The sequence below is a fragment of the Melopsittacus undulatus genome, chromosome 4 (assembly GCF_012275295.1).
Source record: "Melopsittacus undulatus isolate bMelUnd1 chromosome 4, bMelUnd1.mat.Z, whole genome shotgun sequence".
Taxonomy (NCBI): domain Eukaryota; kingdom Metazoa; phylum Chordata; class Aves; order Psittaciformes; family Psittaculidae; genus Melopsittacus; species Melopsittacus undulatus.
The window spans coordinates 84578839-84696073 of record NC_047530.1 but is presented as its reverse complement, the minus strand read 5'-3'; the positions used below and the strand labels follow the sequence as shown (position 1 = coordinate 84696073).

Genomic DNA, 117235 nt, shown 5'->3' with positions numbered 1-117235 from the left:
GAGTCTTCAGGATTTTCTACATATGCTGGCAAACATCAGTACTGTTGACAAAGTCAGCTAGTGCAGCCAAGTGCAGAAATAACCCTAATCAAGATCTGAACCTGGGACTCCAGGTGAGCAAAGCTTGCTGACTAACCCACTGCAGCATCTGGCTTCACTGAACTTGCCTGTGTAATCTGAGCCAAAAAAGCACTCATTTCCATTTCCTATTGCCCACATGCCACCTCCAAGTATACTTGTATATTAGCATTTCTGCAACATTCAGTACAAAATCCATATGGCTCCTTTCAGCAGGCAGCAAGAAGCAAAGAGAGTCTGGAGATGGAGCTTGTGAAGATTTCTTTCTAAGCACCATATAACATTCATTGCAAATGGGCGGTGATGGGAGAGTTGTTATAACCAGCTCCAGGTGGGCCATGAAGTTAAAACGGATTTCTTTTGTATGAAGTGTCTGCTGGTGCTCCCTTTGGAACAGATGCTGGGTAGCAGAGCAGATCTGGCCTAGGCTGAGGAGTGTCAGAGCTCATAGCAAAACAGCCTCTAAGTACTTTGATGAGCCTTACCTGCGACCTCCACCCTTGCTCCTGCCACCCACTGGCCTGGGAGCTGCATTTAGGTCCTTGCTTGAGCTAGGTTGTGTGTATACTGATTGTGACTTCCTCAATTTGACTTCTTGGGTGACATCAGAGCAGTGCTGGGACCATGGCTCTCTCTGTGGCTTGCTGGACTGTTGGCTGAACCAAGATATAGTAATGGGGCCCACTCTGCTCTTCTCATTTGGGTGCAGTGGGACTGTACCATTTGTCCAAGGTTGTTGTCTCAAGTACCCTGCTGCCTGGCTTCCACCTCACCTTCCTTTCCACATATATCGATCCTTGCTGCTTGACAAGTATTCTGACCCCATGAGTTTGGCAAGTATTACTTTCCCAGATTAAACAGAAGAAACAAATATTCACATAGAATAAGAGAGTCGGAAATCAGGAGTTTCTGAATGTCCCATGCACTGACCACTGCCAGGAGACCTTCCAGGATGTAGGAGCAATACAACTCAAGCCTGCCATAAGTGGCCTTCTGACTCCTGAATGGGGAACCACACAGATGAGAGCCTTCGAATGATTTGCTTCAATAAATAAAGGAAAAAAAATGTGTTTGCTGTCACTGCCTACATCACAGAAAAGAAATATGCAGCCAATAAACTGCTTCTGAATAATGCCTGCTTTAACAATCAAGAATACAAGACCTTTAAACTTTAACATCCACTCAAAGAGACAAAGGCTACATGCCTGTAAGAGACTCCAGTCAGAGTGGTAAATCTGGAGTCTCATAGCACCGTTACTCCCAATCTTATAGATGATGGATTCTTAACTCCAGAAACTGTTGTGTCCCTTGTGGGCACATGCTGTGTTAGACTTCATCTTGACAGATAGCAAGTAATTGATCACAGAATTAAAAACATAACTGGTTGCTTAGTTACCAATGATCACTACACAGTTACATTTGCTGTATGCAAACAGAGCTCAGTGCAAACCAATTATCCATCATTATAACTCTACAAATGTCAGTTTAAGAGAGCTGAAAACAACTGTGAGCCATGTAATAAAGGAAATTTGAGTAGAAAAATACAAGTGATAATTGGGAGCTTGGGTTGTATTTTTGGGGTTTTTTTTTTGCTAAATGGTCAAATAGCCCCAATGCTGTGCCTGAGGAAAGTAAATATATTGGTTTGAAAAAAAATAGGCTTCTTGTTTACTGGGAAAGTGAAAGCAAGCACACTATGTACATAAACACTTTGAAAATAGAAAGTAGTAAAAAAAAAATTACAAGCTAAGAATTGCACAAAACTGATAAGGGAAAAAAGACATAGGCAGCATTAAAGAGCTTCAGGATTAGTGATGGAACGAAGGAGCTGAAATACACTGGGTCCTAAAAGCAGCACAGTGTCATTCCAAAAGCAAAGTGAAATGACAGTAAGTAAGCTACCTCTGTGGGCTGCTCAGCAATATCTGTCTTGGGAGTTCTGCAGCAGAATCTGAGGTGACTCATGTAATTTTTGCTTGCTTGTTTGTTTGTTTGAGTACCCAAACATGAGATAAGGGTGGCCTTAGATTTAAGTCAGTTTGGAAAATTCGTAAGAGCATTTCATAAGACCAGCACATTCCTGTTGGTTGGGAACAGAAGCTAAACTAAAGCAGACTGCAGAAAAGTACATTAATTTAAAGTGAAGATATTGAACCTCTAGAACGATTTTCTGGGGACTGAGATTATAAGTAGGACTGACCTGGGCACAGGAAACAGCCCTATGTCTGTATGAGGCAGACTAGGAGAGCCAGCGGGTGCAATGGTTGCAGGGATCTGCAAATTCCCCTCCCATTCCTTGAAACACAGATTTATGGATACTGCTATTTAATTTACTCTGAGGAGCCACACTCTTATTTTTCACAATTAGATGCTATTCTTTCATGCTCCATCCCCAAAGATTAAATCACTAAGTCTCCTATAAGTGTGACCTTCCTTTAGCAAGGTCTGTCTTTCATTTATCCATCAAACAGCCTTGGAGTCAGATCTGTGGATGAGCTGCTGTACTTGGATGCCTTACCAGCAGCACATTCATGAGAGTATGCACCACATAGATACAGGTTAGATACTCATGGGCTAACCCCTACACTGAGTTTATCACCACGGTTGTAAACTCAGCACTGCTGGTGTCCAGCCTCTATTTTCCTCAGCAGTTCCTCTTCCTTATTCTAAAATACAGTATAACAAAAGCAGTTACAGATTGCTGCCTTCCTTGCATGTGCTGAAAAGTGCAACTGTGCTATATGTGATCATGTCCTCATGACAATTTCAGCTCTCTGAAGACAGGAATAGTCAGGGCTGGATGCAAGCCTCGGTAGGAAAGGGTCTGGACTGAATGTTCTGCTTCTCTCCAGCAAATCTGTGTGTCTTGTGTACAGGAAGAATAAGGGCTATAAGCACTAAATGCTCTGCAAGACCTGGGCTGGAGAAATGCCCTGCCCTGCATTTTACAGAGGAGAGAAAGGAGGAAATAGGTCAATCTGACTTTATGCAATGCCGCACAATAATGTAAGAATAAATTCTATAGGGGACATACAGCATCTTTTTGCCTTTAACTCCATTATGAGATTGGTTCTTATTTGGCCAGAAGACCAGATGCAAAAAAAGGACTGAGCAATTTTGAGGCTGATAATGAACAGAAACAAGTACGTTCCTGCCTATTCAAGAGTTATGCAGAAAGTGCTAATAGTGTTTCAGTCTTAGAAAATATTTTCTGTTGCTGAGTTAGAGCAGAAGCTGGTGGCAAAGATAGGTTGCAACAGTCAACAGAATAAGTTTGCATTTGCTGTTGGGAGCTATTGCACTGTGAAGAATATCAGCAGCCTGGACAGGATGTATGCAGTGTACTGAGAGATACTGCTTACGTATGTATTAACAGTTGTGCATGGTAACGTGTGCATATGCTGCATATAGGATTGATCCATGTGGATGCTTACTAAATGAGATTGGTTCATAAACACCATAATCTGCCTGCTGCGGAGAAATATTCAAGACTGAAGAATAATTTCACAAGAGTGGGTCTGCATGAAAGATAGGAAGCTCCTCTGTGGGCTGCTGTGGCTCCAGGCCATCTGTCTGAAAGGCTAGAGTCTGCCCTGGAGGTCAGCATGTCCCAGCTGAGTTCATTTTTGTACATGCAAAGCCATCTTCCCTGTGTAAAGACACGGCTTTGTGACCTCCCGGGAGATGGGAAGGAGTTCTGTTACCTCTTCTGCCCACTGTAGATCTACCTCAAATTAGCACTGCCTGCTACTAATCTCTTGTTAACTATCAAGATCTTCAGATATGTAAACCTGGACCAAATGAAAAAGGCCCGAGGAAATAACTGGCTTACCTCACCACATCCTAGCTTTCAGTACTGCAAAGAACATGGTGGAAAACTTGATTTATTAAAATTAATGAAGGAACTGGCTAGTCTTGAATAATTCATTGCATATCAGCTGTTGCTGAGGTAATAGGATCTCAGCAAGATCCTCTTTAGCAGGGAACAGTGCCTAAAATCTTTAAATAAAATGAAGTCAAAGATTGGCTAGTTACAAGATTAAAGGGCTTTCTCCATGTGAAGTGGGAGGCCCTGATTCCTGTTGCTGAGATCATCCAGCTGCCATCCACAAAAATCACTGAGGTCTCTCAAATGGAAGCCAGACAGGTAACATCACTGATTTTTGCCATGGCATAAATCATTCTGCCTCAGCCACCAACTTCTACAGAACATAATGGCTCTGTTTTTCACAACTCTTATTGAAATCAACTTTATATTTCAATATTTACCATAAATTAGGGATGCCTGAGGGTGTTGGCTTGCTTTTCTGGTTATGCAAAATAGGCACTGCCATCTGAGTAAAGAGATCTTAAGGTGCAATCTCTGCTGTTGCTCAAGGCTTTTGTCAGCACTATCAGAATCAAGTTACCCACAGCCTGGGCAGTGTCAGGGCTGGATTTTGGAAGCATGTCAGAAGCCCTGGAACAGAATCCCACTAACTAAATCTGGTGCCACTTGATGAAACAAGGGCTTTTTCTCAACTGTGCTGAAGTCAATGGTAAAACCTTTTAGAAAAGGGTAAAAGCAGCAGCAAAATCAGGCACTGTAATTAGATGGTTGATACAACTCCTCCTGCAGAGGTAAGAGGAATTGTAGTTAATAAAGAGGAAAAACAGAATAATAATGTAATCAACACAGTCCTGCCTACCAGCTGCTGGGGGGGGGGGGGGGGGGGTCCCCTAATTATAGAATCATAGAACAGTTAGGGTTGGAAAGGACCTTAAGATCATCCAGTTCCAACCCACCTGCCATGGGCAGGGACACCTCACACTAAACTATGTCACCCAAGGCTTCATCCAACCTGGCCTTGAACACTGCCAGGGATGGAGCATTCACAACTTCTCTGGGCAACCCATTCCAGTGCCTCACCACCCTAACAGTAAAGAATTTCTTCATTAAACCCTCCACTAGCCACAGCCAAAGACCTTGCCTGAAGCCCATCAATCTTTCCAGCCGGTGATGATGAGAACTGGCCCCATAGGCCAGCACCATGTCCAGTGATGGTCCTGTTCTCAGCTCCAGCTGTGGTTTGCATTGCCTTCTTTTGTCCCGCACTAGCCACCTAGGAATTTCTGATATGCTGATGGTACAGCACCTCTGAATCATATTAAGACAGTGAAACAAGACAGCCTTTGACTCAAGATCCTGATGAACAGGAAAGAGATCCTGATGCCTTGTTGATTGACTCAAGCCAGATTTTATTTCCAGATGCCATTCCTGCTTCATCCAGAGCAGATGATTTTGGCCAGGCCTTCATATCTGAAGTATTTTGGTAGAAGTACTCTGATACAGGAAATTGACACTGTGAGACGTTTGACCTGGCTCCAGGAGACTGCCAGTTTCCTCTCTTCTCCAAAAATACCACTTCATCAGTCACTAGCGAGTGTGTTTTAGAAATTGAAGCCAACTCCCCTTGTCTTGAAGGAAGCAGCACTGTCTCCTCTTGCTGTTTGTTAATAGTCTCTGCAGGAGGTCACAGGACATTGATTTACGCTCTAGAACTTTTTGTGGATATAGGTTAAGATCATTTGTAAAAGCCACAAACTAACATTATGACTCCTCACCCTGAAGGGGTCAATGAAGCAAATATTGTGACTCTCACAGCTACAGAGTAGAAAATGATGTGAACAAGTTGTAACCTGGTAACCTCTGAGACTAATGTTTAGCCTCTGACTGCCTTGTGCCCTCACAGACAAGACACTCACGACTGGTATCTGTAAAAGGGGATTATAAAACTACTTTCCAGTGTATGTGAAAACTAGACCCTTCCCCTCCTTGCAGTCTTTGAGCACCAAGGAAAGCCAGGTAATGTTTCCTAAAACTGAAGTGTAATTATTTGGAACTAACTGAACTCTGGAACCTGTATGCAAGTGTAACAGCTCCAAGCCACTGCCTGAGCACAAGCTGGCATACCTCTAGCTACCTTGAAGGACACAGGTGCCTTCCCTTCTGAAGCTGTAAGGAAATTATGCAGGTATGTGGGCAAGGACAGGACTGTGGTATGAACGGACCTGTCCATGAAGTATAACATGCATCTCTTTGCACACCACTGGGGTAACTGTGTGTTTGGTTGTATCTTTGGAGCTGCTTTTGGCCTTTCACTGTTGTTCTTTTCTCCTTTTCCTTCTTTCTCTCTCTCCCCTTTTTTGCATTTTTAAACAGTCATCTGTTATCTTCTGGAAAGGGCACCTGACTATTGATGATGTACCATCGCTCTGGGAGCTGCTTTAGGAGGTGCAGTGCCCTTCTGACTTGCCAGACAACAGCAGTTGCTATGTGGCTTCCTTTTCTTTGTTCCTTCAGGAGACCATTTGGTATTTACAGCATTTTCTCTAAGCAAGGCATCATCTCTGAGATATGCTCATGTGAGGGTGCTTTAGGGAATCCCAGCTGGGAGGTGAGAGATTTGATCATTCAACAAAGAAAATAAAAACCAACCCCCAAACCAGCATACCACAAAAAAAAAAAAAAACAAAACCAAACAAAAAAGACAAAAAGCACATCAAACACAAAAAAAACCCAACAAACAAAAAAATCACCACAAAACCCCAAAGATATCCTGAAAGAGGTGCTGTTTGGTTCCAAATGATTCTGTGAGATAGGGGTGCAAGAGTTTTACCAGTTCAAATACAATCCCATTTTTTTCAGGGAGATATTAAAAGTCCATTTCAATGCAAACCACTTTGGAAAAGGGTGGAGGCTGCAAGCCTATTCAAATATCACCCGTTTTCCACTTTCCCAGTGCAAATAGTGAAAATAAGTTAGAGAAGGGCACAAAGCAGACTAGTGCTTATTTCAGTCAGAAAGGAAGGTGAACAGTTTAAATCAAGACTAACACAATTTAGATACTTCTGTTATGTTTGTTTGTTGGGTGTTTTTTTTTTTAGCCTAAAAGATAGAAAATGAATGTAATTTGCCATCTAGGACTTTGGAGACACTGATGTGGCTGGGCCCACAAAACAGTCTAAGTTGCTTGAGGAGACACATTTGTTTCCCTGGGGTACAACAGTAAGGGAACAGAAGGGCTCTTCTCTCAGTTGTGCCCTCAGTGGTGTGCTTGCTGAAGGCACACTGGGTGCCATTGCACGTGAGCCCAGCTAAGTGTGAAACTTGGCTTCATCTAAGCAGGGAGAGGAAAAAAAACAACAGTTAAATGTTTTTTTATTTTCTCTAAGGATATGGTGGAACTAAGCCAAAGTGTGTATTTGTACTGCTTCGCCTAAGGCAGCATAAGCACCTTCTCTGGTGAATCACTAGGTCCTCAAATCCTTTGCTCCTCATAATTAAATGCCAAGTATCCTGGGGAAATGTTGCTGGGTACAAAGGCACTGTGACACTGCTGGGCTAGTGCAGGATGTGTGTCTGTGGCTGAGGGTTTTCAGGATTCTGCCCCACACTCCCCAGGATGATGACATTTGGGATCTAATCCAAAGTCTCTGTCTTCACTGTGCCCCAGTTTACCTCAGTTTTTCTGCCTAGTACTATTTTCTCATCTTCCAAAGAGCATTTTTCTAATCTCTTGCCCAGTATCTCTCAGGAAGCTGGTGACAGTGGTTCCTCACTGTTCAAGGGCCAGCATGAGTGGGATGCTGGCAGACAGGTGCACAGGATAGCTTTGGAGATGAAGGCAGACAGAGATGGACAGGAGATTGCTGCCACCATGATGCTATGGACAAGTCACACATGGTAAGGTTTGGAAACAAAAACTTCTGCAAGATGGAGATAATGAGGGCAGGGGTGAACCCACTCAGATGAATTTGAGGCTTCCTTGCACCTACATACAGTAGATAAAGACTCAGTTCAACTGTTTTGATACTAATTGCCTCGTTACTTTAATTGGATATAGGCTTCTAAGTCCTAAAGAAAGCTGTGTGACAGGACAAACTGGTATTTACCTCTTATCTCATATTTATCTCTTATCTTTGCTTGCCCAGTACTGTATAGTCAGTACATACATTCCCATACATGAGAACTGTCCACACAGCTGATGGATTTTATTGCAAGAAGAACAAGTAACATTTACATCTGAAGTTACTGTTCAGATTCTGATTTGAGACAAAGCTATCCTAGCCTGAGTTCAGTTTCTGCTCCAGGAAATGCCTCCAAGGCACTGATAACCACCATCAGCAACCAGATAATGACATCTGAGCTGCAGGGCTACTCATTGCCAGTCCAACAACTGCACTTGGATACCCGATGGCCTCTGACAATGTGACCCTTGCATCATTCACGCAGTGCGGTGTCCCTCTGGACTTGCTGAGGTGGGCTCCTGCTGTAACAACACACAGAGCAAGAGTATTGGTTTGCAGCGTTTTCAGTTGGGAGGTTATGAGCATGGCTGCGGACAAAGTAGCTTTCCAAGATAGGTCTTGGCACACCAGGCTTCCTGATGCAGTCCATGCCAAGGGACTGGCATACAGACAGATGCAGAGCTGCTGTCTTCAGTCTTCTCCTCCCTTTCTCCTTGCTGTCCAAGATGACACAGAATAGGAATGCCATAGGGTACAAAAACCACCCCCACTGCTTCTGAGCACCACACTGTCCAGTGAGTTAGTTTTAGGTGGAGCACCAGCTTTGCAGGCAGGCCCAGCAAACCACCAGAAGTCAGGAGCAGAATATTGTGTGGTGCAGAGCCAGCATGTGGTTCCAGGCTAAGGCTGGCTGTGCGCTTGCACAAATGTACTGACATACCACCCTGGCTCCACTGGTGTGCATCTGAGCCTGTGGAGCAAATTCCTGCTATTGTGGCTGCACATTACCTTGCAGACACCTCTATTAAAACCAGAAAAACAGTGTCTCAGCCTCCTTATCTCAGCCTCTGGTAGGGCTTTGTATTGAAGAGCTCAGGTTCTGTCCCCCATCCCCATTACAGCTTCACACAAGTGTGAAATCACACTGAAATCAGGCACCTCTTCAAGCCATTTACCACATCACGAGGCAGGATGAATCAATAACATACATTGAGCTGGGAAAATTAATCTGCATTCAGAGCATCATAACAAATTAAAAGGAAATAAAATCAGTATAATTCCACTGGCTCTCATTACTATCACAGTGGAGAGTAATTAAAATCCATGGGCCAAATCCAATGCTGGAAGAACTCTCCTCAAGCCAAATACTCTGTACAAGGGCACTGCTTTCTCCAGATGCTGTTTTGCAAACAGCAGCAGGAATGGCAAATGAGCAGAGAGCATAGTGCAGGGTAAAAGGAAGTCAGCATTTAGGAGTCAGGCATTCTGTTTCTTGATCTTCCTCACCCAGAGTCATGCTGCACACCTGCTGCTTTGGTGCTTAATGGGCTGTATCTCAAAAGCTCCAGGCATTTGTATGTGGAGCTACTACTCTGACTACAAAGCCTTCAGAAGCCAACAACTGCCATTCATCAGTCTTTGCTAACACCCCCCTTCTGCCTCTTTCCTGTTCCACTGCCCCCTCCAAGCTCTTCTCTCATCTCTACTCTCAGCACAGCCACCCTTGCTACTCCCTCTCTTCTTTCCTACATGAACTCCTTTTCTCTACCACAGAGCACCCTTTGCTATCCTGTTGCCTGATGAGGCCCCCAATCCAACTTTCCATGCTTTCCCAGCTGTTTCCATGTGACCAGAAATAACTAAAGCACTGTGTAGACAAGCAATAACTATGTCCCTTGAGAATGTATATGGCAACCAGGTAAGACAGAACCTGGAATAAAGGGCAGAAGATCCTCTCTGAAAGACATGATTGGTTTTGGAGGCACTTTTGTTTAGCTGGCCTAGTTCTCATAGCCAGGAATGGAACATCGGCTCTTACCATACCTGCTGGAAGGTGTCCTGAAACTCAAGTGGCAGATCAAACAACCTTAATCTTAAAAAGCTGATCAGCTCAGGGGCTGCTTATTAGTAAGAAAGGCTTCCATGGCCCACTCCTTCCTCTTTCAAAACCAGATTTTCTTTTTCTTATTTTTTTTCCCCTGTGACTTTGGCTGATGTTTGTTCTCAATGATACAGAGCTTTCAGAGAAGTGAAGCAACTGATTTGTGAGATCTCCCCAACACAGGTATGGCTTCAGCAAACTGATTTCCAAACTGAAGTATAGCCCTTAAACAAGGAAGAGGACTACCGCACTGGGGCTCACATTCAGGGTATCTTGTGTTGCAGAGACCTGAACCCTCATGGTCCACAGAGACTAGAGCTGTTGCAACAACTGTGGTAAAAAATAGGGCACATCAGAGCAAAACAGTTAAGTACCGCACACCAGGACTCCTGCGGGAATGCTCTCAGGTCTTCTTGTAATTGAGAGATCTTGGTCGAGTTCAGGCCTGAGGTTTTTCAGGTTAAACTACCACAGCACGGATTAGCAGTGGAACTGTGTTGATCTTTTATGAGAAGCAGTTACCTCCCTGGCTCTTGAAAGGCACTTTCTTGAAAGAGGTCTTTCAAGAAGAACCTCCTCTTGAAAGGGGTTGCTTCTGCCTACTCCTAAGAAGCAGGCTGGAAGGATCAGCTGCACTACCATGAATGACAGGAGTACTTCAGCACAGAGCTGATCCCCAGGCACTGATGTCTGTTTAGTCCAGACGGCTCAGCTTCAATCAAGTAGCATCAATGAAGGTGCTAATTCTGCTCCCATCAAACTCTGAACCACTGCTTTGCTCGCACACCTCTCTGAAGGGTGGATTTATTGAGCAAGATGACCAAGATACAAACATGCTTAAGATGAGCAAGAACTTGATTAGATGGAACGTTAGGTGAATTGTCCTTGAGACAAGCTACAAAGCCAGAAGATAAATCTGTCAACAGCAGCTCTAACTGGCTGCGACACTAGAAACTAATGTCTACCACTTCTGTGCTAGGTCTGAATGCAGCACTCTCTCCTCAGTGTCTGAAAGTCTTAAATTCCCTTCTTCCTGGGGGAAGAACCTGGCATGAAAAGTTCAGCTGTGTGTACTCTGAGTCTTGTGAGCCACTTGCTTGTGGTCAAACCCACTGTCATCTTTCAGTCTCTAACTGGCTTCCTAAACATGCCTACAGAAACAGGCAGATCGCTGCGCTGCAAACAAATGAGTTTTGACAGGACAGTGACAATACTGCTCCCAGATGCTGAGGAAGCCACAGGATAGGCTGCACAGTGTCTGAGTGGAGCAGCTCTAGCACTGCATTCACAGCTAGTGCAGTATCTGGCTGCTTCTGCAAGCACTGACAAAGAACCAAACCTGTAAACTCCCACTAGCATCTGCTGAAGATTCATAACCCAAAGGAAAAATGGATTTTTGATTACATGTATCTTTAAGTATTGCAGCAGCAGAGAAGACAAGCATGTAGACACTCTTTCTAGCTAGGAACACTAAGACATGCGTTTTCTTATAAGGAAATAATGCACTGCTGCTCCTTGACTTCCTGTCTCAAACAGGAGATGGAGAAAGATTTCAAAAGTTCCAGTTGTTTTGATTCCTTTCTGGAAAGAAGTATTTAGGACAGGTACCATTTAATTGCTGTTCAGGTTATTTCTCAAAGGTGAGAGAAGTGTCTCAAACACAGGTTCCAAAAAGTCTGCAGAGAGCCCAGAGCTGTTCCAGACCCTGAGTTGTTACATGGAAAAATTAATATCAGGAGACACTGGAGATTTTTTTTTCTCTTTTTCCCCTTGTACTTCACCTTGAAGCAGCTGTTGGCAAAGCCAGAAAACTCCTCTGCCCCTCAGTGTATTCAATACAGCCTTGGCAAAGGGACTGCAGTCTGTCATCTCATTAATAAGGGAATTGCCTAATTCTCTAGCTATTCTTATTACCTCAGCCTGAGGGTCCCAGCTTTCCATAACTAATTCCTCAATTCACAGACTGTTCACTGTCCTTGAGCATCAGATTGCTGCTTCTCATGTAATTGATGGTGTCTGCTTTGGTGACACAGGTTTTCCCAGGGCGCTCCCTGAGCAGGGATGGCACTGTGGACACAGCTGCTGACCCCAGCACTCCTGTGCAGTTCCTGGAGCTACTCACTCTTTGTGGCTGTAATTCACAGCAGACTGTTTTGAAAATAACAAATGCTGCCTGGCACTCTGCAGTGGCACAGGGCTGGCTGAGCAGCTCTGAAGCCTGGGCAGTGGGATGGCAGCAGTCATGCAATCCATCCCTAGCAGCAGAGGAGATCCATCACCCTGTGAAGGATCAAAAAGCTGTGGAGCTCCCTCCCTCCTTTCACATCCTACCTGGTCTACCTAGGGTCCCACTAAGCCTAGGGATCTGCAGTGCCTCCCAGCTGTCATTTAATTTTCCCCCCATTGTCACATATGTTCTCAGCCTACCTTCCTTGTGCCCATGCACCCATTTTCTATTCTGTCATTATAATCCTGCCAGCCCTGTCCATTCACCCAGGACTCATAGCTGAAGCTATTCCTATGCTGGAAGGGAATAATGGCTGCCAGAAACCAGCCATAAGGGCTGCTGTGAACTGCAAAGCAGCTGGAAGCTGAGGCTGGGCTAATTATGAAGCAGGGACTGCAAAACTTGGGGAGATTCAGGCCAGAGGCACCCAGTTTATTCAGAGACAAACAGGTGCACCCTTTGAATGTCAGCAGGTGACGTGCGAGCAGGAAAGTCACGAAGCTGTGGACAGTTTTACAGCTCTGGCTTACAGAGTGCTGCATGTGATGCTTCCTCATCTCACAAACACCCACGACTGCTGCTACCAAGCTGCTCTGGACAAGGAGAACATGCTCACGCGCTGCAGTGGCAGCTAAGGAAATCTTAATGCTGATTTCAAAGCCTAATTTCTGCAGAGTACAGGCAGATAAGAGCTTTTCTCAGAGGTCAAGAAGTAGCTACAGTAGCACAAGCTACTAATTCAGGATCATGGCAAGGTGGAAAACCCCAAAGTTTTTCCTGTTTCTTTTGTGATATAGGTTGTGATTTTTTTCCCCCTAGAGCTTGCCTAAAACGTAACTGCATAAATGATAAATAAAAACTGGATTGTGTCTTTTAGTAATACATTTCTTCTTCATGGTTTAAAACTGACCCATACAGAAGCAGCAGAAAGAATCACTTTGGAAGTCCATCGTTTTGTAATCAGAACCTCCCTTTCAATTAGTCATGCTGTAAATACAATAATTCCATCAATACTATGGAACAGTCATGCTGCATTTGTACCAACAGAAATGAGTGCTAATGTGCCATAGAGCTAATCTGATATGACAGTAATTGGCTGATCCCCAGCCATGGAGGCCCTGGAGCTGTGCTTGCTCTCTCTTCTCTACAAGAGCTGTCTTCTGAAAGGAAACAAACTGTCTTGCCTGACAGCAATGAACAATGTTCCTTGTAACTTCAGCACCAAGGTGGTTGGGGTTGGGAGAATGGTATTTAAAATTGAGCTTGATCTCCTACAAACTTTAATATTAAGAAAACAAGATTTCTAAGACACCACATAAAAATAGATCAGGCCTGCAAGCACCAGTAGATATTAAACCCAGAAAAGCCACAAAAGCATTCAATCTGCTCCTTTCCATCCCCCTGGAACTACTGGGAGCTGTACATCATCACCTACTGTGCGGTAGGTTTCTCTGACACAGATGAAGTTTAAGAAGCTTAAAACTTTGTAAATAGTTTGAGCTACCATTATTGTTTGGTGCAGTGCTTTACAGAGAGCAAAGGCAGCAAGCTCAAAATCCAAGGGTTCAGTTGTGTTTCCCCATTTAAAGGCCTGAAAGATCAACATCAGCAATGCCGAAGGATGGGAACTAGATCTCAAACACAGCCCATCTCCTGTTTGGGCCATGAAAGCAAGTGGACAGACTCAAAACCAGGCTAGAAACAGGAGTTTTCAGAGTTACAGTCACAATAGGAGCCGCTTATTTTGGTTTTGGAGAAATGCCTTTCAGAGAGTCTTAGTGAGGAGAGACCCTCTCTCTTTTGTGATGAAATCTGACAAAGAATTCATGGCAGATATGTAGGCTTCCTGTATTTAGCTCATCAGCTCTGTGCACGCTTTGCTGTCTGGCTGTACAATGCCTTGCCTAATGCACCTTCAGCCATGATGAAGCTCTTCGATTCTACCCCAGTACAAACCAAAGAACAATCAGAGGCTTGTTTTAATCAGAAATCATTCTTCTCAACAGTGTGGCACTGAAGGCACACACTTTTTTACAATACGCAAGAGCAACATTTCAAAGTTGCAAAGCATACATGGTCTGTTAGTGCCCACAACAGCTCCTGGAGCAGCCAGTGAGAATTTTGTTAGAGCAGGTGGGGAAGAGCTCCCTAAACAGAGGACTTACTTAGGATCTGTGAAATGATGACTTCAGTTCCAGATTTGACTTAAATCTTTCTAGGACTCTGATCTGCTCCTCCATCTGTAAAATGGGGTCCCAATCTTAACTGATGTCTGTTTGACAGCCATGAAAAAAAGAAACCGTTATCAAGGCCCCAGACCTTACAAGAAGGCCAACAAATGATGGAGAGTTGTTTATAATGCTTTTCAGTAACACAATGACTGGGAAATAAGGGAAGACAAAAGTGTAGACGTACTCAGTGCTGCTTTGCTGCAGCATCAATATAATGGTAGGAACAGGTTTTACAGATTTCCCTCCAGGGAATTCTATTATACCTACTATTTTCAATTATGCAGTAAAACTTGTGCCTCTATGGATTCAACCAGATGTCCTTGCTAATAGCTCAGGTACGAAAACCCATTACAAATTTGGGAAAATGCATCCTGGAGTTGAAAACGTTATGAATCACATGGAAACGAACTGAGAAATGACTCACTTGCACCCTGCAGGTTTAAAGAGCTAGGTGCTGCTCAGCTACCCCTTACAACAATTAAACTCAGCCAAATACCGTACCAGCACACAATATTCCACCTTGCACGGCACAAAAGCCCTACGGCATCTAAAAGGCTCTAACACGCCAATTTGCAAAGTTGCCCCTGCGGCTGCTGTTCTAGGACCCGAAGAGAAAAAGCCGGGGCGTTCCTGCGAAGCGCTGCGCACGGAGGGCAGCAGCCACCGGCTCGCCCACAGCAGAGCAGAGCGCTTCAGCCCGCTCTTCTGCAACAGCAGGAGCCATGGCCGAGCGCTGGGAGTGAGGAGCCAGCGAAGGCAGGGAGCGGGGGGCATGCGGGACCGCGGCAGCGAGCAGGTGTCAGCGTGGAAGGGTTTGGAGCGTGTGCCGTGTCCCCGCTCCCGCAGCGCTCCCCGGGCTGGGAGCGGAGCTCGCCGTTGTACCGGGGCAGGCAGAGGGACCTGGGCAACGACAGCCAACGGACAAATAAATACATAAAAGGCTGCGCCCGGTTCCTCCGTGAGGGGGGCAGGAGCCGGGCAGAGGCCCGGGGGTCACCGCCAGCCCCGCAGCTCTCCGCGGCACGCAGCCATTTGCCTTTGTTACAGCCCCGCGCCCGAAAGGTGCGGCGGCGGACAGGGACTGAGGCTGCAGCCCGCGCTCTCCCCTGAGGAGAGCCGCCCTCGCGGCACGGCGGCAGCAGCCCAGGGACCCGCCCGCACCTGCCTACCTGCGGAGCCCGTCCGGGACGCGCCGCCTCCCGCCTTTGTTGTGCATGCCCCGGCAGTGCCGAGCCGCCGGCCGCCGCCGCCCGCCCCTCTTGCGCCGCGGACAGGCCCCGGCTTAGCCCGTCACCACGGCAACGGCGGGCGCGCGGCGGCGGCGCTCGCGGCGCGGGTGGGGTAACGGCCGGCGCGCGCCCCCGGAGGGGAGTGCGGTGCCGGGAAGGCTGCAGGGCTGGCGGCAGGGCCTGCGCCCCTCCTTGCCGCCTGTGCCTGGGGTTTCCCAGCCCGCCTTGGGTTATCCCTCGGCTTCCCCTTACCGGGCTTGGCATCCCTCAGCTTCCATATTCGGTAGCTGTGTCTGAGGCTGAGGACCTCGAAGTCCTTAGTACCTGGTCACAGACTGCATGTTCTTTCTTCCTACAGCAGACATGGCTCTGGTGACTTCGGTGGCCATCTTCCCGTCACAGGTTTTACACACAACGGGCAGTGTCACTGAAACCAGTGGAGCTGCTTAGAGAATAAAGCCAAGGCAATGGTAATGCCTCAGTTTTCCCCTGCTCCTGAGCGTGGAAATGAGTTGTATCCTGCATTCGAAGGTCTTTAATTTGTTACTCATTTTAGGAGCAGCAGTGCCAATTTGGATGCCTCTTCCCTTTCAGGCAGTAAGGACTTGGCAAACTCCATGGTTGCTTTGATTGTTTCTAGGATTAAGTGTTGCAGTTCACTGGCTCTATCGTCTAAGGATGGATTGAGCTGCGACTTACTATCTTGTATATGCATATGTTCACCTTGCTCTGAACAGACAGGTTCATGGATTGGTGAGACATGTTAAATGAAGTTTCCCTGATACGACTTGCTTCCTTTCATGGGTTTTATTAAAGAGGTAAAGAGATAGCTTCTGTTTGAGGACATATTTAAACACAGAAGAACTAAATTCTGCAGAGAAAAACTGAATTCAGAAAGAAATAAACAGCATAGCAACCCTAAGCTCTTTCTGTGTGTCCAACATCTGATTATACAAACGTGTTTTCTTTCTGGGGCCTGTCAAACTCCCATTTCACCTTTGTAGAAAGGGATTTCAGTGGCACTGGGCTCACACAACATCCTCCGCTGAGGCTCTTAAATTACAAAGGCACCACACAAAACCTCCTCAGTAAGCCTCATCCGAGAGGAAAGGACAGGGGCTGAGACAGAATGTGCTCAAGGTCACAGAGTAGTCTCCAGCATAGCTGGGAAGAATTGCCAGGGCTGCTGTATCCTGATGGCAGTTCTGGATGTTGCATCCTGTCCTGCGAAGGCAGTGGGAGCATCTCCATCCCTGTCTTCAGGGGGGGCAGGGGAGAGAGGGGAGGAGGCACCCATCCTTTAATTGCTCTTGGTAAATTTGGGCTCTTGTATCATTTGTTTAGTAAACAATCTCTTTATAAACAAGTTTTTCAACTGTGCCAAAGGATGCCCTGAGTTTGACCCAGCGTCATTGTGCACAAAGAACCTTGAGACCCGTTGCAGTGATCTTTGCAGCTCCCTTTACAAAGAGCTCCCTCCTTTTGTGATGCATGCTAATTTGTAGTAGTCCCAGTTTCACTTCTTGGAGAAAGCTTTAATTTCTCCTTGTACTTGATGTATGTGATAATCTGTGGTGGAGAGCAGATGTCAGTGCCAGTTTCTGCTTCCATGGAAATCAGCAGTAGAAGACTGGGAGAGGAGCAGTGAAATAGCATCGGAGCTATCTCCTGTCGGCATATAGGAGAGCTCAGAGCTCCTATTACAGCCAAGAGACGCCCTTGGATTTAGCAGCGTAGTCTCAAACGCATGCCTGTGTCTCTACTGGAGATGAGCATCCTGTTGTTTCCAGAGTCCAGTTACAGCTAAAGCTGAGGGGAAAAAAAGTATCTGCCTCCATAAACAGGAATTTTCCTCCATTGCAGGAGCCAGCAGAGCAACTGCTTTCTCTTCAGCTCCAGAAGGGCAGAGTGATTTTTTTTTTTTGTTCCTTTGTTGCCTTCTTCCTGCTCCATGACTCTGGTAGCACCTTCAGCAGAAGCACAGTCATGGTCCCTTCTTTTTTATCCATATCCATCAGAGCATTTTGTTTTTCAGATTGTTTGCTGCTGCTGAATTTGCAGCAACACTCCCGCATAGCTTTACTTAAGAGAGGAAAGAAACAAAACCACATGACAAATTGGTCCAATTTATCAGAGCAACAGAAACCTGCAATTCAGCTAAATCGCCCCCACAGGCCAGCTTAGATGGCATCAATATTTAATGACCTGAGCTCCACGGCCTTCATAGCTCTGGCTTCACTGCTGCCCCTTCTCACGTCACAGCATGCCCCCCACATTTGTCACTCCACCAGCAACAGTGGCAGAGCCCAGACCTGCTGGGCATGACCAAGTTCTGCCCTTTCCTACTGGGCTGACCACCTGTGTTGCATGTTGTGCCTGAGTAACAGTTCCCAGCTTTCTGGACATGCTTGTGGTCTATGGCAAGCAGACAGGTGGGAGCAGGGCTGGACCCATAACAGCTCTGAGCCTCTCCTACAGTCTTTTTTTGGGTGATGTGTGTGACCCAGATGGGACTGCTCACCTGGTAGTGGGCTGGAGATGGCTTCTGTTCAGCTATCTACATCTGTTCTCATTATTCAGGCAGGGGTATTTTATCCCAGAAGGAGCTGCAGTGAAATAAATTGCCAGCAGGAAGACCCAAAAGGAGGATGAACCAAGCTGTCTCAAATCTCATTCACCTGTGAGTGAAGGGGAGCAGCAGGTTTGCTCAGGGATCTCCTTTGCTTGGCTCAGGCTCCAAGGTGGCTACAGTAACTAGCATCTGCGAGCATTTCCCAGCTCTGCCCTGGCATGCTGCAGTGCCTCCTTTCTGGCTTGCTTTGCCTAAGACAGTAACAGAAACAAGTGACAGGTTATAAAATTATATATGGTCAAGGCATGTTCCCTCATGGCTTTCTTGCCTCAGTTTCCATGGTCTGCAAATAAAGATCGTAGAACCATAGACTGGTTTGGATTGGAAGGGACCTTAAAGACAACTAAGTTCCAAACCCCGTGCCATGGGGCAAGGACACCTTCCACTAGACAAGGTTACTCCAAGCTCTGTCCAGGCTAGCCTTGAACATTGTCAGGGATAGGGCAGGGTAGCCATAGCTTCTCTGGGCAACCTGTGCCAGTGGCTCACCACCCTCACAGTAAACAGTTTCCTTCTACTATCTAATCTAAATCTACCCTCTTCCAGTTTAAATGACTTGAGATCTCCTGGTGATGAGCACAATGTAAGAAGAGGCATTTTTATTTACTATGGCAGCAGCAAAATTTGTGCTGCTGGACTGCTAATAAACAACCCAGCACCTGAATTCCTCCAGCAAGACTGCACCTTTCACCAGGCTCCATGTTCACCTAAAAACACCCATCATCCAGCAAATTGTATATTCCAAAGGGGAAGTTCATTATCCACTCCAGTGGCAGGGAGTGGCAGAGACCATTACAATAAATGTCTTTTTGGTAAGATGGCTCTACAATTCACTTGGTATTTAACAGTGGTCAGGGGGCTCACCTCTTTATATAAAATACATTTAGCAAAGCACCTCTGTCAACATCCCCCTGTGCTGAAGAGCTGTTATAATAAGGATGGTTAGGAACAAACGTATCAGGAGAGGTTGCTCTCTCAAAACAGTTTGGTTTGATGGCTGCTCAGCACAGGGAACTATGAGGGGATGCACAGTGGACCCATGTATTTGCAAGGTAACAGCCAGCTTGCTGCAGCTCATACAGAGATGTTGGGCTTTTTCCAGTGCCAGAGCTCGGCAGCTGCAATGGGGCAGCTTCCATCCATCCCCTGGAGCACTTGGGGACTGCCCCTGACCCCTCCACTCTCATGGTGGTAGAGCTCCTGTCTTGTTATGGGCACGGATGAAAACTAATAGCAGGACTGTGCAGAACAGCATGTGACTTCACAGGCACGTGTGAGTATCCTGGCACATAGTTAATGGATTGTTCCAGGAGTCACCTCCCCAGGAAAGGAACTGAGAGCCAATTTGGTGCCTTCCAAATCACAGCTCTATTAAAAAAATTAACAAGAGCACAGCTCTTCCTCTTGGCAGCTGTCCAGTTATTAATTTCAATTTATCAGATGCATCTGAATGTGCTAGTTCTATTTATTTGTTTTCCATTCTTTTCTGCTAAAATTAAAACTCAAAACCTTCTGGAGAGTGGAAAACAAACATGCTGAACCAGTATTGCTGCCCACATGTAACTGGCAGGAATCACTGAGCTTCCTCCTCCTCTGCAGTGAGGTGAAGTCTAATTCTTCAGATCTGTGAGCCTCAAAAGTAGTGCAAGGACCAGCCACACAGCTGCAGCCTTGATTTCTCCTTTCTGGGCACCTTGGTAAGCAGCAAGCAGCTTTTGGCCCTTAACTGTAGGGTTTTCTGGTGTACTGGTATCCTGCTACTGTACTGTTGTGAGACCTCACCAGGAGTACTGCATCCAGCTCTGGGGCCCCAGCATAAGAAGTACATGGACCTGTTGGAATGAGGCCAGAGAAGGGCCATGAAAATTATTAGAGGGCTGGGTCACTTCTCCTATGAAGACTGGCTGAAGGAGATGGGTTGTTCAGCCTGGCGAAGTCTCCAGGAAGATCTTAGAGCAGCTTCCAGTACCTAAAGGGGGCCTACAAGAAAGCTGGAGAGGAACTTTTTACAAGGGCATGTAGTGACAGAACAAGGGGGAATAGCCTTAAACTGAAACAAGGTATTTAGAGATTTATATTAGATAATATAAATTATATATTAGATATATTAGGAAGAAATTCTTCATTATGAGAGTGGTGGGGCACTGACACAGGTTACCCAGAGAGGCTGTGGCTGCCCCATCCCTGACAGTATATTCAAGGCCAGGTTGCATGGGTCTTGAAGCAACCTGGTCTAGTGGAAGCCGTGGGACACGATTCTATGCTAAAACACACATAATCCAAGAATATGCATCTTTTTTCCTTCCCTTACTTTTTCTCTTGTAGCTATCAAGAGGCTGATGGGGGTTCCTCAGGCTGAACTTTGCCTGTGCTAACCGGAGTTAGCTGCTCTACCCTGCTATTAACACCCAGCCTGCCTAGTGCTTGCTTCATAGAATCATAGAATAGTTAGGGTTGGAAAGGACCTTAAGATCATCAAGTTCCAACCCACCTGCCATGGGCAGGGACACCTCACACTAAACCATATCCAATCTAGCCTTGAACACCACCAGGAATGGAGCATTCACAACTTCCCTGGGCAACCCATTCCAGTGCCTCACCACCCTAACAGTAAAGAACTTCTTCCTTACATCCAATCTAAACTTCCCATTTAAGTTTTAACCCATTACCCCTTGTCCTGTCACCGCAGTCCGTAATGAAGAGTCCTTTCCCAGCATCCCTGTAGGCCCCCTTCAGATACTGGAAGGCTGCTATGAGGTCTCCATGCAGCCTTCTCTTCTCCAGGCTCAACAGCCCCAACTTTCTCAGCCTGTCTTCATACAGGAGGTGCTCCAGTCCCCTGATCATCCTCATGGCCCTCCTCTGGACTTGTTCTAACAGTTCCATGTCCTTTTTATGTTGAGAACACCAGAACTGCACACAATACTCCAAGTGAGATCTCACAAGAGCAGAGTAGAGGGGCAGGATCACCACCTTCGACCTGCTGGTCACGCTCCTTTCAATGCAGCCCAGGATACGGTTGGCTTTCTGGGCTGTGAGCGCACACTGAAGCCAGCTCACATTCAGTTTCTCACTGCTTGACTTCTTGTTGGTGTCTTGGTCTGTTTTGAACCCATCTTCATCTCAAAGCACACCACCTTATCAAAGGCCTTGTTATAAAAGCCCAGGTTTTTACAATGGCGTAATTCTTTATGCATCCGTGTGTGAATAAGAACTGAAAAGCGAAAGCTTATGAATTTACTTTTAAAGTGATACAAATTACAAAATATCCTCATTTACAACTGCAGCATATAAATCCTATTTACCATAGCACAATAAATAGGATCTAAATATTGATGTACAATAAGATTCTTAATAAGAGAAGTCAAATGCACTAAAATAGGGCTTTGGTCTTTGTCAGTGCTTCGTCTAAGAATTCAGATAATCTTTCTCCTTAAAATCTCACACAGGTGAATGCATGGTGCAAGCCATGAGTCTGGTTGAGTAAATTATTCTTCTGCCTGTTACCTAACAGGATTTCCTTCCACCAATAAATAGAGTTCCCAGTTCTGCATTTAGATCATCATCAGGAGTGACATCATCCTCCACAAACTCATCTCCAAGCTTCTTCCACCACGGCCAGCGAGTGTATTTCAGCATAGTGTTGTGTGATTGTCTTGCCTTGGTAGCTACAGGGACTGATCGACTCATAAAGACATCAAGATCTTTTTCTGTGGTCTCTGCTAACCTTGGAGCATCTGTAAAAATAAGATTTTTTTGTTTGTGGTCTTAAGAATATTTCAAACAAAAAGAAGAAGCAGCACTATGCTCACACTTTTCTCACTGTTCTAGATCACTCCTTTCCCTATGCTGGCATCACAATTTTATGGTTGCATTATATACCTGATTGGAAAAGTGATCCAGATGAAAGCTAATCTGAGAAAATACATACATAATGGGGGAGGGAGAGGAAGGAAGAGAAAGCAGGACTTTCATTCAGGTGCAGTGGTGACATCCACCAAAATGACTTCTTGTGAAAGTATGACTTAAGAGGAGCTCCTGGATGCTAATGCTGAGTCAGCACTCCTGGTGTGAGGTGACATCAGCAGAGTGCTTCCACCACTCTGGTGCAGCAAACTCCTTGCCTGGAGGACCCAGTCCAGTGCAAAAGTATGTTGCTGATTTGCCTGGTCAGGGAGCGATGAGCTTCAGTGACACAGTACATGACAGACTAGATAATGGAATTCAGTAACTTGCTGAATTTTGTCTAGCTTGGGTGCACTCTGGTGGCTGTAGTTTGCTATTTTCACTCTCACTCTGGGCTACTTGTCTGAAATTAAGATAGCACAAGAGTGAATTCTGCTTCAAACAAAGCCAGGCTGGAGGGAATGAAAACATGACTTGGAATTCATAGTTCAAAGATTTCCCTCTTTATCTGAAAAAGGTGAGAACACTTCAGCGAATGGCTTGCTTACAACAACAACACAAACCAAAGCAAAACAAATGTAGAAGAGGAGGCTTGTGCAAGATCTCCTTCTTAGAAATTTTAATGCTATTTACAGGGCCATTGCTTTTTGTGTGAACATATCAGAGAGAGACTTTTAGCAGAAGATGATGTTCCTTGAAAAGCAGGTGTGTACACTTAGCATGTAGCAATGCTTTGGTAACCTCTAACAAAGCCTAAATATAAAGATAAGGCATATGGCACAGGAAGAAAGACATTTCAGTTTTGAAATGAGGCTTTACCACCATTCCCTCTAGTTTTCTTTCTAAATTAGTTTAATCCAAATGGTAATTAAAACCATGACCAGAACAGTCACATACTCATTAGTAGCTCCACATCAGTGTTGACCTGAACCAGCAACGTCTCTCTTCGCTGAGCTGCTCTCTGATCCAGTCTGCTCCTCAGCAGGAACTGTGCCAGCTTTTCCTGGGCCTGCATATGTAATTCTTTACTCCTTTCTTCTGACATTTGGCAAGCCTGTAGGAGAATAACAGTTTATTACCATTAGGAGCTGGTTACTTTAAATCTTTTGGGAGCAGAATAATGTCTAAACAAGGAATGCAAATCCTATTCTTAATTGTTAACTCAGTAACTCTGCTTCCTCTGCAGCTCTCTCCAAAGCTATCCATCATCAAGTATATAAATTTTCCAATTACAGTTTGCTTTGACCCTTTTTATTAGACTAATGGTTAAAATCCCCAATATCTCAGTGTCTTGCTGTGAAACAGCAGGGTTAATTTATGCATATCCCATATGTATTATCTTGAATTTATGAAGCTGACGATATTTCATCTCTACAGTATGTAATATTGCATCATTAATGCAAATTATGAAATGACTAAGAAACAGACCGGATGCAATTTGATGTAGTCATCCACCTTCTGCTGCAAAGCTAGTCTCTGCTCATCAGTCAGTCCCTTGGGATCTTTCCAAGGAGAAAGAGATCTCCTTCTTCTTCGTTTTTCCAGGAATTTACAAGCCTTTGTAAAGAATATATGAGAATATGATAATCACAGACAGGAAGTTTGTCTTATCACTTTGTAATCAATTAATGAAACAAAAATTTTCCAGTCCTGTATCTGTTAAAGCACAAGTGTAGCTGTGATGCTGAAAAGACAACATACAATGGTCAGCATGAGTGCGAAATAGTAAGAACACTCATAATAAACTACTGACTCAGCTGTACAATGGTGAAATTCCAACATTGCATTTCATAGTGGCAGCTCTTATATTTTAGATATAAGTCTGTATTAAGCTTTGTAATCTATGCAGGGTGTAACATGTCAAAGCAACCTGTGACTCTAGACTGTCATTCTGTGAATAATTTTCTAATAAATTATGGCTACATCAACAGTAAGAGAATAAACAGAGCTTTCCGAGGCATTGCAATAATCCACTCAGCTCTACAGAACGTTAGAACAAAGTATATACTTACTGCTCTCTGGATGACAACAGCTGCTTTATACTCCTTAAGAGATTGTCTCTGTTGATGGAAATTTCTTCTTGCTCTATATCCTCGCCAGAATCTCTGGATAGTTAATGCTGATTTCTCCTCCGTTTCCTCCATGTACTTATCTACCTGACCTACAAATGTAACAAAACTACAGTTATGAGACTGTGGGTTGGGAATCTCCCAACAAGTTACATTTTTACTCTATTTAAACTAGATAGTACTAAAAAAGCTGGCGGTGTTCAGGCCTTGGTTGGAGAGAGCCTTGGGCGACATGGTTTAGTGTGAGGTGAACTGGATGATCTTAAGGTTCTTTCCAACCCTAATTATTCTATGATTCTATGTCTCAAGACTTGTAGCTGCAGTGGAGCTTTGTAACTCAAGAAAACTCATCTCCCTTTCTCCTGCACTGTTTTGAAGGCAGCAGATCTTGATCAGTAGTTACTGAGCCCTTGCAGAATTAGCATGTTCTCTGTCAGGTAACTGGGTCAGAAGAAGAGACAGTAAGACTACAGTGCAAGCATACACCCAAGATTAGGAAATAATTTGAAGAAACTGTTCTTGAGGAGACAGAGACAGCTTTATCTTCTAATATAGTTTAAATATAAATCATACCGGCATGAATTATTTTCAGTAAGGCCAGCTGTCGTTCATGGAACAGTCTCATGGCCCTCTGCCTCTGAAGTTGCATTTGCAGTTTTAGAGCCTCATCTTCCTTCTGCTTTTTCAAATGCTGCAGCTCCTGTTCCCGTTTGGCTCTGCAATACACAAATACATTAAAATTAGCTTAAGTTGTACGTTCCTTAAAAGAATCTCTCTTTCTCTTTGTGTTAAATGGTCCAGTATTGAGGGAGGAAATCCACAAAATAATCTGCCATCCCAGCTGTTGGCTGCAGGACCAAACCGAACAATGAGAAATCACTGCAAGCTAACAAATCACCACGCTATCTACAGCCATGAAAAACTTAGCCAGTCACAAAACGTCGTATTAAACCAGAGGATATACTTTTACTTAAGATAAAGTTCTAAGGACCCAGAAGAGAATGATGCTCCATGTGGGACATGCACAGCCAGCACGAACTAGAACAACAATTTTGATTCCATCATTTGAGGAAGAGGTAAAGCAACATTAGTCATGTGCCCCATTACCTTTTCTAGTGCATCCATCAGCATGCATGGCACCTGCTTTCCATAATCATACTATGATTTTCGTACTGACTGTATCAGAATGTTGCTGCTAAGGCTTACTTCTTCAATTTGGAGGGATTTTTTTTCTTCTGATGCATTTTCTCCATCAACTTTGTTAACAGAACGCCAGGAAATAATTTTCTTGTGAATTCTTCCTGTTCTGTACTACTTGTTGCAATTTGATGTTAGGACGTTGCCCCACTGTAATTGCCATTGGAAAAGTCCCAGCAGATGTTTCATGGGTGAGACAACTGAAAATTCTGTAACTGGCCCCAGAGTGTTTAAGTTACCTATATATCAATTATATACATTAACATATTAGTATATAGACCACTATGTTAATACTAACTATACTGATGTATTGGTACCTATAACTACAGAGACCAATTCGACACCATCTCAGAGACACATGAGGATTTGTGAGCCAGGACTCCCCCTCCCTTCACTACCCCTTCTCATCCCAATTGACCTGACCTCATTAGCAGCTTCATGCTTAAAACTTTACAAGTTTACTCCATAATAAGGTAATGATGTGACCCCTCCTCTTCTATCACAGCAAAATCACTTGCCCACTCAAGGCATGAGTAACCCCACTGGTCCCACAGCCTTGAGTTCTGCTCTCCTCTAGGATTCTTGCAGAGACAACAAAAGGAGCACCTGAAGCACTAGGAAAGAGAACGGATGGACAGAGCACAAGCCTAAAGGGTGCCAGAAAGGATTAAAAAGGCTAGACTAGAACTAATGTCCAGCAAATTTGGTATTGCTGCATGTCACTTACCTTTAGACTCACAGTACTACTGAGTTGCAAGTTCCCCATCACAAGTATATATTGAGTTATAATTTTCCCCAACCATACTTTCTCCTTAAGCTCTGCAACTGGCTGGGAAAAAGTGAGGTGGAAGCTATTGTGTAAAACTGATGATCTGGATTTAAATTTCTGGCCCTAACTAATAAAAGAACCTCCACCACAAATTGAGAGACTGTAATTCTTTTATGGCAGTAATGCAGACTTAAAGTGTGCCCACACAGCTACCTACCAAGACAGATCATGACATATATGATTACATCAGAACAGTCTTCAGGAAATTTTAGCCAATGCATCTGTGTGAATTAGAGCTGTAAATCTTCACATTTTTAATTCAGGCAGGTACATATTACACTTCTAAGTGGAATGATGGCACAGGCTCAGACAGGACTCTTGATGACATTAGTAATTTCCCCTAGACATTTTTATCAGCTCCACTAGGTAGGAAACTACAAGAATGTTTCATGAACTTCTCAGATGTGCATCTGTGAAACTACCAACAGTGTCTGTCAGGTATTTAAATGTTTCTTTGATACCGGTTCTTTCCTGTGAAATCTGCAAAACACGTGCTTTTCTTCATTCTCCGTTCCTCCTAATAATAAGACATATTCGTTTGCACAAAACCACATTGTGACAGAGAAATGCCTCTGAACAGAAGCAAAAGACACAGAAAATAAGATCCAAGCTTCCTTCGTAGTTCATGGCACAGATCAGCCTCCCTCTGATCATCTCTCTAAAATATGACATGCAGATTTTAAGATGTTCCACTGCAGCTGCAGGTGAGCAGGTGAGTGCAGGTGAGCCACGTTTGGAGTTTCAACCTCAGGAATATTTAACCACACTTGTTCTAAAATAAATCTGTGAATATAATCAAACCCTCACTCTTAAAAATTAAAAGGACCTCTTGAAAGCTTTTCTGAGGTTGTACTTACACTATTTTTCAGCATAACACTAACTGCAGCTTTGACCTAGACAGAAAAAATCCAATACTGTAGTGGTATAGTTACTATATTTACTCAGTACACTGGGACTGACTGAGCCATAAACACACAGCTGCAAGGATATGAATGCATTTCTATTCCTCTCAATATTAAACAAACATATTCAAAAGTCCATTTAAATGACTCAAGAACTACTTAAGACGCATGCTGGAATCATGACACAGGAAAGTCAAGTAGCTTGTTGACTGCTGACAGCCTCACCACCCTTTCCCTTCTGCTTCACCATGGTATGTGAAGTTTTCTGGGATCCAAGTTTTCTGGGCTCTGATTTTTCACTGCAGGCTTGCAAGGTGCCTGATGAGGGCAGAAATACTGCCTCAAAGTGCATGGTGCAGTAGAAAGGAGTGAAAAGGACATTATCCTTGGTATTCTAGCCCAAAAGCTGGAGTAGCTAGTGGCCCTCCATAGGCACAATGCTTGTCCCTGCAAACCTTCAAGAATTTAAAGATGACATCCTAGATAGTCCAGTATCTTCTTAATGCCAGTCTAGACAACAAATCATAACTGCTTTCTAACACCTTGATCATAATGCAATGAGATTTGACTGATTTCTAGAATCTAGCTTTGACATGGTAATGCTCAATATACACAAAAAAAGATTGAAAAAAATTTGCTATGGAATCTGAACTTGATTTAGAACCCTTGACCTACGTTAAATTCACACTACATTTCTCAGGAGTTAGCCTAACATGTGCTAACATTACTGCTGAAATCCTACTTCAAATAAGACAAGAATCATTTATGTAGCTTCATTCTTCTCTGGTGCTTCAAGTCAGAGGATACTATTTCTAGGTCACTGAAATGACCCCACTTCTGAGAGTCAGAGATTTCAAATATTAATGAGGAACAAGGTCTTGCAAGCACTATACTAAGCAAGCACTATGGGCTTTGGTTTCTGCAGCATTCTGGCATAGCAGATTGAAAACTCCAGGACTGCTCCACATTCAGTTTATGGTGGAATTTTGTGTCAAGTTAACTGTGAACAGGTTAACTATTCCACTACCAGTACATCATCCTCTAATTCTGTTTAGTGCAATCCTATAATACAGAGTGGCTCACTTTTAGTTTTCCATGTGCCAGAAATACACAGAAAACATACAAAAGTGTCATAGACACAAGTTTTTTTCACAGAGAAGTTTGGCAGCTGGGGAAGGGACAGTTTGAGCTTTTGGCACCAGAAGTGGCAGTTTTGTCCTGCTGGAAAAGCACACTTCGGATGTTTCTGCTACAAGAATCTGTAGTGAAACAGCTCATATTGGCACTGTGTTACCTTTATGCTTCAAAAATAACAGCTGACTGGAAAAAGGCATCTTCAAGAGGAAGGAACTCTTGGTAAGCCCTACTTCAAAAAGGACATTGGATTACATGAGCCAAATTCTTCCTGTTACTCTGTAACCTGAGGAAAACAAAACCAAACCTTCCTACTAATCCTTCTCTTTAGTGCTTTTTATAAAACCATACTGTTTACCTGAAGCTTCTTTGTAAAGTAGTCACAGCTTGGGGTAGTTTTTTCAGCCTTTTCCTTGTCTGAAATCCCCTCCACATAGCCTGGATTATACAAGCTGCTTGATGCTGCCTCTGAAATGAATAAAGCAGTTGCTAGAATATTTTCTCTGCATAAAAAAGCCCGCTATTAATGCTTGCGTATTTGGAACAATTTCAACATTTGGCAAAAAGATCCCAGTTTTCAAATGCATCAAAATTTAGTATTTTTAACAGCTTGAGGAACTTCAGGTCTTGTAAGACAGTTGCTATCCTGAACCCTGTATTTCTCTAAAGGTACCTAATCTGATCACCTGGATTGATGCTCTCTGTGGGAAACAAATTAATCTACAGCACAAACATAAAGTATGTATTAGCTGCATTAAACAACGTTAGAAAATTGTATTTAAAACACCTGAAACACTTGATATTTCAAATGGTAGTTCAATCAAAATACCTACTCTAGAGAGGACAGAAAGGCAAGTTTGGAGAATGAGCAGAGGAAGAATGTGACATCTGCAGCATGATCAAAAAAAAAATCAATTCTATTTTTAAATGGATTTCTTAAAAAGCCCACAACGAACAAAACCCTCAAAGAAAGAAGCAAACAAAACCCCAACAAAACCACAGAACACTGTGCTATTGAAGATGAAAGTAGGTCTCTACAGCTATAACCTGATTTCCTTTAAAGCATTATCTCTGAGAAACCTGCATGTAAAATTTTGTGAAGAGACTTGTAGAACACATGATGCCTCATGTACAGGGAACACACCCCAGCTCTTCTTATTGAGCATTTCCTCTACATGACTTGATTCTACGTGAACGCTGCCTAGAATTGAGAGATCTAAATTTGTAGCAGTGATGTGAAAAAAGCAGACAGTTATTTTTGGTCTGTATTTAACAAAAATGATCCATCATAATCCCCCCCCCCCACCTATGGCTGTATAGAAATCTACAATGAATCTGCAACAGAAAGTCAATCTCTCAAGTCACTGTCCCTTGCTCATTGAGCAATTTCTTGATGCCTTCTAAAATGATGGAGGGGGAAAAAAATAGCTATGAAATTTTAAAGTTCATTAATATAGTGAAAATATAAACTAGTCTTTGAAAACTGTCAAAGTGATAGAGTAAATCCATTCTAAACATATATAAATCACATGTAACTAGGATTTAACATATAAAAGTCTCATTAAACTTCAGCACCTGTATTTCTCCTTTTCCATTGGATTGTTCCAAGTACAGGAGATCCAAAAGTTGACTAAGATCCCTGTCAAATCCTTTGCCAGTCCACTGTTCACTTAAAAGCCCCTTTAATCCTAAGAAAGAGAGAAAAGCAGCATGTGATACTGCTAAGGTGAGTTTTTCTTTTCAGGATTTCAAACCAACAATTTTAAAGTAAAAAAAGTCAAATCTGATTCTACATGCACAGGAACAGTAGAGTTGAAGGTGTTAAATCAGTCATCTTTCTGTTTCAATGCAGGTTATTATCAATGAATATCTGGTGTTCCAGCCATCACAGACAAGTATAATGCCATGACCACAGTTATGTATGTCCATGGCACTTTCATGTCTACAAGACTGGCAGCTACATTATCAATGTACTTTCAATGTCTTATCAGTAAGTCATTTTAAGGTTCTACAAGGATGCAAAGTACAATACAAGTGCCGGGTTTTATTAGCACTGCTTTTGTATTTTTCATAATAAAAAATTATTTATAACTGGAATTCTTTGATGTCTTATCTGCATAGCTCAGTCTAACTGTGAATACATGTGCATCCAATCCCTGAGACAAAACAGCTTTTTAGGTCTGCAGTAGCTAAAAAGGACATTTGTGTTCCCCTGACAATACACACACATGCACACTCCCTGTGCTGCACAAAGGATACAAAAAGACAGTAACATGTGCTTTTTTAGCTTTGTATCAGACAAATCCCAGAGGCTGAGTGCCTCTCAGCTGTGTCAACACACACAGATTTAAGGACCACGCCCTCCCAGAAACCCAATATAAAGACCATGCTAATCTTGGAGATACGGGACATTGTGAATGCTCCATCCCTGGCAGTGTTCAAGGCCAGGCTGGACAGAGCCTTGGGTGACATGGTTTAGTGTGAGGTGTCCCTGCCCATGGCAGGGGGGTTGGAAATTGATGATCTTGAGGTCCTTTCCAACACTAACTATTCTATGATTCTATGTGAGCCAGGTGATGTCCTCACCTCCAGCAGGCTGCCACTGAAAGCTTGCACTGAAGTACCTCATACTGCCAAAAGCTCTCAGCCACTGTGAAGCCAAGTTACTTGAGTGGAGATACACAGATGGTGAAACATTGTAATGCTTTATTTGTTGCTGCTACTTCTCAAATTATCAAAAGGATTCCAAAGCCTGAGTGAAAACTAACATAAGGACTCCAACTTAAGAAAAGAAAGAAAAGAAAGAAAAGAGAAAGAAAAGAGAAAGAAAAGAGAAAGAAAAGAGAAAGAAAAGAAAGAAAGAAAGAAAAGAGAAAGAAAAGAGAAAGAAAAGAAAGAAAAGAAAGAAAGAAAAGAAAGAAAAGAAAGAGAAAAGAAAGAAAAGGAAAAGAAAGAAAAGAAAAAGAAAGAAAAGAAAAAGAAAGAAAAGAAAGGAAAAGAAAAAAGGAAAGGAAAAGGAAAAGGAAAAGGAAAAGGAAAAGGAAAAGGAAAGAAAAGATAAAAAAAAAGAAAAAAAATAAAAAAGAAAAAAATTTGGGGTTTATTTGTTTGTTTTCCTTAATGGAAAGAGGATATGTGCACAGAAGTGAGATGAAGAGTCTTTAAATGATTGTGGCATCTTGTGATTCTACAGCAAAATAAAGCATAAGCCTCTGATGGAGATGTGCATTTCTTCAGACCAGCCAGCATGCTACAGCTGGGATGATCAGATTATCACATCAGCTTCCTGTGAAGCTGCAATGTGATGCTAGATTTAGGCACTTTATACTTAATTTCAGGCACTTTATACTTAATTTCATACCAATAGGAAGCTCTCCTCTCTCAATTCTGTAGCCAAAAGGGTGGGAAAGCTGCCAGTCTGCTCCAGAAGTTTATCTGGCTGGTACTGCCTAATAAGTAGTCAATACAAACATAAAAAAAATGAATTTGACCTTTTTGTCTAGCATACCCACTTCCCTTGTTCCCAAAGACCTGAGGCTCCTCACAAGTAATTTTGATCATTAATAACATCCAGAATATAAAAGACCTGGCAAACATCAAAGCCTCTTTTTTAGTCTCCAAGGGCATGACAGAGGACAAAGGGGTTTCCTGGATCTCCCTGCCAGGCTAGAGACAGAAACATTAAATGGGACACCTCATTAACTAATGAATAACATGGAGCAAATTATATGCATACTGATATACCTCCTCATCTGAAGGCATTGAGACAAAACAATAAACCCATTTTATGAATTACTGGAAAAGTTCATTCCAGTCTTGAATATAAAACCATAGGTGTCATCTCAGTAGCAGAACAGCACCTATCAGATTGGCAGACCTGTAACAGAAGTTGGCTTTAAGTAAAACTTTGATGGTTCTGGATTAGTGAGGCCTAGCACACTGGCAGATGTCTGATACCTGGCTCTTACTGGGGCAGTAACAGGCACCCCGCTAGTAGGATCTCTCAATATCCAACCTGCACAGGAAAAAAAGATGCAGAACATCACACAGAAAGAAGACCATCAAGTTGGAAATGATGAACAGAAGCTGTAAGAGACAAGTTGCCACATGCAGAGTCCTCAATACACAGAATACAATAAATCTAGGAAACAGGAAGAGGTGTGGCACCTTAAACTACAATGAAAATGAACAGAAGGGATTAAAAAAACACCAACACAGCACTGCAGTTTCCATATGTAGTGGGTACTTATCCTATATGAGATGGGAAACCTCCATCTTTGTTATTTTCACAGTGAATGTAAGAGATCAAGTTACTGGTGTCATGCATGTTTACAAACCTTTGTAGCGAGTTGTGAGTAACTTCACAAGCTGCTTGCAAAGTTTTGCCACCACCAATAGCAGTTTTGTAGCAGCATTTCCTATGACAGGATTGGTGGTAGCTGAAAGCTTATAAACAACTTCATCCAAAACAGAGTGAAGGGTCTCTTCATCAACCTGAAGCAAGACAGAACTTTAAAGAAGAAAAAGAAAAGGGGAGGGGGAGACAGGGCAGAATTTAAGTGTTAATTAAAATTATGCGCTTTTTAACAGTGACTTGATTTTAGATAAATCAGGCATTCAACAAGCCCACATGCCCAGCTAGCTGGCCCAGCAATCTGACGCAGGCAGTACTACTGTTTCAATCAACTGATTCCCATTCCCTCAATTTAACAAAATAAAGAAAATAGCTTTTATTTTCTTTTTTCTATTTCCACAAGAAAGAGTAAGGAAAAAATCCAACATAATTCTTGTACATGAAGAAATTCTATTTTACCAAACAGTAATGAACTGAGTTTTAAATTTAAAATACAGGAGAAAACAATGATATGAAAACTACTAACCTATTGACCTTCAAAAGATTGTGTAAAACAGACATCATTAGAATTGCTGTTTCAACATCATCTGTTATTAACAACTGCAGGAAGTGACCATTTTGCAGTACTGCAATAGCAAAACAAACCAAAACCAAGTAAACAAGAAATCACTCAATCAGAACCAGACTTCAAAATACCATAAACCAAACAAACTTTATTATGGAACATAAGTCACAGCAAGTAAAGTCAGATACGGCTTCTGGAACAAAATCCCTCTTTTATAATTTTTACAGTGAAACTTACACAGGCATAAGTAAACTACTTCAACATCCAAAAGACGTGTTAAGCCCTGTTTTTTTCTGCCTTCGGATATCCCTCAGGCACTGGTGTTGCAATGGAATAAAGGCTTTAAAACCTTTTATGTTACATGAGTACCAGTTTCTTATTACAACAGTGGGATTATCACTGTGGCAACAATATATAGAAAAGATAAGGACTTCAACCTCGACACTTTGTTACACCAGGCTTACTTAATGCAAGTCGACTGATGTCATTACAGCACCATCTTTTTAATTCCAGTGTATCACTGTATATATATTTAGTAATCTTTCTGGCCACATGTGTTTTTAGTTACATATCTTATGATCCTTTGCTCTATATCAGAAAAAAACACAAATTCTGCTTTTTAAAACCAGTGTGCTTAACACTAGTTGAACTGAAAGATTATTTTGGTCAGAAACGTACAGTGAAGTTTGTTAAAATCTGTAAAATTTCCCACCGTGGTAACAACTTCATAAATCTGTTTTCAACTCTATCCCTTTTTCAGGGCCAGCAGCATACTCTGACCAAATTTCTGCATATATTAATCACACACAGGTAAAAAGATGAACTGTACCTTATCAGGAAGCTATTTTTAAGGTGCAAAATTACAAAGGAAAATTACAAGAAAACACTTTTAATGTTTGCCTCTGAAATACTAGAAGGGAAACTCCTTAGTATTTCCCCTTTAGTGGACCTTAGCCATTTTCCATATTGCTGTTTCTGCTGAGTGGACTACTGTAAGAAACTGATTTTATATCCACTCCAATTTAGAAAACTAGGCGGGGATTAGCTTAAGATTAATTGTTGATACCTGTATTTGCCATAAATAAACTTCCAAGTGTTTTATGGGTTTACTTTTCCCTTACCACATGCTGCTAGTTGAATATGCCCACCGAGCAGCCAGCAGATGGCATCAGTTACTGTTTGGAACCAGCGTAAAAAATCCTGTTTTTCTTCATCCTAAGCAAAAACAAGTAGGTAAAAACATGCATACATTATCTTCACTGAGGACTTCAGCTTGATGCAGTTGGGAAGGTTTGTATGATTCAGGGATTTGAGACCAAAACTTCGTCAAATTCCCGAATGAAGTTGGTGAAACTGTAGGAATCAGTCAAAAAAAACCTCCAAACTTGTGATTCCTTCAAGGCCTGAGATGAATGAAGACAATGCAATCATATTAAAAAATCCATCTATTCCTGAAAGAAGTTGTAACAGGGAGAGAGAAGTCTTGTTTACTCCTTAAAAAATCCATTTGATAGCATAGGAGGGCTAAAACAAAGATCAGTAGAAATGTATCACAGATTTAATACAAAGTGGGAGATATATTATTTAAGCTTTAATCTTACTTAAGATTAAAGCATGAAGTGGTCAAGTACATAGTAAAAATGAAAAAGGTTCCTATAAACTAACATGGCAAGGCTTCAGAAGCACTTCCTCCTTGGAGGTCTGGGAGCAAACATCAAATCACTATTAAGCTGAAGTTTGATCAGTTTGCTAAACCAACTATGTTATGTGCTTGCCTGTGATAACACTGGACTGGAAAAATAACCAGGAAGAGTCCTCGTTTGAACACATGAACATGCACAGTCTAGAGGCTGTATTCCAGGTGTGACCCACTGGAACTATGAAATCCTGGTGTGTGGGACCACAAGGGGGCTTTTGATAGTAGTACACTGCCGGCAAATGTTACAGAGCACTTGGCCTGATATCCCGCAGATTAATTCAGGCTCACAAATGAAACTCTGGAAAGCCTATTCCTAGATCCATTCTGTAAGTCCCAGCCATCAGTCACAATTAAAATTTGCATTTGGTTCTTACTGACAATGAGAGATACAAAATTACAGTAATAAGCTGTAATATTATCTGTTCTGTGTTTTGGCAACACGTCAGTTTCTGAAAGCTATTTCAGTACTTCCCTTGACTTCAAAGGCTTGTACAAAAAGCAAATGAGGGCAGAATAAACTATAGATCTCTACTGGTAGAGTGGGATTTCCAAAGTTCCACTGAGCAAACACCAAGTCTGGGTGCCCAGTCACCTCTGAGACGACCACAAGGTTTAAAAGCCAAAGTACTAATTATAATGTAGACTGTATTTGCATTCAAAAGAAATCTTTGCCCACAAGCATGACTCAAGTAGCAGGCAGGATGAGACATAATAAGAAAGTGTGGGGGAAATTACACACTGCGGATAAGACTTCAGTCTCCTGGGATGTTCTTCAGGAAGCTTCCTTCTTAAGCACTAAATGCATTTCTAAGTATTGAATTAAGAGAAAATACGTTACTCTACTGATACTTTCTGAGAAATAATTGTGGTTCTGGTGTCCATCACAATACTCCATAGGAAAACTTGGCCTAAGTGCAAGAAACCAGTGAGCCAAGAAATGAGATAATACAGGAAACAGGGATATTAAAAGGAACTATCAGAATCCATGAGACTGGTTATTTAACTTATTCATGGGTTTTATTTGTTGGGGTTTTTTCTGTTGTCCCTCCTGATTCTCCAACTCAGAATGCTTCAAAAGGATGAGGGAACCTTGCTGGGCAAAGCCCTTCTCTGCAAAGAGGGAGGGAAATGTGACAAAGTGTCCAAACCTACAAATTCACAAAGTCTGCCTTTGAGGCTCCCAAAGTGCAGGTTCAGAAGCAACAAGCATTGTGGGATTTTTTTTGCCAACTTGGCAGCAGAAATTGTACGGCAAAGCAAACTTCAACAAATCTGATTTAAAATCTTAAGACTTCCTAAACATTTTTTTTTGTAAAGCTGAATAAAGCAGTAGGAGCAGAGCCTTTACAAAGACTGAACTAATTAAACGCAAAGTTAATAAGATGCTACCATGACTGTATTGACAACTTTTGTAAGGCATTTTCCTCTACTGTACTACTCTAATTCTAGTATACTTCTTAATAATTGCATTCCTTCCTCCTACCTTTAAAACTGGTGAAAAGTAGTAGCCAAACTCTCTAAACAAACATATGGTACCGAACTAGCTTTGCACATGTAATGGACTACATGCTCCACGATGACTTATTTCAGTTCCAAAGCACCATGGCATAAAAAAATACTGTAATTTCTGGGAAATAAATGTTCAAAATACAGTGTTCCTAGAATAACACCCTACTTATACAGAAACCCTGGAAGGTTTACAGAGGTTCTCTGCTCTTTTAACTACAAAACTTAAATACCTTCATTGCTCGGATAAATCGTACTTGCAGACGTCTTCCCAAAACCAGCAGGTTGTCTATAGCTGAAGGAAGAAATTCCTTGTGAAATTCTTCAGGACCTTCTTTTACCTCTAGTCCTACACAACAATGACTGAAATGGAGGAAGAAGAAGAAAAAAATCAAAAAATCAACCTGAACTGAGGGTTCAATTCAGAACAAATTCTTATGTCCAGATATATCGTTTGAACAACTTTGAATTAATGTCACGTCATCAGAGAATAAATGCTTCACTGGCATGGGTCAATTCAACACTGAACAATGGTTAACTGCTGTGACTGGCTCCAAGGTAGCTGATTCAAAAGGAAGAGGAATCAGTGGCAGGCTGCAAACAGCAAGTATATTGCTACTTATTACAGCATGTCTAAGTTTAAAAAATATCCTATGCACTTTCCCTTTTAGCTTTACAGGATCTATTCAGGCTTACTCCATGTGCTAGGGAAGGGCTTCAATGGTCATAAAAGGAAAAAGAAAGCAAACCAAAAAGGTAGACAAAAACCTGATAAAGGCAGGCTGATGATGCAGGGGTGCAGGTCAGGTAATTAAAATACACATTAAAGAATATCACTTAGCACAAAAACTTCTGTGAGTCTGTCTAGATCTTTCCTCTAACTGAGGAATACACATGGGCTACAAATCAGTTCCTCAGATCTCAGTTCTCTAATTTTACTCACAGCAAACATGTTGGTAATTTCTGGAAGGCCTTTTACAAGAAACTGCATGTTTTACAACTGGGAAGCTTTTCAGTTCTGTACTGCACACTGCTACTAGTGCAACAAAACCAAAATCTTCCTAACTTTTAATGAATTTTGCTTTCCAACATCTTCCCCAGGCTTGGTTAGCTTTTCGTGAATGCACATACATAAGGCTTTGCTTACCAAAGGGCTCAGAAAGCACATTCTAGACATGAAGCTGAGATTCATCTAGCTACAAAAGGACATTTTTATAACCAAAATAAATTTTGGTTTTCTCTGCAAACTGAAATAGCTTAAAGGGGATTATTTAAGTATCTGTCACACAACTCTGGTGATAAATCTTGCATCTTCTACTGCAAATTCCTGGCATTAAAAATTCATCCTGCAGATACGGCATAAATAAGAGCTTGTTGCCTAATTGCTTCATGCCTTAGAATTTTGCTCCCTAGTTAAGCCAAAATCAAGCATAACTCAGGAAAAATTTAAAACTTACTGTTTTTCCTGACATTGAAAATGAGACTGCATCATTGGGGATTTAAGTAAAGTAGTCTTATTTACTAACTATGAATTACATTTAATAATGCCATTCTCACCCTATCACTACATCAAGCTGTCTAGTCTGTATGAGCTGGGTCCTCTCATATGTTGAAAATGCAAATAGATAAATAAAATAGGATTACTAAATACATATTTCAATAGAGTGAAGCCAAGCTGTGAGTCAATCACACCAAAGATTTTTGCAAGATGAAATCTAAGTGAACAAACTCTTTAAAATAACTGCAATTCAAAATTAGCAGTGACTGGGTAAGAACTATGACATGGACGAGCACCGTTGACAAAAAAAGGTAAAGCCAACGCAAAAAGTGTTCCCACCAAATAGTTCAGCCAGCTCAATAAAACACAGTGTGAATGAATTAAACAGGACCAATTAGGCTACGCATGACCCCTCTGCTCTTGACTGCTCCCTGCACTTTAACCCTGGCCTTTCCTGAACAACAAGCCTAGTTCTGGATGGAAGCCAGTGTATTACAGCTTGAAAAGAAAAAGAGCAAGATGAAAGGCCAGAAAGAATACGAGAAGAAAGCTTTTTAGCATTTTTTTTACCTTAGTATCTCTGCTAGCTGGGCAGCAGTAGCCCAGCCTCCAGGCAGATGAAAGCTGTCTCGTCTAAGGACCAGCATGCAGTACTGAGTAAGATCATAACTGTATATATCTTGTTTAAGTTTTTTTGATTCTTCAGACCCCAAGGAAGCACTACTTAAAATTTCTGTAGGAAGAAAGCAGGAAAGAGACAAAGAGGAGCATGAGATTCTGATATGCAGTACTTTTCCCCAAAATCTATGGGTACACACAGCCACGATTAAGATAATTCTAAAAGAGCTAACAGCAACATACTTTTCCCCCCCAGCATTTTTCACTCCTACAGCTACAATCCATTTTTTAGCTTCTATGACAACTGGGACAACATACATTACCTGGGATATAGCCCATTTGTATGAATTTATTATGCCAGAAGAAACCACAACCACTGTGAAACATATAGCTTCCTTATAATTACATCCTAATTTAGAACAGGACCTAACTTGTTTCTACAGTTTCCATGAGCAGTGGCCATGTGGCAAAAGGAAAGACAGGGGGGAGTCACACAGGAGCTTGTGATTGCGTTTCTATGATAAGACTTAAAAACTGAATACTGACAAGCACTCCATCTCTCTACCAAAAGTACTGGCAGAAGTGATTTGATCATGTGCAAGATCCTTGCCCACATCAGCAGTGGTCTTGTAAACACGGTGACAGCTGAGAAGGAGAAAAAGATTTTCTCTCCATCTGCTCCCCAGCATCTCCTTCTTATTGTTACAAAGCCAAATGACACTCAACGTCCAGCTGAAAAATTAAACTTTGCTGAACATAGCGGTATTCTCAGCCTCACAGAGTTTCCTGCTCTGTCAGAAATACTCAGAAAGACCTTCTGTCTTTAAGAAGGCAGAAGGAAGCAGGACTGTCCATACTTCACTGCCTCATCCTTTCATTTCAGAAAAGGCGTTAATTACCCTTTAACTTTAGAAGCAGCAGGGGGATGTCCTGTTCTCTGCTCTCGGTGACCTGAGCAGCTAAGGCCAGTACCCGGGGGTCGGCAGCTACCAGCCCCGCGCTGGGCGCGCTGGCCATAGGGAACAGGGGGAAGCCCACAGGATCATCGATTTAAGCCTCTTCCCTTGTTTAGTTGCTTCGGTGCATGCGTGGGGTCCTAAAGCCACGACTTCCACCAAGCCTCCAGCACCAGCGGCGGGAAGCTGACGCTCCGCTTTGCGTCTGGGCCGCAGGTCTCCCCCCTGAGAAAGGAAACGAACATGGAGAAAGCCCCATTCACACTCCCTCACGTCGCCTCTCGAGCCTGCAGGCAGCAGGACCGGCTCTGCCGGCAGCGCAGGGCTCCAGCAGGACCGCCCGAGAGAGGCCTCACGGCGCGGGCAGCGTGAGAGGTCTGCCCGAGGGCCGCAGGCATCACCTCAGCCGCGGGGGGGAGGGGTGGGGAGATGGAAGTGGCGGCAGACGGGCACTGCCCGCCAGCAGGGCGGCGAAAGAGAAGTGCCTTCCCCCACCGAGTCACCTCAGCGCCCCCACGGCCTCCGCTCCGGTATCGCGGAGTCCCCACGACCCCGGTCCCCACCAACGGGGCCCTCACGGACGCCCTGAGGGAAGCCCCTTCCCTCCCATCGCCAATCCGCCTCATGCCGCGCGGGGGCTCCCTCACTTCGGCAGGGGAGGACAGGGAGGGTGTGGAACTGGAAAACCGAACCCACCGGCTCTAACCCGACCGCTTCCCCGCCCTCCTTCACCCCTCACAGCTGTGTGGTCGCGGCCGCTTTCCACCAACCACAGAACTCCCCCAACGGAGGAGGGTGTCATTTACATATCCTCATGAGGGCTAGCGCCTCCGCAGCTTCTACTGGTGGAAATCTACACCAGGGCATCCTCTCTGTCCAATCCCAACCCACGTTCCCCATGACGCATGGCCGAGAGGGGCGGGGCTCCACCGCCGCGGACCTATCGCAGCCTTGGTGGGCTGGGCTTTGTGCGCCGTGTGTGTGTGCGTGTGTGTGTGTATGTGTGTGTGTGGAGGGGGGTGTGCGTGGGCGTGCCCGGGCGGCGTGAGGGATGTTCGGCGGCGGCGGCGGCGGCCGCCCGGGCTCGCCATGGTGTGAGGCGCGGTCTGAGGCGCCGCGATGAACGCAGCCGTCCCGTCGGTTTTTGACCCTAAGGGACAGGTGTTGAAGTTGGGCGAGACCTTCGAGAAGCAGCCGCGCTGCGCTTTCCACACAGTCCGTTGTGAGTGCGGGCCCGGGGAAGCCCCTCGGGGACCGCTGGGCACGGGGAGGGGGCTCCGGCGGCACCCGAGCCCCCTCCCCGTGCCCAGCGGTCCCCTGAGGGAAGGGAAGGCTGGCTGGGCAAGTGCTGCGCCCTGGCGTGGCCTTGCTCGCAGGCCGGGAGGGGAAGGTGTGGGTCGGGGCAGGCCGTGGCGGGCATCGGTGTGAGGGAGGACCGGCATGGTGCTGGGTGAAACTATCGTTGTGGCCCGGCTCCGGGCATGTCGCTTGGGCAGGCACCGGAGCCTTGTCTGTGGTTATCTGTCCGAGGAGGCAGATCGTGCGGGTAGTTTGAGGGGAGCTGAAATATCAGTCAGCTGCACAGGCAGGGCTTGGGAAGCTTGAAGGAGTTGGCTGCCTTCGTCCCGGGGTACGCCTGGGAAGTAGCTGGAGTGCTAGTCCCGGAGATCAGGTTTTCATCGCTCCCAGTGAGGTGTACGGCCATTGCCTATCTGCTCGCTGCTTTCTGGGCACCGGCTTCACTTTTTACAGCTTTTGCATCCAGACTGGTGTCTTGATGTAGTTCTGCTGAAAGCCAAACTCGGCTGAACCTTCGGGTTTTCTCTCTTTCCTTGTGCTTAGTTTTTATAAGTTAAGCACAATTCAGCAATCAAAGGTTAAAAGGCAGTATTAATCACAAAGCTGGTATACCCTCCCTGAGTACATAATTACTATCTAGAGAGGTGTGTGCTCAAAGATTCTGAGGGTAGCTAGGAAACAAATGCTCTCAGGATTATAGTTCTGGTAATTTAGGACTGCTGCTTCTGGTTTTGATGTCTCATTATTTATAGACTGATTCCCAAGATTCAGTCTTGCATATGTTCTTTGGAGAATGTCCTGTATGCTTTCATGCAGTGCAGCGAGATGGGTAATGTGCTTTCTGTGAGCAAATGGAACGGCACTTAGTAGGATTGTCTGTGACTGTGGGAAGGGAGGAGAGGGGAGGGAGTGAGCCAGCAGAATCTATAAATGGATTTAAACAAATGCTGTAACTTGAAATTTACCCTAATTTTAAAGAGGACTGAAAACCACGTCTGGTACCTCCTACCCTCATGATTTCTTGCTGACTCCTGTAATTTGACGATTTACTCTGAAATCTGGTTTGAAATCTCTCTTCCTTTCCAACAAATGAGACATAGAAACTGTCACATTCATCAGTTCTGTCAAATCCACATATACAAATATGCTTTTTAGGTTGTGCTAAATGAGTGAAGGGGAAGATGTCTGGTGGTTAGAAGATGAGAAGTCCATTTACTGACACTGGAACCAGTATCTTAAGTTTTGAAATATTAGTCACACAGTGGCTGTATATTAAAGGAAACATTCTCTAATTTGATGAGAAACTTTAGAACTAGTGTACGCTTATCCCTGTGAGAGGATGTGTGAGGTTTTGCCGTAAACAAGGTTAGCAGGGGCTGTTACTCATGTCTTAGCTCAAAGCTGCCTGCTGCGTGCATAGTCCTGCCCACCAGCTCCTGAAGCTCGGTTTTCTCGCCTGGTTGGTGTGCATGCTGGAGCCACTGTTCCCAGCTGTGGTCTGTGCCGCCTGGCCTGTGTGTTGCAGGAGGGTTAGTGAGCTGGGAAGCTGCCCAGCCACAGCAGAGCTCAGCTGCCTGTGACCAGCAGTGGGTGACGTGACAAGTTGCGAGGCAGGGAGCTCGTGCCATGCTGTGGCTGGGGAATGTGCCATCTAATGGGTTCCCTTTACGTGCTGGGCCTCCCGTGCCTCTCTTCAGCTGCAGTGGGGTGCCTCTCCTCAGCACAGTGTGCAGGGCAGGGCACTGGCCATCCCTAGGGTGCGAGGCTGGTTGTGTGCTTGCATTTGCTGGAACCACGGGTTCAAACCCACATGTTACCATGTACCTTGCAGAGCCTCTCGATGCTGTCCTATGTTCCTAGATCTGTGCAGCCAGGCCTTTCAGCTGTAGCCCTGCCAAATTCATTTGTGGTAGAAATATGATTTCTATAGGTAATGATATGTTACATGGCTACAGCACTGATGCCTGAGCACGTGTTCATTTTCAATGTCTCAGATATTTTTAAAAGGACTAGAAGTTGATTACTTCTTTTGTTTGAAACTTATTTTAATCAATGACAAAAAGGAAATTAATATTTAATTGGGAAGTAATTTCCCTTTTGACAAAAATAAATATACTGAAAACAAGTTTTGATCACCTCCTGACATGCATGTTACAGTATAATCAGAAAAGGGCATTGAAGTTTAATGATGTTCTTTCAGTCACTTGTCTACACCTCTTATATTTGGGATAAACATTTTCAAGAATTATTTATTGATATTTCTGAAAATAATCACATGAGGGTTTATCTTTTGAAATATAACACAGCTCATTCAGCCTCTTTATCCATTAAGATGTAAAAGCATCTTTCTGATTGTAATTGAGAAGTTTTAACATGCACTGAATCCTGAGAAAACCAGCTTGACTTTAGATTCTACTGGTTTATGGAATTATCTGCCCAGGAGAATGATCAATAATACACTAGCAAAACAGACTTTAACTTAGTAGACTCCAACTGCAATTAAAATGTGCTTACATTTATAAGATTTGTGAAAAGCCTATAAATAATTCACTTTGGTTTTATATTTAGATGACTTTAAGCCGGCATCTATTGATATGTCCTGTGAAGGAGACCTTGAAGTTGGCAAAGGTGAACAGGTGACAATAACACTGCCGAATATTGAGGTGAGTGATGGGCCTAAGGGAATGATTTATTTTATTGTCACAGGTATATGCTGCATATAGAAGGATATGAAGTTTCAGTGCTGTTTGAGAGCAGCTTGTGTGATTTTTGGAGTTGAAAAACAATTGCTATAGGAATGTAAAATTACCAAAGACCTGAAAGTTAAACAGCTGCACTGTAACTTTAAATGTGTTCGCCGCATTGGAAATAAGATGTAGGATGACCCAGAAGTGTTGCGTACACAGAAAAGCTTCATGTGGATGTTGGCAGCATGAGTTTCCCCTTGGTATTTATTGCTCTAGTGCAGTTCTAAAGCAGGAAAGACTGGAAAGGGAAAATTTACTACCTGCCATGCTTTACTGCTTTGCTGATACGGTAACTGAAACCCCTCTTGGTAAAAGGAGTCCTGCAGTGAGCATATTCTCATTGGGAAATAAGCATTTCATCAGTTTCCAACTAAACTAAGCTGGGTGAAATCCCATTGCAGTCAAACACCAGCTGTTTTTTGGTCATGGCTACTGTGAGTCTAATTTGAATTAACCAGCAACATTTTAAAAGGCTAAAAATGATCACTTGTAGTGAATTTGGCATCACTGTGTTGGATTGCTGCTTCTAAAGACTGACTACAGCAATAACACTCACTGGACTTCTGATTTCATAGGGCTCAACTCCACCAGTGACTGTGTTCAAGGGTTCAAAGAAGCCATACCTGAAAGAATGTATTTTAATTTTCAACCATGACACTGGAGAATGTCGGCTAGAGAAACTTAGTAGCAACATCACTGTGAAGAAAACCAGGTGGGTGATTTACAGGAGAAACAACTGTGCTTTAGTCATTGTGAAAATTGATATGTTAATGAGTCTAAACTGAGATGCATAACTACCAGTTCCTATTTTTAGGAAAACATCCTTTTTAGAGAGTACCTGTCCTCATTCAATAGAATGAAAAGCCTGCTTTCTCAGCACACTGACTTCACAGCGTCGAGCCTTGACTGGCAGAAGAAATGGGAATGGTTTTGTTTGTTTTAATTAAAAGTTGTCTCATTGTTGAAATAGATGGTAACTATTTTGTGATGATTTTGGCGGGAATCTGTTTGGAAACTAGGTTGCCCACTGGCTTCTGACTTCTAAATGAGGAAATAAAAAAGATAAATTATGTGACATGGTAGAAGGAAAACAAGCCATTAACAAGTTTTTGAATGTGTTGTGGTTTTGTATGTGGTTTTTTGTTTGTTTGTTTTCCTGCTACTGAGTTCATGTAAGTCATCTCCAGCAGAATTATGTGATCCTGGGTAGCCAGGTATAAAAGCAAATAAACTGACAAAGGGTTAAAAAGTTGTTAGCACTGTATTAAAACACAGTTTTTAATATGTATATATAAGTACATGCTAGTTTTATAATGTACCTAGAAATCTAATGATGTTTTGTAGAAAGGCATAACAAATAATTCCATCACTTAAGGTATTGTATTCCCTGTATTCTTGCCTCTTTCCTTGCATCCTGTCTTGTAGTAATTAAAAATCTTATGCTTTTCCACACAGAGCTGAAGGAAGCAGTAAAGTCCAGTCTCGCATAGAGCAGCAACAGCAGCAAATGCGAAATGCAACTAAGGTTCCAAACAATATTAAAAATTCTCCACCAAAAGAAAAGATGTTTCCATCTTCTCCTATGGATGATATTGAACGAGGTAAGCTTCACTGGCACATATGTTTCAGGAACTTTGCTCTTAACTAGAAGTTATTTTTTAGAGCCAAAGAGCTGTGTTGGGGTTGGTTTGCTTGTTTTTCTTTTATTAGAGATTCACAGTAGAAGCTGATTAAGCACTCTGATATTGATTAAATACCTGATTAATTACCCTGACATTGAAATGACTACTCTGGCTCAAGTAGTAATAAGGCAGTATTTGAAACTTGCTAAGATAAAAAAGTAAGGTGAATCATTAGGCTTAATAATGCCCAGGGTCCCACTGCTGCTGTCCTTGATTCTGTCTTCTGCCGCTACTATAATCAAATATATAGTTGGTTGTATTGTGGCACTGGAACCAACTAAGTTGTTTTCTTTTTGACATTGCTCCCCATTCTTTCTCTGAATCGAGCCAATGTATAGGTTACAGTGTTTTGCAACTCAAAATACTTCTTAAATTACTGGATAAGATCTTGTGAAAAATGAGGCTCTAAAAGAAAAAGACACCTAAAAACCTGCACAAATCAACCCTTGAACAGTGCTATGTACTGTGGTTTTGAGAGTTTCTTGTTTGGTGTGACACTCATATTTCAGTTAATGGGAGGCCTTATTTCCTTCTGGAGGACAGGAAGGCGGCAGGTGGTAATCACTTGGTACAGAAATGCTGACAGCTGGCAGTTTCATTGACTGGAATTGACATCTGCCTCCTAAGATGTTCTGAATTCCTTTAAACAAATACATTTTTTTAGATGTTGTTATGAAGGGTTTGGGTTGTTTTTTTTTTTTCCATTTTGGTCTTAAATGCTGACCAGGAATCTATACCACAGAACAGTACTAGAATGTATCTAAGGTTGCGGAGAGGAAGGAGCCCTTGAGCACATGGAATAAAATGATGCTTTTTCTTGATGATCTCTTGTTTTGGAGGGAGTGGTGGTGTCACGCATATTGTAACTCACCAAAGTGGCTGCCAACATGTATCAAACTCATGTGTAGTGACAGTCCAACTATGAGTACTACTAAATAATGCAGAATAATTGACCAATAGGGATGGTAGGGACCTTTTGAAGTCATCTAGTCCATCCTCCTGTCCTAATTTTCTATTGTAATTTTTCAACCTGTTCTTCAAGCCTTGCAGTAGTGATGGATCGTGTATTCTCCCTGGCAATCCATTCCAGGGCTTTGGTCTCCTTACCATTCAGGTTCTTCCTAATAAATAATCTGACAGTAAGCCCACTACTACTTCTATATTTATCACGCAAGCATAGACAAGGTTACTTTGCTGCTTTTGAGCAGGCCTTCATGTGTTCAGAAGCTGCTATGTCTTTCCCATTCTTTAGGCGAAACAATGCTAGCTGGTTGCTCTTTCCTTAGAAGTTAAGTTTTCAAGATGTGTGATTTATTATCACTCTGCTTTAGCTCTTACTATGAGTCCAAAATGTTCCTGAAGGCTAAATACATTTACTATTTCAACCAAGGTTTTAACAGTGCTGAGTTGAGTGAGTGTCTTACAGTCATTGTTATACACACAGACCAAATAGTATCACGTCCCCATGTAATGCTTGTCATTTCCACAACAGCATGGTGTGCTAGAGCTGTGTGTAGTGATCCACTTTAACTCTCAGACTCTTAAGCATTGCCTGCATAATTGTTCTTCATCCCATGGTTGTGTAACTGACTATTCCTGCTTAAGTACATTACCTTGAACTTGTTACTAACTTTGTTTTCATTCTCGGTCACTACCTTTGTCCTCTGGTATAAAAACAGTCCTTTCACCTCTTGAATTTAAATTCTGTCACATTAACTTATGTCAAAATAAAGGGCATAAATCTTAATCCTCAGTTCTCGGTAGTAGCCTTTCAATTATTTTTTTTCTCTTACTAGACACTGGTAAGAGCAGAGATGAAGTGAAACTCCTAGAATCATAGAACAGTTTGAGTTGGAAGGAACCTTCAAAGATCGTTTTGTCCAACTGTCCCACAGTGAGCAGGGAAAATCAAATTGCATAAGACTTGAGTGGTATCTTTCAGTTACCTTACAGCTCCTGATGTGGGGCAGATCAGTTGTTTATTTGGCCTTTCTTCTCTAGAATTAAATTTCAAATAACTTCTTGATCATTCTGTTAGCTGCATCCTAATATTTACCTTAGCTTTTCTGTCATCTTTTCTGTCCTTAGGCTCTTCTCTTATGCATCCACCTTAGTAACAGGAGGGTGCTTCCATTTTCCCCCCAGCTTTTCTCTTTCCTTATGTCTGAGTCAGCCTGTATGGTCTTTTAATGTACTTTCTTCCATGGCATTGGGTTAGCTTGTCCTTGTAGCCATAGCTGCACTACTTCAGGTGTCACTTTTCCTGAACACTGTTTTCCTTTAGACTGGCCTTTGATAAGGCTGACTAACATAAATACCTTTTCTTTACAGTAGCCTTTGATAACTCAGAACTGGGAAGCTTCTTGGAGCTTTGTGTTGAAACTTATTGTATTGTTCTCCCTTCTTTTGATTAAGCTTTGAGCCATCTGGCATCTTGGTGACTTTCATCTTCAACCTGCTCTTCAAATTTACCCAATACAGAAGTGAGATGTGCCACGCTCCTACTTGCTTTCTGTTTGCTGTCTCTAAGCTGTTCCTGAAATATTCCAAGTGCTTATAAGACCATCTTAACAATGTCTGGGTTACAGTCTTGTATATTGATAAACTTCTTCACTCTGGGTAAATCCTCAAGTTGTTGTATAAAATTTCCATCTCTGTGATTCAGTGGTCTGTTTCAGACTTCTAAATTCAGCAGCACCCCTCTTTTGCACATTATTATGTGTGCCCTTTGTGCAAAAAGTAACTTTCTCTGTATGTTGGATTTTGGCTAGTACATATCAAATATGCATTACTATTCAGCATAATCTATCCAGTCACACTCTCCTAAATATTATTATACTCAGGTGAGTTATTTCATTAAGAATGCAAGTTGATGGAGTCAGTTTGATCTTTTAATTTCCAGTATTTGTCGTGTACTTCATATTCTAGCTAAATAGTCAAGTGTGGATGGTTCCTTTCATGCTTTACTTGGTTTGAGCAAAATGTCACATAGTCCAAGTAAGTGTATTGATTGTAATGTTGAACTGTTGGGAGGCATTTTGGGTGCAGACATCTTACAGCTGACTTATCTGTGTGACTGTAAGTGCAGTTTTGGTCAGTGAAAGGCATTTTTGGGGTGCTAAGGAAAACACACAGGGCTTGGTAGTTGCAGAAATTAAAGGCTATGTGGGATGCACTACCCTGTGGAATGTGGGGTTAGCATTTGGGTTCACAGGCACCCTTTTTCACCACTTGGCTTGAAAGGGAGAAAGTGCCCAAACTACAAGAGCAGAAAACCACATGACAAGCTGGATGCTTCCTTGTGCCTTTTTCTTTGTCCTGGAGGGCTTTGGGTTGTTTTTGGGGTTTTTTGGTGGTTTTTTTTTTGTTTGTTTGTTGTTGTTGGTTTGGTTTTTTTGGTTGCTACAATGCATGTACCTGACTTCTGTTGTCGATTTTCTTTTTTTTTTCTTTTTATTATTTTTCCCTTTCTATTTCAATTACAATAAATATTAACTAAGAAACAAATCATATTATTTGCAGAGCTAAAAGCAGAAGCCAGTATCATGGACCAGCTGAGTAGCTCTGACAGTTCATCTGACTCTAAAAGTTCTTCATCCTCTTCAAGTAGTGAAAATAGCTCTAGTGATTCTGAAGACGAGGAAACGAAGCCCTCTCTTCCTATGTCAATGCCATATTTGCAGCCACAGCCTACTGTGTCTGCCATACCACAACAGGCTGTCCCTGACAAAGATGCCAGTCATAACAGATCCCAAGAGAACAGTGGTCATATGATGAATACACTACGTAAGTACAAAAGCTGTTCTTTTCTTAGTGCACAGTTCCAGACATCAAGATTCTGAAAGGAAACCATATTGTTTTTAAGTATGTCTCTGTTATAATTAAAATTGTGGGAAGTGATGCTAGGGTTTGATTGTTCAGCAGTGCTCTGAATTAGACATTGGGCTAGAAGGCTAGTTTGTCCCCAGCGATATTAAATTTCAACTGCTGATGCAGTTGAAAATATTTCCTAAGCTCTTCTGGCTTCCTCCCAGTTTATATACATTGGGGCTGGAGAACAGTAATTTTGTATTGAAAATACTGGAACGAACAGGCACTCCCAAAACATATGCTTACAATTTCTTGGGTAGAACTATGGGAAAGATACTATACTCACCATACTCTGAATTACAGAAGAGATGGTGTATTCTTAGCTACTTTAGTTATTATTCATGGCACCATTCCACTGGACAGCATGGCAAAACTATCCTTTGCATATAAGGAAGGAGGTGATTTGTTTTCAGGTGACACTATCTAATTCCACCCACTCAGGCAACTAAAAATGTTAATTCAAAGAGTAGCTGTGATGTTGTTGAAGAAGTGGTTGTTGTGTAGCCTGGAATTAATGTTCAGTGTATTCAAAAAGGAGAGTTTGGACAATAGAAAAAAACCCCACCAGGTAGAGACCTAAATAGCAGGAGTACTCATAGAAGTATCAGCTATGGTGACTTTTTGAAACTGATTAATTAAGGTGCTTAGCTGCAGGCTCTTGGTTTGATGGTTTTTTTTTCCCGCCAGTCCTGGTCTGCAGCCTAAGATTGTCAAGGTTTATCATTTGTATGTAAGCTTGTTATACTGAAATGTTAGATTCACTTAATGGATGATATAAACAGGCTTTGGTTTGGTTTTGTGGGTTGTTTTTTTTGGGGGGGGGAGTTGTGTTCTTTTTTTCAATAGCTAGTATTTAAATACATGCGTAAATATCTGTGCTGTTTATTTATGTGCTGCATTAACAGATAAGATCAGACTGAGAAGTCCTGTGACTTCATGTGCAAAGGACTGAATGCTGCTTTCATTTTACTGTCACTGTAGAGAACAATGTCTTCATGTTAATAATTTGCGTAACTTGAGTGTGCCATTTATTTCAACCCTTATTCATAAAAGGGATTTCCCATTCTTCATGCTTTAAATAAAACTTGTTACGAAAACAAGATTAAGCTCTATCCCCAGTGACAGAATCCCACCTGGCAAAGTTTCCACTGAGAAATACAGCTACGAGTACAGGTGGCCACATCCACTGGTACCAACTGTCACAATGAGAAAAGGTTGCTTAAAACATGACAACATCAAAACTGTTACAGGGGAATTTGGTGGCTTGATGGTGCTTGAAAGCTGTGTTCACAGGTAGAACCTCTCTGTAGCATCAAGCCTTGGTCTGAACTATCTGAGCTTGCCTAGATCTTTAGCTTAACCCTATTTAACTTCTGTTATGGTTACATATCTATTTAGTCCTACATATCCTATTCTCCTTTATGATTCTTTCCCAAACTTACAGTACAGTTAACACTTAAAGTACACTTAAACTAGACAAAGCCCAAAACAGCCACTTTCAAGGAGAATGTGTTTCTTTAGCTCTCCTGCTGAGTGAATTTGGCAGGCGAGTGAAACCTGGAGAAACTAAATGGATAGCACATGGTTCTAGCTTGAATGGCAACAGTTCTCAGTTGGGGTCCTATACAGTCATTTTTTCCATCTCAAATAATGTTTTACAAAAATACAGTACCGAATCAACAGATGTCAGCACAAGCTGTTTGCTTGTCTAGCCTCATTTTGAGGTTTGACTGTTTATGTGCCTGACTGGCTTTGTGCACCTTTGTGGAATCAGGGATGCACTGGGTAATTAGTGAGCTTTCCTTGGCCTGCTGCAGGCAGGCAGAAGGGTAGAGGAAGGCTCAGAGAGCAGAGTTTTACCTCCCCTTATAACAAAGTTTGTAAACTGTGGTACTAATGGATCTGTTCTTCATAAATATTTGATCATATGTTGCTTTATGTCTACTTTTTGTTTCAACAACAGTTATGCTAAATAAAGCAATTTTCCAAAATAAACTCAGCATAGCTTGGCTATTCTGGAGCCTTGTAACACACGTAGTAGCACAACTTTACTTCTTTTGATACTTTGAGCTGGTACATGCAGCTGGTCATAAAAAACTTCCTTTTATTGATTGGTTTGGTGCGGATGTGACCATGAAGATCTGTGAAACATGGGTCACTCCTATGAGCTTCCCGATACCCAACTCACAAGAATTCAACTGAATGTAATGTCACTATTTTCAAGTTTAGGAAATGTCATCAATGCATCTATTTCCCCAGATAATAAGCAATTGGCACTGTGAAAACTGATTTATTGCTGCCTATTAAGGTCAATAGTCTAGATGTTCTTCAGAGTCTTGGTTAAATAAACTTTTCTGCTCTTGCACCAAACCCGCCTGAAAACTACCAACTCTAATCTGTTTTGTTTTGCCATCTCTACCCTTTTCTTTTTATAACCCTACCTCCAAAAAAACACCTTTAGAAAGTTTTCCCTGGAGTAAATCCTAATGCATTATATCTGACTCTGGAACTTGGACTTCTTTCCCATCTGCTGGTTTTCACAAGCATTGGTATTTTTGGCTGATGTTATAGGGTTTGTGTAATTTCTATTAACTATGTTGAAATAACCTTTGAAGGCTGCAGGATTGCTATTTGGAAGGTTGTTATCTTGTTCGTACTCCCAGTCCTCTCCTAAAGTACGTTTGGGGTTGGGGTTTCTAGGAATTCACTGTAAGTTTTCATTTGAGTGACAAATTCATGAGTTTAATTTATTAATGCCATTGTCTGCCCTGAAACATTTTTTCTTAGGATGATATATAGTCGTGAATAAGTATTGACAAATCACTTGATTTTGTTCTTTCAAAATAGCTTTTTTAAATTTAGGTTACGATACAGCTGTAAGTGTTGTCTTTATATAAAGGATAGGTCAAAAGTTGCCTATAGTAGTATTTAAAAGATTGCTGGAAACGGCCATCTTCATTATCCTTGTCTTTACATAACATGTTTTCTGTTTTGCTGTGGAGAAACATGTACCACTTTTTAAGCTTTAGTGGTGATATAGTAGAAAACAAGGACAGACTAAATGCCACCTTGTCAGACTTCAGTGCTCTGGCAGGAATGATGCCTGATAACAAAAGATCTGATCCAAGTGTCTTGTTGGGTTTACCCTCTTGAGGTTACTTTTCTAGTCATCTGCAAAATCTGTGAAGGGTGCTGCAGCTGAGGAAAGGGCATGTGAAAACAGTGCCTACTCAGTTCCAGTGATTTTCCTTTGCTTTTTAGGCCATTTCTTGTGGAATGCATCTCTCAACCAGAGATGCATTCCTTTTATATTATTTCTTTTTTTTTTTTAATGTCTGTTTGGCAAGGGAGGTGTGAATAGAACCATACTAGTTGGAACAAGTTCCTAAAAATGCAGGGGAAGTTGCTAGATAGAATGTAGATTCTATATAGCATGCTCTGTGGGTTTTGTTAGGTATCTGTCATTATGGAATGATTCCCTCCCTCCCACCCCCTAAGCTTATGGACATCCACTGCAAGCACAATACAGTCTGTCTTCTTACTTCCCGGTTTTGAAATATATATAGCCACCAAATTAAAGTGCTGTGCAAAAATTTCTTTTGATGTTGTGTTTGTTCACTTGTTCCAAAACCTGTTTGAAATAGTAGGTCACTGATACATCTTTAAATGCTATGTCAAAGAGCTGCTCATCTTGATTGAGACATAACTTGTTTTCAAGCACAGCTGACTCGCATTCAGATGTGTTTCACACAAAACCCCAACAACTCATTTTCACAAATCTGCATTCACCAGCAGTTTTCCCACTTATGAAGCATGAAAATGTGGGTGGCAAGGATAGCTAGGTGCTGTCTTTTGTGATCTGGTAATATTAAATAAATGCATTTGCAGCTAACAAGCTAATGGCTTCCTTGCCCAGGAAGAAAAGTGATGCCTCTAAGGTTCTGTCACTGGGGAGCTGGCTTCTACACCTATTTATTTTCTTATCATAGAATAGGGTTAGAAGGGACCTTTAAAGATATCTAGCCACCCCACTCCTCCCCCTCCCTGACCTATTTTAGTTTTTGCAGCCCTTTTATTGGGAAAGGGAATATCTTGAAAGAATCAAAGTATTTCTTTAGAAATGACTAATGCAATTACTCTCTCTTCTAGGAAATGACTTGCAGCTGAGTGAATCTGGAAGCGATAGTGATGACTGAACAGTTTTTTGGCCTTAAATGTAACACCTTTTTTGCTAAATATGTCTTAGCATCTGTTTTGCACTAAGATTAGATTACCAGAGACTGGAATGAATGTCCTCGATTTTGATAATAGACATCCTAATTTTCTACTGACACATCATGTCTATAATAGAGCAGCATTGACATCCTGTCAGTGCTATGGTTATGTGTTTATCTTTCAAATTACTGTATTTACAGTAAAATTGTGTATGATCTGATTTTGATTATTTTTGCCTCAGCCACCTGTTTTACTTGAAACTGATTTGTAACAGCTAGTTACTTTATATAAATAGTTACAGAATGGAGAAATTCCTGATATTTATGGAGGCAAGTTTCCTTCCTATAATTTAAATGCTGATCTCACAACTTTTACTTGGAGGGAGTGAAAGGGAGAACAACTAAATGAGGTCTGCTGTGTCTGCTATACTTTTTGTTTAGTTCACAGTTCATACCTTTAAGGAAACTGCTGAATAATGTGGTCCACTAGTGCAGTTACAGTTTACAATTGTTCAACACATTGCTGAATTCTTAATTTCATTGTATTATAGGTCTTTATATTTCTGAGCCTCAAGATTCCTGAGGGAACTTGTCTATTCTCTGCCTTTTTATACAACTTGAATAGGCTGGTCTTTTTACAACCTTTTTGTATCTAAATTTCGATAACTGCAGAGACAGCAATGAACTTCATTCAATTCTGTAACAGAAATCAGAAAATTTCTTTGTAGGAGTATAAAAGTAATTTAATAAAGCAATATTTATCATTTTCATGTTTCTGATTCTGTTCTTTACTGGTTAAGAACTCCCCTTCCTACCTATAGTAGTCTTACCAGTGAAAGCGTCATGCAAAGAAGCAGAAAGCAGTGAAGTGGTAGCTAATACACATTCCCCACCCTGTCTGCAAAGCTTCTGTATTGCTTTTGCCTATATTGAGACAAGCCCTAAGAAGAGCTTGCCAAAAGTTTATGGTACTGCTGGTGTACTGATGAATATTTATTACAGATTATATCTAAATGGCATTGGTGTTAGACAGGAGGTGGTGTTTGCCTAGTCTTGTTTGGTTTTTCTCATTTAAAATTATATTTCAAGACCTGACAAACTACAAGTAGTAGTCCAAATTTTATCCTATAGTTTACTACTGAGTTTTGTAACTAACAGTAGCAAATGTCTGTAGGTTGAATTCTGAGGAGATGAAGCTGCTCAATCTTGCATAGAAGTCTCCTTTGCTAGATTGCAGTGATTGAATTGCAGCTCTCTGTCTAAACTGTGAGCATTGAATTCTATATGTAAGCATGAATGTGCAGACATGAAAAAATGCACACTTGGTAAATGTATACAATAGATGGTACTAGACTGGCTTATGTTTCAGCTGTGCTGTATCAGCCAGTGCTTATCTCTAGACAGAAAAATAGCCCCAAATCACATCTAGCTGTCACAAAGGAACATTTATTGATACCACCAGGCAGAAGTGAAATATTGGAAATTCTGCTTTCTGATGCTTCCTCACCTCATGTTCTGTACATGCTCTGTACCAGGTAATAGGTTGCTAGTCTTGCAGCTTCCTCAAGCTGGTGTCATAAGCAAAACATTTTCTTGTTTATACTCAAAGGAAAAATCTCAGGTTAATAACCATGGGTTAGCAGGTCTTTGAGAAGAAGAGGGCTAATAAGCAACCTTGAAGGAAGATGCTCTGTAATAAGCCCTGTAAGATGCTTGGAACTTTCTCAAGGGAAAGGGTATTTAATTCTCTGATGGATCATAGCTGGTGGTACAGAAGCTTTAGCAGAGTACTCGGTTCTTGGCACCTGCTGCTAATAAGGATGTGAGGAGCTGAGATGTTGCACGTAACCTTAGGACTAAGGAGCAGCCTTGTATTCCAAATAGAAAGGGGTGCATGATAGTGCAGTGTCCTGAGCTGCAATATCCTCTTTTTGCCTTCTCTCTGTTCCCAGCAGTTTACTTGTGTCAAAGCCTTCCTTTAGGCCAACACTAAATTCTAACTCTAGCCCAAATGCTGCTTTTTTTTTTCCCTGAATAGTGCATTCAGGATGTATTGGAGGGAGCAGATGTGTGGAAGCACTGACCAGGTCAGGGTCTAAACTGGGGAGAGTGTGTGTACTCATGAAGTATAATCACTCCTTCAATGATAAAACTTGAATACAACCTACCTGTATTTGTATGTAATTGCACTCACATGTATGCAGGTGCTTAAATATAGCTTTGGGAGTAAAACAGATTTCCAAGTTTGTAAGTCTCAGGACTGTAAGTAAGCTTGTGCTATCTTTAGGATTTGATGTTTGTATTGAAAGCCTTCTAGGATGGATAGAGTCTTGGTTAAACATTCATATAGCAAGTAGTTCAGAGTGATCAGTGGCTACTCTGGCACTCCCTGGCATGAATATGTGAGATAGATGGATACATTCTGTCAGATGCACAGCTGTGATAATTCAGGAAAGGCTCTCTTTAAACATCAAGACTGGAGAAAAAATGTGAGAAAGAAAAAAAGCTCTGTATGCTGTATTCAGCCCAAATGTATGTGATCTGACTGTCCCTCTCCTCTAAGTGTCAAACACAGGCAAGTGAGCTAAAGAGCTTGCTTTGGGCCTGCTGTAGTACAGAAGGAACTGGCTTGTATCTCTTTCATGACATGCTGGTTGTATGTCCTCCCTAAGGCTTGGTTTGTGTGCCCCTAGCAATGCTGAGCCCCATATCTCCTGCTGCAGGGTGTTCTCAAATGGCAGGAGTGAGAAGATGGCTGCATTGAGATTTAGAAACCTGAATAAGGGAGGTGGTGTAGCAATAGAAAAACAAATCAGATTGTCTTTTTTGACCTTGGATTTTTATCTCTTTTTTTTCCCAACCCTAACATGAAAATTCTTTCCTTCTGCTTTAAAACAGTTTTTTCCCTGTGATGTCAACCTACCTAGAAATGAATAAAATCAGCAAAGGTCCTATGACCACTATCCCTATGACCTCTCAGTACCTCTTGCAAAATAATCTTCCAAAATCTATCTGGTTCTATCTTGTTGCTTTCAGCAATTTTGCCTTTACATCTGGAGATTTAAAGCGTATGTGTCTAAGCACTAGATACATTTGAGGAATGTTTTATTGTGACATTATAATTAAGCTATCGTGTATGTTTTGGGATTGGAGAACATCTGCATATCACATTGATAAATCAAAAATAGCTTCCAAATGCAGCTAGAAACTACAAAATGTTTTAGTCTTCTGCCTAATGCAGTGCTAAGGCCCATGCAGCCCTTCTCTCTGCATGGCACCTAATACAGGCACAGTTTGTCTAGTATCTTCCACGTCATGGTTGTGATGTTCAAACCCTGCCAAGCCCTGGAATGTTGATGATGAATTGCAGCTACCTTGCCTGGAAGCTTCTGGTGTTTCTAAGTTCTCCATCCTACTCTTGTTTTTCATGGATCCTGTGTTGGGGAATGTGGAGAGGCTGAGGTGATTTCTCCAGGCAACCCTGGCACCACTATATTCCATGACTAACACTGTGATTGACATTTACTTGGGGTTTCCTGTCTGTCTGTAATTCCCTCTTGGGATCTTTGCCCCTAAAGCTGTAATGGGCCTTTAGGAAGCTCTAGTTTATAAGCTTCCTAAATATAACTCAGTATAATGTCCATGCATTTTGTAGTTGTTTGGTAAGTAATAATCTTATTTCCTGCATAATTTCTGGAAATGATTCAGATGTCCAGGCATGGATTACTGAAAACAGCTGCTCATCAAATCCATGACATCAGCATCAGCTGGAGCATAGCTCATCACAGAATTAATTGTCAAGGCCCCTGATATGATCAGCTTTATTGAATGAGCTTTGGTTTTTACTCTGGAGGAAGGTGGGAGATAACCACTTTTCAGATTAAAGGACTTTCAATACATCACTTCTGTGCTAACAGACAGTGAATCACCTTGAGAACAAAGCAACAGTATTTCTGAGAGGAATTATTTGTTGGGTCTTTCTTGACTGATTTCTGGGGAACCCAGTATGAACAGATCATCTCAGATAAGAGTTTGCTTTTGTTCTCAACATTTTGGCCCATGAAAATGGCATAATTTCTGGACCACGCTTTTTATTTTCATTAGAATTTCTATAGGAGGGTTTCTGAGAACAGCCAAGCAGATGCTTAATCCTTCTTAAACATAAAAGATGAGGATGCCTAGGCTGGACAGAAACAAAGCCCAAAGGAAGAAAGAGAAGATGACTTGGCTCATGATGGTTCCTAGGCTGAATGCTTGTAATACATGTGATTTCCTCATCTCACCACTTTGAGGTCATTCAGCTAACCATGTTAAGGTGCTGAGAATAGCCTAAGCAGATACAGAGTTCAGACCAGCTTTTAGAGGAAATGTGAAAGCAAGAATAAGGAAAAGAGAAGTTTTGTAAAAGGGTGTTCATATTTGGTTAAAATATACGTGCCTCCTGCTTTGGCGGAGGTAGGAGAAATGTGAAAAGAAGATGAAGATGTACTGAAATTAGGAGAAAAAAGTGTGAAATGATAATTTCTTTTATGGTTTAGACCTAAAACTTGATAGGAGTTGTCATCCACATCTGAGGGAAGGATGAAAGACTCATGTCTCATCTATTTCTTTGCCCTGTTCAATGAAACTGTGGTGACAGCTTCTGTTTGTTAACTGGTTAGCAGTTATGTCCCAAATGATCTTGGTCCCCCTGAGTAGGAATAATTCATGATGGCTTGGGTATTTGCAGGGAGCAGCAATTTGCTTACCAGTGGCATGTACAGGAATGGCCTGAATTTATGGAAAGGTCTAAAGAATCCATTACTGTGTCTTTTATTTCACTGTTTGTCAATTTTCATGTTGTGGAAAAGCTCCTAGAGGGTACACTCGGAGCTCAGAGTTTGTATCAGCAGGAAGAACTAGTCAGCTCCTAAGCAGATACCAACTTCTTACAGGGTTTTCATAAAACCTATCCTGCATCTGCTGTAGTGGAGGGTCTGGCCTGCTGGGAACAGCCAGGGCTTGGGTTCCAGTTGTTTCTGTGGTTTTCTGAATCCATAGAAGAAATGAGTGTGTTCTCAGATATTCCTTCTCTGAAAAGCAAATCCCTCTGCTGTGGTGAGGAAGGAATGGAGGTTAGAGGCAAAGATGAAGGAGCCTTTCATTCAACAGAGAAAGCTTTGTTGATGTACAACACATGCCTGGTGAGTTAGCTGCTGAGACCTCTCCTGACTCACTTTGAACAGAGGCCCTTGTTACAGAACCTGTTCTCCATCTCTCATCTCCCATATGCTGTCTTTTCTATGCAGCTTGGTTTGTCTCCTGAAAATTCACGCCTGGCTTGTTCTAGTAAGTGTGCTTACGCATGACAAAGGATTATTTGATGCCTCTAAGAGATGAGGCCTTCTTCATGCTGTTATTTAAAGAAAAGTGGAGTGTCTTTAAAAGGTAATTAAAGAAGACCCAACAACAACCCAAACTGTTCTTTAATATCTTTAGTTTCACTTCCACATGCTGTGTATCTTGTTCTACCAGTTTCAATGCTCTTGCAAAAGAGTTGCACAATGACTTCCTCGTAGCAACCACCAGAACTAAACTTGAGCTCACCTAATTGGCTGTACCTTTTCTAAGATCTACAATGTATTGAGTTTCCAATAAACCCTCCAACCCACCCTTTTTCCTGCACTTTTTCATTGCCATGACTTTTAGAATAAATATTCATGGACATCTTCATATACAATTCCCGCAGAGACCTGGGAGCTGGCTTCTGCCTGCAATACCAGCTTAACATTAACCTGAACCAATTTCCTTTTTTACACCCAACTCTGCACATTGACAGTTTATAAAATGTCTAGGCTTTTCCCAGAGTTTTGATCCAAGTGTTTACGCTAACATTAAAAACCCTCCCATTACCAAGTTTTCCTAAAAGCTAAGGATGTTTTAAAGGCCACTGTCCAATTGAGATTCCCCCTTCAAACAAAACCAGGGTTTGTGTCAGTTTCTGATTTTGCTGGAATAATGAGGACAGCATAAGGTAATGAGCCCCTCAGAGCATCAGGGTCACACAAACTATTTTGGAATTAGCTGCCCTTCAGCAACTCTTCTGGAAAGGTTTATGTGCTTTACGATCCTCTCCCGCCACAGTGTGGAACAATTTCCACTCCTGTCCTGCATGATGACCTAGGTGGTTTTTGTTTGGGTTTTTTTTTTTGTCCTGAATGAAAGTTAGCAATAGAAATATTTAGCTAACATTTTATAAGTGCTTGTTTTAAAAATACTAGTCATCAAATATGTTTGACAAATGTGACCTGAGTGTAGGTGGGGAAAACTCCATGCAGATCTGCAGCTGCTTTTTTGCTCCTTTTCCCCTTACAAGCCAGACTGCCTAGTAACCCTCATCAGGATATGGTATGTGTCAAAGATACTGATGGTCAGTGGCTGTGGCTATATTTAACTGAGGATGCAAGACTGTAAAGCTATTTTAAAAGTTCTTGCCACAACGAATACATTTTAGAAAGTACCACCTGGAAGGAGTGTGCTGAGTTTAGCGGGGACTTTTTATCTCTCAATTTGTAAAACAAAATGACTGCTAAAAGCTTAGAACCTGTCCCTGCTTTTGTACTTTCCATTTGACTCCTTCTTGGTGACGAAACAACAGCTACTCACAGGTGAATAACTGAGGTCCTCGAGAGAGAACTTGTTCAGATATTAATAATTCCTCAGCTATATTTATAATTCTGTAGAGAAGTTCTGAGCTGAGTGAGCCAGAGTCTTCCAAATTACATGGAAGCTGTTGATCCAAACGACCTCTGTTGTGAAAACAAGAAGTGCTTACACTGTACATTTCTCTCAAAAGTTAACAAAAATATGTGTGAATTTGTCTGTGCAGTACTGGAGAACAGGTAACTTCAACTGCTGTTAGGTGGAAGCAGCTCCATGATGAGATGGTGGCAAACAACCCATGTCCATGGGATGTGTATGGAAGTGCGGGTAGATTGATCCTGGGACCTTGAGAGCAACTCCCAGGCAGGTGCATCTGGACTTGCAGAGACTGCAAACTGCTCCCTAGTGTGTGGTAGCTTGTAAATCTCTCAGGTCTTATCAGCAGCTCACACCACACAGAGACCTTCTGCCCAATGTAGATGCTCAGCTACAAGAAGCTGACTCACAGCTGCGTTTTCCTCACCTTGTACTTCTTTGACAACGAGGAGCGGCTGTACAAATGGTACATTTGTTTTCCAAGCTAAATGAAAACTGTAATTTCAAACTTGCTTGCCATGGATGGGGCAGGGTGCTCGGCAGGGAGGGAAATATTTTAGTCATCCCACAATAAGGAGAGGTGACTGTTCAGGGTAATGCAGTGGCTCAGCAGCAGGACTCTTCACAGTTGGACTCTGCTCAGGTGACAAAGCCACACAATTTAACACCCAGCCAGCTTTGCTGTGCTACTACAGCCTTCCCAGACTGCCACAACAGCATGAGGAAAACAGGACACTTGGTCTCTCAGGTTTCTTTTACCTCATGCTCACATGAGCTTCCCTCGTTTCTTCCCATTGGTATTTAGGATTGTGTTAACTGCATCTGGTATGGGGAAGTGATAATACAAACCTGATTCTTCCTGGCTTTGCTGAAGCCTCCTCAGCCTCATATCATGGGGCAAAACACTGAAGTTCCTTCCCTCCACCTTTTCATTGCACCAGGGTAGGAAAATAAAACCGCTTTTGCAATGCATATAGCTGCTCCATCCTTCCGACTGGGAGAGGTGGAGACAACTCTTGTGTCCTTGCCACTGAGGCAAGGATCACATCAGGTACCTTCTCTGAAGGCTCAACCATGTCTATACTGAAGTCAAACTGGAGCCACAAGGGAACATCTGCGTTACTTTGCATGGTGGTGTGTGGTTGGGTGGCCTACAAGGTGAAAAGACAAATGGATTATCTGTGTGCCTTTCCCTGTTCTCCCTTGATTTGCCCTGGGGCAGGTCCCTGCATTGCTTCCTCACAGGCAGGCAGCTGTGGTGGGTGGTAGGTCCTGTGCCCATAACCAGTGGGCATGACTCCCTCCTTGTACTATTCATGTAGCTGCCCTGTTTTGATCCAGTTGATGCAACAGTATTTTACGTCATTGCTATGTCCTTCTGACAAAAGGATTGAGGCCCAGTTTTCCTTAAAGCTGTCACTTCCAAAGCATAAAGAAAGAACATCTCAAAAGGGAGCCAAACCATGGGAACTGCACTGGGTAGTCCTTTTCTCCTCTGGGTTTGAGTTAGTCACGCATCCAAGCTCAGAGTCCTGTCAGGGCACAACCCACCCAGCTGCATGGTCTCCCAGCCTCCAGTACTACTGTCCAGGAGGAAAGAAAAATCAGAAAATGCAAAACATTTGAGTCACAAACAAAGGGTGGGTGAGTAGGATTAGGTGAGGCTGTGCTGACTAACCCACCCCAGCAACAGGCAAGAGTTGCTCCCAGCTTCTCCTGAAGGAAATAGATCTGGCTGTGCTGAAGCTTGAGGTGGTGTTGGAAGGTGCTGCTGGTGCACAAATGTCTGATCCTGGGCCACCCTGCCAAAAAGGCATCCCAGGCCTGTGTTTGGCTGGATTTACACAGAGACATCAAAAAATCGAGGATGGAAAGCAAACCAGGGATATATATTGTCACTATTGTTGCATCTGACAAAGGAGAGTCAAATCCCTTGAGGCAGAAACAATTTATCTGTGGACCAAAATGACTCATTAGGAGCTGTTTCAAACAATTAGCGTCTTTGTATTGAAAAGGCATGTCCTGATGAATTTGGCAAGGACACAATTTCAGATTATTTTATAGTCTGCTTTGTAAAGCTGTATGTGGGGTTAATGTCAGTTTAGTATTAATTGTGTATTTCTGTCAATTTGCAGAGAGACAATAGTCTCACTAGAATCTTGTTCTCACTTTTAGCATTTCTAGTTCTTGAACAACAAAACAACTGGAAATTAGAGCGCTGCTTTCACAAATGGCTTTATCTGAAGCCTTCAGGGTATTATAGAATTAACCATTTAATTCTGAGGCCCTCTATGAAGAGCATAAAATTTACTCTTCCCCAGCAACAGTACATCCTTCTCCAGACTAGAGTGTGATGGCTGTTTGCTAGTGACTAGCAGTGCCAAAATAAGTCTTTGGAGAGGCAGGCTTACACCTGGCTGATGCTGGGCTGGGAGGAAACAACATGGTCAGGACACACTTAGTAGTGAGCCAGCTTACCTGTTCAGTCACACTGATAAACAGATGCATAAATACAAAAGTATGGCTTCTTATCACAAGCAACATGTGTGTGCAGGGTCTGAGACCTGGCTGCTTCGAATTTCCAGGAATCAGCTGGTAATGTATTAGCTGTGTTAAGATAAAGCCTGGTGTCTGCAAGGCCTGCTGTTAACTCTCCTTTATGTGTGTGTGCAGAGATACAGAGCGTTGGGTGCTGTAGATTCTGGTCTCGACTTCAACAGGATGAAGACAACTGTCACACAGCAATTGTTCAGTGAAGGGCACTTGTTCAGTGTGAGGCATAAACGGTTGATAAATTTAATCTTTCATTTACAACAGCTTTAAATGCTTCAGGGTAGTAACATGGATTGTAAATTCTGACCATTATTTAAATGAATTGTAAAATTCTAACTGACTTCCATGTGACCAAAATGAGAACTTGAATTTACAAATGTCCAAGTGGCATTCTTTGGGGCATGGAAAATTAATTTCCACGGGGATTAGATACATGCACAGTGATGTCCACAGACCCCTTTCTCAGCTTATTTTGAATGACTGGTGAGGTTTTGTTGGTCTTTCAGCACTTCACTCTTGTAATGATTGCCAGCAGGAGGGTTCTTTCCTATCAACTGGCAGGCCAGGTTGTCAGTGGGAAGAGTGCAAAAACCCTGAGGGCATCCCCTCTCCTCGAGGCTTTTGTGCCTGCACATGGGCTGACCCAGAGCTAGAGCTGCTCTCCAGCAATGAGGAAGTTTAAACCGAAGCAGGATTTTTTAATTTATTTTTTTAATTTAAACTGCAATTAGAAGACACCCCCAACTGGTGAAAGTACTTGCATTTCATGTGCTTGCAGGTTTCCAAAAGCCTAAACTTAGCATCCCAAATAGTTGAAGCTTTTTGAGCAGACTAACCACAAGTCAAGTCTGTATCCTCTTTGGGCAAACCTTAAGTTTCAGTTCCTGCACATACACACCTTTTTTCCAGGAGTTAGTCTTTCCCCAAAGACCTACATTTGCATGCTGGTTAAGCACATATATAACTTTCCTTAAAACTGGTGTTTCAGCACATGGCACGGGGATTTGCATGCAAGACAGGAGATGGTGCTGTGTTCAGGAATAGTTTAATTCCCTGAACTCTTGGTTTGCAAGGAAATATGAAGCAATTTGGTTAGGAGCCTCTTTCCACAGTGCTCTTAAATCTGTTATTTTTGCATGCTGTGTGCCTTTCTTCTTGTGCAACCACAATTTGCCAAGAAAGGCAGACCATTTTTCCACAACCTCAGACTGAGAGTGGAGACATCCCCTGAGGCTTGGGATGGGAGCCCCATGAGAGCTTGTGTTGGTATTGATAAGGATGCAAGAACTCAGAGGGCTTCCCAAGGATATTCCATGTAGCAGTCCAGAGCAGGACCTTTTACTAACGTGCTTCTTAATGATTGCCTGGGTGCCACCAGATCCTCTAACCAAGAAACTGAGAACTGCGCACCTAAAAGATGAATCTAACTACTAGCAGGGATAGAAAAAAGAAGAGAGACAAACAAGAGTGAAGCTTTTCAAACATCTCCCAAAACAGATGCTTTCCTGGAGGGATTCTGACACTTGTACAAACATCCGGACGGCAGCTGCATGTACCCTGTATCGGGTGGGCTCGGTTCACTCTTGGGCCCCCCATGGCCATGCCAGTGAGTTTTGCTACCCTGCTTCTCCCCCTCAGTAACTTCTCTCTGCCTTGCTCCTCCAGCAGGGAAAATGTGCCTTGGCACTCAGAGTTTTGTTGTCTTTGAAAAACGCCTGTTTGGGATTTCTGACTCCCTTTTTAAAAGCACTTTTGATGTTTCAGTTCATCTTGTGGTGCTGTTTGCCACTGCTGCAAGTCAGGCTTTGCTGCTGATTTATACATGTACGTCTACATACTGATGACATGACAGTAACTCCTGAAGGGAGCTGTTTCGCTCCTCAGTTCCAGCAGAGACGCCATGCATCTCAAGGATCATTACCCCAACAGGGATGTAATAAAAAATTTCCACAGAACCAGCCATTAAAAAAAAAAGGAAAAAAGAAAATAGAGACTTTATGCTGCATTTTTGTTGCTTATAAGTAGGTATTTTCTCCTGTGTTTCCCCAGGTCTGGCTCAAAGCTCCTACTCCCAGCTATGATATCAAGCCTTCCCCGACAGAACTGCTGCAGCCCGAGAGCACCAGGCTGGCACCGGAGGTGTTTGGCAATCACTCAGCGGCGATTTAAAGATTTAAAGGTAGTGACGGCTGAGGAAAGCGCCAGGAGAACGCATTACTGCTCTGCAGCCCGGCTCTGAGGAAAGATAAACACGCTCCTGGCCGCAGGTCCAGGCCTGGGCGGTCACAGGCAGCCTCACCGCTGGCTCCCTGCGCTGCTCTGCCTGCTGACGGAAAACGGGCTCTGTAGGCACTGAGCGCCCTGCTCTCCGTAGCCATGCTTTAATCTTGCCCGCTGGAAGCTGCCATAACGAAAACTCGTGTCTGCCCTCCCAGGGCTGACCCGCTACTTTCCTGTCTCCCCCCGCCCTGTGCCCCCGGGGACTGGCAGCTCTGCCCAGGCCAGGCCGGGATGGAGGCGGCCGCCCCAGAGAGGGGTGGGCGGTGGGGTGAAGCCCTCCCCGGGGCTCTCCAGCTCTCGCTGGGGCTCTGGAGGCGGACAAGGAGCAGCGGGAAAGGGCCGAAACAATCCCGCAGTGCTAGCAGCATCGGCGGATTCACGCCCCGCACACCATGACCGACAGTCAAAGCCGCCGGGTCGACAACCCCCATTCCCCTGGGGGCATGGCAAGGTGCTGGTGTATTTAATGGCTGTCCGGGGGACAGGGTGGGTTTCTCTGTCGTGTTTTATCTCTGCGCCCGCAGGTGCCGATCCCCCACAGCCTGCACGGCGGGCGGCAATGGTTGAGGGGCCGGCGCCATCTTCTGGGCTGCGGCGCACGGGCTGGGGGAGCAGTGAGGATGGGGAGCGAAGGGGCGGTTGTACAGGCCTGGAGGGGAGCCGGACCCTGGGGGGTGTGCTGGGGGCACAGGGAACGCCGGTGAGGAGCTGTCGGGGCTCTCTCGCCTCTTCCGCCGCCACCGCCGTGAGGAGAAGCCCGGAGCGATCCCAGAGCCTCGGCAGTGGGATGGAACACCTGCACCCCGCCTGGGAGGGAAAGTGCAAAGTGCAGTTGGTGGCATGGGTAGAGTCCAGGTGAAAACGCGACTCCGGAGCAGCTGGAGCAACAAGGTTATCTCAGCAGTAAGGCAGACAGCCAAAAAAGCACTCAGTATGCTGTGGTTTGGATTTGTTCTCCCCTCCCTTTTCTTGCTTGTTAACCTTATAATCCTTTATCAACCTGTGTTTCTTAAACATCTGAGTTGAGGGGCAGAGAAACCAGTGTGGTACCAATTTCTCACCAGCCACTGCTGGCTGCAGATTGCCGAGTGTGTGTGTGGCAAGGCTTCACGCTGTGCACCATGTGCCATATGGTCCCCCTGTCCTTGGGACTTCTCAGCCTTGCTGCATCCAGCAGGATGCTAATTATACAAAAGCAAGAAAGAAAATGTACAAATCTTATTTGCATCAAGAAGCCAAAGGAACGGTGCTTTGCCTGGATGAAGGTGGTGGATATGTGCTGTGCTGCACTGTCTGTGCTACGTATTTCCAGGCAGTGTTTGGCTTGCAACAGGCAGTTGGAACTGGTGGGATGGTGGACCTGTGCCTGTCTATGCAGGCATGTCCATGGAGTCTGGGGAGATGTGAAATATAGGTCTTCTTACTTGCACTGATTTGCCTCCTAAATTTGGTGTCCCTCCAAGGAGGAGGGCATAATGTTCAGTCATTGCTAAACATTGACTGAACCTGGGAGTCTGGGGAACAGAACTTAACAATGATGCCGAGACTTCCCAGAGCTGTACCTTGTTCCTTCAGTTCATGCAGGGTCAGCCTTAAGAGCTTTATATGTTGTTTTTTTTTTTTTTTAATCATAGGATCAAAAAGGAATCTCATCTGCACATCCTTGCCCTGATCGCTGCCACTCTGCATGGAGGGAGTCAGTTGTCATTGAGCGAGGCAATTAAGAAAGTCTCAGTAGTAACCAGTGAGAAATGGGAGGTTTGCAGAAATGAATTGTGGTTTCTTGGCTAACATTAAGGAAGATACATTAGATAAGCCGCTGGTCTGCTGCTGTAGGAATTCAAAGTGAATGCCCTGGAGTCATTGCCCCTCTCTGCATGTGAAAGGGACTAACACTTCCCATCCCATCCTTCAACTGTCTTCACATACTGCAAGCCCTTTGCTCCAAAGCCTGTCTCTCACTACATGTGGGGATGACATCTCACACAATGTAATGGTTGTCTGTCTGGTGCTTTTAGGCAAGACCCTGATGTTTCTTCGAGTAACCCCTGTGGTGGTGCTTCTGTTCCAAATCAGGAAACTGTAGAAATAAATCTCTTCCTCTCAAGGATATTTTGTGGTTCAAGCAGAGAGTTGCAGCATAAGAGCTCTCTTTTGCCTTGCTATTGGCTCAGTGTGACTGTGGGGAAAACATTTCCTCTTTCGGGAGGAACTTCATGTCTCTGAAAATCTCAGTAGCCTGTATCTGACATGAAAAAGTGGCCGGGTGTGGAATTGCTTGCATAGCGATAAAGTAAAGGAGTGTTTTGTTCTTGCTTAGTTGTCTTTGATTACTTACAACATAAAAGAATAAAATGGTAAAGGTCATCAGCATTGGGGGGAAATGCCTTTTGTGGAACACTTAATTCACTGAAAAATCCAGTTTTGCAGAATGAATTTATTTGGGAATCTGGACTGAGTTCAGTGCACTGTTTGGTCCAAAAAAAGGAAGAGGGAGAACTTTTCCAAGGAGATTTTTGTTCTGGCATAAAATGCGACACATTTTGTTGGAAGTGATGTTTCCTTAAATCACTACAATTTCTAGGAAGGCAAAGGAAACAGTGTGACCTGGAGGAGGGAGGGGCTCAGAGTTCCTGAAAAAGCCTGAAAAAAAGCCTCAAGCTCTCTGAGGTCAAACTTTTTTATGGGTTATGATCCATTTTTTGGTCAGCCATCACCCAGAGCTCTAGGTCCTCATCATTATAAACCTGGGCTGATGAGAGGGCTCCCTGACATTTTTCTTATGTTAGAGTTGCAGTTTGCTGCTGCTCTCACCCGCAGGAAGACTGGCTTGCACCTTGAGGAAGAATACAAAGGAGTGATAGCAATTTACACACACACATAAAAAAAAAACCCTATTTGAAACTGGTGGCTGTATCTGAGAGCTCCTAAACTGGATGGGCTGTAAGATACTTAAGTGTGCTGATGGAGAAAATGAGGTATCCTTCTGTAAGGACTTGATCAGTTATGGTCAAAAGTGCTAAGATGTTTGGAAAACAGAATCATAGAATAGTTAGGATTGGAAAGGACCTTAAGATCATCTAGTTCCAACCCCCCTGCCATGGGCAGGGACTCCTCACATTTAAACCATATCACCCAAGGCTTTATCCAACCTGGCCTTGGAGACTGCCAGGGATGGAGCATTCACAACCTCCCTGGGCAACCCATTCCAGTACCTCACCACCCTAACAGTAAAGAATTCCTTCCTTATGTCCAGTCCAAACCTCTGCTGTTAAAGTTTCAACCCGTTACCCCTTGTCCTATCACTACAACATGTACAACATTATCTTCAAAGCCTGGATTATCTATTAAATGGTGGATGTCCTTGAAGAAAGAGTCTCTCCTGTGTGCTGCATTGTGCTCCCGTATGACCTTGACAGATCAGTGGCTCACGATGAGCTCTGGAAGTTGGACAGCACATCTGTAACACCACTGCTGCAGTAAGGCAGCTGCGAGGTTAGTGGAGCACATGCCAGTCCCCGGGCTGGCCATGCAGTGGCACTGAAAGCAAAGCTAAATCCCGGCCGCCAGCTCTGGCTAGGCGTGCGCGGGTTACGAGGGAGGTGCTGGGCAGGCTCTCTTGTGCTGGGAGGGAGGATGGAGCGGGGTGTGTGCGAAGAATTAATCAGCTGCAGTTTGCAGAGCACAGGGGGGGCATGCTCAGTCCTGTGCCCTTTGGGAGTTTGCTGTCTTAGCTCATAGTATGAGCTGGCTTTCTGGGGCTGCATTTCACAGAGGCTGTTAGGAAATGAAAATGAGGGTCTTCGTTCCTTGCTCAGTTTGCCCTGCACAACCACAGATACTTCAGCTTTCCCTTCTGTGAGAGAGGTGTATTTTCATCCCTCTTTTTGTCCTGCCTTGTCTGTCCCTTGAATGGGATGCTGACTTTGCTCACAAGTGTATCTGCAAAGTGCGTGAAACCAAAGAGAAGCTGGAGGCAGGAGCGTTAATAGCGCACGGAAAGAAGGGAGTGGCTGCAACAGGAAAGGTTTTTACTGTAGCTAGCAACAAAAGGCAAGGTTGCCTGTTGATCTGCTCAATTGCAGAGCATGCACAATGCAACAAATAGGTTTGAGCTGTTGTACTTGAAATGGCTGAAAATATTTCAGTGAAATAGTTTTGCTCAGAAAATACTTTTCAAAAAGAAGGTTGTTTTGATTAAACTCTGCTTGGATCAAAGACATACAGAGAAACGATTGCATGCTGCATTATAGTGTGGCATGGGAGTGCAGCACTCATCTGGGCAGCTAGGAGATGTGAGACTGCTGAATGTGAGCTTGGGTGAAGGTATCCCAACTTCAGGTACCAGGTTTAAGAGTATTTTGGGGCAAGATTTTATAACTTATCAACTGTTGAAACTTCTACTTTGTAGAAAAGAAATATTCATTAGAACCTGCGTTCAAGTCACTGAAACTGTGATATTTATGGGGTGCAAACATGCTCCAGAGGCAGAAGTCCTGGCATGCCCTATAGCCTGCTTGCTGGAGACCTGCTGAGAAGTCAGCCTGGGCTTGAAGAGTCTCACCCTGTCTCATGTGATAGTCCCTAGCCACTTGGATACACCTGCGTTTATTTTCAGAAGGATTTGAGAGGCCCTAATTTTGTTCTAAAGTGGGATTTTTCAAAGTTGCAATAATCTCTGTGGGCTGGGAACCCATTTCCTACCCAGTACTTGTCTTGGTAGAGCAGCTACAGGAGTAAAATGCAAGATTTACTGTACAATGTGTTCACTTGTGTGCAGTAGCTGATGGAATGGGACAATTAAATTCCAACTCAATAAGTTTCTCTAATTTACAGAGAAGTTCTGAATTGGGAGAATTGCTCAGAGGACTTGCTGGAAAGCTTCGAAAATACATGAGCATAAGTTTCCTTTCAAACTGTATTAGGTATTATCTGTTAAATAACTAGGTGAGCACAGAGCAAGCTGAACCGGTGACCTGCTCAAGGTAAACAGGTCTCTCTGTGTGAATCTGAATTAAAATAATCCAGCTGGATGAGAAGGCTCCCTTTCTGCTGTGGCTCTGCAGATCAAACGCCGTGAAAACAATCTCCCCAATCTTGAACCCCTTCTCAGAGTATCATCTGCCTTGTTATTGTACAGTATCCTCTGCACTGGTGTTACAGATATTCTCCTCCCATATGTAGTCCCCTCCCATATATAGTCACAGAAAGGGTGGTGGACCAGCATAGATGACCTGTGGAGATGAACAGTGACTCCACTGGCAGGTAACCTAGTGCCCCAGTCTGAATTCAAATGCAGTATTTATTGTTTAGAATGTGCTTGCTGCAAGATGGGGTTGCCATCTGCTCTCCTGTCTTTGGTTGCTTCTAAAGCACTGTTCTTTCCTCAATGTGTCTTTCGAGAATGCAGCTATTGCAACTTGATTTTCTCTGTTTTTCCAGCCTCTGAACAAGAAAAAAGATTGATTTTGTTTGGTGTATGTGGCCTTTAAATTGGTAGAGGATCATAGTGCTTTCAGTTGGCAGTGATCTGCACTCTGCACCTACCACCTCTGCAGTACTGAGGGGCTATGGGGTGCAAACAGACCTGGAAGAAGCCTCTTTTTTGACCTGTGAGGTCCTAAGACTGGAAGGAATGGAACAAAAGGGGCTTAGTCTGTCCTAAAATACAAGCCAAGCATGCTTGGGATGCAGACTCCAGTTTTTCATTCATATTTACTGCTAGCTGTCATGCCTCTTGCCAGGCGGGAAGGTACAGGCACAAACCTCAGCTCCTACCAGTCACAGTCCCTGCTGCCTGTGCCTTACATCAGCATTCCCCTCACCTAGCAGGTATATTGCATTTCTCCTCTGCTGTCTGGCTCTGATTGCTACTGTCATTCGTGTATTGAGACAACCAGAGCCTATAAATCCTTCCAAATACCCTGTTATTAAAAAGGGATCTCACCTTCAACTTTGGGGTGGTGAGAAGGGCTCATTATGCTTCTGTTTGTTAGCTGTGCTTATGCAGGCAGTGTCTTTTGGGGCCAGAGATAATGCTCGGTGTGTGGTGTAATGCAGTCAGTGATTAGGTTGCATGCATCAAAAGGTATCTTGAGGGCAAGCAGAGATTTCAAAGGCAGCAGCCTGCAGAAATTGAGACTTTTACAGTTGCACTGTGAGGGCTGGTGATGTGGAGATGGCATTTGTGACTTCCAAGTGACAGCTCTCTCCAGAGAGGTTCAGAGTGATGGCACAAGCCCAAGGACACTTTGTTGCCTCCTTACGTATGTCTGAGGGTGAAGATGGGTATAAAACCAGAGGTCCTGCTTAGCAAATGCTAAGCCTGACTCATTGAGTCTGTTTTGGGGGGGGTGACAGAAACAGCCAGTATGAGCAAGGCAGATGCTGTCTTGAACTCATGGGAGGCTCTCAGCATCTCCCTCCTGTGTCCCAGGAGCCTCACTTCCATAGGGGAGAACAGGCACAGACTGTCCATGCACTAAGCCTCACTTACAGGCCAGGCTACAAAGACATGTACGAGCAGAGTTATCTATGTATGGATTTGGTGGTATTGACTGTCTACTCCACATCACCTCCAAAAAAATAAAAAGCTGAGGTAAATGTCTATCTCTGTGCACAACTGGACTGAGATTTCATGCTTTCTGGACATTTCTTTCCCATTTTTTACTATTTTGCCTCAGGCTGAAGGGTCTTTTTTAGGGCCAGTGTAATAACTATCATAATTTTGTCAGCCTGACACATCAGTATGGTGCCAATCACAGTTATAGAGACCCTGGGACCACTTCATCACAGCAACTTCACTCCAAGGCTCCTTTTAATCTTTCCTAATAAAATTTAAATGACAGTAGCTGTTCCAGTCATGAACCAAGAAAAGCCTCTCATATTTCCTCCCTTTTTTTTCTTACTGTTGGGTTCTCCATTTTATAGTGACTAATTTATATGAGAGCTGACATCTTCCAGAGCCAGCTGTATGTGTCTGAAACAAATGGCACTTCTGCTTTGTGACATTCTTCTCAGCAGATAGGGTGTTTCCAGAGTGATGTGGAAAATCGTATTGTTGGTCCATTGCCACCCTGATTCGAATCCAGGCTGAATTTTCTGGTGCTTATGAGTGGTTTTTGATCAGGAGCTGGTTCTTTTAATCAGCTGTTAGAGGTCTGACCCACTTAGTGCCGTTGGGGTGCCTGTCTGCCTTTCAGTCCCACATTAAATAAAGAGAGCCAGTGGCTCCTCACATGCTTCCACTTTTCTCCTCTCCCCAGCAGAAGACAGTGGAAGAGGAACTTTTTAAACATGGCACAACCTTTTCACTTTAATTATGAAGGGCACTAAATGACCTCCTTGCTGAAAATGGGTCTCACACTTGGAAGGAGAGTTATGGGGGTTTGTAGTGGATTTTAGATCTTGCAGGCTGCACAGTTCACAGATGTGTACCAGCCCTGAGAAGAAAGTCCTTGGCAGTAAGAGTCAAGCCACAAAAGCCCGTCTCAGCCTTCCTGAAGTGTGAGGGGTCAAGGAGCTGTTTGGAAATCCTGTGGCTTGAACCACAGTCTGAGCTATTTCAAGCACTGAACACACCGGGGCTGGTGCAATAATTTGGATTATGCCCATGTGTTTCGCTTATTTTTCATTTAACCTGCTGATGACTGCTGTCTTGTATTGCTTTTCAGATCTACTGAGAGCAACTGCTTGTGACTGCATTAATAGGAATGGATGTTTATGACTGATCCCTTGGTGGCTGCAAAACCCATCATGCTCCATCAAACATCACACTTGGCTTGGTTCGAACAGGTATTTTTCTAGCAGAAAGTTGGAGAGTGACCAGAATCACTGAGGCTCTCGGAGTCTCGGTGGGAAAGGGTAAGGATGCTGGGGAGGGTGTCAGTCGTGTGGGGTGGATGCTGCCCCAGTCCAAATGCCCCACAGGTGGAAAGCTCACACGGTGTGGTTGTGTACTGTCGGTGGGTAAGGGCAGGATTGCTGACCCAGACTCCAGGCATTGGTAGGTTCCCTTCATGTCATTCAAAGGTCATGAAGGAAGCTGAAGGGAAAGCAGGAGACGGCAGTAGTAATGTGTGAAATCTGAGTCCTCTGGCAAGGAGGTGGGAGATGGAAACTGATGTCCTTTCTCATCTCAGTTACCTCTTTATCCAGTGAATTTTACTGTTCTAGTATGGGGAAGACCTGCTCCAGCTACTGCACCAACATAAAACTCCCCTTTGACCTCAGGACTTTTCCTTCTTTTCTCATAGCAGCCATATATATAAGGGAAAGGGCAATAAATTATAATCAAGGCATCTTCCATCTCCTTTTGGAATGTGTGCCAGGGAAGCTGATATCTCAGGCCTTATTAATACCCTAGTGGTGAAATGTCACTGTCTGTGGCACAGGCAGGCCTTGATTAACATGAGTATAATAGAGATCAGGTTGAGATCCTCAGATTTCAGTGTCAGAGGCCTGCAGGGTTGTATTACATTTTCTTCCCTGCTTATGAAAATGAAGTCCTGGGGAAAATTAGTGGTTTGGTCTCATCTGAATTCTTTCTGGAGTAGTGTTACCTTCAGAAACTCTCACTGGCAGTCAGTGCGTCTCTTCTTGGCGGTCTTAGCTGGAAAAGCAAGGAATGAGTGGTCTGGGAACAACATTTTTTTTCATCTCTGAGCCATCCGTGTTATCTGATTTAGCTACAAGAGGGGTTACCAGGGACATCTGTTTGTCATGTCTAAGTGGAGAATGCGATAACATTTAGAAGACACATTCTGCATCTGAACCTCTGTCGCTTTCTAGAGCCAATCCCAAACTGACCGTCTTTGAGGGAGATGACATCCATCTTTTGTCACATTTCCTGTAAAGACACTGTCTTTACTCAGTATCCAGTGTCCTTTCATCAGTGTATGTATTTCTGAATGACTGGCCCATACCCACTGGCATCATTGCCCTCTTGTGCTGATACCTTTCCAGCATGCCTTGCTGGAGATCTGCCCTTTTGGCAAGTGGGACTTGACCTTGGAAGACTTCTGGCAAAAATGTACCTATCTCAAGAGCTTGGATGTTGCAGGGCATCATCTGCTCTTTCTATTCTAAGTTATTTGCAGTTCGCTCATTCAGAAAACACTGCCTAGATTGGCCTTTGGTTTGCTGACTGTTTTCATACTTAGTACTCCTCAAGTAAGGAATCCTAATGTTAAGTTAGGTATCCTGGTACTTAGGCCTGTGAAAGTTTGTGGTTTTGTAGTCAGATGAGAGTTCTGTCTGCTGCTCCTGCAGGTAAAGAGTGGGACGACCTTGTCATTGTCTGAACAGCAGCTAGACAGGCCTGGGCTTCTTGTTTCACTGTGTATCAGTGGTTCTCACCTATTTCTTATTTCATGGGTCTTCTTGGGTCCCGTTTGTCTGTATTTCTCTTCTGTAGGACTTTATTATGAATTACAGCAGAAACTAAGAAGTTATGGGAAAGTTGGAACTGTTTCTGTTTTTCCTCTTTCCAGGTATATGTCCTCCCAGAGTATATGTACTTGCCCTATTCTAAATTGCAAATACCCCCTAAGGGATGTCTCCCCAAGAACCCACTTGTTACCACTGAGGCTGAAACAAAGCTGCATGTCATACTGATTTCTGGTAGCACAGTCTGAGTAGTTCAGGGGCTGTACTCAGGGTAGATGAGGACCTTGCTTTTAATTTTCAAGGGACCAAATTCTTTCCAGCTCAATCTAATCATGTAAAGATTTTACAAGATGCCTAGAGTTTGCTACAGACTAATGCTACCCAGAGACACTTTCTACAGCCTATTGCTTGTCAGTGGATCTCTCAAGAACATCTTAAACCATCAGTTTTGAAGCCTAACAGAGCCCTAGAGGGTAACTGAATCTCAAAGAGTTACAGTAACTCTGGCAATATCTTTTTAAACCCATTTCTTTTACAACATTTTAAATCCTGTGCCCCCTGCTTTTTTTTTTATTTCATTTTTTTAGCATGTATCATTTTGTGCAGTTTCTAGCAGAGAGCACCCAAAGTTCTGTTTATGGGGAACTTTGTATGAATAATGACCTGCGAAGCTTGCAGTCTAGTGGTGGGTTATAGTACTAATTAAGGAAAATGTCATAGCAAGAACATGCTAACATCGTTGGAATTAATGGCCCAGAGCATTACTACTTAGGACACCTGTTGAAGTTAATGTAATTGTATTAATTGGGATATCGGAGGGACTGAGGGACACAGAGTACATCACTACTGAGCAGCATCTCTGTTATTACATTAGGTCTGGAACAGCATCCAATTTCTTCCTGCTTTTTGTGTCCCTTTTGCACAGCCATTTCACAAATGGATGCCTCTGACAAAGCCCAAGGGAACGTTGTTTGGTCCTAGGGTAAAAGGTAAAAAAGTCTGTTCCAGCTATGGTTCCAGAAACTAGTGCTGAGAACTGCCAAACTGCCCCTGGCACAATCCTGAAGGAACAGGGAGATATGTCCAGAAATATTGTGTAGCCTCCTTCCTGGGTCTGATTCTGCACATTCATCTCTCCTCCACAGAGCTTGTTCCGATGAGCACAACCCAGGGGGTTGGTGCAAGGCACAGTGTCAGAGCATTAAAAGCCAGTGTCTGCCAGTAATACTGAATCCTTTTGGGTAACTGCCAGCTGTGGTAGTAGTGAAACTGGTGCAGTGCATGCTTAGACCTCATGCCAAGAAAATTTTAGTTTTGACATGGCAAAAAGCAACTCATGAAGGGCATCTGCTTTCCTTGAAAAAAAAAACTGGGAGCTGATACTTTTCCATAGGAAAGCAAACTCAAAACTTTTAATACAGTGTTTTATATAGTGGAGGAAAAAGAAAAAATACCCATCAGTTTCCTACCGAGAATTTTGATTCCAAACCAGAATGTTCTCATTTTCATCCAAGTTTTCCACACGGGGGAAATAATTTTCAAGCATCTCTCATATAAAGTAATTAACCATAGACAAGGAATGGATGATTTCAGAAGAATAGGAACACATACTATCTCTAGACAATGATATTAAATCCATTGTGCACTGGGAATGGAAGTTTTTATGATACTGTAGATTTGCTGTTCCATTTTATCCTTATTGAGTTCAGATTAGGAAAAAACATACCTAGCTATGATGTAGCATTTTCTCTGTATTATGAGGAGTACAATTATTAATTGTCCTTTGCAACATTACTGGGATGTATGTTTGTGATTATTGTTGACTAGATTTGTATACTTCAGATTATCTCCTGGGTCACCATAGGGGAAATGTTCATATTTGTTTGAAATGATGATTTGATGTCAGCTCAGTCTCCCACTGCATGGAAGTTGAAACAACAGCGTGGTTTAGCTGATGCTGCCCACACAGGAAATTCCCTCTCAGCTCTGTGCTGACCTCTCCTCCCACCTTGGACACCATGAAGGCCTGACTGTGATATCCAGAGCTCATCATATATGACACTGATCTTCTGGGCAATAGCTGGAGCATGTGAGCCCTAATCCTGTTACAAACATACTGTATGATGTTGGACACATCTCAGCCTTACTGCTGGGTCTGCTGTGCAGCCACATGCAACAGGCTTAAGGGACAGGCATGGTTTGCAGCAGAAAGTCCTTCTGTTCAGCACAGTTTCTCTCAGGGATTGTTGGCCTGACCTTAGCCTGCAGAACCACGTTGCTCCCAAGCAAGTATGAGATGCTCGTGGCTGTTTAAATCTATTGTAGCTCAGTTTGAATTGAAAGATTCCTCTGTTCCTCGATGAAGTGTGTTGTAAAACAGTGACATTTGTTAAATGGAGAACATGTAGGGCAAGGACTCCATCAGCTTCAAGGAGACAGTGAGTAATGGTCTCTTAATGTCTGAGAGCTTTAAAACTACTATAATATTTTTCAAAGTCAAGATAGTGCGGTGGGACCCCACTTTGCTATCCTGTGTTCAGGGACACACTGTCGCTGAGCACATAGCCAGCTATCATACTTCAGTAGCATCTGTGTGGAGGGAAGGAATTAGTTGCTGTGAAACAGGCATCACAGATGAGACAGATTTATTATTTACTTGTGAGCGTTCCTGTAGCACCCATCACTCAGCTGGTCACCTGTGCCTGCTAGACACTGCTTTGGACTTCTAGTGATGTCTGCTCTGACCTCTTCCTGACACAAATCAATAAGCTAAGCCTCAGTGTGTTTGGGAAGGTAAAGACTGCACAGCCGTCATGGGGAGCAGAGGAGAAGGGCATATCTGTGATCAGGTGGAAACCTGCGGTACAGCTCAATGTGGATCGGATCTCTCAGACCAGTGGTGCCAGTAATCTCTGTCCAGGGGCTTCGTGTTACCCCTTGGGTACCTCTGGAGGGCTCAGAAGAAAATGCAGGATGATAACTTCATGCTGAGTCCCATACTGTATTTGGTTTAAACTGAGTGTTTCTTGACCTCTTGTGCAGAACTCTTGAGCTGAGGGGAGCAGCTTAGCAGAGGAGGCTGTCCTGAGCCCATGCAGGACCTGCAAAGGCTCACTACCAGCCAGCAGCACCACTTCTGCCATGCACAGCACAGGCCTGAACTGACTGACCTTGACTGTCACCAGTACATGAAGATGCATATTAACAGTTTGAAACTTGGCTGAGTAACAACTACGTGGTAATGAACCGTGCATTTTTAGCTTCAGAGTCTGTGGAACGGACATATGGAAGCATAGGGATGATTTATATCCTCAAACATGTTATTTACAAGCAGTCATGTTTCTCATCTCCCTGTAGAAAAATGGAAAGAGTTGTAAATTTGCCATATACAGTCCCTTGAGCTAATACTTACAGGAGATGTAATTTAAAACATTCATTTGTCGTGGAGGACTAAGCCTGAGTAGAATTGCCATGGAAATAGGTACAATACCTGAAAGTAGGTGGACATACTCTACATAGTCCTTACTATGAAGAATTTACTGTCCGTATAGACACAACAGAAGAAGCAGGAGGGAAATTAGGTCTCCTGAGTGGCAATTCACCTTATTAGTTACTGCCACTAGTGACTAGTTAAGTACTAATTAAGGGCCAACTGGGTCATGAGAAACTAACCAGCTACCAAATAGGCATAACAGCATTGGGCATTTGTTCCCTAACTGATAGTATAGATGTGGAAGTGTATCCCCTGCTTTTAGTAAGCATGGGACTGCTGACATTTTAGAATTTACCTGGAAAACAATTCTGCCTTGTTTCTGAGGAAAAGTGTTGTGTGTGTGTGTCTGTGGGAATGCAGCCATTATGTGAGATAAGGTACTAAGTGGGGTGGGGATCAGAGCTTAGAATATTTGCACTTCTTTTTTTCTGGACACTTTTAAGAGGGCAGTGTGGTTCAGTAGGACCAATCCTGTGCAGGTGAGGGATTGCTCTTTTCCTCTGCAAATAATATGGTGGTTTGGTATCATAACACCCCAGTGCCTGTTGCTTACCATCCAGCATCCTGAGTTTAAGGAAGAGCTGAAATACAGCTGTTTTCTGAACTTTGTTTTCCCTTTAAATCTGCTTTCAGCTTGGAATATGGATTTTTGAGGGCTAACGTGGAAGTCAATAGAACTAGTTAAATGGATCAAATTCCCTTGTAATTCTAGTAATTGCACTGGCTTGATTGGAGTTGTTACTGATGACAAGAAAGAATTATCAGTTGTGCTGTGGACTTCTTATGTGAAGGAAGAGATCAAGCCCCTATAATACTTTGCGTTATCTCATTTTTTCCTCTCACACTTTCACAGTCTTGTTCCTTGCTGTGAGTGGAAAGCACCAAGTGCAATGAATCCCCAGTGTCTTCTCTGACTCATGGGCAGAGCTAATGGCAGATCCTCAGAGTTCTGACCAGAGGGTAAGCCATGAGCCTTCTTTCTGTCTTGCTATAAGGCTGCCACACAAATCTAAACAATATAATTTTTTACTAATCAGATATTATTATGAAGCAGTGGGAGAAGACTTTTCCTAATCATCCAGGGATACCTCAAAGTAATGTTATAAGCAAACTGCCAAATTCCTCTGTGTGCTGGATCTGCCTTTCTTCCTGTGTGTGCATGGATCAGCTGTACCTAGGAGCTCTGCAGTGCCTGATGAAATGGGGCTTCTGCACCACTCTCAGTCCTGTGGCTGTCAGGGCATCTGCTTGGCTGCCTTACCCCCTGATCCTGCTTGGGTACCTCAGCCATGTGCTAATACAGTAGCAATATTCCAATACTAATGAAAATACAGGTTGTGTTGTTCCTTTGCTAGCATTGCTGTATGTTTTAAAACAGCTTCCTTAGCTCTGATTGCTCTCTGGCTGTTATCTCCATTTCCCACACAGCTGTTAGGTGTGTTTTCTCTTTTATCCAGGTGTTTCATGTATCTGGCGATGGTGAATGCCCTGTATTTTCCAGAACCATTCTTGTTGCTCTCTGCATGTTAGCTGTCTCTCACTTTCCCAGAAATACAGTCCCTGTCATGGCATTGGGTCCTCCTTTCCCTGCAAAGAGGCAAAAGGAAAAAAAAATCACTTCATAAATTCTCCCGTTTCATCACCTGCTGACTCCAGTTCACCTCTATCATTTTTACTGGCGTAATCATCTTGTTTACTTTCTGTCTGGTACAGACTTGTCCACAGTGCATTATGCTTCCTGGGAACCTCTGTGTAAGTCTGATCCTCAATATCTCTTTCTGGTTCCTTAATAATCCTCCTAACTCACTTTGCCTTGGTTTTTATAGGTCTTCTAGTCCCTTTGCTAGGTAGTTCATATCTTTAATACAATTCTCTTTATTGCTTGTACTCCTCTTTACCTTCTGGCCCAAACACATTGGCTCCTAATGGCTTGGGTTTTGCTCCTAGTCTAGACTCCTGTAATTAGCGCTGAGAGCACAGCAGGTGAAACAGTAATTTTATAGTCACCCATGGACCTGTGCGTGTGAGGGAGTATCTAGGGGTAGAGAAGGGTTTCTTTGCTCCCCAGACTGTCCTTGCCCCTGATGCTCCAAAGGCGCCTCTTAGACAGTGCTGTTCCTTTCCTTTTCTGTTGTTATTTCAGGTACTAACGTTGTCTATTAGGCCTGTTTGTCATTTATCACAGTGGACCTGGGTATGCAGGTGTCTCCCACTTGCAGATAAGAAAGATGCCTCATTTTAGTATTAGTAGGGCTGTTATCTCTCATTTTTAGGCTTATATCTGCAGAGTGCCAGCTCTGTGAAAGCAGAGGGATGTGTGCTCTAAGGCAAACACCAGTCTCTCTATATGGGCACTTTTTCAAGCCTTAAATGTGTAAGTTAGAAGAAAATCTGAGGATATTCCAGTATTGTGGATATCCCAGCACTGCACTAAAGCTGGGAAAAACTTGGGAAATTAATGACTGATGGAAATGGATAGTGGAGGGTACTAGGGTGTTCTGTAGACCAGGCTCTCTCAAAGCAAACATAAATCTTCATGATAGTCTGTTCTGCTTTGTGGATCTTTTTTATATTTCATGTCATTGATAATATGTGCAAGATTAGTGTTAGATGAGAAGCAAGGTAAAATATGTGTGCAATTTCTTTGCTCCAGTATCAGGAACAAATCCAAGCAAGGTTTCATCCCATACCCTAGTCTTCAGCCTGTACCGGTAGCTGAACTGATTCATTCTTCCCTATGAACGACAGCCCTGCCTCACCCAGCACACAGGTGGGGGTTCCACTCCATGTGATGTGGCATGGGGATACAAATAGTGGGTAACAAGAGAATAAATGCCAGATGTGAACTTTCTCCTAGTCCCAGACAGAGAACTTTTCCTCTGATCAATACACTGGCTTCTATGTTGGGGCTACGGAACTGATGGACAGGGGTAGAGCAGTTGACATTGTCTACCTGGACTTGTGCAAAGCATTTGACACTGTCCCACACAACATCCTTGTCTCTAAATTGGAGAGACATCAATTTGATAGGGGGACCACTCAGTGGATAAAGAACTGGCTGGATGGCCATATGCAAAGAGTTGTGGTAAATGGCTCAATGTCTGGCTGGAGACCAGTAATGAGTGGTGTCCCTCAGGGATCAGTGTTGGGACCAGTCTTGTTCAATGTCTTTGTTGGTGACATAGACAGTGGGATTGAGTGCACCCTCAGCAAGTTTGCTGATGACACCAAGCTGTGTGGTTCAGTGATACACTGGAGGGAAGGAATGCCATCCAGAGGGACCTTGACACGCTCGTGAGGTGGGCTGATGCCAACCTCATGAAGTTTAACCATGACAAGTGCAAGGTCCTACACCTGGGTCTGAGCAATCTCAGGCACAGCTACAGGTTGGGCAGAGAAGAGATTCAGAGCAGCCCTGTGGAGAAGGACTTGGGGGTACTGGTTGATGAGAAAATGAACATGAGCTGGCTTCAGTGTGCGCTTACAGCCCAGAAAGCCAACCGTATCCTGGGGAGAGACTCCTTAGTAGTGATAGGACAAGGGGTAACAGGTTAAAACTTAAACAGGGGAAGTTTAGATTGGATATAAGGAAGAAGTTCTTTACTGTAAGGGTGGTGAGGTACTGGAATGGGTTGCCCAAGGAAGTTGTGAATGCTCCATCCCTGGCAGTGTTCAAGGCCAGGTTGGATAGAGCCTTGGGTGACATGGTTTAGTGTGAGGTGTCCCTGCCCATGGCAAGGGGGTTAGAACTATATGATCTTCAGGTTCTTTCCAACCCCTAACTATTCTGTGATCTATTCTATGATCTCCACATAGAATGCAGAAATTCTTCGGGTGGACACAGGACTGCCAACAGGAAGGAAACATCCCTATAGACAATATGTTAACAGAATGAAAATAAGGATCCTTTCTCCTTCACATTGGCAAGATAAAATGAAGTGCTCTCCATGTCCCTGACCTGTCACCTGAGTTTCTGTCTTGCCTTTTTGTCTGTGGCAATAATGACAGTAGGTGATCCAGCAGGATGACTTTCCATTCAAGACCCAAGAGAGGCCAGAAAGCTGAAATACTGTGAGTTTGTTCAGAGAAGCAAAGATCTGGAGGAGCAAATACTTCTTTTTTATGACAGAAAGCCTGTGTGACTCTATCTTCTTGGTGTGCAGAAGCTGCATATGTGCTTTTAAGGCTGTACAAGTGTTGCCATGTGCGTAGCACATCTTGGTAGTGCTCTGCTTTGTTGCTGGAATTTTGAAATACCAAAGCTTTCATTAAAGTGAAGGATACTGAGGTCAAGCAAGACACAAAGGCATCGTAGTGACGTTTTTGTGATTCTGGCATAACAACAAGAGGCAATGAGGACTTTTGCTTTGGAGAGGAGAATGACACTGAGAACTCCTGGATTATTTCAGAACCAAAGTGTTCCAAGCAATCCTGCTTGCATTCTTTCCTGGCTACCATTATAAAAACTGGAATAAAGTGCTAGAGGCACTGTTTTGTGAGATATTACAAGCAAAATTAATTTCAGTTGGTTGGGAGGTAAATGCTACCCCAAGGTGTCAGGGGCACATTTTTGATGTCTAGGATACGAAACACATACTCCTGTCCCAGAGGCATATGTGTGATTTTCTGTGCTTGGTTATTAATGTCTCTATTTACTTTGTATTGCTGGAAGAGTCAAAAAACAGAGGTGGGGAATGTTGTGAGTAGTTCCCCAAGCCTGTGTTTCAGCATGCTTTTGGTACACAGCCTCCTGAATCTGCTGGGTGCAGGGCTCTTCTCCTTAGTCTCCTAAGGAAAGGGTTGGAGGTGGGCAGGTGAATTGCCTTCTAGAAGAGTTGATCTCCTTGCAGTGACTAGAGGGACCACCTCAAAGAGTAGTTTAGACTACAGGTGTGACTTCTGGATAGCTGAAAATAGGTGGGAGTGGGAATTACCTGTCTGCTTAAAGATTCTGCAAATTCTTATAGCACCTTGAGGGCAGCTGGGGATAGAGGTGAATGTCACCCACTGCAAGTAGCTGAAAGTACATGCTCCTGAGTACTGGAATAGAGGCCCAGTTTGAGCATTTGGGGAATAAAATGGCAAGATAAAATTACATAATTCTGATTTCCCTGTTGGTTTCCATATTCTGATATGTTCTGACATATGTTCAAGTATGTTCTCACATCAGTCATGAGAACTGCTGGCCATGGACTTAATACTGCACAACACCTTGGAGCAGGACATACCAGTGTTCCTGTGCTGCCTCTGTTTTGAGGATTTGTAGGAGTATTAGTTGGACCTGAGGCTCAGTCTGGGAGGGAAAGCAAGACAGGTATCACAAGGAGATGATCCTTTTTGAAAGGATTGTTTTACTTCATTCTTTTTTCAAAATCATCCATATTGTCTTCCATTCCCAATTCCTCAGCGTTTTTAGAACACTTAATTAAAAGGTCATATTCATCTATACCTGGTGCCCTAGATAGCTTCTGTTTCCACTTTCAAGAAAAGCTAAAATTCCTTAGTGAGGATAAATGGGAAAAGCATTACACCAAATTGGGTAGGTGCAGTGGAACACAGGAAGAAGGAAAGCATATGTAGAAATCATATCTCCTGACAAGACTGCTCAGGCAAAGCATTAGTCACAGGCTGGGAGTCAAATGGCTTCCTAAATAACATCAGAAAACAGCAGCTATCATCAAATGACACATCGCAATATGATCCTTTGGGGCAAATTGCTTAATGCATATGCATTTCAGCTTAACTTGCTGTAAAATAAGGACAACACAGTGTTCACTCATCCCAGAGAGCAAATATGTAGGGAAGGTAATAAGTTCACTATATATTCATGTCATGGAATAATACATCAGATTGTACTGAAGCTTATGTACTGCTGCCTGTTCTTGACAAACATGCAATTTCATATGGGGATATCTGGAAGCATCTACTTAATCATCCTGGATTGGAGAGGTTTCACCAGTGTCCCAAGTGGGAGGTACTGTCCCATTGTGAGAAGTGCTTCTACCCTCTGATAAATGTCAATGAAATTTCTGTACTTGAGCACTCTGAATGACATATGCACATTTTTTCATGCATTCACTCATGCACATACATGGTGGAAAACCAAATAAGCTACATTCTCTTACCTCTTAAGTACAAGGTTATTGAAATGTGAACTCCATAGTTAAAGTTGTAAAGCAAATTTCATAACTCATGTAGTAATGTTCCTTCTCTTTAATAAGGCAACTCGTTGATCTGCAGCAGCAAATTATATTTTTTGAGCATTTAAGTAGTACTTCCACTTGGCTTCCAGTTTAGAAGGCAATTTAATATTTCCCTGGGCTCACTAGTGCTGACTACAGAACTTCTGATATTGGGCATTTGTTCAGCATAGAAATTTGAACAAAGTTATTGCTGTTTAATGCACAATATGGGACCATTTCCTCCTAGAAATCTCCCCTTTGCCCAGCTCCCACTGGCACCATTGGAGTATACCCAATTCTGGCAAACACTTCCAGAAGGGATGGATTAATCCAAGTGAGCTGTGTAGGCAGCCAATACCAGGAACACCTGGCCCAAATGGGACACGGTACCAGATTTCTAAAGCTGCCCTGACCTGATTGCCATCACTTCAAAAGTACCAAAGGACCCGGTGTCTCCCCTGAATAATGGGGGGAATTCAAATATAATAATCAGGTGCCTTGAGGAAAACTATTTCAGGCGGAGCCACTGAACAAGAACTGGTGACATTTGCGTTGAGCCTTAAAAGATTTGGAAAAGATATTTTTATTACGCTAAAGCTATTTTTTTTTGTTTTCTGTTTAGGTTTGCTCATGTAATGAAAGATACTGCTCCTGTCTACAGGCCTTCTCTCATCTGTAGCCTTAGACTGTGGTCATGAAGATGGTCACAACTGGAATCTACAGTGCTGACAGCAGAAATCTTCTGGCTCCATCCTTTTGCAATCATGCTTGTACTGGAAATCTACCAGGACACTGGAGTGAATTCCTGAAGACAGAAATATTCTGCTTGGAATATTAATTTTTCCAAATAGATCCTTCTTCAGCTAAAAGCTGCACTAGCCTGGAAACATAAACACTTTCAGAATATTTTTGAGAAATTTCCTTTAGGTGGCAGCAGGAGTACAAGAATATTCATCCTCTTTGATACTCTGGGCTGCTGCAGTTGCGTGGTTTCATGCTGAGCATAAACTCAGTTTTACAACCCTTTCACAGCCTAACACACAGGAGTATTTTCATTATTAGAGCAACTTGCTGATGAGCTGAAATCATGAGTCAAGACCTCATCACCTGTCTTGCCAATCCTTTGGGTCTCTGTATGTGACAGCTATGGCATTATGGACACTTAACAATATGGAAATGATGCAGTCCCTGTCGAGGGAATCCCAGTCTGAACTCAGTACCACCTACATATAATACTGTGGTGGAGTGTGAATGCCCAAGATTTCTGTATTGCTTGTTCCCCTGTTTTAGCAGTTGGGGCAAAACTATCAATAGTCTAAATACAACTGCAGTAGAGCTGTTAAACTTTAAAGAATTCATCATCTCTGGAATGGCCCTACTGCTTGCTTATCTGCTGTGATGCCAGAGGATATTGCTTTATTCCTCTCCTCATCTTCAGACTCTTTCTTCCTTGAAGTCTTGTTTGCTTTGGAAGAAAATTCCCAGCTGATGTGTCGATTACATTCCCTGGAAAATGCTTTGAAATGTATGGAGGTTGTGAGACTAGGAAGCCTGCAAAGCCCTTTCCCTTTGGACGCCAGTATTCCTAGGGGTCTCTTGGGAAGAGGGGGATCTGAAATGTTGGCTCTCTAAACTCTAGGATGCCATTCAGGTACTTCCATCCAACTGGAAATGAGTCAGTATCAGTACTGCTGAGGGGGACCTGCCCAGGCTGGCCTTGGGCTTCTGGGAAGCAAGACAGAAGCTGAACTGTGGCTCTTGTCTCCCTCACCATTAAGTGACTGAAGTGGGATCTAGCTTGGTGCTCGTAGGTGGGGGCTTCAAGTGATTGCTGATATGCTACTGTGTAAGATCCTGCTCTGCTTCAGACCCTTCTGTTTTCTGGACTTGCTGGGCTCAGACGCCTCATTTCTCAGTGCTGCTCCAGCTGAGAAATCATGTTTTTGCTATATGCAGTGCTCCTGCCTTCTCAATAGGGCCTTTCTATTTGGAAAGCAAGTAGACATACCTCATCTATCCATTGCTGTGACTTGTGGAAGCTGTTGGCTGGCTGGCATAGGTCCCAGTATCCTGGCATTCTCTGTCATGTTCAAAACTCCTTCTATTCATCTGTCAATGAACAACTACCATTGCCTCACACCCTTCTGAAGCCTGGCCATTTATCCAGCTTTTATGGTGAGTAAATAATATGCTCAGTTATATGTCTGGAAATAAGGTTCTGTATAAATTCCTCAGGCAATCAATATACAGAGTCGTTTTATGTTAGAAATAGCTTGTTCCAAATGGCCATATATATCTTTATTATACTGTAAATTCTCACACTGTCACTGGAAGCCACATATGCCTTATTACCCAGCTTTGGTTGCAGAGGAAACTTCTTTCCTTCCCTTTCCAGGCCTCTTTTTTCCCCTGCTGCCCCCTTGGCTCAAGGCTTCAGAATTAACCAACCTCTCCAATGCACTGCTAAATCTGCTTCCCTTCCTTCCTTCTCATTTCCCTTCCAATAGTGCCTGCTTGGGATTTTTCTCCCCTTGAATACCTCTCTGCAGCCTTCTTCCAAAAAAAAACCAAACCAACAAATAAATAAGGATTTGAATGTCCATGCCCTATAACCTTACTATTTTAGCTGTGTTTTCTCTTAAAATTATTTCTATGGCAAAAAACCTTAATTGCTCCCAGGCAGCACTGAGCCCTGCCCTGTCAGGTGCTGTACCCAGTGCACAAGATGGCTTTAGCCATCTGGAACCAACAATTTTACCAGAGCTCATCTGTGTCCTCTGGTTAAGGTCTCTCCACATCTGGGGACTAGTCTGAAAGGTTTGTGAAAGATAAACTTGTGAGACCTGTGCAGTCAGGTAAAGTGAGGACAGTTCTGGCCACATCATGGAGTGTAAGCTGTGTTGGCACTGCAGGCAGGGATGGGGGAGATGGGTGGTTACTGCTCCTCAGCAGCTGGGGGGCTGCTTCATAGTTCCCTGGTGCTTTACCTAGAAAATCACTGATAGTGGTATAGGAGGAGGAGGTTTTTCATAGCTGCAAGTCTTCTCTTTGGGAAGAAATGTAAAAAGTAATGCAGGAGGTAGAGCGTGGTGGTATTTGCAGATGGAGAGTGAGAGCCTTCAAACACAGGCACAGCTGACCCCTTCAAGCACTCTCACTCTCCTTCCTGAGATGGGGGAATGAAAGCTATTTGCAAGGTTAAAGTTATGGGCATTGGAGACAAGAAAATAAACAAGAATGGCTTGAAGAGAAGACAGACGAAGCATGGCTGTGCCCTGGAAGCAGTCACTGCTTGCTGCTGTACACCAGCTCAGGGCAGGTTCCACCTTCAGACTTGGAATTACTTTAAGGAGAGGTATCTCTTTTTTACTGTGCTTAGTGCCAAGAGAGAGTGAGCTTGGCCTGCTCTGGCACAGCTGTAGCAAAGCTGTGGCTGAGTGAGAGCCAGAGACTGCCATGGATGAGATGGGTAATGCTCACAGGTGTGAGGAGCATGGGTCGTAGTTTACTGTGGGTGTTAGCTAAGCTCAGAAGAAAGAAGTTTCTTTGCAAATCCAGTATGTTTGAGCAAGTTCTGTAGAGGCAATTGAAATGCGTTGTTGGGTTGTCAGGATGAGTGTGCATAGTTGGGTTGCACACACATTGCATGGCTGAGCCTGGGCGGAGGGGTTGAAAAATGGCTCACATGTCTGGGACTGAGAATTTTCTGCCTACCTGGTAAGAACTCCCTGTGGAATAATAGTATTTCTCTATGCCAGGGGCTGGTGCTCTGCTTAGCACAAAGGTGTCTTCAGCTGTGGAGGTATTAGTTGTGGCCAAGTCATGACGTTGGATCAGGGCTCTCAGAGGTTTGCTCCCAGCTTCACCATCTGATAGGGAGTGGATAAGTGAAGTTGCCCAGTGTGGTTACATGACATGTTTGGGAAGGGTGTTAGTAAAACACAGCCAGGAGGACTGGCTCCAGCCCCTGGGACAAGGCCTACATCTCTGTGAACATCACCACCCTGTGCTGGACAAGTCATGAAACCCCACTACAGCTTCCTGAAGGCCAGCACCACTTATGTGGGGAAGCAGAGCACCACCAGAAAAGCCAGTTCCTGCAGAATTAAGTCACAGCTGAGGGCAACAGGCATGTCCTTTGCTGGTGTAAATCACTGTGACCTGATTGATTTTAGGGCCAGCCTTGGTATTCAAGATGTCGCAAGAAGTTCTTTCGATGGAGTCTTTAGAGAAATGTTTCCCCTTTGGTCTGCTGTTAACTTGCCTGTGATAATACATCTGCAGCGTGCTATCAGCATGGAGCTTGCTCACAAGAAGACAGAAGGAGAGAGACTGCTGTTCATCTTATTGACTGCTTATTCACTTCTTTAAAAGTAATTAGGAGTTTAATCAGAGTTTCCATGGATTTTTTTGGGAATCTGTAATTAAAATCTGCACAGTCTCCTTGCATTATATACTGAACTTTCTCCCAGAGCTGCTCAAATATTTTTAATATTCTCACTTCCTCTAATGGAAACTGTGAAGTAGCCCAGCATAAAAATGAACAGCTAGCAAAAGTGCTGCAACAGGCTGCCAAACCACAGCCCCCAACAGTTTTTTGTTGTTAGGAAAGGTCTAATCTGCAATAACATCCCAGGCTGTAGGTTAACAGACCTGATCGACTCCAAACTGCTTTTTCCCTAATGAACAGAGATGTTTCTTTTCATCAGTGTAAAGAGTGCAGAGTATGGAGAGGGGGAAGGGAAGAAGGAAAAAAAGCAGTCTCACTGTGTGGGGATGGAGCTAGTCTCTTGATAAGCTTTCAATTAAGAGCAGATTAAAATTAGGTTTATCTTCTCCTGAAAATGCAATGATGTTAATATAATAATACGATGTAATAACTTAATAACTTAGTTTGAAGTGACTCACCCACATTGGAAAGATTACAGTTTTGCTGCCTAGCTGTGGGAAGGTTAAGTGTGCCCATCCCTCATTTCTGAGGGTGTCCAGGCACTTGTGGGGAGAAACAAAGCTGGACAGTAATTCACAGCCTGGCTGCTTCTCCTCCTGGCTGATCCTTCAGGTGCTTGGATCATCTCCCTTCAGAGCTGCTGGGAGGTGAAAGCTGGGTAGAGTGTGGCTGAGGAGATGATTAGGGGCTCTTATTTGTTGTGAAACAAATCTCTTGATAATTAGTGTATTCCTGGAAGAACATCCTCAGCTGCTGGCAGGAGCTGCATTTGTAGGGTAGTCAGGGTTAGTCCAGCTTGCTTTGTCAAGTGCAGATCTACAGTGTTTGATTCTTCATAGCACCCTGCCTGGTGGGAGGACCCTCTGTTCTTAGCCTATGCAAACAGGAAGGGACCAGTGGCACCTGGTGGCCCCAACGGATAGTGAGATCCTGGTCCCTGCCTCCCTGTGAGACCCAGTGTTGGAAGCAGCTGGTGCCCATGTGCAGCCAAGTGTCACCACCACTTCCTAAACACACAGCACCAGTACATGGACATGGCTAGGATGCGACTTGTTCAGGCTGCCACAGGTGTTGCTTGGGAAAACTGGTGAGATGTGGTCACCTCTGGCTTTTCTCCTGCTCTAATGTTGGTTGAACTGCTGTTTGTGCATCACTTCCAAGTTCCTTGGAGTCATCTTTCACAGTTTAAGGTCACAAGGAGCTGGTTTGGTCTTTGTGTCTGTGGCCTTTGCATTCAGACATTCTGCTGCATTCAGATCTTCCTTGTAAGTGAAGAAGGTCTGTTTCCTTGACCATATCAGTTGAGCAATGTGTTCCTGAGCATGTAGGTCAGTCTGGCAGGTTGGCAGCTGTGAGAGAGGATTTTCTTCCCTGCTAACTGCCCTCAAACTATATCAGCCCTACAGGGCCTAAGGCTTCCAGCAGCATCAGGAAAGTTGGTGCCCAGCCAGCTGTTTTGGAGGTGTATGTTGAAGCTATATTGACTTAGGCCACAGCTTCCCATCTGCTCCACACCAATTCCTCTTTGTCTCTCTTCTGTGTACCACTGACTTTTCATAGTTTCTGAACACAACCTGGTGCTGGAGCGGTACTCTGTTGGCATTTCTCTTGCATGGTGCATAGAGCCATAAGTGGAACCTGAGGCTCCATTTTTCTAGGTACTCTATTAGCAGGTGGCTCCCACCCCCAAGCAGTTTGGTGTGACTGACAAGGGAGATTTGAGGTGCAGAGGAATATGATGGGTCCGTGTATAGGAATAACTGTTAAGTCTCAGCAGAATCCTCAAGCACCTGGACCTTGCTGCTTACCCAGTCTGATTGCTCCACCAGGGAAAGTACGAAGTCACAGAGCTTTGAGGCATAGCAGCTGGTATCTGGCATTGCTCAAAAAAGATCAAGGAGTCTAACACCCACAGCTGGCTTTCCCTACTTCTTATCCAGCCCATCATGTGCATTAAGGACTATGAAATCTGCTGGCCTTAGTGGGAGTTTATCTTCCCTGTTCAGGTAAAGGAAACAGATCTCCTCTGCCATAGGAGAGTGTTAGTGAAAGCTGCCCTGTGCAGTGTTTGCTGCCTTGAGCTCAGATGCTGACCCCTGCAATTAACCCAGATTGCCACCCAGGAAGAGCCTGATTGAACTGGTGTGCCAGGAGAGTGCAACCACTCATCCAGCTCATGTCTGGATGAGGCTGCATGATCTCGGACATACCCTTTGGTTTCAGGGACAAAGCTGGTAAATCCGTTCCTGCAATCCAGACAAGGTAGCATTTTTCTGCTCTTCCTGGACAGAGACTACTTCAGTTTATGTCTGGGGAAAACACAGTCAGAAATCTTCTGTTTTTCCAATGAACCCCTACTTGAGATCATAGCAGTCCACTTTCCTTCTAATGTCTGTTGTGTTTTGAATGCAGGGTGCATGTCTGGTTTACAGCTGCTGGAACATGTAATCCCACTGCAGATTTGGGCCTGGTCCTGCAATGAGCTCTAAGTCCTCTGCTTATAAAACTGTGTGGCTTTGTATTAAATCCCTGTGAGAGCTTTCCAAGGGCCTGACTGCCAGAATGAAATCTTTGTAGGAACTTCTTTTGTAAGGGCCCACTAGCTGGAAATATCTTTGGTGCTTACCAGCTGTTTGATATCACTACATTGCTAGTCATTCTGCCTGGAGAGTTCTACTGTAAACACTAATTCATCACATGTCCTGCTGATCAGTGCTCTTTCATCAGACAAGAGATAAAGCCTACTGCCCCCTTGAAAAGCTGCTCATGTTTGGTATCCTCTATGCACTGTACAGAGTGGATGTGATATGGCTGATTTCTCACCATCCCTTAGCAGAGGTGACTGGTGCAAGATGCTAACACCATACTGGTGCTTAGCCCCTCCAAGAAGCTGAAATGACCAGCCTCAGAGGGAAAGGCAGGAAGACGTTCCAATGCAAGGTAATCTCTGGTGTCTTTAGCTACCTCTTGATTGGGCTTTGACAGCTGCCCTCTGGATTAAGGAGATCTTGGGTTTGTGCAAAGCATTTGACTTGTCCCATATGATGTCCCTGTCTCTAAACTGGAGAGATATGGATTTATGGATGGACTACTTAGTGGATGAGGAATTGGTTGCATGGTCACTCTCAAAGAATTGTGGTCAACAGCTCAACATCCAGATGGAGACCAGTGACAAGTGGCATTCCTCAGAAGTTGGTATTGGGAACTTTTTAACATTTTTTTTGGCAACATGGACAGTGGGTTTGAGTGTGCTCTCAACAAGGTTTCTGATGACATCAAGCTGTATGGTGTGGTCAACACTCTGGAGGGAAGGGATGCCAAGCAGAGGGACCTTGACATGCTTGAGAGATGGGCTTGTGAGAAGTTCAGCAAGATCCTGCACCTGAGTCAGGGCAATCCCAAGCACAAATACAAGCTGGGCAGAGAATGGACTGAGAGCAGCCCTGAGAAGAAGAACTTCGGGTGCTGGTTAACAAAAAGCTTAACATGAGCCAGCAGTATGCACTTTCAGCCCAGAAAACCAACTGCATCCTGGGCTGCATCAAAAGAAGAGTGGACAGTAGGTCAAAGGAGGTGAATCTGTCTCTCTACTGTGCTGTTGTGAGACCCCACCTGGAGTACTGCATACAGCTCTGGGGCCCCAACATAAGAAGGATGTGGACCTGTTGGAGCAAGGTCAGAAGAGGCCATGAAGATGATCAGAAGTTTGGGGCACTTCTCCTGTGAAGACAGGCTGAGGGAGCTGCATTATTCAGCCTGGAGAAGAGAAGGCTCTGGAGTGACCTTAGAGCAGCTTCCAGTACCTAAAGGAGGCCTACAGGAAAGCTGGAGAGGGATTTTCTAGAAGGACATGTACTGATAGCACAGGGGGTAATGACTTTAAGCTGTCAGAGGGTAGATTTAGATATCAGAAAGAAATCCTTCACTATGAGGGTGGTGAGACACTGGCATGGGTTGCCCAGAGAAGTTGAGGCTGCCCCATTCCTGGCAGTGTTCAAGACCAGGATGAATGGTGCTTTGAGCAGCCTGATCTGATGAAAGGTGTCCCTGTCCATGGCAGGGGGTTTGGAACTAGATGATCTGTAAGGTCCCTTCCAACACAGACCACTCTATGATTCTGTGATCTGGCTACAATCTGATTCCATGATTTGGCTGGGGATGATTTGCTCATCTTGTTTCATGGGTCAGTCCACAGTGTAACCTGTAACTCATGTGTCAGGGAAAAGTATTTGTGTTTGTGCCCTGTGTTGTGTTTTATGGAGGAGGGCATACAACATTTATATTCCCTTGTCATGGAGGTTGTTGTCTTGGTCCTGAACCTGGGAACTGAGCTTCACCCATGAGAAGTGATCAGATTAAATGGGTTGTCTTCCCAGATAGAGCACCCAAGACCTCTAAATAATAAAGTGTAACGATATAGTAATTTTCAGCTGACAACATTTAAGCACCTGAATGAGTTACCATGCTTTTGTGTGCTGGCCACTCTGTTAATGTGCTGAATATTTCCCCGCACTTAAGTGTGTCAGTGGCTTGCTTGTGCCCTTGAGTTTATTTAGCTTGAAAGCAATGAATCAAAGCAGCTTTCTGGTAAGACAAACACATACCTGTGCCCAAATGCAAAACCCTTCAGAGCAGTATTTACTCATGTCTGACCTCTAATGTGGGCATAACCCTTTCGCTTTTGAGTTGAGTGACTCACTGTGATTGACTGTAGGGCTGGTCTGCTCAGTCCAGTGCAGGTGCAGGGTGGACAGCTTCAGTGGTTATTGAAGTAACAAGGAAATATCAGCCTGGAGAAAAAGGACCAGATTTCTTTCCCTTGGCATTATGGACTGTGGGTTTTTTCCCATCTCTAGCTTTAAATCAGAAATGCTTCTAACGCACTGAGAAGTCATCTCATGGAGAGTGACAGCACAGTAACAACATGGCCATGACTAACACAGTTCTTTGTGGTTTTCCCTTATACTCTCCTGGTTGTGCAGCTGGGGACATTAAAGTGGGAAAAAGCTTGAAAGCAATTAAACTGGGAAGTAGTTAGCCATAGGGATAGGAAAATAAAGGAAAACAAGGGAAAATAGGGGAAGGAAAGGACAACAAGGGGTTTCTCAGGTGTAAAAAGGATATTACATGAACTGCATGAGGTGTGGCATCAACACTGGCAGCAGAAATCCATCTGTCCATCTACACTGGTCATGGGCCTCAGTTCCTCTACCCTGCTCTGGTTTGATTTTGAAGGTCATTCAGCACCCATCTGTAATCAGTCAAATTCCTCATGCCTGTGTTTTGTTTGAGGTGATGCCCATCAGGTTGCTTTTCACCACTTCTTGTACTGGCAGCCTCTTTTCTCTATGCAGGTACTTGTGGTGGCAAAAGGTGAGGGACAGGCCTGGGACCCTGGTTCGTGTCTGACCTCATGTGTCTCTTTACACTAGAGTCTGTTGCTTCACCACTTACTGGGGTGCGTATCTGTTGGAGGGGCTGCCTGTGTTGGGAGGGGATGGCATATCCTTTGTTGCTGATATTCAAGGCTAAACTTCGTACCCTCTGCAATACTGTCTGAATGCTCTTCTCCCTCAATTGTTTGAGGATAACGAAGGCAGTGGTTTCTTATTTGAATAAATGTTGCTTTAGAAGGTTAAGCTGTGGGCTGTCTTTGTATACTTCTGTGTTCCATCACCCGCATCCCAGGACAGCACAATTGGTATATGATGGTTTAACTGCATTTCCTTCCAGACACTTACAAGTAGGACAATTGCATGAACTTGTTAACAGTGTTAGGGGAAAAGAAAAAGCATGGTGTATTTTGCAAATGGAGTAGGATTTTTATTGTAGCAATGATATAGGCTGTTTTCTTGGGTTTTGACCTGTATTATTTTGGCCTGATTTTGAACTGCTTGTTTTTTAATAGTTTTCCATTGACTGACACAGGAAGCTACTTGTAAAATTGTAATAAAGAGATTCAAATATTGTACTCTATAGAAAAAGCAAGACATTCATGTTGAGCGTCAAAAATGGGGAAATTTAGCCTTTGACAGCAAGAACAAACTCAGCTGATTGTGGATGTTTTTGAGGGTGCTTTTTAGCTTCTCAACAGCAAAGTCAGGACTGGACCTCCCACTTGGGTGTGTGAAAACCCCTTGTCTTTTTTCCTGAGCAGCCAGGGCTAGCCAACATCGATAAGTGTGTTCAGTGTTCAATAAATGGTGTTATTGTTGTCGGAAAAAGTAATTCCCCTTCTGGCAGTGCAGAAGGTGTGATTTGTAAATAAAAGTCTGGGAGCAGTGCTATGGCTGCAGATACAGCCAGGGTCTGACAGAAATGCAGCAGAGCTGGGGCATGAATGTGTTGGTGTGCAGGAGCAGAACAGCCCTGTCAAAATGCAGACTCTGCTTGCGAGAGACACTGTCTTGAATGAGACCCACAGAAAACAGATACTGTGCAAAACGGCTTGTGTACCATAATTCCCAGCCATGCTTACCAAGGGGGAATTATCCAAATAATGTGGGGCTTGAAAAACATCTAACAGCTTTATTTGATATAATTTCAAATGTGAAATATTGTTAGGAAAAGTATCTTACATTGGCCATTTTGTAGATACCGAGATGCCTACTAAGGCTTGTTACACGGGTCATGGCTGTTTTCCTTTGAGCAGATGATACTGCTTGTAAACAGAGAGTAATGTTCTTTCAAAGGATCCCCACTTGCCTGGCATGCTTTAGTAGGTTTTCAGCTCTCAGGAGACTTTGCTCAGCTCTGATATCCCAGCTGGGGTTCTCTTTGTCATTAATTTTCTCTGGAACAGAAGCACCTGAGCTGCAAACTCAGATGCTGGAGGAGCATTTGGGAATATGCCACTTACTCTATTCCTGCACTTCTTCCTGAGCATCTTTGGCCACAGCTGGAGGCAGACTCCTGACAAGGGTGGACACAAATGTATCCTGGCAGTGCTGATCCTGGCATCACCTACAGACTGGGTGTGGAGAGGGCAATGAACAATTTAGGTACTGCCCCCTGGATGCCAGTTTATGCAGCAACCCCGTGGGATTAGCCTTTCTTTCTTAAATACAGGATACCTGTGGTAAATGTAGATATGCTGGATTGTCCCTCACAGCATTTGTCTCCCTGATGCGTGCAACCAGCTCCCTGCCCTGGGCCTAGCTACTATTTAGTCAGGATATAGATGTTTAGTCTGTTTTAATCTGTTCCTCACAAATCAATCCCAGAAGCCTTCCAGCTGTCTCTGCTGCCTTTCTCCCAGTGCTGTGCAGTTTCTTGGTACCCAGCCTGCTGCTGGGGATTTAAAAATGTGTTTGTGTTTTTAACCAAGCAGCTCTTCTGCACTGAGCTCTCGGAGACCAGCAACTGAAGGCTGTGTGTATATGGAGGTGTACAGGGAGAGGAAGCTGGAAAAGTGAGGAAGATCCACCAGGATGCTTGCTATCTCTCCCTGACCCCATTGAGGAGCTGCTCAGTGCCCATGCCTTGTTTTGAGTCTGTCACCTCAGTCATTGGGGAGCTGCTGGAACAGGCTGGGAACAGGCTGTGCTGGTGCCAATGGCGCTACACAAAAAAGGCATTCACACATAACGAAGCTCTGAAACACCCTGAGCAAAAGTGTCAGCAGCTTGAAATGGGGTCAGCTGTGCTGTGGAGAGAAGCAGGCCGGGCTGCGGGAGCAGGGGAGAGACCTCCCCCTCTTCAGCCTGGCTGAGGCAAGGCAATGGGGAGTGAGCCTGCTCCTGCTGACCGTCCCTGGGAAAGCCAAGCTCTAGCAGGGGTCCTTACCCCTGCTGCAGATCAGGGTCTGGTGGCCCTGGTTTTCTTCAGGCCTCATGTAGGTACCCAAAAAAGCATCATCCCAGCCACAGAGCTTGGCTTTCTGAAGCTGCAGTAGGCAAACAGGCACTGCACACAGGCTGGCAGCTCATGTAACCTCCTGAATATCTGCGATTCTCTGAGCAGCCATGGACAAGTTGCCACCTTGCTGCGTGCCTCAGTTCCCCCCTTTTTATAACAAGATATAATGCTGATCTAGCAAGGGAAGGGAGGAGTTTGTGTCATTATGGCTGTCCCTGCCTGCGGGGCTGCTGTTCCTGAAGAGTTAAGTGGAGGTTGGTTTTGAGGCTAAGGCAGAAGGGTACTTGCCTTTGCCACTGAACTACTGGCTGGCTCTAGCCACATGATGACACCTCTTCGTGCTGCTTCTTTAAAACAAGAAGGTACATCCCACCAGGTCCAGGCAACACCAAAAGCTTTTTAAACTGAGTCCTGTCCCAGCCAGTCTGTGGTTCCTATTTGAAGGTGTCGTGCCTCTGGCTAAAGGAAGCTCTTCAAGTTGAGTCATAAGGACCCACTACAACAGGGTAGGTAAAACACTGGCCTTTCACAGGCTATACTTGCTTCACGAATCGATTTTGAGAGAAAAAGGTTTTTGAGGCTGTACCAAGTGGGAGAAAAGCCTTCCCCTGCCTCCCAGGTATTTAGTAGCAACTGAGCTGCTAAAGCATTTTGGCAGCAAAAATTCTCTGCAGTGCAGTACCTAGGGTTCAGCCAGCAGTGCTACCTGCTCTGAAGACATGAGAAGCAGACCTGAGGACATGTGGGATGTAGTGTTGCTGTTCCCCATACTGGAATGCATAGTCAGTGTGTAGATACCAGCTGGATGTGTGTTCAGGATTATTACAAGTGCAATCACCAGATGTTGTTTCCTGAAACCCTGGGGCTGCTTTGCAGCAGATTAAAGAAAGGAGCAGAAGCTTATATGCTATTTCACTGGTCAAAGTGGGGAGAACAAATTAAAGTGTCTATTTTAGCACAGTGAGGCAGCTGTGCTCTTCTCAGGGCAGTTGCTGAGATGCCACCTATCCATGCTTGATGGAGGGGAAAGCATCTGTCCTAGCAACAGGCAGTTAGTCAAAAGTGGAGGGGCTGGCTAATGCTTGCTGTTGAGAAAATCTTTGGATGACAGCTTGGCAAGGACTGAGGGGCAGATGCAAGTCACTAACATCCCCACTAAGCAGTGTCAGGTGCTTTTTATGGGTCTGTCAAATGCCATGCGAGAAGAAGCTGTGATCTACGCAATGGAGCTTCATAGGGCTCAGCAGCAGTGAGTGTGAGGTGTTCCATGGGATTTGTTCACTGTTGGTTGTGACTCTGAGTTACTGTCAGCAGAATGAACTAAGGGAAATGGGTTGCAGGAACACTCTTCAGCTGCTTCTCTGCAAAGGCAGGCAGCTACTTAAACAACCTGTAGTAGTTTTTAAGCAGTACAGATGCATTAGATATATCGTGTTACTCCTTGGTGCACTCTGGAAATGTCTGGCATTCTTATTCTTCTTTTAGCAAAACGAGGTTTAGGAAGTTCAAGTGATCAGAATCCCAATACTTTTCTGCCTGAGGAGAAAATGGAAAGGTGGGGGTGTTGCTGTGTCTTATCACAGGCATTAGAAATTATGATTGGATGTGTTTGACTGTGCTTATTCTTTATTTCTAATATAGTTTTCATAGCAGAAACAAAATTGGAAATTAGAGAAAATGTCACCTCAGAGTTAATAGATCATAAGAACCAAGTTGCTCAGAGGATGTAATCCTTCCCCATACATGTATATAGATGCTGGGTGTGTTCAACTGTTTCAGCGCCCAAAATACCATAGGGAGATTCTCAGTGCTTTCTCTTAACCTCTTGCATATAGTGTTTTATATTTGCATGAGATGACTGAGTTAAGCTAAATCACACCAAATCTAGGCTGAAGTTTTCCTTACTTGGTGTTTAAGAGTTTACACTTTGGAATAAATTCAGCCTGTGATATGCTTATTTCTGGATGCTTCTGGGCTCTTCCTGTGTGGTCCAGAGCTGAGAAAGTCACTCTGTTATCAGGAGGTTTTAGTTTGCTAAGCAGGGTCTACCTGTCTTCTAAAAAAAAGTTCTTATGGATCTATAGTCAGTAAAGGTTGCAAATGGTTGTTATAAAGGGCTGGCTGCTTTGAAACAAAAGAATAGCTCCTTTCCTTTTTCAGGTGAAAACTTGTCCCAAAGATGAAGTGATTTGCTGAAGGCCCCTCAGAAAATGTAGAGCAGAGACAGGAAATTAACGCAATTCACCTGACACCCCATTTGATGCTCTCTTAACCAATCTGCCTGCCTGCATTATGGGAAACTTAGCAAGAAACATGGGTAATGAAGCTGCCCAGAAGAATTACTCTGCTGCTATACAACAGGTAATCCTTTAGATTTAAGAGATGGCATAACTTGTAAGTAGGAAGTTTACAAAATATATCATCTGGAGACAATGCCATGTTTAATGCATTTGGTACCAATGATTTGCTTTCCCTTCCTATACTGTTTACAGAGCAGCTAGTGCAGAGCCATTGAGCTTGCTATTGAAGATGAAAGGCTTGTTGTTTTTCAAAGCCCTTTGTACCTCTTTACTCCTAACTGGAGCTGTCAGTGCAGATGCTTTTTATTTCCTTTATCGTTGGAGGTCTGAAGTCCTGTCTTTAAAGATTTCCTCAATTCAAAGGAAGACTTCTTTTGCTCTTAGTCCCAAATGACCTAGAAGGTCTTTGCTCTTTTGTTTGGGCTGAAGACTCCATAGGCAATGCTAATGCCTTTGAAGGACTGCTGAAAACCTTTAACCCTTAGCCAGCCAATGTCCCATCTGAAGTCCTTTGGTGAAGACATGAGGAATTCAATCTGTCCTGCTCATTTCTCTGGCCTGAGAATGAGAATACCCCTCTTGAACTATATAGATGCAGTGAAAAATATCTGGTGACTATTAGTGGTGTTTACAATGGTAGACAAAGGGTGCAGCTTCCTCCCTCACAACAGCCACAAAAAGCATGTGTTAGCTACTGTACACCACACCCCCATCAAATTATCACTGAAGTTATTTAACAGCCAAGTAATCAGGGCAGCAGAATCTTCCCCATTTCAAAGTTGAGGAGCTGAAGCTGTGGGAGGTCAAGTAATTTGCCCAATATCATGATAAGAAGATGAGACACAGCTGAGAATTGAAACTGAGGTACTGCTTTGATACCTTAACAACCTGATTATCTTCTTGTGTGCCATCTCCCATGCATGGAAATAGGCTGAATTGAAGGATTTGCTTTCCTTCATCTAGCCTGTCAGCTGGTGGGTCTGTTACTGATCTCTCTGATCAGACATTAAATCTGCATGATCTCACTTTTTAAAAAATGTTCTAGCTGATGAGTTTCTCTCAGATTCAGTCTAATTGGTCCTTAATGGCAATCTGACGGACAATCCCTGCAATGCCCATTCCAAGCACACAGCCTTCCCACTCAGCCTGCACCAGCAGGGTTATCTGTCAGTCAAATTAATGCCTCTAAATGGCTACATTGCCCAACTGGAAAGCAGTCTATGCAAATCTCATAACGAAGCTATACTGAACAGAACTGGATCCTGAGTGTTCTCCAAAGCTCTTCCCATCAGTGCATTCAAGTGACTTTTGACTGATGAAATGCTCTTCAGCTAAATGTGCTTTTCATCTGCAAATGTGTTTTGTGTAAATGACTCATAAAAGTGATTCCAACTGGTATTTTTTTCAGGTTGCCCTCTAGCCCTGTTGCCAACCCATGCCCCTTGTTGACCATATGGGGTCCCCTTGGAGGGGAACTGCTTGTGAATTGTGTGGGGCTGAAAAGCCCATAGCCCAGCCACACTCGTCTTAGTGGAATGAGAAGCAGTCCCAAAGTCTCAGTGTTCACAGTGACCACAGAGACTTTCTGTCCTTGCTGAGCAGTTTGAACACTGAGCAAAAGGTGACCTGATACTGAGTGTGCTGAAACCAAAGAAGGAATGCATTTAGATAAATTTCCAGTGTTCTCCACTTATAAGAAAGTGATGGCACCTGGACCCTGGGAGACCCAAATAACTATCTGCTTGTTCACATAAAATGTTTCCTTCCTATTTTATTTCTTGGGATAGTGTTCATACAGCAAACCATATGTGGAACGCACACAAACTTCTTCCTTCTGTACATCCACATGTGAGCTACTTTGTTGTTACTGATTACCCATTACAGAATTGAGATTAGACATGCATGAGTGTGAGGAAGGTGACATCGCTGACAAAGAAAACTTGTGTCTTGCATCTCAAGTATCAGGTTATCGGAGAACTGTGTAAAGAGTAATCAAAATGCGTATGGCTACCACTGAAGGTGACTGTCTTTTAGTAGGGAATGTAGTCCTTTCTCTCTCTGTTATATTTGGTCAAATTGCACAATATCAGTACAAAAACATTCTCCAAAGGAATAGCTTCCAGTTAGATTAGAACTCTGTACAGAACTGGAAAGTTAATGTGAATCTTTTAAATCCTAGAACATTGCCCTCTCTTTGCTTGCCCAGTTTCATCTGAGAATAGCACAAGTTCTCTGCCTGATTCTGTTACCAACTTTGCTGATTTTTATTGTAAAAAGGTTTTGTTGATTTTTATTTTTGTAAATCTTAATCTCTTCCAAAAATATCCCAAGTGCACTCAATGTTATGTCCTGCCATGGAACCCTTTGGCTTAATAATTAAGAGATTGATCACCACCAGTAACAAGCATGAAAGTTTAAACAGTATATAACTGTTGTCTGTACTAATGCAATAAAAGTGGGTTTACTTTTACAGTGGTGATTTTAGCAGCAATCTAAATCAACACCCTGTTGATGATCAGACTACTATTTCTTTAAAAAGAAATGGAGTGCTAGTTAGTATTATGGGTACATTATTGTCTTTACCTTCTGCAATCAGCTTTTATTCATGCTTTTACAATAGGTGTAAATTTTAATATTTCCTTAGGCAAGCACAAGGATGACCTGAACTTCTAGAAAATTACTTAAAATTGGCAATACTGTATAGTGTGTAAAAGGTCAATGGGTTTGAGTGCTGAGCTCTGCAAATGGGCAGCCCTGCTATGCTGGGGCTGGCAGTCAGGCAGCTTGGTTGGGGGTGTTTGAAGTGTGGTGGGATGTTTTCTGTATAGATGTGTGTTAGCGAATTCGGGAGAGGAGAGGGAGAATGGTGGGGAAAAATTCGGTGGTATGAGGCACAGCTGGTGGGTGTATGGTGTGGGAAGAAGGAATCATCTTGCATGTGGCTAGAGGATTTGCTCCTGTGACATACAGGGCATCTGCAGCTGTGCCTTGTTCTCACTTCTCAGTCCCAGGCTTCTGAAGGCTATGACTGGATGTAGGAGCAGTGAGGGAGACCAGGAAAGTGGCTTTGTACCTTTGTGTGATACAAAGACAAACACAAAGAGGAATTCTGGAAAGCTTTGACTTTAATGCTCCTGAGCAGTACCAAAACCATGGGGCAGCCAGTTTTATTTTCCCATTCTCTTGATAATGTCGCTTTAAAAAGTTGGAAGAAATCACTGAGCTATGGCTGGGCTAAAGTGTCATAAATGCTCAAGGCATGGAAAAGCTTGTTGCTCCACACAACTCTATTCCTAGGCTGCACTGGCTCAGACAAGCAATATGGTGGCAGCTCACACTTGCATTGCTTCCAAGGGGGGAGCTTTTGTTTTTCCTGTTTTCTAGGTTCAGCCAGCAGAGTCTGGGTCAGTCACAGGATATCCATCATACCTCTCTGTGGAAACTCTAGATGGATATATGCTTGTGACTGATTTGAGGATCACCGCTTACATCAGTAGTGCAATTCCTGCTGGCTCCAAGCAGAATCTGTTCAGCTGAACATCTAGACAGATAAGTTAATTATTAGCTTTTCTGCTCCTTTAGTGTCTGGGTGGTCCCTTGCAATCCTCTTCCAAAACAGGACTGCCCTTGAATAAGTTTGAATGCATATACAATGTACTGCTCCCACCTGACTAGACATAGCTGTTCTGTGTGCATGGCTGCACAGCAGAAAATGCTGAGGACCTGAGGCTGACCCGTCTCAAATAGGAGTCACTGCCCTCTGTCTTCTTCTCTCTAATCTTTCAAACTATCCTCCTATATGATTGCTGTTTTGTAAACTCTCACAAAAGTTGGTTGCAAAGTGCTATCAATGCAATTTTCAAGAGAAATGAGAGAAAGGGTGACCTATTCTGTGCAGTATAACTGAAGGCAGTGACATGCATTACATTAAGCTGGCCTTTTTATCTAGTGTCCTTTTTTCTTTTTTTTATCAGTAGCAAGGTGGCAATAAGTCAGCTTAGGCTGACTGCTCCTTGCCTGAATGGCCATACCAGTATATCAAGAGATGACTATGTGATGACCTTCTAGACAGTTTGAATGCTAAGCCTTCTATGTTCACCAGTCTGGAAGATTCCTCATGAAAACACTTATTATCAGTGCAAATTCAGATTCTATGGTAGAAACAGCCTCCTTTGCAACCAACAGGGATGTGCTTGAATCATGGCCCGGTCTCTTGGGCCTGATCAATTTGCAGAATAACATATTTCCCTGGGCAGGAGTAGGTTGTAGCTTCTGGAGTTGCTTAGTCAATTTTGTTCATTTAGCAATGGTAGGTTGGGTATAGCATCCTGGCTTGCTTTGTGCTGGAGAGGTAAGGACTCTTGAGGGAGAGAGTTAAGGGACTCTCAAGTCATCTTTTTTGCCATCAGTGACAGATGGGGCTGGCTTTGATATCTCCTTGCTTTTTCCTTGGGAATTCAAACGGAATCAGTAGCTGGAGAGCTGATGAATGGCACTGCAATTGTACTTTGGTACCAGTGAGGAAATCCAGGGCTGATTACCTTACCCATCAAGGGTAGAATGAGCATAGACTTCTACATCTGATGGAAAAGGAAAAGATAAGGAATGGGGAGTCTTTGTGTGGCCTTCCACACACTGAAGAGCAGGGAAACAAATCCATCTGTTAGCTGATAGAGATAGCCCATCCCCATGGTTCTGGAGTGACTTGGGGAACAAGCACTCTCCAACAGCATACTGAAAGCAGGAGGTTCTATGAAGTGAGCTTCTGTTGTGTGCCCTGAAGCCAAAGAACATTTATTTCGGGAACAATAGTTCCAGTGCTAGCAGTGACCTTTTGTTATCATATCCTCTGGGGCAGGTGCTTGGCTCTGGTGCTCTGAGTAAGGCAGCCCATTGTTTTGGTTTTGGCTTTCTTTGCCTTCCCATTTCTGGCTCACTTTGGTTCATTGCATATCAAATTACTCTCATTCATCCTTGTTCCTGCCAGGATGGGGCACGGGCTAAGAATATGATAAAGCAGAAGGTACCACATGCATAACCTGTTTTCACTGTCTAGATACAGCTGTGCAAGCCTGTGGTCCCAAAGCTCTTTCATTAGCCTGTGAGTGGGCAGGGAGCCTGTTACTTTTAATGAGTCTTTTGCCGAAGAAAGCACTTTGTGACTTACCCTACAGCAAGGTGTTAAGTGATGCAGAGTTGTCCCTTTCCAGGCCATCTACCCAACCTCTGATGGAGAAGATGAGCTGCTAACTCTGCTGTCTAAGCTGTGTTTGGCCATCTTGCCATTGGGCTGGCTTTGCTTGCCATCAATACAAGCTGCCTCAGGCTACCACCCAATGCATCTGCCACAGATTTACAAAGCAGCTACAGCTTTCATTGGCATGGCCAGAGTCATCTGTTCTGCATGAATGGGGCTGACCATCATCTAGCACATCTCTGCACCACTGGGATCTGTTGTAGAGTGAGGGACTGAGTACTCCAATAGAGCAGGATTTAGTCACTGTAAGCAATGGCTCTTCTCTGATGTGATTGCCTTCGAGCAGAATGAACTGGGCTCCTTCCTCCTGTAAATCCACCTGAATCCATAACGTCTGGCACAGTTATATTATCTGTCACATATGCATTTTCTTGGTGCCCGTAGCTTCAGTTTCAGGGGTGAGTGCTTTCCCTATGGAGAAGTTTGTTCTGGAAACCAGCATGTAGCTGAGGTATCTGAGAGTCTGCCGAGTGAGGGAGGGCTGGATAGCATGGATAGATGGGGCAAATCTGACCCATGCAGGTGACACATAGCCATTCTTCTCACTGCCCTTCCCTAACAGCAAACACAACCCCAGAGCTCGTCCTCCTTTGCTGGCTGGTAAATGAGCCATGTTTACTGAAGAGGCAGCCAAGGAAGTGTAAACCTGTATTGCCACTCATTGGCAATAACCTGCCTCATTGCATGTGCTTTGTCTGTGCCAGCACACCATTAGCAAGGTGGAAACGCTGCAGGAGAGTGCACTGGCAATGCAGTTTTCTTCAGCTCTAGAAGATCTGGGAATGTAATGGTCTTACAGACTCAGAGATGCGCATGATGTCTGAGATTTAGCATGTCTGAGGTTTAGGAATCTTCCTGTCCTGAAGCAGAACATGTTGCCTGCATTTTGAGATTATGAAAACATGAAAAACATGGCTTCAGTCAGTGAAAATATTTTTTTCCATGTTCTAATTGTGAGCTTTTACTATGTTTGTGGCTTTTTTAACTATAACAACTAAAATATTTGAAATGACATATCTGAGTAATTTTGAAACATTATTCTCTCTCTCATTTCTTATATAAAGACAATCTTCTCAATTCCTTTCCCTTAAAAGACCCCATTTTCCCACAAGTTGGTAAATCTGTGTCGTGGTTTAAAACCCAGGACAATCTGCTTGATTCAATTAGAAAGAGCTTTTGTGGAGCTGCAAAGTTGGGGAATTTCACTCTCGAATGCTAAATGGTAGCAAAGAATTTACCACTGGACATTAACCCCAGAACTAGTTTTTCCTAGTTTCTAGCTAATTTTTAAATTCTAATTAATTCTGTGTTTGGTTTGAGTCTGGAAATCGCAGTAAGAAGCCTCATAAAGCATATAGAAATCACTTGATAATGAGACACCAGACAGAGATGTGCATCCACATGTTTTATAGCAAGCAAAGACATTAACTATTCATTCACTGGCAGTTGATTCCAACTCTCTATAAAGGACTTAAAGAAAATGTATGTTCTTGAGTTTTACTCTCAGTTAAGTCTCCCCTCATACTAGGTCTTGTAGCTACATGACTAATAATGTTGGACACCAGAGTCCAGCCACCTAACAGCTTAGCACCACAGTAAATCTATTCACCTCTTACAGCGTGTGCCAGGTTTTAATTAGACTTTGCTCCAGCTCTGTGTTCCTAGCACACAGAATTGCCTTACTAGTGACAACCCACTGAAATCAGTGGTGTTATATGTGTGGCCAGTCCTACAAGCTCTTCTTGTCTTCCACAGCCACATATGCCATGCCACAACTTCAGCCTGGTGTGTGACCTGCCACTGGGCAGCATGATGCCTCCTCCAATGCTGGCATATCAAAATACCTGGATGTATACATATTCATATGTAATTGTTTGAAAAGTTCAGCCTGAGGAAGGTTGAACTGAGGTGCAAAGAAAGCAGCCCTGTCTGGCCAAGATATGGGAGATGAAATCTCTGCTGTAACCAATGATAACCACACCAATTCCTCAATTAAAGCTAAACTCATCTTTAATCAAGGCAGTCAATTTAAGAGGCCCTTGGGATTTTTCAAGAAGGAGGAGCCCCTAATCAGTGCAAAGGGAATTGCTCTTATTTATTCCAAGGTTGAATTTGCCCCCAGATTTGCAAGTCTTAATTTTGAAAAAGAGAATCAATCATTAGTTTTTAATAAAGAACTTTCTCTTTGTGAGGTGTGGGGAGGGAGTGAAAACATTTCCCTGCACAGTTTAAAATTCATTACTGCACAGATCAGGGAAAGCATGCAAGAAAAGTGCAGTCAGATGAATATTCCTTGCTTAACCTCCAAACCTGTAATTTAAAGAAAAAAAAGCAATTTCTTCTAAATCTGAGTTCCCGGTGACTACCTTTTATCTGAGCTCCATTAAATTATTCCCTTGCTACATTCTCATGAAATAGGCTGTTTGTTCCAGCAGCTGTTGACTCCCTGTGATCATTTTGAAACCAAAACATTCTGTTTTCATTAGCAATGATTCATCTTCCACATGAGGGGCTTGAGGAGGGTGTCTGTGCCTAGGTGTCAACTTTCTGCACTGAATCCCTGTTTCTTCACTGGTGTGGGGACAGACTGGCTGAACTGCTTCCTGCTTGTCTCTCTGGCTGTGGGTACAACAGAAAAATGTGAGAGCACTTGGCAGCAGTGCTATCACCAACCAAGTCAAGAGACAATGTCCTCAGCCATATTCTCACTGCATAAACCTGTAGCTAGATCCCTTACCCTCATTCCCACTGCAGTGTCTTGGCAAGGTCTGCTCTTGTCAGTCTCAGCTAGGGTAATTTCTTCCTTCCTTGGTTGCTCTATGTGATTTCTTTGTGCCCAGGGTTTATTTCTGTGTGGCAACCACCAGACAGTTTTTTTCTACAGTCTCCTGTTTATTCTGGACTTACACACTACAAGTTTCCTACACAGCCCTTTTGAAAACCGCAGATTTATTTGGTTTTACTGCCTCTAGTCCAAGTAGCTGTTCTGAAATCCCATAGAGATGGAGCATTAGGACAGACAGATGTGATGAGCTGGGGCTGCTCCACATAAAGTGCAGCTGGTTGGAAATAGTCTTGACTTTTTCATAAACTGAAGTATTGTCCAGCCCTGTTTCCACTGACCTGATGTATTAATGTGCTGAGGGGACTGGGCAGTAGAACTGTCTCAGCATTTCCCCAGTAGTGTTTGCTTGGGGCATGTTTGCCTTGACAGATTTCTTCCCATGCATGAATTCTGAGGCAGAATTTATATTTTATAAGGCTTTTTATATCTCTGCCTATGTTTTTTTTATTGCAAATTGAGCTCCCCTCATGTTGTATTGCTTTTCTTTCCTTCGTGACCTCACGGTCATCAGTGCCTGAATGCCTGCCTTTACATATCACATTTTCTTTCTCTGCTGTCCTGAGAAGGGCTCTATATCCATGACCCAGCGTATGTAGCTTTGATGCTAGTTACTGGGGTCTGAAGGGCCGTTCACATGCCTTGAGAGACTCAGGCCTATCTAGGTGTGTAGAAGACCCCAGAAGTCTGGGATTCCCTGCCAGGAGCAGCAGTGGGAACTGAAAGCTTATTGTGAGGCTTTCAGGCTCCTGCTTCCATGCTGGGGAGCCTGCAATTCCCCAGACCCCAAGGATTTGCAGGGTCCTCACTGCAAGAGTGAGGTGGTTTTCCTGAGCAGTCAGGTGGGACTGAGATCTGTGGATCCAGATGTTGTCATTCCTGCCAAGACCAAGGAGGAGATTCCTCCTATCAAACCATTTTACTACACGTTTAGTGTCACAGACAAGGAAGAGCATAGACGAGAAGAGAACCAGGCTCTTAATCTCAAAGGATGCAATGTCATTTTACCTTTTGCTCTGAATTATTCTGTCACAAACATCTTGAATGTCTGGTTTATCTGTTCTAAAATGATCAGTAGACTGCTCATCAATCAGCCTTATTTAACAACTGACATGCTGCAGGTAGTTTAGCAACCTGAATGTTTGGGCTGAAATGATTGTATTCTCTGGAGCTCTGTGCCTGCACTGGAAGGGAGATTCTGGAGCCCTTGAGCTACTTGGGTGATGCACTGCAGTTTTACAATGGATTATGAAGTCAAGGCTGAAGAAAGTGAAAACTTCTCTCTTTTGGGCAATTAAAGAACCCAGGTTATTTTGCCTTAGGAATACAGCTCTACCTGCCTGCTTCTCCTATTTCACTGCAAGTTGCACTTGAATGGCAAAGTGTTTCTTGCATGTGTAGAAAGTGGGGACCTGGAGGAGTGTTCAGCACTCACAGAAGGACCGGCTTTTTGGAGAAGCTGAGTAGTCAGTACAGTGGGTTTCCTTCCTGCTTGCCATTCACCAAAACCCAAATCTAATTTTAGGCATTAAACTGAATATGAGCTCTTGAAAACATATGGCATCTATTCTGTTTGCTGATAACTTTTGGTAAGTTGGCTTAATGCAGACAAATCCTGTAAGTTGTTTTCCATTCCCCAACAGAGGATGTGAAAAAAAGGAGGAAGCTGTAGGGCTGAGAGAGACCAGATCTGGCCAAGCTAGCTCCAACATGATTCCTCATTTAGCTGTCTATCCTCCCTGTAGGATCAGCTGCTACAGAGCAGAGGAGTCCTGCTCTGGAACACATGTAAGCTGGAAAGAGACCTCACCAATAGCTCTGCACTTACACGTGTACTGAGTAGTACAGAAAATACAAAAGATTACCCTGAAATACATGAATGATGAATTAAAGAGTTAATGAATCCTCAAGAAAGGAGTAAGTTTGCATACAGAAATCAGAGACAGAAGGCTCACCAGTACATTTCTCTGGCCAAACCCACAGACAAGGATTAACTGAGAGCCTTTGGGGACGCAAACAGAACAATGTTATTCCAAGGCCAAGAGCTTGTTTCGCCATTCTTTCTCTGTACGTCACCATGGTATATAAGTGCTGCTGTGGGTAAAAGAAGAAATAACCTTATATTCGTTCCCTGCATTCATCTCAAGACACATCCTGAAATTTGAACATTTGATAGCACTCTCTTATTTTGTATTTAAGCACTTAACTTTTTCCCTCATGGAAGTCTGTTCATCTGGGGACACTCCACCGACACAATCCATTGAGACTTGCTGCAGATATTTCCGTGAGTAATGTGCTTTGGTGGCATTCCTGTTCTTTCCGCGTTCCCTGTCTGGGAGTGCTCGAGCAAACAGATATTGTGTGAGGAATGTTTGAGGGAGTGGGCTGATTTGAAGCAATTGTCCAGAATATCCATGAAAGAGCTTCACAATGAGAGCTGTGCAACCTGCTCTGTGAACCTGTTTGTAAGGTGTGTGCTCATCCAGGTGAGGAACTGAAGTGTACAGTGTAGCCTGTGCGTCCTGTTGTGCCTCTACATATTGCAGATCACTAATGCTGCCAAAGTACCTGAAATTGTTTGCAGAAACTACTTGACAAATAGTTCTGATAAACCAAATAAACTGTCTTTATTTATAAGAGTAAAAAAGCAAAAGTCAGAAATTGAGCAAGCTCAATTAATTAATCACCCATCTCCAGATCTGGCAAAATAATTCAGAGGAGGCTAGAGTCCCTTTTTCCTCTATTTTCAGCCAGTCCTGGAAGAAAAAGTGACAGAAATCTCTCTGCAAAGCCTGTTCTGATGAGATTTCCAGCCAGTTTCATGAATGAAGTTGGTTTGGATTAACTGTGAATAAGCCCTTGGGCAGAACTAGCTAATCACGGGTTTATTGATCACAGACACTTCTGTGAATGGGGTTTTGACCCAACACTCAATAAAGGCAATGAGAAACCCACTGGGGCAGCTCATCTGATATCTGGGGAGCCTCTTTGCAGTTCTCTCCAAAGCAGCTGGAGTCAACTATTCCCAAACACTGGAAATGGACGGGGGTAAATTTTGCTTATGATCCATTCACCCATTTTATGGTGCTTTGCATCAGGATGAGGGACAAGTTTTCTCCACCATATACTAGTCATTTAAAAACCAGTGTAGCAGATGAGACTGAGTAAGAATCAAGCTCATATTTTCCTCTTGCTGCTCTGATGCCTTGTTTCCCAGCAGTAATTAACAGGGACAGATGCCTACTTCTCTTGGGATTGTTTAACGTTGGGGATAGTTTGAGGTCTGTCCCTGGAGGCTGTCTCCACAAGTGACATGTTTTTTACATTATGCCCCTCTATTGATCCCCTGTCAGAACAATTTCTGCTGGTTCTTGCTCTGAGCACAAGGGTGTCTGCAATCAACCCTGTAACGATATTCGAGGAGAGCACTGTTTTAAAAGGCTGCCTCTCTTGAAGCATGCTGTCTGTTTTAAATGTGAAAGACTATATGAGAGGATCTGAAACATTTTAGAAAGCTTGGGAACTTTTAATCCTTGAGCCTGAGACCAGCCATGCTTTCTGACTTCGGTTTGGGAGCCTCTGATTCAAACACACTCTTTCCACCTGACTTCCAAACCTGGAGCAGACCATGGAATTATTTAGGTTGGATGTCCCCTCTCCAATCCAAAGAAGGCCAGAAGTCTTAAAAAGTCAAATTCTATCAGATGCTTTTGCCTCTAAATGAGTTCTTCAACATGCTAAGAATGATTGATCTTAAGAGACTTCCCCTGCTTTGCTTTGAAATGCCTACCCTTGTGTCTGGGTTTCTCTCCTGTGCACCCAAATCCCAGCTTTAACCTAAGCAGAAAATTGGAGCAACTCTTTCAAGGTATGGATAAAACCTTTCATACCCCTCTGTACTTTAGGAGATTTCAAAAACAGGTGATAATTTAGCTTCAGTACCAAGCATAGGAAGAACTCAATTTGAGATGAGGACAAGTGTGAGTTAATGAGGTTTGGGTCTTTACCAAGTGATTATGGGATAATTAATTTAATGAAATACATTTGTGGACCCAGCTGAGCTGCACTGGAGTGGTGAGGATGTAGGGCAGTTTAAAAGGCAGTGTGTCCTACTACTGTATTTGGGTAGCACTACTGTGGGGGAAGGGTTTGTTGAATGCTCCTTGAGGATGAAGCATTAGCTTCATGGCACAGAGGCTGATATTTGTTTTTTAAGTCTGTGAGTAGCACAACAGTGCTGTTGTAGCATGATTGCAACATGTATAAGAGCTGCTTTTTATTATCCTGTTGTACTCCTGGTTGTGTTTGCTATGCTGCCATCAATGTATGCTACCCTTGAATGCAAATGCTATGAGTTCTTAGTAGACAAGAATTCTGGGGTCTTTGCTGGCTTTTTTTTTTTTTTTGACTTATGAGCACAACTGGAGCATATTTGAACTACTAGTTTGTGTCATAAAGAGAGAAAGAATATAAGCTTCTAGGTTTCCCTGATATTGCAGCTTGACAACCTCTTATTGCCTTGTAGTCCTGAGGAATGAAGGAGTTAATGTATTCTCCAGCATCTTCGTTGTTCCTGAAGAATAATCACCGTTTTAAAGATGCTTGCCTTGATATTACAATGTAATACTCTGCCTGACTAAACCCTAAAACTCTGGTGGCTGGTAGATAAAAATCATTGAGAATGAACATTTCATTTGAGGCATCAATAACTTCAGCAGAGCTGTTAGGAAAACAGCTCAGCTGCCCAGAAAATGGCAAGGAAATTTTTTTGTGTTAAATAGCTCACTTTGCTTGCTCCGCAAACCCTGGCTGAGGCTCCTGGGGTCAAATTTTCTGGAGGTGGAAATACAGTATTGAATATCTTATGGGGCATAAGGGCTTCCAATCCTGCTTGTGAGGCTGTGTGAAAACATAATAAGGGTGTTGAGAAGTAAAAGCGCTGGCTGAATGATCTTTCAGGAGTTGTGGGCCCAGCTCTTGTTTCTGTGGCTGGTTTTCTGCACAGCCTTGGAATGGTTGCTCTTTCTCCTTGTCCTTACATTGGCTCAATTGCCAGACCAGTCTTGTGGGAGGAGATGTCAGACCTCCCAGCTGCTTCTTCCAGTAGTCTGGACAGTCCCACAGCTGGTAGGGTTTCTGTCTGTAGTGACTTGAGTTGACCAAGGCAACAGGATATCATGACTCCTATCTCTATATGGGTTGTGAGTGTGCTCCCAAGCAGGCATAGCACCAAACTGTGCTTGTGGAGCCAGATGCTGTGCTAGAGGTGGGACTTGTAGGGAACATCCTTGAGGCACTAATTTTCCTTCAGAGCTTTTCTTCTAGAAGGTGGGGACTCCTCTGTCACTTCTTCCTAGTCTGGTGGCAAATTGGGCTGACAGTCCTCAATTTGGAGGCTGATGCAGGAAGACAGAGCACGGTGAGCCTGTGTTTAAAGGGGTCTGTGCTGATTAGGATCACATGCTGTCACCATAGTAGTAGTTAACTGAGGGGTTATCAATACACATCAAATCATCTCTTTCTCTGATTTTCCTTTTCTTCCTGTTATTTAATAAAACTAGTGAGAGGAAGGCTGTGTTAAATTTTATCTTTAATTCTGTGACTGCAGTAAAAGCTAGTATTTGAGAAGTCACTGAATACAGGATAGAACTGGTTCTGTAATAATAATAATAAAACCTTGTTTTCCCTCTTCGAAAATAAATATGGTCCTTAGTAGAAAGATTTAGCCATTGCTGCCAGCCGATCAGCCAGGACAATTTGGGCTCCAAGTACTCGATTAGAATAACTTTAAGGAAAATTGCCTTCCTGAATCAAGTAAGACTCTATTAACCTGATGAAACAGGGTTTGCTTATCTGAGAGGTTAAAACTCAAAATACAGCCTGAGCTGCATTAGATGAGGCCACTTTTAAAATGACATAAAGACAGAAAGTAATAGAAACACCATCTTTCATGTCTAGTCAATCAGATCTAGTAGAGGAATTATTCTTCTGACTTTACCATTATAAGACTGGCTGTTTGTTAACAATGGGAAGTGTCAGGAATGCTGCAAATAGTTTTATTTTCTCCAATATTTTTAGCTGTCTTTATGTTGGAGAGAATGAATATTAATCCGAGTTTATACAGCAAAGATATTTCCAGATGAGCATTATGCTAAGGCATTCCATGTTGAGTCTCTTCAGTGATTTATTGTTAGAGGTAAAACTGAATGGGAAATGCAGAAAAAGTGCCATGTACACTTTGCTTCTCAGTGATTATTACTATAAACAAATCTCTTGCAAGTTGCTGAGCGCTCAAAGGTTCTTTGAAGTCAATTGAATATATACCTCTCGAGTGTCCTTCTGCATCTTAAAAGATGGTTAGATCTACTCATGTAGCTTAGGTGTATCTGGCAGTCATGGAAAAGGTGATTGCATTTTCTTGGCATGGATTTATTGAAGTTAATAAATATTGGCACTAATGGATTTCTCTGTCAGTGAGTACTAGTGTGCTCTCCTCTATTTACTAAGGGCTAGACAGGAACACCTGGAGACATCTAAAGGCTGAATGCCAAACAGCAAACTTATGCCAGCTGTGGGCACAAGAGATGAAAGAGGCAATGGAAAACCTATACCCTAGCACCTCTGCTCATCAAGTGAGGTGGAAGTACTATCTCATCTTGTCATGCACCACAGTTGACACTGCAATGGATGTGTTAACTGACCTGAATGGGTATACCTTCATCACCTAGCAGCCCCTGCTGTAGCTGGTATGTGCCTATGCTTCCTCGTAACCCACATGTACCACTCCCATCTTGCAGCTGATGAGTTTTTTCCTGTTTGCTGGGCAGACATCCTCTCCAGAGAAATAGATTTAAGAGAGCAAGCCCTGGGACTAATGAAACGTCTGCTAGGTTTGGGCATTTTGCTTTGCTTAGGTACAGATACGATTGGCTGCTGGTGAGTAATAAATGTAAACAAAGGCCAGCTTGATAGCTGATAGCTCACCACAGGAAGATACTGGAAATCCACAGAGGGTTTGTGTCCTATAAGGATACAAGAAACTGCTTAAAAATAATTTAGGGAAACAGGAGGATTGGTGGCAAGTATAGCAGCCTAAACCATGAAGGTGGCTTAAATTGACTTCATTAAACCTCCTGCTGTTGTGTAGGGCTCATGCTCTCAGACTGTGTCTGCAGTCATTGAAAACACATGGGGCTGGCTTTGCTCCTGGTGAAGCCAGCAAGGCTCTGGTGGGCCTGCAGGTGCAGTAAGAGAAATGTGCATTATTGCCTGCTGCTTAGGCATTTGCTGTGCTGCTGCCCTGCATTATCAGCACTGTTTTATATCTTCTGGAAAACACCAGAGGTGTTTCTTGTGTGCCCATGGGAAAAACTTTTCTGTGTTCAGGGTTGCTGTTTGCAGAAGTGAAGTATCCAGAATGTTTGCAGATGTGTGATGCAGGACTTGGCTGTTGTGCAATGGGTACAACCCCATGCAAGATCCCAGGAGGAGTGAAACAGGCTGGGGGTGGAAGAGGAGGGTTAGAGCAAGTGCCTAATTCACTATTCGATCATAGCCAGAAGATGCACTCCAGTTAAGCTACTGAGACAGAAGAGATTATTTCAGAGAGAAAGACATGTTGAGCATAGGATGTGCTGAGGGGGTGGCACCTGGGAAAGGCTGAGTACCCCTTGTCCTGCTGATGTCGGGTGGATTGGATACCAGTCAGCTCCCACAGAAAAGTAGACCTTGTTGATGGAGTTAGTAATAAGGAGGAAGAGGCACAGATGAATTCTTCCTCCTATATAGGTATAACCTTTTCCCACTAAACTTTGAGAGAATTTGCCACGAATTCCAGTGTGTGACAAGATCCAGATTGCTCCTGGCACAGAATGGCCAGAACAAAATGTATTATGCTACAAAGTGTTAGGGTCCCTAGAAACCCAAAAGCTGTATGCTTAGACCAATGTTAAAAAAAGGCTGAGAAGGTCTCTGGGTTTGTGCCAGTTCCTCTGTAATCTGAATCAGAGAAAATCCACATGACTGCACATCCTGCTGGAGCTGGTGATTGCTACTTGCACTCACTGTGTTAGCAAATTGATCCCAATGGTTCCTGAGGAAGGAGGCTGAAAAGAATGGATGGCACTGCAAGCTTGTTATGAAAATGCAGGGAACTAGAGATAATGAATCTTGGATGAGCCCCTGATCTGCCTGGCTCTTGGTATGGTAATGGAGGGAGTTGGTTGGAAATGATAGTCCCTAGGATGCAGAAGGTCATACTGTATTTGCCTGTGCTTACATCTGGGAGAGGTCACTGTCGCAGAGCTAAGATCTCTCTGGATTAGATCTGCAGGGTTTTTTAATCGGAACAGAAGTATTTTGGGGATTTACATGTTTTTTATCCTTGGCATCTTGCGCTGATGAACTACCCATTACACAATTGCAATCTAACTTAAACTGTAGTTAAAAAATTGGTTGTGTGCTGGGATATGGTGAGAATACCCTTTCTGTGATGGCAAAGATTTGAAATTGTGCAGTGTGTTATGTCTCCTGACACAGAAGCTAGTAAAGAATAAAACAATCAGACTGTTTACTGTGGGTGCATGGAAAAAAAAATGGAAAAGCTGAAATTAATGCCTTCTTTGAGATTCTCCTCATCCTGTAGTCAAATTAATGAATGAAACCATTTGCCCTAGATGCACAAGAGATTAATGTTGCTTGATTCTCATTTTAAGGCCAGTGGATTTAAGATAAGGAAACTTTAAATATGTGCTCAAGGTGTCTGAGAAGTAGCACAGTCAGAACTGAGCCCCAGTGTTCTGCTGCCACATGCTGTAGCCGTGTCCCCTCCTTCACTGTGCAGTAGGTTCCTCCTGGTGTTGGACATCCCTGTGGGCTGGCTGTAAGGAACAGAGTTACAGGATTCCTGCTTTCTCATTACCAGCTGCATCTCGCTGAAGGAGAGATCAGAAGTGATTAAAAGCAGTGATTTACTCGGGAGCTGTGTGGGATTCACCCCAAGGAAGGAGCTACTGGCCAAGCTGAGGCCTCAGTGCAGAAAGGAAAATTACCAAAGCAGTATCTTTCCAGAGGCTTGAAGTGAGTATGGAGAGGAAGGCCATGCACCCAAAGGGTGGCTGAGACACTGGATGGGACTGTCCTTTGACATTTCTCCATGCTCAAGGCTGCTGCAAGCTGTGGCGCCTTCAATAGCTGAGCTATTCCTCAGAGCCTGTGGCAGAATAAATCACTAGCTGTTTTTTCTTTGTTGTGATAATATTAGAGGCAGGGCAGCCTAATGGATAGACTGCTGGGTTGCCATGCAAGAAGCTTCAGTGGAGTCTGCTTTTATCAGGATGGTTGTTTTTTTGCTCATCTCTGAAATGGAGATACTGATATCTGCTCAGTGAAATGCCATGGCACCTGCCACTGAAAGGCACTATGTAAGATCCTGCTTCTGATACTACTATGGAGAAAATGTTCCTGGGACACCAAGGAATTCTCAAGTGATCTTCCAAAGTTCTGCTGCACCACATCCATCTTCCAGCTGCAGGGACTTCCCACCTTCTCACTTTATGAAGGGGATGACCCAGCCTCAGCCCCAGCAAAGTGGACTCGGTAAACCTTCAGATTTTTCTGTTTCCAGGCTTTCTGTTCACAGATTTTGAACAGTGAGCCTGAGTTATGCCTCAGCCAGGTAGCTATATTGGTGTCTGAGGGACTAGCCAGCACACCTTTTTTGTTAGGGGCATTAAAAACACCCATTCAGAATAGATCACTTATACCCTTGCGAATCAAACAGTGCTGACCAGCATGTTAGAAACTGAGCTCACATTCCTTTATACACCTATCTAGGCTTTCCTTTTCTTGATTTGTTTTTTCAGAGCACTCTCTCTGTTGCTGACTTTACATACCTATGTGAACAGTAAAACTAGCTATTGTTTTAATTTGGGACTGTCTCTAAGAAGTGGGCAGCATTCTTAAAATGCTTTAAATTGCTATAAAGGGGAAAAAAGGCTAAGCAGGAAGAGCAGAGCATAAAAACATCTAAAGGGCTGAACAAGTACCCATGGGTTCAGATTGCCTGAGGCACCTGGATGTCCATTTTCTGTCTTGAACTTACTGAAACGAGTGCTACCAGTCAGCTGAGTTAGTGCACCATACCATCAGTACTCCCATTCCCTCAAGGACAACTTAGAACTGGAGGGGTAATAGCTGGAAAGGAATTTGAGAGGTCACTTAGCCCATCTCCTTGCTGATAGCCTGAATAGTTAAATTATTCCTGATTTTCTATGTAATAAATAGCTTTTGTTGGTATTCACTTACTGTTAATCAGTGCTGCGTTCCAAAAGACCACAAGTCTTCTTCTGAAGCTGACTTTCAATTTTTTTTTTCTGTGATTTTGTGATTCATCTTGAGAAAGTAGAAAGTAATTTAGCTTTGTGGTTCTATTTTGTTTGTGCTGGGTTTTCATTTCCTGCCTCAGCTGATCAGCCCTATCTTTCCCTGTGTTTTGCTTGAACATTCCCTCCAATGAAGAGAAATATCCTAATTTTTCCATACTATGACAGCCTCTTAAAAAG

At 43.3% G+C, this 117235-nt stretch overlaps 2 protein-coding genes across 4 annotated transcripts; one reads left to right on the top strand and one right to left on the bottom strand.

The window, feature by feature from the left end:
- Positions 1-21564: 21564 nt before the first annotated feature.
- IQCB1 (IQ motif containing B1) lies at positions 21565-40349 on the bottom strand. Of its 2 annotated transcripts, none has more exons than XM_034061980.1 (14): positions 40293-40349; positions 39466-39747; positions 38519-38681; positions 36684-36813; positions 34367-34460; positions 33207-33306; positions 32664-32836; positions 29902-30014; positions 28685-28794; positions 24838-24980; positions 24208-24356; positions 23624-23752; positions 23093-23249; positions 21565-22026 (listed from the first exon to the last, which is right to left on the bottom strand). In XM_034061980.1, exons 2-14 carry the CDS (start codon positions 39581-39583, stop codon positions 21797-21799), a joined length of 1809 nt encoding a protein of 602 aa, XP_033917871.1. In that variant the 5' UTR covers positions 39584-39747; positions 40293-40349; the 3' UTR covers positions 21565-21796. The 2 variants fall into 2 exon arrangements, with proteins under 2 accessions (XP_033917871.1, XP_005154123.1); XM_005154066.4 differs by having other exon boundaries at positions 40219-40298.
- Positions 40350-40521: 172 nt separating this feature from the next.
- EAF2 (ELL associated factor 2) lies at positions 40522-67220 on the top strand. Of its 2 annotated transcripts, none has more exons than XM_034061723.1 (6): positions 40522-40744; positions 43390-43484; positions 44144-44280; positions 45024-45169; positions 48773-49036; positions 64675-67220. In XM_034061723.1, the coding sequence occupies exons 1-6, from the start codon at positions 40642-40644 to the stop codon at positions 64704-64706; spliced, it is 777 nt and encodes a 258-aa protein (XP_033917614.1). In that variant the 5' UTR covers positions 40522-40641; the 3' UTR covers positions 64707-67220. The 2 variants fall into 2 exon arrangements, with proteins under 2 accessions (XP_033917614.1, XP_033917613.1); XM_034061722.1 differs by lacking the exon at positions 64675-67220 and adding an exon at positions 53270-54102 and having other exon boundaries at positions 40524-40744.
- Positions 67221-117235: the final 50015 nt, after the last annotated feature.

Bases quoted from the DNA above. Each gene is read 5' to 3' on its own strand.
- IQCB1 (XM_034061980.1), bottom strand. From the start codon at position 39,583: ATGGCCAGCGCGCCCAGCGCGGGGCTGGTAGCTGCCGACCCCCGGGTA. The intron at 33,307-34,366 runs GTAAGGGAAAAG...TTGCTATTGCAG, and splicing joins TATTCAACTAGCAGCATGTG to TACTGCAAAATGGTCACTTC. The intron at 30,015-32,663 runs GTTTGTAAACAT...TCTCTTTCTTAG, and splicing joins ACTCACAACTCGCTACAAAG to GATTAAAGGGGCTTTTAAGT.
- EAF2 (XM_034061722.1), top strand. From the start codon at position 40,642: ATGAACGCAGCCGTCCCGTCGGTTTTTGACCCTAAGGGACAGGTGTTG. The intron at 43,485-44,143 runs GTGAGTGATGGG...CTGATTTCATAG, and splicing joins TAACACTGCCGAATATTGAG to GGCTCAACTCCACCAGTGAC. The intron at 45,170-48,772 runs GTAAGCTTCACT...TATTATTTGCAG, and splicing joins TATGGATGATATTGAACGAG to AGCTAAAAGCAGAAGCCAGT.